The sequence below is a fragment of the Bos indicus genome, chromosome 3 (assembly GCF_029378745.1).
Source record: "Bos indicus isolate NIAB-ARS_2022 breed Sahiwal x Tharparkar chromosome 3, NIAB-ARS_B.indTharparkar_mat_pri_1.0, whole genome shotgun sequence".
Taxonomy (NCBI): Eukaryota; Metazoa; Chordata; class Mammalia; order Artiodactyla; family Bovidae; genus Bos; species Bos indicus.
The window spans coordinates 54711218-54855396 of NC_091762.1; the positions used below are offsets into that span (position 1 = coordinate 54711218).

Here is a 144179-nt window from a genome sequence, read left to right on the forward strand (position 1 = left end):
CTTTGCTTATATTTCTACATTTACTGTTTCTAATACTAATACCAAATGCATGGAACAAAGTTTGGTGCATAGTATGGATTTGATTACATTTAGGTGCCACTGTTTTTCAATAATCTTGTTGTTATATCAAAAGTGTTTGTGCATCATCTATGTACTGAGAACTTTGCTAGGTAGTTTCAAAGACAGTAGAAAAATTGCTCTTCCCAGGTGCCTACAATCAGATTTATATGCGGGATCTTGGTAGCATGAAGAGAGTAATGAAACCACTCAAAGAATTTAACTCAAACTCAGAAAATGGGTTGAACACTGAGACAAGATTATATGAATCAACACAGCAGTATACAGAAACATCAGTTACTTGAAGCAGAAAAAGGATTACGTGAGAAATAAGTTATAGAACCCTTCTTCCCTCCCTCCCTTCCTCACTCTGCTCTTTTCTATTACTGGTAAAGCTCTAACAGGGGAACAAGATATTTCTCAAACTTATTTGGCCATGAAATGTGTTTATCAAGGAACATTCCAGAGGCTCACTGTTCAGTAGAATGACCTTTGGGGAATCCTGGCTTAGACCTCTTGATGTAGAGCACAGAGGCCTTTAAATAGCTGGAAGGCCGTGAAAAGAATAAGTCAAAATCCCATGGAAGTCCTCAATCAAAAGAGCTCAAGTGAAAGAAAGTGAAAGTGAAAGTCATTCAGTTGTGTGACTCTTCGGGACCCTATGGACTATACAGTACATGGAATTGAATTCTCCAGGCCAGAATATTGGAGTGGGTAGCTTTTCCCTTCTCTAGGGGATCTTCCCAACCCAGGGATCAAACCCAGGTCTGCTGCATTGCAGGCAGATTCTTAACCAGCTGAGCCACAAGGGAAGCCCCAAAGAGCCCAAGGACTACAAACTCAAGCTGCCTAATTATTATATGCAATAGGTAATAATATGTGAAGAGTTTGGCCTAGGAAGCAATTGATAAATAAGAAACATTATTATTACTGTTGTTCACTTGGCAACAACGGAGGTATTAAGTGAGGTGGTTGATAGCATGGGTTCTGGAGAAAGACTTTTGGGGTTCAATCATACTTACTACCTTGTGGTTTTAGCACATTATTAAATCTCTCTAATATTGTGGTAAAAGTAAATAATATTGTGGTAAAAATATTGTGGTATAAGACTAAGAGGGAATAATGTATGTATAGATGTTGTCATTGGGTATGAATCAAGTGTGAAAAAATGGAATATAACCTCATTTTTTATTACTTATTAAGCACTAAGTGCCAGTACTAGGATTAAGTATGGAGAATTAAAAAAATGTATGACACAGTCATTCCCCTGGAGAACTTACAGTTCTCACTTACTAAACACAAGTAACAAGCTACATTGTGACTGAATCTAATTGGACCTAGAAAATCATTATAGTAGGTTTTCTCATCCTAATACTTTTCAAACTGTCTCCAAACAAGAAATAAACAGCATTATTTTAATTGATCCAATGGATATTTCTCTGATTTTTCTTTTCAGCAGTCTCTAAGACATTTTCTAATTATAAAAGTTAAAGGTTCCAGTTGAGAAATCATGTCACGCTCTCTCACTAGCATAGCTCTCGCATTTCCTTTGTAGCGTTAGATCCTACTTTGAGTTTCAGTGCTGTCTATTTCTTTGCAGACATTGCCTGATAGTTTCACTTTCTTATCATTGGGTGTGGAAAATCTGAGAAGCCCCAGGAGATTGGAGGGATAAAATAAAGCCCAAATTGCCAGTGAGAGAGAATAGTGAAAGCAAACTCAGAAGAAACACGAAGAGGACAAGCTCTTCTAACCTTCCAGTTGAGGCAGCTTTCTGCTCATCTCTACAGGATCTCTCCACCGGGTAAGACTGAGGCTGGGTGGGAAGAGATTTATGGGAGGCAGCACACTTTCTCTAAAGCAATCATACCAAGACAGGCTGCGCAGAGCCTGATCTGTCATGGGTTCAGATGAAAGTCTGATGTTGGGCAGCAGGGTGTCCTTTAAGTGCCCACTGCTGAGCTCTGTGTTGAATTAGGTTCCAGCAGAGGCAGAGTCTAAACTGAGAGCCAGGAATGCTTCAAGATTCTTTCTTGATACTTTATTAAATTGTCTTTATTTATCTTTGATAAAACCCACTAACTAAAGCTCAGGGTTCACTTCTGTCTTTATTGCAAACTGTCAAAGTGCTAGAACTTGGGGTCTACAAAAAAAGGCTACAGGTTATTGTAATTTGGGGGCTTACAAATCTTTGTGCAGCCACTTTTTCTGGTCAGTAACTGATTGATTCTCATTTTATGAAAGTGCTATGTCTCATGTTAAAACCAGACAATCTTCTTGCCAGCAGTCCTGGTGGGCCACTGTTGTAAGAGGAAATGAGTACAGTACTGTCATAGGAAAAAAAAAAAAAAAGCTTTTTTTTTTTAGCCACCCCTAGAGAAATCGGAGAAGGCAATGGCACCCTACTCCAGTACTCTTGCCCGAAAAGTCCCATGGATGGAGGAGCTTGGTAGGCTGCAGTCCATGGGGTCGCTAAGAGTTGGACACGACTGAGCAACTTCACTTTCACTTCTCACTTTCATGCATTGGAGAAGGAAATGGCAACCCACTCCAGTGTTCTTGCCTGGAGAATCCCAGGGACGGGGGAGCCTGGTGGGCTGCCGTCCTATGGGGTCGCACAGAGTCAGACACGACTGAAGCGACTTAGCAGCAGCAGCAGAGAAATGGGGAGCCAGGTAGGTGGCAAGACTGGCATCATATAAGATTCCAGTCTTCAGCCAGAGTCAGAAGTAATCAACCATAATAGAAGCAATCATGCTTTCTTATAGGATAAGAATAAAAACCAGCATCCCTTAGACTGTCTTTGTTGATATCTCAAAAAGTTAATAAAAGTTTTATCATGATCACTTCCAGTTACAGGGATTGAGACACTGAAGTTAACAAGGTAAGTAGGGCATTACTAAAAGAAAACTTCAATTTCTCTTAATGCTATAAAATGATCAGATCATCAAGTCCTGGTTAAAGAGGTTATGACTAAAATCATCTAAATAAATACTTTATATAGAACAGAATTCAGAGAGGAAACATGATCGTTTATAAGATCATGTTTCATAAGACTAGCTTCATTACCTGAGGTAATTAAAAGCAATATGCCAGTTGATATATGCGGAGATAATAATGAATGGATCTTCAAAACCAAGGAGGTCAAATTTTGGTAACATAATTAAGTGAAATATAGAGTGTTAACAAAAATTTCAGAAACTGTGACCTGATTAAAATGAAGAGGTGTTTTACTCAAGGTTTATTAGGACTGCAGCCTGGGAGACAAGTTCAAGAAGCACTTAAAAACTTGTGTTCCTATTGACTACAAAAGAGAAAAAGTTTAGTAAGGTCAAAACTAAGACCAGTTATTTACAATTCTGTGTTAAGGATTATAATTAAGGCAAAAAGTAAGGCCCTGAATTGGTTACTGAATTGATTTTAAATTGGTTTAAATCGCTGAAATGGTTTTAAAGTTCCCCAAGGTGGGGGGAGGAAGGAATCCTGAACCATAAAGTTGCAAGTAGCAGATGTTGTCCCAAATACAGCTGATGCTGTCCTTAGGTGTGATACAGGTCAGAGAAAATTCAAGCTTTTCATGGTGCTAGGATATGTCTTAGACTAAATTCTTAATGGCACTCAACTCTAGTTTTGCATGTCTGAACTATGATTACTCCATTGTAATTTTAATTTGTCATGAAGAGTGAGATTCAGATTAGAGGTATCAGTCTTGGACAAAAACACATGAATTCAGATGCAGATCAATGGTTAAGAACCAGTGAGTCACTAGATAGGGTAGACTATGGCAGCTCAGCAGTGCCCGTCCCTGAGAGGAGGAAGCCACTGGAGACTCTGAGTCTCAGTCTGATCCAGAGTTTGCCCAGGAACAGACTTGGGAGAAATCAGGTCCAAGACTGGGTTAGGATGGCATGTGTTTCACATTATATAAATGTTTGACATAATATTCCCCAGAAGCAGGCTGCCTATTATATATGCCTGAGGTGAGACAGCTCAGGGTGTCCTGTCCAAATATTAAAATTTGAAGGTGAGAAGCTTTGAAGGGAAATTTTGTAATGAAGTCAGAAGATGTGAGATACAAGGAAAATAAATCTCCATGTTATGGAAATGTGATACAAGCTGAGCCAGTGGAAATGCTGTCTGGTATGACACCACCCTTATGGCAGAAAGTGAAGAGGAACTAAAAAGCCTCTTGATGAAAGTGAAAGTGGAGAATGAAAAAGTTGGCTTAAAGCTCAACATTCAGAAAACGAAGATCATGGCATCTGGTCCCATCACTTCATGGGAAATAGATGCGGAAATAGTGTCAGACTTTATTTTTTGGGGCTCCAAAATCACTGCAGATGGTGACTGCAGCCATGAAATTAAAAGACAATTACTCCTTGGAAGAAAAGTTATGACCAACCTAGATAGCATGTTGAAAAACAGAGACATTACTTTGCCAACAGAGGTCCGTCTAGTCAAGGCTATGGTTTTCTAGTGGTCATGAATGGATGTGAGTGTTGGACTGTGACGATAGCTGAGCGCCGAATAATTGATGCTTTTGAACTGTGGTGTTGGAGAAGACCCTTGAGAGTCCCTTGGACTGCAAGGACATCCAACCAGTCCATTCTGAAGGAGATCAGCCCTGGGATTTCTTTGGAAGGAATGATGCTAAAGCTGAAACTCCAGTACTTTGGCCACCTCATGTGAAGAGCTGACTCATTGGAAAAGACTCTGATGCTGGGAGGGATTGGGGGCAGGAGGAGAAGGGGATGACAGAGGATAAGATGGCTGGATGGCATCACTGACTCGAGGGACAGGAGTCTGAGTGAACTCCGGGAGTTGGTGATGGACAGGGAGGCCTGGCGTGCTGTGATTCATGGGGTCACAGAGTTGGACAGGACTGAGCAACTGAACTGACTGATACCCTTCTTCTAGAAAAGAATTTGGCAATAATCAATAAAAGTCTATATTCTTGCCTTTTAACAGAGCAACCACATTCCCAAGAATCTATTCTGAAGAAACAGCTGCAATATGAAAGCAGGGTTATTCATTGCGGCAGTGTAATTGAAAAACACTAGAAGCAATCTCGGAGAAGGCAATGGCACCCCACTCCAGTACTCTTGCCTGGAAAATCCCATGGACAGAGGAGCCTGGTGGGCTGTGGTCCATGGGGTCGCTAGGAGTCGGACATGACTGAGCGACTTCACTTTCACTTTTTGCTTTCATGCATTGGAGAAGGAAATGGCAACCCACTCCAGTGTTCTTGCCTGGAGAGTCCTGGGGACGGTGGAGCCAGGTGGGCTGCTGTCTCTGGTGTCACACAGAGTTGGACATGACTGAAGTGACTTAGCTGCAGAAGCAATCTAAGTGCCCACACATAGGAGTGGTTAAAAACTATGGTATATACATTTAATGGAGTAGACACCCATCAAAAAGAATGAGCAAGCTTTCTATGAAGTGATATAGAGTGATTTCCATATATTTGTAAAATGTGATCTTTCTAATTAAAAATGTGAATAAGAAAATATATCTGATTTATGGAAAGAATATCTAGGAAATATCAACCAGAAACTAATGAGATGGGTTTATTTTCAGAGAATGGGTGATTATGAGGTAGTAAGAATAGAAATCCCATGGGCAGAGGAGCCTGGTGGGCTACATGGGGTCGCACAGAGTTGAACACTACTGAGCTTTCAAGAATAGAAGGGTGGAACAGGAATGGAGTGACCAGATGAAGACAAAGTGACATTTCTCTGAGTATACCTTTTTGGAAAGCTCTGACTCTCACAACTACATAATGTTTCACATACTCAAAAAATAATCACATACTAAAATTAACCAAGATGTGAAATAAGTGAAAATGTTAGTCATTTAGTCATGTCCAACTCTTTGCAACGTTATGGACTGTAGCTTGCGAGACTCCTCTGTCCATGGAATTCTCCAAGCAAGAATAGTGGAGTGGGTAGCCATTTCTTTCTCTGGGGGATCTTCCCAACCCAGGGACTGAACCCAGGTCTCCCACATGGCAGGCGGGTTCTGAGCTACCACAGAAGCCCAACCAAGATGTGGGGGAGTCCTAAATAAAGCACAAATAGTAACAAATGAAACTGACTGTGTTACAAATGAATAACAGCTCAAGAGGATGAGAAAGGAAAGAACAAATCTAAGAATTTCAGAATACAGTGTTTTGACTATATATATTAGGTTAAAGACAAAAAATACTGTATCTTAATAATGTACTTTAATTAGTAAATCTATTTATCACCAAGATATGGATTAGCAACTTTGAAACTACTTTATACATATACTAGGACTGAGCACATAAGCAAATTTATGATAATAAGAGCTGTGGCTTTCATAGTCAGAGTATGGAGTAAAGGTAAAGCTTGAGTAATTCCTGTTGTGTTGAACTGCAATAAGAAACATGAGCAGTATATAACATAGGGAGTCCAGCCTGGCACTCTGACAACCTAGAGGGGTGGGATGGTGGGGTGAGAGCGAGGGTCAGAAGGGAGGGGATATGTATGTGCTTATGAATGATTCATGCTGTTATACAACAGAAACCAACACAACATTGTAAAGCAATTATCCTCCAATTAAAAACATCAGCAGGAAATTAAGGCTGTATACACAAAGACAGAAATAAATACAGATGTATCCACGTGTGCTAGTATTCATACATGTATTTCTGAATTTGGCCCACTTAGGAGACCCAGAAATAAGGTACACACCTAGTGTTATATCCTGGCATCAAAGTTCTGTTATCCAAAGAAAGGAATCAGGGTTTCTGGGAGAAATGGCCAAATCTAGAGCTGACTCAGACAAAGTACAAGATGGACCAGGAATACCTTGTGGTGCCACAAAGTAAAAAAGTGCTTAGAATATGATGGAAGCATGGCCAAACGACCCAGGAGCCAGGTCGAAGAAGCTCTCAAAAAACAAATCTGGGGCAAATTAAGCAGTAAGTAAATAATAATTTGTTTGTTGTTGTTTAGTCACTAAGTTGTGTCTGACCTTTTGTGACCCGGTGGACTATAGCCTCCCAGGTTCCTCTATCCATGGGATTTTCTGGGCAAGAATACTGGAGTATGTTACCATTTCCTTCTCCCGGATCTTTCCGACCCAGGGTTTGAACCTGCCTTTCCTTCTTAGCAGGCGGATTCTTTACTTCTGAGCCACAAGGGAATGATAGTAAAGTACTAAACCCGACAGAATAAAATAAAATAAATATCTATGAGTCTATACTGATACAACTAAATAATTAAACGAGGAAAAAAAATAGAGAAGGGATAGCTCTTGTTTGAAGTAGAACCTCAGCTAATGTTGAAGGAATGGTGAAGTACAAATGACCTACAGTCAAGCGCCACAGTAATAACTGTTACAAGCAGGAATCATTATTAGTGGATGCTAAAATCAGTACTGAAAAAATGATATGAAACTTTGAGGAGAATATATCTGCAATCTCAAAAATATATCCCCCCCTGTTAACCTTTTTAATTACAAGGAGGTAACTGTAACTTTACAGTGGAGAAATCTGGCAGGCAACACCTAAACTAAGTGAGCAGAGTTAACATTACAGCACCAGAGTATGTTCTCTAGACACTATGAAACCTTTGATATGATACACCGAGACTGGCAGAACATCACAACCATGGCATTCTTGCCAAAAAAGGGAAAAATATAACCTCAATCTAATTATGAGGAACCATAAGAAAAACCCAAACAGAGGGATATTTTGCAAAATGACAGGCCAATACTCTTCTAACATGACAATGTCATGAGAGACAAAATAAAAATGAAGAACTGCCAATGATGAGAGAAGACTAAGCAAAGGTAATGAGTGAATGTGACAAAGGATCCTGAATTGCATCCTGGATCAGAAAAGGACACTAGGAACAAAAGGTAAGAGAGGACAAAAACAACTAGGACAAAAGGAAAACTGATGACATGGGGAAAAGTGTGTAGCTTAGTTAATAGTATTGTTTCAATATGAAAGTCCTCTTTCAATCATTGTCTGTGGTTACATAAGATATTAATAACAGGATAGCTGGGGAAATGGCATATGGAAGTTCTCTGTATCCAATGTATGCTTTTGTGTAAGGGTAACCTCCTTCAAAATAAAGTTATTTTTAAAGAGACCCAGTGGGCTAGTCTATAGGACAAGATTAAAGAGGCCATTGGGCTTTTTAAAACACATAAGGAAAAAAGTTCAAGAAGAAAACCAAATTTTGGTCCTAACTGTAAAGTTCTCACTCAGCTCACTGACTAAATGTTGCTTTCCATACCATCTTTTCCCTTGAAGATCAGAGGGCACCCTGGACATGGCCTCAGAGATCCACATGCCAGGCCCAGAGTGCCTCATTGAGAATATTAATGGGAGACTGCTGGTTAATCCAGAAGCTCTGAAGATCCTGTCTGCCATCAGGCAGCCTGTTGTGGTGGTGGCTATCGTGGGCCTCTACCGCACAGGCAAGTCCTACCTGATGAACAAGCTGGCCGGGAAGAACAAGGGTGAGTGACACCAGCAGAGCCCAGCCAAGTCCCTTCTGTCCACCCACACTCCCAGAGTGCAGCATGGTGATGTGAGGAGAGGAAGGGAGAGACCTGGGAGGGATATTGAAAGCTAATTTTCATTTTAGTGATGGGCTTCTAGCATTCATTCTGTGCTGGATGTTAAGAGTAGACTCTTTCTTCCCACTTTGCCTTAACTTTCTCTTTAAAGTATAAATGTATCTTTCTGAAAGGAGTACAGTAGTTATAAATAAAACTAACACAGATAATAATAAACAATAAAACATTTATTAACATGTATGTGGATTAACATCAAGCTTATAGTGATCTCTAAGGTAATACAAAAATTTCAGTTTGTACTGAATGTTCTCAATTCTCTCTTTTTCTCATAATTAAGATCAATATTGATTATGCTTTCATTTATTTCTTTAAACCTTGACTTTATTACCTAATGTCTCAATTTCCAGATCCAATCCACCTGCTATTAAAAATCCATCCTCTATTTTCCCCATGCCCCCTTGCAGGCTTCTCTCTGGGCTCCACGGTGCAGTCTCACACGAAGGGCATCTGGATGTGGTGTGTGCCTCATCCCAAGAAGCCAGACCATACTCTGGTTCTGCTTGATACCGAGGGTCTGGGGGATGTGGAGAAGGTAAAGAAATAAATCTTCTAATCCTGTTTATGTCAAATCAGTAGCCCTTCTCTCACTATCACTTCCCACCCTTTGAATTGTGCTTCAAACATATACTATTAATGTATTTTTTTTTATTTTATTACTTGTTTGTGCTCAAGATTTGACCTCAAATGCAATTTGAAGCAATCCAAAGTGAGCTTTATGTGAGAGCACTAAACACTAAGTATGAGAACAATAGGCTAATTTAAGAATTGTTGCATATCTTGGCCACACATATAAGCATTGAGAGTGGTCAGTAAGGCCCACTGATATTTTTGTAACCCATAAAATAATGCCTGATGACTTTTTAAGTCATTTCCTTTCATATTGTAGGAAAATGTTCTAATAAAGCTATGGAAGGTGCATCTAAACCTAACTAGAAAGTTTATAAACATGTCTGATTTGTCAGAGTGGGAATCCAGAAAGATGGTGGAAACAGAGTTATCCGCAGCTGTAAGATTAGTGAGAGAAGCAGAGTATAAGACCTGATAACAACAGCTTTGTTCATAAAGGATCATATATTACTACTCTTCAGTTCAGTTCAGTTCAGTTCAGTCACTCAGTCATGTCCGACTCTTTGCGACCCCGTGAATTGCAGCACGCCAGGCCTCCCTGTCCATCACCATCTCCTGGAGTTCACTCAGACTCACGTCCATCAAGTCAGTGATGCCATCCAGCCATCTCATCCTCTATCGTCCCCTTCTCCTCCTGCCCCCAATCCCTCCTAGCATCAGAGTCTTTTCCAAAGGGTCAACTCTCTTCATGAGGTGGCCAAAGTACTGGAGTTTCAGCTTTAGCATCATTCCTTCCAAAGAAATCCCACGGCTGATCTCCTTCAGAATGGACTGGTTGGACCTCCTTGCAGTCCAAGGGACTCTCAAGAGTCTTCTCCAACACCACAGTTCAAAAGCATCCATTCTTCGGCGCTCAGCCTTTTTCACAGTCCAACTCTCACATCCATACATGACCACAGGAAAAACCATAGCCTTGACTAGACGGACCTTTGTTGGCAAAGTAATGTCTCTGCTTTTCAATATGCTATCTAGGTTGGTCATAACTTTCCTTCCAAGGAAGAAGTGTCTTTTAATTTCATGGCTGAAGTCACCATCTGCAGTGATTTTGGAGCCCCCAAAAATAAAGTCTGACACCGTTTCCACTGTTTCCCCATCTATTTCCCATGAAGTGATGGGACCGGATGCCATGATCTTCATTTTCTGAATGTTGAGCTTTAAGCCAACTTTTTCACTCTCCACTTTCACTTTCATCAAGAGGCTTTTTTGTTCCTCTTCACTTTCTGCCATAAGGGTGGTGTCATCTGCATATCTGAGGTTATTGATATTTCTCCTGGCAATCTTGATTCCAGCTTGTGTTTCTTCCAGTCCAGCGTTTCTCATGATGTACGGGTACATTTTAACTACTGTTTAAAAGGTGCTTCATCATGATATGTCATGGGAATAGAAGATCATAATCTCAGTTCAGGAGATAGGTTTGAATTCTATTACCTGATCAAGTGCTTATTTGCTTTACACTCTCATATGCAGTTATATAAAGTCTTATTTAAATTTCACTACACCATTGATTTTATGTTTTTAAAATCATATACAGATGGATAAAACTTTGCATAGGGAAATGATTAATGTGTTTCCAGATAGAGACAGCTGGGTTCAGAGTCTGTCCATCTGAACTGGAATCATGTGCTCTTAGTTACTTGGCGTGGCTTCTCCAATGACTTCTAGGGAGACAACCAGAATGACTCCTGGATCTTTGCCCTGGCGGTTCTCCTGAGCAGCACCTTTGTATACAACAGCATAGGAACCATCAATCAGCAGGCCATGGACCAACTACAGTATCCTTTTTGTGGACTAGATAACATAAAATCTAGAAAAGAACAGCTTCATTTTATCAACAATTACACTGGTGGTCCACTGCAGAAGAATTCAGGAATCCCCTTCTTAATGAACCCCATTATGTTTATGCTCACCATACCTGTTTACCTCAATCACCACCAGAAGCCCAAGCCTTTCTAATCACACATCATCCTCAGACACTTAGCTGCACAAGATTCTGTATGCCTTCTATCTGAGTTAATATTTTTGGGTCACAATCTCCTCAGGAGCTTCCTATGCGTAATCTGAAGCTGACCCCAGTCCCTAGATACCATGTATGAGTGTGTGTGCTAAGTCGATCAGTCATGTCTGATTGTTTGTGATTCTATGGACTGTAGCCCACCAGGCTGGTTTGTCGAAGGGATTCTCCAGGCAATAATTCTGGAGTGGATTGCCGTGCCCTCCTCCAGAGGGTCTTACTAATCCTGGTACCCTTACTAACCCTGGTACCCTTACTAACACTGGTACCACCTGGGAAGCTCACCCAGACAGTAAGGAGAGACAAAAGAGGATGGCAGATCACTTGAGATTGGCAGGTGGGAGGTTTAATAAGCAAGGGAATTTACTTAGGTATGCTTTCTTAGCAGAGAAAGCCATGGCACCCCACTCCAGTACTCTTGCCTGGAAAATCCTACGGACAGAGGAGCCTGGTAGGCTGCAGTCCATGGGGTTGTGAAGAGTCAGACACAACTGAGCGACTTCACTTTCACTTTTCATTTTCATGCATTGGAGAAGGAAGTGGCAACCCACTCCAGTGATCTTGCCTGGAGAATCCCAGGGATGGGGGAGCCTGGTGGGCTGCCGTCTGTGGGGTCGCACAGAGTCGGACACGACTGAAGCGACTTAGCAGCAGTAGCAACAGCATGCTTTCTTAGGTGACTGGAAGATTAACAGATTTCCACACCCACCCACCAAATTTTAAAGGTCTCTATAGACGCCTAAACTGGACCTGGTGAGTACACAGTCCAGATGGTTTTAGCACCACATTACTATCTCAAGGAGGCTGTGTCCGTGTGCGGCTTCCAGCATGGGGAAGGCAAGTGCAATGCATATTCCAAAGATGGAGAAGAGGGTGAGCATACTTCAATTGCCTGGGTCCACCTCAGGGGACAAAACTGCAGTCATATTTGATCACCTCCCCCTACAAATATCCATTGACAAACCCTTGGTATCCTCTAAAACTCAAGTTCTCATTCAGCTTCTTCTTGGCCTTTAGGAATGGTGGTTCTTTGCTTCTTGGGCTTCTATTCTTCTTTTCTTAGTCCCTAGTCCATCTCATCCAGCCTCGGACTTTCACTAGCACCTTTATGTCAGTTACCATGACATTTGTATAAGCAATCATGACCACCACTCTCAGGTACAAAATTGTGTATCTAGTTGATTATAAGTCTCCATTTAGATGTGTAAGAAACATCTCAAACTTAACATGCAAAAATAACACAAAAGTCTTAAATATTTAAGTGACTATAATGAATTGAATATTATCATGCTTCTGGCACTACTAAAGTAGAAATACATGGGGGATTCTTTTTTTAAAAATTAATATATTTTAATTGGAGGATAATTACTTTACAATGTTGTGACAGTTTTTGCCATACATTGACATTAATCAGCCATGGTTACACATGTGTCCCCCTATCCTGAACCCCCGTTCCCTCCTCCCTCCCCACCCCATCCCTCTGCATTATCCCAGAGCACCAGCTTTGGTTGTCCTGCTACATGCATCGAATTGCACTGACCATCTATTTTACCTATGGTAATATACATGTTTCAATGCTATTCTTTCAAATCATCCCACCCTGGCCTTCTCCCACAGACTCCAAAAGTCTGTTCTTTACATCTGTTTCTCTTTTGCTGCCCTCCATATAGGATCATCATTATTATCTTTCTAAATTCCACATATATGCAATAATATACAGTATTTGTGTTTCTCTTTCTGACTACTTCACTCTGTATAATAGGCTCCTGTTTTATTCACCTCATTAGAACTGACTCAAATGTGTTCCTTTTTATAGCTGAGTAATATTCCATTGAGTATATGTACTGCAACTTCCTTATCCATTCATCTGCCAATGAACATCTAGGTTGCTTCCATATCCTAGTTATTGTAAATAGTGCTGCAATGAACATTGGGGTACATGTGTCTCTTTCAATTTGGGTTTCTTTGGGGGTGTATGCCCAGCAGTGAGATCGCTGGGTCATACGGCATGTCTATTCCCAGTTTTTTAAGGAAACTCCACACTGTTCTCCATAGTGGCTGTACCAGTTTGCATTCCCACCAACAGTGTAAAAGAGTTCCCTTTTCTCCACACCCTCTCTAGCATTTATTGTTTGTGGACATTTTGATGATGGCCATTCTGACTGGCATGAGATGATACCTCATTGTGGTTTTGATTTGCATTTGTCTAATAATGAGTGATGTTGAGCATCTTTTCATGTGTTTATTAACCATCTATATGTCTTCTTTGGAGAAATCTCTGTTTAATTCTTTTGCCTACTTTTTGACTGGATTGTTTGCTTTTTCTGTATTGAGCTGCATGAGCTTCTTGAATATTTTGGAGATTAAATGTTTGTCAGCTGTTTCATTTGCTATTATTTTATCCCATTCTGAAGGCTGTCTTTTCACCTTGCTTATAGTTTCCTTCATTGTGCAAAAGCTTTTAAGTTATAAGTCCCATTTGTTTATTTTTGGTTTTATTTCCATTACTCTGGGAGGTGGGTCATAGAAGATCTTGCTGTGATTTATGTTATTGAATGTTCTTCCTATGTTTTCCTCTAAGAGTTTATAGTTTATAGTTTCCTCTATAGAGTTTTATAGTTTCTGGTCTTACACTTATATCTTTAATCCATTTCGAGTTTATTTTTGTGTATGGTGTTAGAAAGTGTTCTAGTTTCATTCTTTTATGTGTGGTTGAGCAGTTTTCCCAGCACTTAAAGAGACTATCTTTTCTCCATTGTATATTTTTGCTTCCTTTGTCAAAGATAAGCTGTCCATACATGTGTGGAATTATCTCTAGAAAAGTCTTAAATTTTTGACCAAAAGTACTCCTTCAACATCGCAGTAAATTTCCATAGCACTCATAGAGATTTTTGGATCAAAAGCTTAGTATTCATCCTAGACAATTCCTTTCTTTATATCCTACAAACTATCGCTTGCAGTCTGGTCAGCTCCCCTGTCATAGGTATTTGCCCAGGCTGGCTAATTCCCACCACTTCTTCAATGGTAATTTCAGTTTAAGCTTCCATCTTCTCACCTCCAGGTTATCTTCTTAACTGCCTAAGCTTCTCTTTCTCTTCTCTCTTGCCTCTCCTAGGTACAGCACCTGCCAGTTTTTGTTTTAAAAACAAACATTAGGTCATATTTCCCTCTCAATTTAAAGCTTCTCAGTGGCTTCCTATTAAATTAAGATTAAAATTCAAACACTTTCTGTGGCCTACAGTGCCTACATAGTCTGGACCTTAGCTATTCTAAGGCTTCTTCCCTAGCCACGCTGGCCTCCCTGCTGTATGTTAGACACACTCAGTGGTTTCCCCTCTGAGGTTTTGCAGGAGCTATTTCCTCTGCCAGGAAGGTTTCTCCAGTGGATTAGTACATGGAAGCCTCTCTCAGTTCATTTAGATTTCTGCACAATGATCACCTCAGAATGAATTTACCTGAACCACCATATAAACCAGCACCATGCACAGATACACAGTTATTCTCTAAAGTTTAGCTGAGGTTCATTTTTCTTCAAGGCAACTATTATCAGTATCTCAGGTTTATTATATTTTTGTTTACTTGTTTATCATCTGTCCCCCTCTCCAGAATGTGTGTGTGTGTGTGTGTGTTAGTCACTCAGTCGTGTCCTACTCTTTGCGACCCCATAGACTGTAGCCAGCCAGGCTCCTCTGGCCATGGAATTCTCCAGGCAATAATACTGGAGTGGGTTGCCATTCCACTCTCCAGGGAATCTTCCTAACCCAGTAATCATACCTGGGTCTCCTGCAATGCAGGCAGATTCTTTACTTTCTGAGCCACTAGGGAAGCCCTCACTAGAATGTAGATGGTAGCATTTTCTCACTCATTGCAATGTTATTTGTCCCTAGGACAATTCCTGGTTTATAGTAATTGCTCAATAAATGTTTGTGGAATGAATGAATGAGCTAATCAAGAAAAATTATTTTAGATATTTGGGGAACAGTATAGCATAAAAAGTGCTACTCCTTTTCTGCAGTTTTCCTATATTAGCATCCCAGCTATGTGACAGAGCTGACACGTCGAATCAGGGCAAAATCCTCGCCTGATAAACATGAGGTCCAAGACTCAGCCAACTTTGTGAGCTTTTTTCCAGACTTTGTGTGGACTCTGAGAGATTTCTCCCTGGAGCTGGAAGCAGATGGACAACCCATCACTGCTGATGAGTACCTGGAGAATTCACTGAAGCTAAAACAAGGTTATTGGGACTCATGGTTGGCAAACAAAAAAAGAGAAAACAGTATCAGAATGACCATTTCAATGCAGATGCTGAAAATTATAATTTTATAACTTTGTTATCCTGGCTGCTCTATTAGAAGAAATGAAATGTTTCTTAGATAAATCAGTGCAATCTAATTTTAAGTTACTTCCTTCTTGGAGAAGGAAAGAAATTTCATTTCTCTACCCCTTTAATTATTGGGTCTGATCCATGATTAGTTAATTTTTACCTCTTTATATAGGATTTGTGCAAATTACAAAGTTGAAGGGTATATATTTGAAGTAGCCTGAAGATGTAAAACCTCTAATTTTCTTTCCTCTAGGAAATGATAAAAAAACTAAAAACTTTAATGAACCTCGGTTATGTATCCGAAAGTTCTTCCCAGAGAAAAAGTGCTTCATCTTTGATCGGCCTGCTCATAGGAAGTACCTCATCCACCTGGAGCAGCTACAGGAGGAAGATTTGAACCCTGAATTCAGAGAACAAGTTGCAGACTTCTGCTTCTACATCCTCAGCCATTCCAAGGCCAAGACTCTCTCAGGCGGTATCACAGTCAATGGGCCTCGTGAGTCCCTCTTACTCTCTTTCCTTACCTGGACTTTCCTACAGCCATTATGGACAACAGAATTGGGAGGCATGAGGATTACTTCTGACAAATACAGAGTCTAATGATGCCAAGGAAAACACACTGCAAGGGTCACATTGTGAATTTTACATATGAACTAAAACTATTTCTGATATTATCTAATATTCACATGAGTCAGATGAATAAAGAAAAAGACCTAGAATCTAATCCTGGTGTAGTAAGCTTCTCCACCAACTTCTCAACTCCATTTTTATGAAATTCCTTCCAGGAGAGGTGTATTATTGACAAAGTCAGGAAAAGGCAAATATTCCATGTATGTGAGGCTTTGCTTCTCACCTTAACACAATTCTCTTGTTAATCAATGCAAAAATGTGTGATTAGGCACTCTGATTAGGAGTGCCTACCATGTACCAACCACTGGGCATAATCTCCATTCCAACATGATGGGAACAAAAGGTACTTAAACAATTTATGTAAACCTAATGATTAAACACTGATAAGTACAGGGAACCATACCTGAAAGGACCTGCGGGTGACTTCAAGGAGGTTAAAGTCTGAGCCCAGTGAAAAGATCTTGAGGAATGACAGGCAAAGAGGTAAAGATATGTAATTTATGTTTCATACAGTCCTTCAGGATGTTTTATAGATAACATGCTAGAGGGATGTGCATGAAGCAACAAGAAGATGAATGGTACTTGAAATATTTTATAATAAATGGTGACTATGTAGGCTAAGATAGTAGCAATAGAGACTGTCAAAATTAACAGAATCCTCACATATTTTGAATATCAAATCGATAAATTTTGATGATGGAAGGCATGTGGGTGTGTGGAAGTAATGATATGGCAGTGTTAAGCTTAACTCCAGGATTCTGAGCTTAAGCAACTACTTGAACAGATGTTATTTACTAAAAGAAATATCCAGAATAGCTTTCCAGAATGGATGAAGTTGTTTAGATCTGGATTATTTAGTATTGATTTTCCTTCCTGCCAATGCAGGAGGCAATGAGGCTTGAGTTCAACCACTTGGGTTGGGAAGATCCCCTGGTGGAGGAAATGGCAACCCACACCAGTATTCTTGCCTAGAGAATCCCATGGACAGAGGACTCTGGCAGGGTCCAGTCCACAGGGTCACAAAAAGTCAGACATGACTGAAGTGACTTAGCACACATGCATATAAGTGATATCATATGATATTTGTCTTTCACTGTTTGATTATTTCATTTAGTGTGATAATCTCTAGGCCCATTTATATTGCTGCAAAGCACATTATTTCATTTTTATGGCTGGGTAATATTCCATTATATATATGTACCATATCTTCTTTATCCATTCATTGTTGATGGACATTTGGTTGCTTCTATGTCCTGACTGGGGCTTCCCTGGTGGCTCAGTGGTAAAGAATCCACTTGCAATGTGGGAGACCTAGGTTTGATCCCTGAGTCAGGAAGATTCCCCTGGAGGAGGGTACAGCAACCCACTCCAGTATTCATGTCTGGAGAATCCCAAGGACAGAGGGGTCTTGTGGGCTACAATCCATAGTGTCTCAGACTCAGACATGACTAAAGTGACTGAGCATGCATGCATGTCCTGACTATTATAAATAGTGCTTCTATTAAGATTGGTGTGCATGCATCTTTTCATATAATAGTTTTCTCTGTATATATGCCCAAGATTAGGGTTTCAGGGTCATAAGAGGACTCTATTTTTCATTTTTTAGGGAACCTCCATAATGTTCTCCATAGTGACTGCATCAATTTACATTCCCACCAACAGTGTATGAGGGCCACCTTTTCTTCACACCCTCTCCAGCATTTGCTATTTGTAGACCTTTGAACAATGGCATTCTGACCAGTATGAGGTGATAGCTTATTGTAGTCAAGAACTAGTAGTTGTAGGGCCACAAACCACTCCAGTTTTCCCAAGGCTGCGATTTCCTGGTATGTAAGACTTTCAGTGTTAAAACCAGAATTCCCTGGAAAACTTGGATGAATTGATCACACTGCATGGAATTCTGATGAAAGAATATCTAGGAAAACTCCCTTATTTAGGCCAGAAACAGAACTAGTGAGATGCATCACATGTACACTTACATTTACACACACATGTGCTTGTGTAAATTAAAATGTCTCCTTGACCTTTATATTACTTAGAATTGAGAAAGGAAGAGGAATTCATTAAAAAAAGAAGGGAGATTCAGGAAGGCTAAGAAAAGATTAAGACTTACCATCTTGTCTGCAAAATAGCCTTACTCTAACCCATTCATTCCAATAGCTTCCATTTAGGTGAAGGAAGAAGGAGGAAAGGGAAGCTTTGAACTATTCTGAACCTAGAGAGTAGCAAAATATCCCATCACAATTCTTCTTAAAAATTCTTAAAACTACTGTTTGTAACACTGGAAAAGCATAAAAAGTGCACTATCAGTTGACTCAGAATGATTAAATTTGCATGCTCAGGACTAAACTAACACAGCTTGTTCCTCTGTCTCACCAACTCTTAGTCACTGTTTTTTTAAATTCCCTTTCATAGGACTAGAGAGCCTGGTGCTGACCTATGTCAATTCCATCAGCAGTGGGGATCTGCCCTGCTTGGAGAGTGCAGTCCTGGCCTTGGCCGAGATCGAGAACTTGGCTGCAGTGCAAAAGGCCATTGCCCACTATGACCAGCAGATGGGCCAGAAGCTGAAGTTGCCCACGGAAACCCTCCAGGAACTGCTGGACCTGCACAGGGCCACTGAGAAAGAGGCCATTGAAGTCTTCATGAAGAACTCTTTCAAGGATGTGGACCAAGTGTTTCAGAAAAAATTAGGGGTATGTTTGCTATTCTGGTTAATGAGAGGAAGAAAAATCTGGGCCTTTCTCTTTTTTGTTTTTAATTGGAAGATAATTGCTTTACAATATTGTATTGGTTTCTTCCATACAACAATGTGAATAAGCCTTTCTCGCTATAAGTAGTCCTCCCAGACCCAAGGATAGCAGCCCTCAGTTATATGTACTCATTTGCACTCTTTACTAAAAGAACAGACTATTCTTAGCCTTAGTCCTGGAGACTATGGTACCACGACCAACTGTGGTTATTAAAAATATCCTCATCTATTAATCTCTACCCTATAGATGTCATATTTTAATCAAACAAGTAAACTGTAACACTGTATTTATGTAAGATTATTTTAATTTATTTTTTAATTTAGAGTTAGTCAAAGACACAGTGCTTTCATATTCCCTGCTAATAACATAGAAGGATTCGCTTCTTTGTGAAAACCCTAAAAACTTTTTGTGTTTAATGTAAAGCAACAATAAATATTCAGAAAGACAAGAAGGAGAAATCAATCATTAGCATGCTATTTGAGGACTCAAGTCTGAGTTCTTCCAAATTGAGGAAGGATTGTTGTATGACAAATTATCATTTGACAGATGACAATTCCTTCCCTGACTTGTAGGGCAGAATTTTACAAATCATACCTTCCTGCTTTCACAGGTTCTGATGAAACTAAATAGTGAAGGTCAGCAGGCTTTGGATGTCTTTCTAGACCAAAGAAACATGAAATTCTCTTCTAGAATTGAATGTAGGTAAAAAGTGCTGCTCTGTAGGCTTTCTCCATACAGACATTAACTGCAGTACAATCTCCATTACCTTCTTTAGCCTTTTATTGAGAAAATATGCAAAAGTACTATTATTTTAAAGAACATACCACTAATCATTGACCCTTTGAGCACTTATAAAGAAGTCACTGGGCTTAACACTTTATACCACTGCATATAATCCTGACAGGGAATCTATGAGATAGATACAATTTCCTGTGTTTTACCAACAAAGACATCTCATTTCATGAAGATTGAGTGCCACTAAGTCACAAATTGGCAGAACCAGGAACTTCCTGCAGGCCTATCATACTGCACAATTGTGTGGTAAACTATTAGGAACTTAAAAAGAGAACTTTCAAATGAGCAGTGTTTATGCTTTGAGAATCATTCTCTGAAGCTAAAAAACCATAGCAAAAAAAGCTTCAGATAAACACAAGGAGAAGTAGATGCATTTTTTAAACCAGCATTCTATTGAAGAGTTGTCTAGACTCTCCCAACATGGTGAGGGCTGTGTTATATTTATGTGCCACATTCTCTGCAGGAGAAGCATTTCCCAGTAATCCACATTGGTTCACATTCTCATCATTGCTTACGGTGCCATTTGTGCTATTTTTCACCTCACAGGACAAGTTAGAAGCAAAGCGAGATGACTTTTGTAAACAAAACATGAAAGCATCCTCAGATTACTGCATGGCTTTAATTCAGGACATTTTTCATCCTCTATATGAAGATGTGAAGCAGGGAAAATTTTCTAAACCAGGAGGTTATTATTTATTTATTAAGAAGATGAATGAGCTGAAGAATAAGTACCACCAGGTCCCCAGAAAGGGGGTACAGGTAAAGTACAAACTGATCACCTTTTCTGGGGCCTCGCTGAAGTGACTCTTTCAAACTACAGTGGGAACAACAAAAATGCAATGGGTAAATGGTGCCTGTGGCTTTCATTGACTATTCACTGGTTTATTCAGTAGGACAGACTACCATGAAGTGAAGAGCAGGTTCATTCCATGGTAGTGCTTCTTGGAGGCACAGATGGGAGCCCTCAAAAACTCTTGCAGAATTTATTCAATAGTTTAGTCACTCTATCATCCAACAATTCTCTACTCAGGCCTAACAATATGTCTATAACTGGGATTGCTGCTGCTGCTGCTAAGTCGCTTCAGTCGTGTCCGACTCTGTGTGACCCCATAGACAGCAACCCACCAGGCTCCCCCGTCCCTGGGATTCTCCAGGCAAGAACACTGGAGTGGGTTGCCATTTCCTTCTCCAGTGCATGAAAGCAAAAAGTGAAAGTGAAGTCTCTCAGTTGTGTCCGACTCTTCGCCACCCCATGGACTGCAGCCTACCAGGCTCCTCTGTCCATGGGATTTTCCAGGCAAGAGTACTGGAGTGGGGTACCATTGCCTTCTCCAATAACTGGGATTCAGTTAAGTTCAGTCACTCAGTCATGTCCTACTCTTTTCGACCCCATGAATCACAGCACACCAGGCCTCCCTGTCCATCACCAACTCCTGGAGTTCACTCCGACTCACGTCCGTCGAGTCTGTGAGACCATCCAGCCATCTCATCTGCTGTCATCCCCTTCTCCTCCTGCCTCCAATCCGTCCCAGCATCAGGATCTTTTCCAATGAGTCAACTCTTCGCATGAGGTGGCCAAAGTACTGGAGTTTCAGCTTTAGCATTATTCCCTCCAAAGAACACCCAGGGCTGATCTCCTTTAGAATGGACTGGTTGGATCTCCTTGCAGTCCAAGGGACTCTCAAGAGTCTTCTCCAACACCACAGTTCAATAGCATCAATTCTTCGGCGCTCAGCTTTCTTCACAGTCCAATTCTCACATCCATACTTGACTACTAGAAAAACCGTAGCCTTGACTAGATGGACCTTTGTTGGCAAAGTAGTGTCTCTGCTTTTCAATATGCTATCTATGTTGGTCATAACTTTTCTTCCAAGGAGTAAGCTGGGATTAGTGCAGTTTAAAAACAAGCAAGTTCTTTCAAAGTATTCATCAGCAATCAACAAAGTATAGCTTACAGAAAATCTAATAATAATAACAGTTCACATATAGACCTTATTTTGTGTTAGGAAACAAATGGGTTTAACTCATTCAATCCTCACAAAAGCACTATGAAGTATCAATGTCCTCATTTTATAAATAAGAAAACTGAAGGAAGTAAAATAACTCACCTAAGATGTACAGGTAATAAGTGGTACAGCTAAAATGGAAACACTAATAGGAAACTCTGGGCTCATAAGTATGCTTCTGTGCCAGTATACTCAGGTTATATCAGTTAGAATTAAGTTTGGGCACATATTATTTAAAAAAAATCAAGAGTGTCTTAACACAAAAGTTTCTTTCTCTCTTATATACAAGAAGTAAGGCAGAGGGGTCCAGGCTGCTATGACAATTCCACAATCATGCTGCTCCCAGACTCCCTTCTGTTCTGCTCAAGCACCTTAGCACCCAGCCTCCATCTTCAAGGTCAATTCATGGTGTAAGATGGCTGTTGGAGTTTCACCCATTCCTTCCATATTACAGATGGGAAGAAAGGGGGAAAACAGAAGAGTAAAAGGTCTCTGGATCAACTCTCTTTAAGGCTTTTGCATAAGTGGTATTAGCCAAATTTTAATCATATGGCCACCTCCAGCTATCAGAGAGGTTGACTAAAAAAATTCAGTGTGTTATCATGGCCTATGATGTGCCCTGATTGGAAAAAAAATGGGTTCTATTACTAAGAACAAAGGGGAGAAAAATATTAGGGTGACTCTAGAAGCTGCTTTTGCAGAGATAAAAATCGCCCTGAAGAAAAATAAAGTAGGGTACAGGCCTAGGAGAGGAAGGGAACATGGTCCTATTTTATATGTAGGATTTTAGAGAGGGCCTCTCTGGTGAGATGCTGTTTCAACAGTCTTCAAGGAAGTCAGGAAGTAAGCCAAGCGATCATCTAGAAGAAGATAATTTCAAACAACAGAAAATCCCAGAAGGATGAATTGGTTTATGTCCAACAAATGTGGCAAGAGGGCAATGAGCAAAGAAAGAGATGGCAGGAGGTGAGGTCAGAGAGATGTTCAAGGCCAGAGGCTAACTAGGTAGTATCCTGGAGGGCCCTGAGAGCAGTTTCAGTTTTACTTGAAAAGAGCTGGAAAATCAGCAGAGGATTTGGTGCATCAGAGTGAAGTAATCCTTCTTAAAGTGATACGATGCTAGCTGCTCTCAGGAAATCAGACTGTAGGGGAGCAAGAATAGAAGGAAGTAGGGAGACCAATTATGATGCTAATACCATGGTCCAGGCAAGAAGAGATACTATCTTGGACCGGTGTGTTTGGGAGAAATAGGTTGCAACTGATGGGCTCTTGCTGGTTTTATTTTGAATCCAAAGCAAATACCATTAGCTGATGTAAAGAACAGCCATAAGTTTTGTAATCCATACAATTAGAAGATCAGCTTTACTGATTACATTTCTAACACTGGGGTGACTGAGAATGAAGCAAATTTGAGGGTGGATCTAGAGTTGGGTTTTAAGCCAGTTTGAAATAGTATTCATTAATAAATTCTAAGATGGGTAAAATGAAATTGAATTGAAATATGTATTGCTAGGTTTTCCTTTAACCCATAGTCTCTATTTCCTAATTTTAACTTGGTCTGCATCAATAGACAGAAGAGACACTGAGGAAATATTTGGATTCCAAAGAGGGTGTGGCTGATGCACTTCTACAGACTGATCAGTCGCTGACAGAAAAGGAGAAAGAGATTGAAGGTGAGAACAGCTGAAAACACTCTGCTGCTGCTAAGTTGCTCCAGTCGTGTCCAACTCTGTGTCACCCCATATATGGCAGCCCACCAGGCTCCCCTGTCCCTGGGATTCTCCAGGAAAGAACACTGGAGTAGGTTGCCATTTCCTTCTCCAATGCAAGAAAGTGAAAAGTGAAAGTGAAGTCTCTCAGTGTCCGACTCTTTGTGACCCCATGGACTGTAGCCTACCAGGCTCCTCCGTCCTCAGGATTTTCCAGGCAAGAGGACTGGAGTGGGGTGCCATTGCCTTCTCTGTGAAAACACTCTAGATAGTTAGAAAGCCCCAGAAATGTTAATGTTAGCCACATCGATCCACCTGAAATATTACTATAGTGCAAAAAAAATAGCAAGTATATTTCATATTTTTAAAGGATTCTTTACTTATCCAATATTTATATTCATCTGTCTTCTGATTTATTCTTGTTGTTTAGTCACTAATTTGTGTCCAACTCTCTTGCAACCCCGTGGACTGTAGCCTGCCAGGCTCCTCTGCCCATGGGATTCTCCAGGCAAGAACACTGGAGTGGGTTGCCATGCCCTCCTCCAGGGGATCTCCACCAAGGGATCAAACTCACATCTCCTGCATTGGCAGTCAGATTCTGATTGTTCAGTGCAAAAATGAACACAAGAGGCTTTCTTCATGAGATAAGCAAACAAGTAAAAAGGGTGAAAGCAGAAATAAAGCTATAAAAATAAATTAAGATTCTCATATTTCTCTGCTTATTTTTCTTCTTAAGTGGAACGTATGAAGTCTGAAGCTGCAGAAGCTGCAAACAAAATGTTAGAGGAAATGCAAAAGAAGAGTGAACAGATGATGCAAGAAAAAGAAGCGAGTTATCAGGAACATGTGAAGCAACTGACTGAGAAGATGGAAAAGGAGAGGGCCCAGTTAACAGCAGACCAAGAGAGGGTTCTAGCCCTTAAACTTCAGGTATTCAATTGTAGCATCTCCATTCTATCTTCCACTGTGCTGAATCAAAAGCTCTTAGAAGTTAGAGCATTATATCAGTTTAAGGACTGTTCTAGCCCAAACACTAGTAGACACTTCATTTCCTTACTGCTTCTACCCCTAACCATCTCTGGTTATTGAAGTCTATCTTGTTGTTTAGTTGCTAAGTGGTGCCCGACCCCTTTTGGACCCCATGGACTCTAGCCTACCAGACTCCTCTGTCCATGGGATTTTCCAGACAAGAATACTGGAGTGGGTTGCCATTTCCTTCTCCAGGGGATCTTCCCGACCCAGGTCTCCTGTTCAGGCAGATTCTCTACCATCTGAGCCATCAGGAGATTCCATATCATACAATGAACCACATACCCAGGCTGCTAGTTTCTTCCTGATCTCTGGGCTGTTCTCCAACTCTATGCTGAGTCGGGATGTCTACCCTGTAATAGAGCATGGACCAGTGTAGGCTTTACCTCCTGAACTTATTTCTGTTATCTCTGCTACAAAAATTTGGAGACTTGTACTAAATTCCCTGATCAAACACCTCCTGTGATTCTGAATTTTGTAGTAACCTTCCTATGGTGTCCCTTCATCTTCCTTGCCTTCTTAGATATATATTTGGGAGATCATGTGATATAGAGCTGAGATAGAACAGGACAGTTTTTCTTTAAAGACTGTTGTTTCAGGTTGAAGGAGGTAAAAAATTAATTCTAGGGGTCACTAATATTTTAGAAACCACAAGAGAAGAATATTTCTGAAGCTAAATAAATCCCAGAAAAATTTTGATAGTAGACTCAAGAAAGAGGGATATAATGAAAATTAAAGGAAGAAGAGATTTCAAAAAGAAGTTTCACAACCCATGAGGGATTAATATAGATATATTTAGCAAATGTGGGAAGTGTTTTAAGTTGTATTCAGTCTCCACTTTCCCTTTTAGGAACAGGGACGACTTCTCCGTGAGGGATTCCAAAAGGAAAGCATGAAACTTCAGGAAGAGATTGTAGCCCTCCAGAAGAAACAGGAAAGAGGAGGACCATGTAATATTCTCTAAAAACCTAAGGACCATAATTTCCTAACCAGCTTCTATCTGTTAAGAAGAAGTTAAATGAGCAACTTCAAGATGTCAAACAATCGCCACTAAAGTTGAAGTCATAAGATGCATTTTCATTGAGACTTAAAGTTTGCAAAGATGAAATAAAATGTGAAGGCAGTGTTTAACCTACAGAAGAATTCAATTCATGATTAAATATAGTATAAATGACTAATATGATACCTCAGTAGAACCTATGTTTGAAATCATGCATATTGATTCTAGAGAGAATTTTAATTGTGTAATTGGGATACACTTACATCGAATTTGGGGATATCAGAGGTGTTCTATTCAGTGTAGTCTATTCCCCACACATAAACCACCCCTCTAGATAGTCTCAGCTCCAAGGTCTTACTCAAGGATTTACTTTGGTACTGGGATGGAGTTGGAGTGTTGTATACACAGGAAAAGTCTGACAGGAGTGTACAAAGTCACGAAGCACAGTTAAGCTCAGTTAAGCACAGTTAAGTGGTCTCTAGGTCACATGGCAGCTTCCAATAAGGGAGACCTGGAACATTTAACTTCAGGGTGCAGACAGTGTTTAATTCTCCATTGGGTGGAGGCTGCATTGCCATGGTCACTGAAGGGATTCCTGAACACTGGTAGGGGCATTATTTGCACCTGTGTGAAATGGATATATGAGTGGATGTTCAACCTTCTTTGTCTAGAGAATCCCTCTAGATAATTACTGCCCCATTTCTAGGCCACAAAATGTCTCTCTATTTTACTCTTCTTTTCTTAGTTCCCCTCACCCACAGTTCCAAGAATAACTTCTACAATCACAAAAAGGAAAATTTAGCTCAAAATTCCTTTCTATTCCTCTGAGAATCATAACTATAATTCTTCAAAACCTTACCTAACTCCATTTTTCTTTCTTCCTGTTTGCTATGACATCACAGGCTGGGAGCCACTCAAGGCAAATATCTAGCTAGTATGGAAGGACAAAAAACAATAAAAATAAAAATAATTCATTAATACAAAAAATATTCAGTTCAGTTCAGTTCAGTTCAATCGCTCAGTCATGTCCAACTCTTTGTGACCTCATGAATTGCAGCACGTCAGGCTTCCCTGTCCATCACCAACTCCCGGAGTTCACTCAGACTCACGTCCATCGAGTCAGTGATGCCATCCAGCCATCTCATCCTCTGTCATCCCCTTCTCCTCCTGCCTCCAATCCCTCCCAGCATCAGAGTCTTTTCCAATGAGTCAATTCTGCGCATGAGGTGGCCAAAGTACTGGAGTTTCAGCTTTAGCATCATTCCTTCCAAAGAAATCCCACAGCTGATCTCCTTTAGAATGGACTGGTTGGATCTCCTTGCAGTCCAAGGGACTCTCAAGAGTCTTCTTCAACACCACAGTTCAAAAGCATCAATTCTTTGGTGCTCAGCCTCCTTCACAGTCCAACTCTCACATCCATACATGACCACAGGAAAAACCATAGCCTTGACTAGACGGACCTTTGTTGGCAAAGTAATGTCTCTGCTTTTGAATATGCTATCTAGGTTGGTCATAACTTTATTAACCTACCACAATTGTCTTAGGACATGTATCACTTAAGGTTCTCACTGCAAAAAACAGTATCTTCTCAGTAACTTAAAAGGAAAATGACTTTTAAGCCTGGTAGGTAGCAGACAGATTCTCCAAGATGGTAAGGGAGTCAAACTCTACTGATCTTTCACCAAGAATAATATCAACCACACGGGAAGGCATCTCATCCATTACCAGAGAAAACAGCACACCCATTACCACCTGGTACAGTGATCTCCAGATCACAAGTCAGATGCTCTACCAATGTCAGCTCTAAGTATTGGATGCTTCCACCTTTACATCTGAAGTAAATAAACCCCCCATGAAAAGTTGCATTGAGGGTTGCTATGTCTCCATCTTGGGCTTCCCTAGTGGCTCAGCTGGTAAAGAATTCGCCTGCAATGCAGGACACCTGGGTTCAATCCCTAGGTTGGGAAGGTCCCTTGGAGAAGGGAATATCTACCCACTCCAGTATTATGGCCTGGAGAATTCCATGGAATGTATAGTCCATGGGATCCAGGATAGGGCAACTCACTCCAGTATTCTTGCCTGGAAAATCCTATAGATGGAGGAGCCTGGAAGTCTACAGTCCATGGGGGTGACAAAGAGTTGGGTACGACTGAGTGACTTCACTTCACTTCATGTCTCCATCTCAATCTCACAAAAGTGTACCTGCTTGGCAGAATATAAATCATATGCCTCCCCACTGGAATCTAGAAATGAGAGTTGTCTCCCTTCCACGTGGGAAACTATAGTCTCATAATGTGAGCCATTTCCATCCATGTTAGTGTCAATTGATTCTTCTAGGTAGATTTCTGGAGATACACACTATGTTAGAAATAATGATAATAACCCAGTAGTATTATCACATACATCACATACAATGTGATTTTTAAATTTTTTTCTTTACCATGATCTCAATATTCTTTTTAACTTTTCCTCTGTTGTTTTGTACATAATGCCTTATATTTCACCTACAAATCCCACTTGGTTGTATTATATGTATTATTCTTTGTAGACATTACTGTATTCAATTTGCTAATATTTTGTTGAGAATTTTGGCATCTTTATTCCTGAGAAATGTTTGTGTGATTTTCTTGTAATGCCTTTGCATAGCTTTGGTGTTAACGTAATGTTGATCTGACAGAATGAGCCAGTAATATTTCTCTGCTTCTATTTTCTAAAGGTGATCATGTAAAATTCACATGATTTCTTCTTTAAATGTTGGGTAGAATCCACCATTGAACTCATCTGAACATGGTGCTTTTTGCTTTGAGAAGGACCGTGCAGAAGCATGGCCAAGAGGAGCTACCCCTAGCCCAAGGTCAGGGGAGGTGGCCGAGAGAAGCTCCCCATGCCTGAGGTCAGGGGTGGTGGCTGAGAGGAGCAACCCTACTTCCAAGGAGTGGTGGCTGCGTGGTCGCAGGAGGGCCAAGAGGAGCTACTCCAAGTCCAAGGTCAGGAGGGTGGCCGTGAGGACATACCCCTCGTCCAAGGTAAGGAGCAGCAGCTGTGCTTTGTTGGAGCAGCCGTGAACAGATACCCCATGTCCAAGGTAAGAGAAACCCAAGTAAGATGATAGGTGTTGCAAGAGGGCATCAGAGGGCAGACACACTGAAACCATATACACAGAAAGTAGTCAGTCCAATCACATGGACCACAGCCTAGTCTACCTCAGTGAAACTAAGCCATGCCATATGGGGCCATCCAAGATGGGGGGTCATGGTGGAGAGTTCTGACAGAATGTGGTCCACTGGAGAAGGGAATGGCAAACCACTTCAGTATTCTTGCTTTGAGAACCCTATGAACAGTATGAAAAGGCAAGATGATAGGATACCAAAAGAGGATCTCCCCAGGTCAGTAGGTGCCCAATAAGCTACTGGAGATAAGTGGAGAAATAACTCCAGAAAGAATGAAGGGAGGGAGCCAAAGCAAAAACAATACCTAGTTGTGGATGTGACTGGTGATAGAAGCAAGGTCCGATGCTGTAAAGAGCAATATTGCATAGGAACCTGGAATGTCAGGTCCATGAATCAAGGCAAATTGGAAGTGGTCAAATAGAAGGCAAGAGTGAAGGTCAATATTCTAGGAATCAGCGAACTAAAACGGACTGGAATGGGTGAATTTAACTCCGATGACAATTATATCTACTACTGTGGGCAGGAATCCCTTAGAAGAAATGGAGTAGCCATCATGGTCACCAAAAGAGTCCGAAATGCAGTACTTGGATGCAATCTCAAAAACAACAGAATGATCTCTGTTTGTTTCGAAGGCAAACCATTCAATATGACAGTAATCCAAGTATATGCCCCAACCAGTAACACTAAAGAAGCTGAAGTTGAACAGTTCTATGAAGACCTCCAAGACCTTTTAGAACTAACACCCCAAAAAGATGTCCTTTTCATTATAGGCGACTGGAATGTAAAAGTTAAAGTCAAGAAATACCTGGGGTAAAAGGTAAATTTGGCCTTGGAATACGGAATGAAGCAGGGCAAAGGCTAATAGAGTTTTGCCAAGAGAACGCACTGGTCATAGCAAACACTCTCTTCCAACAACACAAGAGAAGACTCTACACATGGACATCACCAGATGGTCAACACCGAAATCAGATTGATTATATTCTTTGCAGCCAAAGGTGGAGAAACTCTATACAGTCAGGAAAACAAGACCGGGAGCTGACTGTGGCTCAGATCATGAACACCTTATTGCCAAATTCAGACTTAAATTGAAGAAAGTAGGAAAAACCACTAGACCATTCAGGCATGACCTAAATCAAATTCCTTATGATTATACAGTGGAAGTGAGAAATAGATTTAAGGGACTAGATCTGATAGACAGAGTGCCTGATGAACAATGGACAGAGGTTCGTGACATTGTACAGAAGACAGGGATCAAGACCATCCCCATGGGAAAAAAAAAAATGCAAAAAAGCAAAATGGCTGTCTGGGGAGGCCTTACAAAAAACTGTGAAAAGAAGAGACATGAAAAGCAAAGGAAAAAAGGAAAGCTAAAGCATCTGAATGCAGAGTTCCAAAGAATAGCAAGGAGAAATAAGAAAGCCTTCCTTAGCGATCAGTGCAAAGAAATAGACAAAAACAACAGAATGGGGAAGGCTAGAGATCTCTTCAAGAAAATTAGAGATACCAAGGGAACATTTCATGCAAAGATGGGCTCGATAAAGGACAGAAATAGAATGGACCAAACAGAAGCAGCAATATTAAGAAGAGGTGGCAAGAATACACAGAAGAACTGTACAAAAAAGAGCTTCATGACCCAGATAATCATGATGGTGTGTTCACTCACCTAGAGCCAAACATCCTGGAATGTGAAGTCAAGTGGGCCTTAGAAAGCATCACTACGAACAAAGCTAGTGGAGGTGATGGAATTCCAGTTGAGCTATTTCAAATCCTGGAAGATGATGCTGTGAAAGTGCTGCACTCAATATGCCAGCATATTTGGAAAACTCAGCAGTGGCCACAGGACTGGAAAAGGTCAGTTTTCATTCCAATCCCAAAGAAAAGCAATGCCAAAGAATGCTCAAACTACTGCACAATTGCACTCATATCACACACTAGTAAAGTAATGCTCAAAATTCTCCAAGCCAGGCTTCAGCAATACGTGAACATTGCACTTCCAGATGTTCAAGCTGGTTTTAGAAAAGGCAGAGGGACCAGAGATCAAATTGCCAACATCCACTGGATCATGGAAAAAGGAAGAGAGTTCCAGAAAAACATCTATTTCTGCTTTATTGACTATGCCAAAGCCTTTGACTGTGTGGATCACAATAAACTGTGGAAAATTCTGAAAGAGATGGGCTTACCAGACCCCTGACCTGCCTCTTGAGAAACCTGTATGCAGGTCAGCAAGCAACAGTTAGAACTGGACATGGAACAACAGACTGGTTCCAAATAGGAAAAGGTATACATCAAGGCTGTGTATTGTCACCCTGTTTATTTAACTTATATGCAGAGTACATCATGAGAAATGCTGGGCTGGAAGAAGCACAAGCTGAGAATCAAGGTTGCAGGGAGAAATATCAATAACCTCAGATATGCAGATGACACCACCCTTATGGCAGAAAGTGAAGAGGAACTAAAAAGCCTCTTAATGAAAGTCAGAGAGTGGGAAAGTTGGCTTAAAGCTCAACATTCAGAAAACGAAGATCATGTCATCTGGTCCCATCACTTCATGGGAAATTGATGGGAAAACAGTGGAAACAATGTCAGACTTTATCTTTTTGGGCTACAAAATCACTACAGATGGTGACTGCAGCCTTGAAATTAAAAGACGCTTACTCCTTGGAAGAAAAGTTATGACCACCTAGGTAGCATATTGAAGAACAGAGACATTACTTTGCCAACAAAGGTCTGTTTAGTCAAGGCTATGGTTTTTCCAATGGTCATGTAAGGATGCAAGAGTTGGACTGTGAAGAAAGCTGAGGGCTGAAGAATTGATGCTTTTGAACTGTGGTGTTGGAGAAGACTCTTGAGAGTCCCTTGGACTGCAAGGAGATCCAACCAGTCCATTCTAAGGGAGACCAGTCCTGGGTGTTCATTGGAAGGAATGATGCTGAGGCTGAAACTCCAGTACTTTGGCCACCTCAGGCGAAGAGTTGACTCTTTGGAAAAGACTCTGATGCTGGGAGGGATTGGGGCAGGAAGAGAAGGGGACAACAGAGGATGAGATGGCTGGATGGCATCACTGACTCGATGGACGTGAGTCTGAGTGAACTCCGGGAGTTGGTGATGGACAGGGAGGCCTGGCGTGCTGCGATTCATGGGGTCACAAAGAGTCAGACATGACTGAGCGACTAAACTGAACTGAACTGAGATATCTCTTCAAGAAAATTAGAGCTACTAAGGGTATATTTCAAGCAAAGATAGGCAAAATAAAGGACAGAAATTGCATGGACTTAACAGAAGCTGAAGATATTAAGAAAAGGTGATAAGAATACACAGAATAACTATGCAAAAAAAGATCTTCATGACACAGATAACTAGTCATCACTCACCTAGAGCAAGACATCATGAAGTCTGAAATGAAGTGGGCCTTAGGAAGCATCACTACAAACAAAGCTAGTGGAGGTGATGGAATTCCAGTAGAGCAATTTCAAATCCTAAAATATGATGCTGTGAAAGTGCTGCACTCAATATACCAGCAAATTTGGATAACTCAGCAGTGGCCACAGGACTGAAAAGGTCAGTTTTCATTCCAATCCCAAAGAAAGGTAATGTCATAGAATGCTCAAACTACCACACAATGGCACTCATCTCACATGCTAGCAAAGTAATGCTCAAAACTCTCCAAGCCAGGCTTCAATACTACATGAACTGTGAACTTCCAGATATTCAAGCTGGTTTTAGAAAAGGCAGAGGAACTGGAGATCAAATTGCCAACATCCATTGGATCATCAAAAAAGCAATAGAGTTCCAGAAAAACATCTACTTCTGCTTTATTGACTATGCTAAAGCCTTTGACTGTATGAATCACCACAAACTTTGGGAAATTCTTCAAGAGATGGAAATACCAGACCACCTGACCTGCACTTGAGAAATATGTTTGCAGGTCAGGAAGCAGCAGTTAGAACTGGACATGGCACACCAGACTGGTTGCAAATCTGGAAAGGAGTACATCAAGGCTGTGTATTGTAACCCTGCTTCTTTAACTTGTATGCAGAGTACATCATGCACAATGCTGTGCTGGGTGAAACACAAGCTGGAATGAAATTGCTGGGAGACATATCAATAACCTCAGATATGCAGATGACACCACCATTATGAGAGAAAGTGAAGAGGAATTAAAGAGCCTCTTGATGAAAGTGAAAGAAGACAGTGAAATAGTTGGCTTAAAATTCAACATTCTGAAAACTAAGATCATGGCATGCAGTCCAATCACTTCTGGCAAATAGATGGGGAAACAATGCAAACAGTGACAGACTTTATTTTTGGAGGAGCTCCAAAATCACTGCAGATGGTGACTGAAGCCATGAAATTAAAAGAGGCTTGCTCTTTGGAAGAAATGCTGTGATCAACCTAGACAGCACATTAAAAAGCAGAAATATTACTTTGCCAACAAAACTTTTGTCTAGAGTAAGCTTTGGCTTTTCCATGAGTCATGTATGGATGTGAGAGTTGGACTCTAAAGAAAGCTGAGGGCCAAAGAATTGATGTTTTTGAACTGTGGTGTTAGAGAAGACTGGAGAATCCCTTGGACTGCAAGGAGATCAAACCCGTCAATCTGAAAGGAAATCAGTCCTGAATATTCATTGGAAGGACTGATGCTGAAGCTGAAACTCCAATACTTTGGCCACCTGATGTGAAGAACTGACACATTGGAAAAGACCCTGATGCTGGAAAACATTGAGGGAAGGAGGAGAAGGTTAAGATGGTTAGATGGCATCACCCACTCGATGTACATGAGTTTGAGCAAGCTCCAGGAGTTTGTGGTGGACAGGGAAGCCTGGCGTGCTGCAGTCCACGGTGTTGCAAAGACTCGGACATGACTGAGGGACTGAACTGAACTAAACTGATGTTATCTACCATCATCTATATGTACCGTATATGACATAAATATATCTTTTTTTTTAATCTTTCACTCCTTTTCTAACTTTTGGTTTTAATTATGCATTTTATATGATTCCATTTTCTATCCTTTCTTAGCATCTCCTTGCAGTCTTTCTTAGCATAGCAATTATACCTCTTTAAAAAAATTTTTTAAACTGTTTGCCCTAGAGATTGCAATATACATTTCTAACCAATCCATGTTAAATAACAGTGTCAAATAACACTATACCACATCACCAATAGCACAAGCACCTTAAAATAACAAAATATTCCTAACTCTTCTCTCTGGTCTTTTGTATCATTGCTATAATTCATTTCACTCATACATACTCTTCAATCTTCAAATACGTTGGTGCTATTATTGTTTTAGTAAATTGTTGTATGTTAGATCAACTTAGAATAAGAGAAATATATTTTTATTTTCTTGCCATTTATTCCTCCTTCAGTGCTCTTCCAGTCTTTATGTAGATCCAAATTTCTGATATATCATTTTCCTCCTCTGAAGAACTTTAAACATTTCTTACAAATCAGGGTTCCTGGTGAGAGATTCCCTCAATTTTTGTTTGTCTGAGGAAGTACTTATTTCTCCTTCACTCAGAAGAATAATTTCAGTAGACACAGAATTCTAATTTGGTGTTGCTATTTCTTTCAAGATTTTGATTATTTCACTCCATTCTCTTCTTGCTTGTATGCTTTCAAAGGAGACGTCTGATATAATTCTTACCCTAGTGCTTCTATGAGTAAAATAAAATCTCTTTGGCTTATTTCAAGATTTTCTCTTTGCCTTTGATTTTCTGTAGTTGAATATGATGTGCTTTTCAATTTGAAAGTTTCTATTGACACACCTCCAAATTCACTGAGTCCGTCCCAATCATGTTCAGTCTACTGATGAACCCACCAAAGACATTCTTCATTCTGTCAGCATGTTTTTAGTTTCTTGTATCTCCTTACAATTGTGGGAGTTTCCATTTCTCTCCCTACATTACTCACTTGTTCATTCACATTTTCCTCTTCTCCATTAGATTTCTTAGCATATTAGTCACAGTAATTTTAAATTTAGCTGTCTGATAATTTGCAAATTTCTGCCTTGTCTGAGTCTGGTTCTGATACTTGATTTGACACTTCAGACTGCTTTTATGCCTTTTAGCACGTCTAGTAATTTTTTGTTGAAAGCTGGCATAGTTTAATATTTTGAAGGACCTGAGGTAAATATGTCCATAGTGTGAGGTTTTATGTTAACGGTCAACAAGTTAGATTGTGTTTACCACTCGTTTTAGCTGCTGTGTCAGGAAATAAAATTTCCTTACTGTTAATGTTTTTGTCTCTCTGCTATCTTTTGGTTTCCCTAGAAGAGTGGTCCCCAAACATTTTGGAACCAGGGACTGGTCTTATGGAAGACAATGGGAGTGGAGGTAGAGGATAGTTCAAGTGGTGATACTAGTGATGGGGAGTGGCACATGAAGCTTCCCTTTCTTGCCCTGCAGCTCATCTCCTGCTGTGCAACCAAGTTCCTAACAGGCCATGGACCAGTACCAGTCTGCAGCAGGGGGTGAGGGGAGTTGGGACCCCTGCCTGCCCTAGAGAACTTTTATCAGTTCAGTTCAGTTCAGTAGCTCAGTCGTGTCCGACTCTTTGCGACCCCATGAATCGCAGCATGCCAGGCCTCTCTGTCCATCACCAAGTCCTGGAGTTCACTCAGACTCACGTCCATCAAATCAGTGATGCCATCCAGCCATCTCATCCTCTGTCATCCCCTTCTCCTCCTGCCCCCAATCCCTCCCAGAATCAGAGTCTTTTCCAATGAATCAACTCTTCGCATGAGGTGGCCAAAGTACTGGAGTTTCAGCTTTAGCATCATTCCTTCCAAAGAAATCCCACGGCTGATCTCCTTCAGAATGCACTGGTTGGATATCCTTTTATACTACCATCAAAATCAGTATGTCTCCCCAAATATCATATGTTGAAAAACATATGCCCAATGTGCTGGTTTTGGTGGTGGGGCCTTTAGGAAGTGATTAGTTCATGAGCCCAGAATAATCATGAATGACTGTAATGCTTACATAAATTCATACCACGTACCATGCCCATACCATGCCCTTGCTATGGTAGTTATATTTTTAGTCTTTTGAGGAACTTTCATACTGTTTTTCATAGTGGCTCCATCAATTTACATTCCCACCAATAGGGTACATACAAATGCTACAGTTTAAAAGTCTTTTGCATTCACTTTAAAGGCATTGTTACTCTGTAGATTATTCTGGTTGACATTTTTCATTCAACACTTTAAAAGAGATGTTATTCCACTTTCTCCTAGCTTATGTAATTTCCAGCAATGTTTCTTTCCAAGCCTAGTTTTTGCTCTTTTGTATGCAATGTTTCTTTTTTCACTGCTTGTCTTTAAGATTTTCTGTTCATAATTGGCTTTTATTACTAGTCTGTGGGGTGCAAGGCCATATTTATCTTATATTTGTTTTGTTTGGGGTTCTATGAACTTTGGCCATTTGTCTCTTTTATTAATTTTGGGAAATTTTCTCTTCAAGTATTTTTCCTGCCTCTTTCTTTACTTCTTCTATTTTTATTTTTCCAGTTATGTGCATGAGAAACCTTTTGTCATTGTACTGGCGATATCCTAAACTATTGAAGGCTCAGAATATTTTTTTCTCTCTAATTCTGTGTTTCTATGTGGTTAATGACTATTGATCTATCTCAGATTGTATGGTTCTTTCCACCAATTTGTTCACATATTTTCTGTTATTTCCTTTAAAAGAATTCTTAGTCACTGATATTGTGCTTTACTTTTATAGGATTTCCATTTAACTCTATTAATAGCATGCAGTCTTTAAAAATTTTTAATGTGTTCATGTGTGTTATTCACCTTTCCAGTAGATTTTTCAACATAATAATAGTGATTTCAAAGACCCTGATTGTTCCACATTAGGTTTATTTCTGATATTGTTTCTGTTCTTTGTCTTATCTTATTATGATGCATAGTTTTAACTTGGATTTTTTTGTTTTGTTTTTGTTTGTTTCTTGTTTTTTCTTAACTCCATTTTTATTATATGCTTAGCATTGTAAAAAAAAAGTAGATATTGAGATAATAAGATTTATAGTTGAAAAATAGCACAACCTCTATTTTGGTTAGGATGATTGTGGGGGGCATTTATTCAGTGTAGTAATTCATCTGTGCTGAGTTTTGTTGTTGCTACACTACATCAAGTCCACCACAAGCTTCACATTCCTCCAGTGGAATTCTACTATTTGTAGTGGAAGACCTGAAGCACCAGAAGACTCTTATAGTTTTCCTGTTCCATCCTCAATCTTTAGCAGACCCTGCATACTTGTCTTATGGGCAGTCTCTGTGCTCTTGACCTAGTCTAATGGTAGACTGCTGTTTTTGCTTTTTGTTTTTGTTTATTTACTCATTGCAAGGCTTTGTTGAATGCCTGCATACTCTTAGGTTTTCCAGGTAAATCTGTTGCACCTCAAACCTTGAAAAGCTCAGTCAGTCTGCCCCACAAAGGTTATCACATATCTCCTGCCCTGCATCTACTATTTCTTATGATACCTGATGGAGGCCAATGGAAGATTTATATAAGTATGTGTGAATTTCTCTTATGTCAAGGTTTATTGGGGATTCTGGTCATTGTGCAATATGCAGGAAGTTTATTAAAATTTTTGTTATTCTAATATCTGTAATCAGATAAAAGATAACTTGTTTATGGGCTCATCTTCTCAAAAGGGATTGCAACTCATTGAAATTTTATCTTCAATATCTTAATTTTAATCTAATTTTAATCTAATTTTATCTTTGTGATCTCACTTGGGATAGGTCTTTAAAAGAATGATTTTATAGATTATTTGGACCTTTTTTTCTTTTCAGATTGGAGCAATGTTCTCTTGACACATTTTGGATTCTTAGTAGTTTGGAACATGGATCTCATTTCTCTTGATTAATCACTCTAGCTTTACCAATTTCATAAACTACCAATTTTACAAACAGTTTGGTTGCTTTGACTCTCTTATTATATAACGGTTTTCTACTTCACTAAGTCTGTTTTGCTTTTATTTTGGTTTCTTCTACTTTTTCTGCATTTGGATACTTGAAGAGGTTGATATTTAGCTTGTTTTCTACTTTAATTCTTTACTAGTTTATGGCCTGAGGATATGAATTTCACTGAAATTAGTGATTTAACTGCATCTTGAAGTCTGAAATATAGTATTATCAGTATTGGTCATTTAAAAATATTTTCTATTTTTCAAAATAAAATTCCTTGTGACCTATAGATTATTTAGAATTATACTATAAAAATATAAGAATCTTCAGTTATCTTTTTGTCACTGTTTTATAACATTGAAAAGTGAAAGTGTTAGTTGCTCAGTTGTGTCCAAGTCTTTTCAATCTCATGGACTGTAGCCTACCAGGCTCCTTTGTCCATGGGATTCTCCAGGTAAGAATAGTGGAATGGGTAGCGATTCCCTTCTCCAGGGGATCTTTTCAGCCCAGGGATTGGACCTGGGTCTCCTGGATTTCAGGCAGATTCTTTACCATCTGAGCCACCAGGGAATATTTTTTTTAACATAATATTATGGTAAATTGGTATATGCTACTTGACTTTAATTTGTTAACCTGAAAAAATATGTTTTCTACAGTGTTTGATCACAATTATCAGCCTATTAAATATCTATTTGTTCAATTTGCTAATTATCCTCTTCAAAGCTTTAGTCTTCTCTGGTGGCTCAGATGTTAAAGAATTTGCCTACAATACAGGAGATATGGGTTTGACCTCTGGGTCAGGAAGATTCCCCTGGAGAAAAAAGTGGCAACCCACACCAGTATTCTTTCCTGGAGAATTCCATGGACAGAAGAGCCTGATGAGTTACAGTCCATGGAGTTGCAAAGAGTCAGACACGACTGAGTGATGAACACTTCACTTCACTTCAAGTCTTCAACACCATTACTGATTTTGTGTGTTGGTTCTATTAATTAATCTCTGAAATGGGATAAGTGTGTCCTAAAAATTTTGACTTTCCCTATTCTTTCATTTCTGCCATTTCTCAATTTATTGGAAGCCATATTATAAAGTGAAAGTGAAAGTCATTCAGTCGTGTCCGACTCTTTGCGACCCCATGGACTGTATAGTCCATGGAATTCTCCAGGCCAGAATACTGAAGTGGGTAGCCTTTCCCTTCTCCAGGGGATCTTCCCAACCCAGGGTTCGAACCCAGGTCTCCCACATTGCAGGTGGATTCTTTACCAGCTGAGCCACAAGGTACATACATATACAACAATATTATGTCTTCTATAAAGCTGAAATTGTCTTCAAATTTCTGCATGCCTATAGACAGGCATTTTTGCTCTTAAAATCTATTTTCATATGCTGCTATATGTATTAATCACACATACTATAATCTGTTTTCATACAACACTTGTAGATATTTTGGTAATAGTATATATCACGTTCCAGAGCCAAACATATCTGAGTGGCCTTACAGTCTTCATCTAGAAACACAAATCTTTATACCCTCACTGACAACAACAAAAAGTTGATGAAAACAAGAGAAGAGATTCAGAGAAACAGAACAAGAGCAAGAGCAAGAGCAAAAAAAAAAAATTATTGGATCCACGTAACTGAGAAATGATTAACTTTATCTATTTTAGGTCATATGCCTCAGTTCAGGTCAGTCACTCAGTCATGTCCGACTCTTTGTGACCCCATGAATCGCAGAACTCCAGGCCTCCCTGTCCATCACCATCTCCTGGAGTTCACTCAAACTCGCGTCCATCGAGTCAGTGATGCCATCCAGCCATCTCATCCTCTGTCATCCCCTTCTCCTCCTATCCCCAATCCCTCCCAGCATCAGAGTCTTTTCCAAAGAGTCAACTCTTCGCATGAGGTGGCCAAAGTACTGGAGTTTCAGTTTTAGCATCATTCCTTCCAAAGAAATCCCAGGGCTGATCTCCTTCAGAATGGACTGGTTGGATCTCCTTGCAGTCCACGGGACTCTCAAGAGTCGTCTCCAACACCACAGTTCAAAAGCATCAATTCTTTGGTGCTCAGCTTTCTTCACAGTCCAACTCTCACATCCATACATGACCACAGGAAAAACCATAGCCTTGACTAAACAGACCTTTGTTGGCAAAGTAATGTCTCTGCTTTTGAATATGCTATCTAGGTTGGTCATAACTTTCCTTCCAAGGAGTAAGCGTCTTTTAATTTCATGGCTGCAGTCACCAACTGCAGTGATTTTGGAGCCCCAAAAGATAAAGTCTGACATTGTTTCCACTGTTTCCCCATCTATTTCCCATGAAGTGATGGGACCGGATGCCATGATCTTCGTTTTCTGAATGTTGAGCTTTAAGCCAACTTTTTCACTCTCCTCTTTCACTTTCATCAAGAGGCTTTTTAGTTCCTCTTCACTTTCTGCCATAAGGATGGTGTCATCTGCATATCTGAGGTTATTGATATTTCTCCCAGCAATCTTGATTCTAGCTTGTGCTTCTTCCAGTCCAGCGTTTCTCAGGATGTACTCTGCATATAAGTTAAATAAACAGGGTGACAATATTCAGCCTTGACATATTCCTTTTCCTATTTGGGTCCAGTCTGTTGTTCCCTTTCCAGTTCTAACTGTTGCTTCCTGACCTGCATACAGGTTTCTCAAGAGGCAGGTCAGGTGGTCTGGTATTCCCATCTCTTTCAGAATTGTCCACAGTTTATTGTGATCCACACAGTCAAAGGCTTTGGCATAGTCTATAAAGCAGAAATAGATGTTTTTCTGGAACTCTCTTGCTTTTCCCATGATCCCTTTTCCCATGGGATCCATGATCCCATGATTGGCAATTTGATCTCTTGTTCCTCTGCCTTTTCTAAAACCAGCTTGAACATCTGGAAGTTCACGGTTCACGTATTTAATCACCCCCTAAATCAATGTTGATGGCTCAGGAATTATAGGGCCTTAGTAATTTTCCCAACTTGGATTTAAGTCTTGAATCTACCCAGTGTAGTCTCAGAATTCTAGAAAAATCTGTCCCTGATATTGTCACATATACCTTTACAGTTACAACACGCTCTGCAGCTCCAAATACGGTACCATTTTATTTTATGAAATAAGCATATGGCAATCTGACTAAGGATTTTTATACTGTTCTAGATGATTTTGCAGCTAGAAAAGTCTGCATAGGGAATATGTGCCATAGCACTAGCTCCTGGGGAGTCTTGGCCATAGAACTTTGAGACTACATTCTGCCTGTCCTTCATTTCTCCTCATTGCCGTCTAGGTACAGATGGGATAACTACCGGTGGCCAGCCCCGGTTGGATCCAGGGATTGCCTCGGGAGGACGGCATTGGCAAAAGGATAGATAAAAGGAGAAAGAGACAGAGGCTTGAACTAACTGGTTTACGCAGAAAGCCAATAAAACCTGGGACATCAGGATTGCACTGACCATGGAGGCCATAGGCGCCCTCTCAAATTGCGGAAAGTACCCCACCTTAGGCACCTTCTCGAGTGGGTCTTAGAAGCCCAGGCAAATAAGTGGTCTCAGAGGGCCCCTGTGCTCCAAATTAGTCATCCTGAAGGAAGAACAGAGAAGAAAAGGAGAGAAAAGGAAACAAGAAAGAACAGCATGAGGAGACTAAGCTTGATGAGCATGGCCCGCAACTTTATTTTCCAAAGTAGCTTTTATAACTCAAGTTGTGCATAGAGGATAATAGCGGGTGTAGAGTCATGCAAGGTCAACAGTCCTTGACCCTCACCGAAGCCAGGCTTTCTTTCTGAAAACTTATCATACGCAAAGGCTTTAGGTGATTTACATCATCTTCTGGCCAGGAGGCCTGTTAACATTTTATGACCCTTTCTTCTGAATAATGGTTAGTCAATCAGAAAACTTATTTTCTCTAAAGGTGATTATTCTAAAGTCAGGCGCCACCCTCTGAAAGCATTAGATAAAGTTGCATGCCTATAGGGCAAAAGTGTGGTGGCTTATAACAAGAAAAGAATTAACTCAAGGGTCCAAGGTTACAAACATTAAAGCTACTCCTTACATTTCTATATACCAGCTATATTAATCAATACACTCCCAGGGACACAGTAGGTAAGAGATATGGAAACTTGGCAACAAGCAGTAGCTCAAAAAAGAAATCCTCTACTAGTTCTATTCGAACAATTTTAACTCTCTGAGAAGCTCTGCACTGTTAGAATATCTTAAGCTTCCAGTGCCTCTGGTGGTTGGGAGGCTGTGAACAATCACATGCGTAGCTGCAGGAGTCCAAACAAACCTGTCAGGCAAGCTAGAAAGTCATCAGAGGGGTTTGAATTGAAACACTCCTATTATGCCCAGGAGACTTATTAACTAGAGCTCTAAGTTGATTTTCTTCAGAGAAAGGTGATCGGGGTAGCCCCCCGTTAATGTCAGAAGAGTTGGTGAAAGTCGTGAAATAGCAAAACAGATTTTGGGTTAGGGGTAGATGCTTGGGCAGGTCCAGGGGGCCTCTCGAGTTCTGATTCGCCTTTGCATGTCAAATCCTCTCCGCATGACCTTTGTCATGGGTGGGAACTCCCGTGCTGGCTCCTGGCAGATAACCAAACCCTGATTCACAGGGTTAAAGACCTGTAACAGAAACTGGTGACTAAGTGAAATTCTTGAGCTCCTTTTACAGAACAGCAGGTAAGGGAACAGGTTGTTTGAAAACTCCTATTGTAACAAAATAAAACTGGTCGATACCAGGTCAAACCAATACAGCTCATCAGAATCTGCACAGAAGAGACCTTTTTGTCCCATAGGCGACCCACTGTCATCACAGCCCAAAATTCACCAACCTGTTTCACACTGAATCCTCTGTATTTGCACATGTCCCATGAAGAAGCATGTAACCAAGATAAACTTGCACAGAACACCAATTATCTCACTTTTCCTTACCACCAATCACCTTTCTCTAAGGCCTAAGACCATTCTGCTTCTTTCTCCTGTCAATATTCTAAGCACCTGTCTTCCTGGGAGGCAGACCTGAGACTTGTTCTCTTGCCTCCTTACTGGGTGGCCTCTGCTGCAAACCTTGGTGTCTCAGTGTTTTGGCTTGTAGCTCCTTGGGCAAAAGAACCTGGTTCCCTAACAGCAGCAGTCAGGCTTTTAACTTGTAGGTTAGTACAACACCTTAGGATACAGAAAAGAATGGAAGAAATCTGAATCAACCCCCAAACCCCAAAGGTGGATCCACCTTAGTAAAAGAACAGAAAAAAAAAAAAACAGTGAATATTTCTGGGCTATAAAATCAAGGTTAAATACACAGGTTCCTCTGTCCATGGAATTCTCCAGGCAGGAACACTGCAGTGGGTTACCATTTCCTTCTCCAGTAAAGAAAGAAATGACCGAGTTAAAAAGAAAATACTTTTTTTAAAAAGGAAAGAGAAAAATAAACTAATTAAAGGGCTTTTCAACTGAGAAAAATTAATTAAAAAATCCCTTCTTTCACAAAAACACTCCTGAGAGACAGGCTGTTGAACTCTCATCCTACCATTATTTGGGTCTCATTCACTGTGGGGTCAGGAATGCCTAAGTCACCTGTGGAGGAGGGACGAAGTTGGGTTTACCCAGCCAGGCAGGGAGGAACCCTTATCTCCCTGGCTTTCCTGGAAGGCATCTAGGTTACTGCCTCCAGGAAAGGGGGAAAAAAAAAAAGAAGTCCTTCTGTCCTTTCAATTTCGATTCTCATAAACCCCACCCACACGGGGTGACTTTTAATAACCAACTGGCTTTTCAGCTGCTGAATATAAGAGCGGTATCCAAAGGAGCCAGAAGCAAGAGGAGCCCTAAGGGCGATCCAGAGCAGCTGACTTGACTCCCAGCTGCAGTGTCTATTCCAAGTAAGTTTGCTCCTAAACTTGACCTTCCAAGTACTCTTCTGTTAAATAACGACAATAAAATCCCCCAGTGCAGGCCCTATCCTGGGGGAGGGGAGGCGAGGATGGCCCTGTGGGGTCAGAGCATAGCTCAAGCAGCTCAGCGTGGGTTGGCTTTGAGGCATGTCACCCTGATGCTCTGCTCCTCTTGGAGCATGTAGCAGTTGCTGTTTTTCAGCCGCTAAGATGGTGTCCAACTCTTTGCGACCCCAAGGGCTGCAGCACCCCAGCTTCCACTACTTCCTGGGGTTTGCTCAAACTCATGTCCATTGAGTCCATGATGCCATCCAATCATTTCATCCTCTTTCACCCCTTCTGCTTCGGCCCTCAATCTTTCCCAACACCAGGGTGTTTTCCAATATGTTGGCTCTTCATATCAGGTAGCCAATATTGGAACTTTAGCTTCAGCAACTGTGAATGAATGAATGAATTCCAATGAAGTCCTTCCAATGAATATTCAGAATTGAATTCCTTTAGGATTGACTGGTTTGATCTCCTTGTTGTCCAAGGGAACCCCCTAAGCAGGGCTGGAGCAAAAAGTCCGGCATGGGACAAGGAGGAGAGTATGCTTCATCTTCTGAGAAAAAGGGGCTGAAGTCCTTTTTAGGACTGAGGGCCCAAACTCCCAGCCCCCTCGCAGAAGCCCTGGGTGCAGTCTCCTCCACCAGCCCCCTCCATCATGACTGCATCCCGCTGGGCACTTGTGGTAGTCCACAGACAATTTAAATCCTAACAGATTAACAGTGGATTTTTTTTTCTTAACATTCAATAATCTGAATAATACAAAATTATTATTTGAAATAATTCAATCTCATTCTTAATGAAAAAATACTAACTGTAAGCCCATTCATGTGTATTTACCATGCTTTTTTTTTTTTTTTTAAATACCTGGTCAATACCATACTGCCATTTATAACTCCTGATGCTTGCTGAAAATACAGAGTGTGGGGTACTTTTAACTATCACTTCAAATAACTCTACTGAATAGTAACCATTGGAAACTGTTCATCATCTTCTGCCACCTAGTAACCCTATTTCATTCTAGTTATTTAATTTTGAAGTTTCTTGGTTTGAAAACCTCAGAATATTTTTAATTAAAAAAAAATACACTGTAAACTCATGGACTCCTACCAAAGCTTTATGAATATTTTGACTCAGAAGTGAATGCTACTGTATTTGTTGCTTAAAACTGTTCACCTTAAAAATAGTGATTTTTCAAGTAAAAATGGGTTTACTCATGAATTGCAGGGGAATTGTCATTTGGGACAAGCAACCTGTAGCAAAAGACATGGGGCAAATTCAACCAAGAAAAAGAGGAAGTTTCTCTGTCTTATTTTATAGAGAAGAGTAGTAAGTTGGAAAGGATTGTTTTAAAAGAAAGTCCATTGGAGAAAAGGGAGAGTTCAAGGTAATGACCCTTTTCCCTTGGCTGGGTTGCTGGGGTACTCCTGGGTTCTTCTAGGAGATGTGAGGCATACTTTTTCCTGTTGGGGACTCTCACTGGAGAATCTCCTGTTGAAGATTTTTTCCTTGGGATTTGTGATTGTCAATTCTCATAACTGATCTCCAGTGGTACTGTGTGAGAGGTCTTCTTTCTGGCCTGCTGATTCCATTTGAGTGAAGTTTCCTTTTATTAATTTTCACCTAACACAGCTGTAAAAGGTCATTTTACTGCTGTCTCTGCTCCCTATCCACTGTAGGAAGAAAAAAAAAAAGAGTAAGAGAGAGTGAGAGAAGAAGAATTTTCAGAGAGGAATTCTTTTGAGCAAATTCATGATTTTTCCTGACTGAGAGATTTTAGATAACTTATATTTCTTGGCAAATTGCAACTTACAGAATGCACCAACACATTATAACATATTGTCCAACTTATTTACTGTTGAAGTCATACATTAATGCAGGAAAAGTTTTAATACTTTCTGAGAACTCATATCTTACCATCTGTATAGTAATGAATCAGGCAGGAATTACTGTTTTTCTTATAACACTGGTAAGAAAATGGAGGCTTTGCACATAAGTTCCTTTTTCAAGGTTTCAACAGACAATAAGTGACTTGAACCCTCAGGTTTGAACCCTGGCAGCCCAACTCCAGAACCTGTACTTGGACATCTCGGGGCAGCTTTCAGCTCCTCCAGCCTGACTCTTCCCCCGTTGCTGTTCTCCCTCTCAGTTGTTACTGCTTGGGCCTCCCAGCCTGCTCATCTTCCTCTTGGGTTGTGTCCTCCCACTGCTGCAACCAGGGAAGGAAGTGTCACTTTCTCAGGCCAAAGCCAACTCTCCCCTTTCATTCAGAAATTACCCTCCCAGTCTTCAGAGACACACAATTGTAAAATTAAATAGGATTGACTATGTGCTTGTATAACTTGAAGAGTATGGTAAGCATTATGACATATGTAATCCTCCTAATGACCCCAATACCTACATGGATCACAGCCTTTTCATGGTGAAGGGACATCACCAGATAGTCAATACTAAAATCAGATTGATATATTCTATGCAGCCCAGATTGATGGATCTCTATACAGTCAGCAAAAACAAGACCTAGAGCTGACTGTGGCTCAGATAATGAGATCTTTATTGAAAAAGTTAAGGCTTAAATTGAAGAAAGTAGTGAAAACTGCTAGTACATTAGGTATGACCTAAATATATCCCCTTAGGAGACTGGTTTGGTTTGTGACCCTACGGACTGTAGCCTGCCAGGCTCCTCTGTGCATGGGATTATTCTCCAGGCACGAAAACTAGAGTGGGTTGCCAATTCCTTCTCCAGGGGATGTTCCCAACCCAGAAATTGAACGCAGATCTCCTGCTTTGCAGGCAGATTCTTTACTGACTGCGCCACAAGGGAAGCCCTTGATTATACACTGGAGGTGATAAATAGATTCAAAAGATTAGATCTGATAGAGTACCTGAAGCACTATGGACAGAGATTCATAACATTGTACGAGAGGCAATGACGAAAACAATCCCCTCCCCCGCAAAAAAAAAAAAAAAAAAAAAAAAGAACTGCAAGAAAGCAAAGTGGTTATCTTAGGAGGCCTTACAAGTAGCTGCGAAAAGAAAAGACGTGAAAGGCAAGGGAGAAAGGAAAAGATCAACTGAATGCAGAGTTTCAGAGAATAACAAGGAGAAATAAAAAGGCCTTCTTAAGTGAACAATGCAAAGAAATAGAGGAAAACAATAGAATGGTAAAGACTGGAGATGTCTTCAAGAAAATTGGAGATATCGAGAGAACCATTTCATGCAAACATGGGCACAATTAAGGATAGAAGCAGTAACAGAAGCAGAAGAGATTAAGAAGAGGTGGCAAGAATACACAGAAGACCTACACACACAAAAACTTAATGTCCTAGATAACCACGATGGAGTGATCACTCACCTAGAGTCAGATATCCTGGAGTGTGAAGTCAGGTGCACCTTAGGAAGCATTACTATGAACAAAGCTAGTGGAGGAGGTGGAATTCCAGCTGAGCTATTTCAAATCCTAAAGGGTGGTGCTATTAAAGTGCTGCACTCAATATATCAGCAAATATGGAAACCCAGCAGTGGCCCCAGGACTGGAAAAGGTCAGTTTTCATTCCAATCCAAAAGAAGGGCAATGACAAAGAATGCTCAAACTACTGTCCAGTCTCTCATTTCACATGCTAGCAAGGAAATGCTCAAAATCCTTCAAGCTTGGCTTCAGCCGTACATGAAATGAGAACTTCCAGATGTAGAAACTGGATTTAGAAAAGGGAGAGGAACCAGGGATCAAATTGCCAACATCTGTTGGATCATAGAAAAAGCAAGGGAATTCCAAAACAAAAACAAAAAGATCTACTTCTGCTTCATTGACTATGCTAAAGGCTTTGACTGTGTGGATCATAAAAAACTGTGTAAAAATCTGCAGGAGACATGAATATCAGACCACCTTAAATGCCTCCTGAGAAACCTGTATGCAAGTCAAGAAGCAACAATTAGAACTGGACATGGAACAATGGACTGTTTCAAGATTGGGAAAGGATGATGACAAGGCTTTATATTGACATCCTGCTTATTTATTAATAATGTATATGCAGAGTACATGATGCAAAATGCTGGTTTGAATGAATCACAAGCTGGAATCAAGATGGCTAGGAGAAATATCAACAGCCTCAGATATGCAGACGATACTACTCTAATGGCAGAAATTGAAGAGGAACTAAAGAGTTTTTCATGAGGGAGAAAGAGGAGAGTGAAAAAGTTGACTTAAAACTCAACATTCAGAAAACTAAGACCATGGCATCCAGTCGAAGCAGTGACAGATTTTATTTTCATGGGCTCTAAATCACTGCAGATAGTGACTGCAGTCATGAAATTAATAAACCCACACACCTATGGACACCTTATCTTTGACAAAGGAGGCAAGAATATACAGTGGAGAAAAGATAATCTCTTTAACAAGTGGTGCTGGGAAAACTGGTCAACCACTTGTAAAAGAATGAAACTAGAACACTTTCTAACACCATACACAAAAATAAACTCAAAATGGATTAAAGATCTAAACATAAGACCAGAAACTATAAAAATCTTAGAGGACAACATAGGCAAAACACTCTCCGACATACTTCACAGTAGGATCCTCTATGACCCACCTCCCAGAATATTGGAAACAAAAGCAAAAATAAACAAATGGGATCTAATTAAAATTAAAAGCTTCTTCACAACAAAAGAAACTGTAAACAAGATGAAAAGGCAGCCTTCAGAATGGGAGAAAATAATAGCAAATGAAGCACCTGACAAGCAACTAATCTCAAAAACATACAAACAACGCCTTCAGCGCAATTTCAGAAAAATAAACCGCCCAGTCAAAAAATGGGCCAAAGAACTAAATAGACATTTCTCCAAAGAAGACATACAGATGGCTAACAAACATGTGAAAAGATGCTCAACATCACTCATTATCAGGGAAATGCAAATCAAAACCACAATGAGGTACCATTTCACGCCAGTCAGAATGGCTGCGATCCCAAAGTCTACAAGCAATAAACGCTGGAGAGGTTGTGGAGAAAAGGGAATCCTCTTACATTATTTGTGGGAATGCAAACTAGTACAGCCACTATGGAGAACAGTGTGGAGATTCCTTAAAAAACTGGAAATAGAACTGCCACATGACTCAGCAATCCCACTGTTGGGCATACACCCTGAGGAAACCAGAATTGAAAGAGACATGTGTACCCCAATGTTCATCGCAGCACTGTTCATAATAGCCAGGATATGGAAGCAACCTAGATGTCCATCAGCAGATGAATGGATAAGAAAGCTGTGGTACATATACACAATGGAGTATTACTCAGCCATTAAAAAGAATACATTTGAATCAGTTCTAATGAGATGGATGAAACTGGAACCTATTATACAGAGTGAAGTAAGCCAGAAAGAAAAATACCAATATAGTATACTAACGCATATATATGGAATTTAGAAAGATGGTAATGACAACCCTGTATGCGAGACAGCAAAAGAGAAACAGATGTATAGAACAGTCTTTTGGACTCTGTGTGAGAGGGAGGGGTGGATGATTTGGGAGAATGGCATTAAAACATGTATAATATGCTATAAGAAACTAATCGCCAGTCCAGGTTTGATGCAGGATACAGGAAGCTTGGGGCTGGTGCACTGGGATGACCTGGAGGGATGGTATAGGGAGGGAGGTGGGAGGGGGGTTCAGTATGTGGTACACGTGTACACCGGTGGTGGATGCATGTTGATGTATGGCAAAACCAATACAATATTGTAAAGTAAAAAAAAAAATAAAAAAATAAAACAAACAAAAAACACTTGCTCTCAAACCAGTCAATCCTAAAGTGGTTTTCTTGTACACAACAGATAATTGAGTTTTGTGTTTTTAATCCACTCTGACAGTCTCTGTCTTTTAATTGGTGTATTTAGACTATTGATATTGAAATTGATTACTGATAAAGTAGGATTAATATCCACCTGACTTTATACTTTTCACTATTCATTGCCCATATCTTTGTCACTATTTTATCTTTCACTCCTTTTCTAACTTTTGGTTTTAATTATGCTTTTTATATGATTCTATTTTCTATCCTTTCTTAGCATAGCAATTATACCCTTTAAAAAATTGTTTTAAACTGTTTGCCCTAGAAATTGCAATATACATTTCTAACCAATCCATGTTAAATAACAGTGTCAAATAACACTATACCACATCACCAATAGCACAAGCACCTTAAAATAACAAAATATTCCTAACTCTTCTCTCTGGTCTTTTGTATCATTGCTATAATTCATTTCACTCATACATACTCTTCAATCTTCAAATACACTGGCGCTATTATTGCTTTAATAAATTGTTGTATGTTAGATCAACTTAGAATAAGAGAAATATATTTTTATTTTCTTGCCATTTATTCCTCCTTCAGTGCTCTTCCAGTCTTTATGTAGATCCAAATTTCTGATATATCATTTTCCTCCTCTGAAGAACTTTAAACATTTCTTACAAATCAGGGTTCCTGGTGAGAGATTCCCTCAATTTTTGTTTGTCTGAGGAAGTACTTATTTCTCCTTCACTCAGAAGAATAATTTCAGTAGACACAGAATTCTAATTTGGTGTTGCTATTTCTTTCAAGATTTTGATTATTTCACTCCATTCTCTTCTTGCTTGTATGCTTTCAAAGGAGACGTCTGATATAATTCTTACCCTAGTGCTTCTATGAGTAAAATAAAATCTCTTTGGCTTATTTCAAGATTTTCTCTTTGCCTTTGATTTTCTGTAGTTGAATATGATGTGCTTTTCAATTTGAAAGTTTCTATTGACACACCTCCAAATTCACTGAGTCCGTCCCAATCATGTTCAGTCTACTGATGAACCCACCAAAGACATTCTTCATTCTGTCAGCATGTTTTTAGTTTCTTGTATCTCCTTACAATTGTGGGAGTTTCCATTTCTCTCCCTACATTACTCACTTGTTCATTCACATTTTCCTCTTCTCCATTAGATTTCTTAGCATATTAGTCACAGTAATTTTAAATTTAGCTGTCTGATAATTTGCAAATTATTTGCAAATTGCCTTGTCTGAGTCTGGTTCTGATACTTGATTTGATGCTTCAGACTGCTTTTATGCCTTTCAGCATGTCTAGTAATTTTTTTGTTGAAAGCTGGCATAGTTTATTATTTTGAAGGACCTGAAGTAAATACGTCTATAGTGTGAGGTTTTATGTTAACGGTCAACAGGTTAGATTGTGTTTACCACTTGTTTTGGCTGCTGTGTCAGGAAATAAAATTTCCTTACTGTTAATGTTTTTGTCTCTTTGCTATCTTTTGGTTTCCCTAGAAGAGTGGTCCCGATACGTTTTGGAACCAGGGACTGGTCTTATGGAAGACAATGGGAGTGGAGGTAGAGGATAGTTCAAGCGGTGATACTAGTGATGGGGAGTGGCACATGAAGCTTCCCTTTCTTGCCCTGCAGCTCACCTCCTGCTGTGCAGCAAAGTTCCTAACAGGCATGGACTAGTACCAGTCTGCAGCAGGGGGTGAGGGGAGTTGGGACCCCTGCCTGCCCTAGGGAACTTTTATCAGTTCGGTTCAGTTCAGTAGCTCAGTCGTGTCCGACTCTTTGCGACCCCATGAATCGCAGCACGCCAAGCCTCTCTGTCCATCACCATGTCTTGGAGTTCACTTAGACTCACGTCCATCGAGTCAGTGATGCCATCCAGCATCTCATCCTCTGTCGTCCCCTTCTCCTCCTGCCCCCAATCCCTCCCAGCATCAGAGTCTTTTCCAATGAGTCAACTCTTCACATGAGGTGGCCAAAGTACTGGAGTTTCAGCTTTAGCATCATTCCTTCCAAAGAAATCCCAGGGCTGATCTTCTTCAGAATGGACTGATTGGATATCCTTTTATACTACCATCTAAATCAGTATGTCTCCCCAAATATCATATGTTGAAAAACTTATGCCCAATGTGCTGGTTTTGGTGGTGGGGCCTTTAGGAAGTGATTAGTTCATGAGCCCAGAACAATCATGAATGAGTGTAATGCTTACATAAATTCATACCACGTACCATGCCCATACCATACCCTTGCTATGGTAGTTATATTTTTAGTCTTTTGAGGAACTTTCATACTGTTTTTCATAGTGGCTCCATCAATTTACATTCCCACCAATAGGGTACATACAAATGCTATAGTTTAAAAGTCTTTTGCATTCACTTTAAAGGCATTGTTACTCTGTAGATTATTCTGGTTGACATTTTTCATTCAACACTTTAAAAGAAATGTTATTCCACTTTCTCCTAGCTTATGTAATTTCCAGCAATGTTTCTTTCCAAGCCTAGTTTTTGCTCTTTTGTATGTAATGTTTCTTTTTTCACTGCTTGTCTCTAAGATTTTCTGTTCATAATTGGCTTTTATTACTAGTCTGTGGGGCGCAAGGCCGTATTTATCTTATATTTGTTTTGTTTGGGGTTCTGTGAACCTTTGATTGGTCATTTGTCTCTTTTATTAATTTTGGGAAATTTTCTCTTCAAGTATTTTTCCTGCCTCTTTCTTTACTTCTTCTATTTTTATTTTTCCAGTTATGTGCACGGAAACCTTTTGTCATTGTACTGGGGGATATCCTAAACTATTGAAGGCTCAGAATATTTTTTTCTCTCTATTTCTGTGTTTCCATGTGGTTAATGACTATCGATCTGTCTCAGATTGTATGGTTCTTTCCACCAATTTGTTCATATATTTTCTGTTAATTCCTTTAAAAGAATTCTTAGTCACTGATATTGTGCTTTACTTTTATAGGATTTCCATTTAACTCTGTTAATAGCATGCAGTCTTTGAAAAATTTTAGTGTGTTCATGTGTGTCATTCACCTTTCCAGGAGATTTTTCAACATAGTAATAGTGATTTCAAAGGCCCCGATTGTTCCACATTAGGTTTATTTCTGATATTGTTTCTGTTCTTTGTCTTATCTCATTATGATGCATAGTTTTAACTTGGATTTTTTTGTTTGTTTGTTTTTGTTTGTTTCTTGTTTTTGCTTGACTCCATTTTTATTATATGCTTAGCACTGTAAAAAAAAAGTGGATATTGAGATAATAAGATTTATAGTTGAAAAATAGCACAACCTCTATTTTGGTTAGGATGATTGTGGGGGGCATTTATTCAGTGTAGTAATACATCTGTGCTGAGTTTTGTTGTTGCTACACTACATCAAGTCCACCACAAGCTTCACATTCCTCCAGTGGAATTCTACTATTTGTAGTGGAAGACCTGAAGCACCAGAAGACTCTTTTAGTTTTCCTGTTCCATCCTCAACCTTTAGCAGACCCTGCATACTTGTCTTGTGGGCAGTCTCTGTGCTCTTGACCTATTCCAATGGTAGACTGCTGTTTTTGTTTTGTTGTTGTTGTTGTTTATTTACTCAATGCAAGGCTTTGTTGAATGCCTGCATACTCTTAGGTTTTCCAGGTAAATCTATTGCACCTCAAACCTTGAAAAACTCAGTCAGTCTGCCCAACAAAGCTTATTGCATATCTCCTGCCCTCCATCTACTATTTCTTATGATACCTGATGGAGGCCAATGGAAGATTTTATATGAGTATGTGTGAATTTCTCTTATGTCAAGGTTTATTGGGGATTCTGGCCATTGTGCAATATTCAGGAAGTTTATTAAAATTTTTGTTATTCTAATATCTGTAATCAGATAAAAGATAACTTGTTTATGTAGCTCATCTTCTCAAAAGGGATTGCAACTCTTTGAAATTCTATCTTCTTGCTTTGTGACCTAACTTGGGATAGGTTTTTAAAAGAATGATTTTATAGATTATTTGGCCTTTTTTTTCTTTTCAGATTGGAGCAATGTTCTCTTGAGACATTTTGGATTCTTAGTAGTTTGGAACATGGATCTCATTTCTCTTAATTAGTCACTCTAAGTTTACCAATTTCATAAACTACCAATTTTACAAACATTTTGGTTGCTTTGACTCTCTTATTATATAGTGGTTTTCTACTTCACCAAGTCTGTTTTGCTTTTATTTTGGTTTCTTCTACTTTTTCTGCATTTGGATCACTTGAAGAGGTTGATATTTAGCTTGTTTTCTACTTTAATTCTTTACTAGTTTATGGCCTGAGGATATGAATTTCACTGAAATTAGTGATTTAACTGCATCTTGAAGTCTGAAATATAGTATTATCAGTATTGCTCATTTAAAAATATTTTCTATTTTTCAAAATAAAATTCTTTGTGGTGTATAGATTATTTAGAATTATAACATAAAAATATAAGAATCTTCAGTTATCTTTTTGTCACTGTTTTATAACATTGAAAAGTGAAAGTGTTAGTTGCTCAGTCGTGTCCAGCTCTTTGCAACCTCATGGACTATAGCCTACCAGGCTCCTTTGTCCATGGGATTCTCCAGGCAAGAATAGTGGAATGGGTAGCAATTCCCTTCTCCAGGGGATCTTTTCAGCCCAGGGATTGGACCTGGGTCTCCTGCATTTCAGGCAGATTCTTTACCATCTGAGCCACCAGGGAATATTTTTTTAACATAATATTATGGTAAATTGGTATACTCTGCTTAACTTTAATTTGTTAACCTGAAAAAATGTTTTCTACAGTGTTTGATCACAATTATAAGCATACTAAATATTTATTCAATTTGCTAATTATCCTCTTCAAAGCTTTGGGCTTCTCTGGTGGCTCAGATGTTAAAAAATTTGCCTACAATGCAGGAGATATGGGTCAAGAATATTCCCCTGGAGAATAAAGTGGTAACCCACACCAGTACTCTTGATGGAGAATTCCATGGACAGAGGAGCCTGATGAATTACAGTCCATGGAGTTGCAAAGAGTCAGACATGACTGAGTGACTAACACTTCACTTCACTTCAAGTCTTCAACATCATTACTGATTTTGTGTGTTCGTTCTATTAATTAATCTCTGAAGTGGGATAAGTGTGTCCTAAAAAATTGTGACTTTCCCTATTCTTTCAGTTCTGCCATTTCTCAATTTGTTGGAAGCCATATTATAAAGTGAAAGTGAAAGTCATTTAGTCGTGTCCGACTCTTTGTGATCCCATGGACTGTATAGTCCATGGAATTCTCCAGGCCAGAATACTGAAGTGGGTAGCCTTTCCCTTCTCCAGGGGATCTTCCCAACCCAGGGATCAAACCCAGGTCTCCCACATTGCAGGTGGCTTCTTTACCAGCTGAGCCACAAGGTACATACATATACAACAATATTATGTCTCCTATAAAGCTGAAATTGTCTTCAAATTTCTGCATGCCTATAGACAGGCATTTTTGCTCTTAAAATCTATTTTTATATGCTGCTATATGTATTACTCTCACACACTATAGTCTGTTTTCATATAACACTTGTAGATACTTTGGTAATAGTATATATCACGTTCCAGAGCCAAACATATCTGAGTGGCTTACAGTCTTCATCTAGAAACACAAATCTTTATACCCTCACTGACAACAACAAAAAGTTGATGAAAACAAGAGAAGAGATTCAGAGAAACAGAACAAGAGCAAGAGCAAAAAAAAATTTTTTTTCTTGGATCCATGTAACTGAGAAATGATTAATTTTATCTATTTTAGGTCATATGCCTCAGTTCAGTTCAGTCACTCAGTCATGTCCGACTCTTTGTGACCCCATGAATAGCAGCATGCCAGGCCTCCCTGTCCATCACCATCTCCTGGAGTTCACTTAAACTCACGTCCATCAAGTCGGTGATGCCATTGAGCCATCTCATCCTCTGTCATCCCCTTTTCCTCCTGCCCCCAATCCCTCCCAGCATCAGAGTCTTTTCCAATGAGACAACTCTTCTCATGAGGTGGCCAAAGTACTGGAGTTTCAGTTTTAGCATCGGTCCTTCCAAAGAACACCCAGGACTGATCTCTGTCAGAATGAACTGGTTGGATCTCCTTGCAGTCCAAGGGACTCTCAAGAGTCTTCTCCAACACCACAGTTCAAAAGCATCAATTCTTTGGTGCTCAGCTTTCTTCACAGTCCAACTCTCGCATCCATACATGACCACAGGAAAAACCATAGCCTTGACTAAACAGACCTTTGTTGGCAAAGTAATGTCTCTGCTTTTGACTATGCTATCTAGGTTGGTCATAACTTTTCTTCCAAGGAGTAAGTGTCTTTTAATTTCATAGCTGCAGTCACCATCTGCAGTGATTTTGGAGACCAAAAAGATAAAGTCTGACAGTGTTTCCACTGTTTCCGCATCTATTTCCCATGAAGTGATGGGACCAGATGCCATGATCTTCGTTTTCTGAATGTTGAGCTTTAAGCCAACTTTTTCACTCTCCTCTTTCACTTTCATCAAGAGGCTTTTTAGTTCCTCTTCACTTTCTGCCATAAAGGTGGTGTCATCTGCATATCTGAGGTTATTGATATTTCTCCCAGCAATCTTGATTCCAGCTTGTGCTTCTTCTAGCCAGCGTTTCTCATGATGTACTCTGCATATAAGTTAAATAAACAGGATGACAATATTCAGCCTTGACATACTCCTTTCCTATTTGGGACCAGTCTGTTGTTCCCTGTCGAGCTCTAACTGTTGCTTCCTGACCTGCATACAGGTTTCTCAAAAGGCAGGTCTGGTAGTCTGGTATTCCCATCTCTTGAAGAATTTTCCACAGTTTATTGTGATCCACACAGTCAAAGGCTTTACCCTAGTCAATAAAGCAGAAATAGATGTTTTTCTGGAACTCTCTTGCTTTTTCGCTGATCCAGCGGATGTTGGCAATTTGATCTCTGGTTCCTCTGCCTTTTCTAAAACCAGCTTGAACATCTGGAAGTTCACAGTTCACGTATTTAATCTCCCCCCTAAATCAGTCTTGGTGGCTCAGGAATTATATGGCCACAGTAATTTTCCCAGATTGGATTTAAGTCTTGAATCTACCCAGTGTAGTCTCAGAATTCTAGAAAAATCTGTCCCTGATATTGTCACATATACCTTTACAGTTACAACACGCTCTGCAGCTCCAAATACAGTATCATTTTATTTTATAAAATAAGCATATGGCAATCTGACTAAGGATTTTAATACTGTTCTAGCTGATTTTGCAGCTAGAAAAGTCTGCATATGGAATACGTGCCAAAGCACTAGCTCCTGGGGAGTCTTGGCCATAGAACTTTGAGACTACATTCTGCCTGTCCTTCCTTTCTCCTCATTGCCGTCTAGGTACAGATGGGATAACTACCGGTGCCCAGCCCCGGTTGGATCCAGGGATTGCCTCGGGAGGATGACATTGGCGAAAGGATAGATAAAAGGAGAAAGAGACAGAGGCTTGAACTAACTGGTTTACGCAGAAAGCCAATAAAACCTGGGACATCAGGATTGCACTGACCATGGAGGCCACAGGCGCCCTCTCAAATCGCGGAAAGTGCCCCACCTTAGGCACCTTCTCGAGTGGGTCTTAGAAGCCCGGGCAAATAAATGGTCTCAGAGGGCCCCTGTGCTCCAAATTAGTCATCCTGAAGGAAGAACAGAGAAGAAAAGGAGAGAAAAGGAAACAAGAAAGAACAACATGGGGAGACTAAGTTTGATGAGCATGGCCCCCAACTTTATTTTCCAAAGTAGCTTTTATAACTTAAGTTGTGCATAGAGGATAAGAGGGGGTGCGGAGTCATGCAAGGTCAGCAGTCCTTGACTCTTATCGAAGCCAGGCTTTCTTTCTGAAAACTTATCATATGCAAAGGCTTTAGGTGATTTACATCATCTTCTGGCCAGGAGGCCTGTTAACATTTTATGACCCTTTCTTCTGAATAATGGTTAGTCAATCAGAAAACTTATTTTCTCTAAAGGTGATTATTCTAAAGTCAGGCGCCACCCTCTGAAAGCATTAGATAAAGTTGCATGCCTATAGGGCAAAAGTGTGGTGGCTTATAACAAGAAAAGAATTAACTCAAGGGTCCAAGGTTACAAACATTAAAGCTACTCCTTACATTTCTATATACCAACTATATTAATCAATACACTCCCAGGGACACAGTAGGTAAGAGATATGGAAACTTGGCAACAGGCACTAGCTCAAAAAAGAAATCCTCTACTAGTTCTATTCTAACAATTTTAACTCTCTGAGAAGCTCTGCACTGTTAGAATAGCTTTTTTTTTTTTTTGAAGTTAGAACACTCCCTTTTATTTTTTTTCTCCCTTTTACTAGACACAAAAATAAACTCAAAATGGCTTAAAGACTTCAATAAGACATGACATTATAAAACTTCTAGAAAAGAACACAGGCAAAACTCTGACATAAAATTGTACCAATGTTTTCTTAGGTCAGTTTCCCAAGGCCAAAGAAATAAAAGCAAAAATAAACAAATGGGACTTAGTCAAACTTGTAAGCTTTTGCACAGCAAGGGAAACCATAAACAAAACAAAATGACAACCTACAGAATGGGAGAGAATATCTGCAAATTATGCAACCAACATGCAGCTCAACATCAAAAAAAAAAAACAAACAAAATCATAAAAGTGAGAAGACCTAAACATCATTTCTCCAAAGACATACAGGTGGCCAAGAGCCATAAGAAAAGATGCTCAATATCACAAATCAAAACTATGATGAGGTACTACTTCATACCAGTCAGAACGGTCATCATTGAAAAGTCTACAAGTAAATGCTGAGGAGGGTGGGGAAGACAATATATCTTAAGCTTCCCATGCCTCTCATGGTTGGGAGGCTGTGAACAATCACATGCGTAGCTGCAGGAGTCCGAACAAACCTGTCAGGCAAGCTAGAAAGTCATCAGAGGGGTTTGAACTGAAACACTCCTATTATGCCCAGGAGACTTATTAACTAGAGCTCTAAGTTGATTTTCTTCAGAGAAAGGTGATCGGGGATAGCCCCCCGTTAATGTCAGAAGAGTTGGTGAAAGTCGTGAAATAGCAAAACAGACAGATTTTGGTTTTGGGGTAGATGCTTGGGCAGGTCCAGGGGGCCTCTCGAGTTCTGATTCGCCTTTGCATGTCAAATCCTCTCCGCATGACCTTTGTCATGGGTGGGAACTCCCGTGCTGGCTCCTGGCAGATAACCAAACCCTGATTCACAGGGTTAAAGACCTGTAACAGAAACTGGTGACTAAGTGAAATTCTTGAGCTCCTTTTACAGAACAGCAGGTAAGGGAACAGGTTGTTTGAAAACTCCTATTGTAACACAATAAAACTGGTCGATACCAGGTCAAACCAATACAGCTCATCAGAATCTGCACAGAAGAGACTTTTTGTCCCATAGGTGATCCACTGTCATCACAGCCCAAAATTCACCAACCTGTTTCACACCAAATCCTCTGTATTTGCACATGTCCCATGAAGAAGCATGTAACCAAGATAAACTTGCACAGAACACCAATTATCTCACTTTTCCTTACCACCAATCACTTTTCTCTAAGGCATAAGACCATTCTGCTTCTTGCTCCTGTTAATATTCTAAGCCCCTGTCCTCTTGGGAGGCAGACCTGAGACTTGTTCTCTTGCCTCCTTACTGGGTGGCCTCTGCTGCAAACCTTGGTGTCTCAGTGTTTTGGCTTGTGGCTCCTTGGGCAAAAGAACCTGGTTCCCTAACAGCAGCAGTCAAGCTTTTAACTTGTAGGTTAGTACAACACCTTAGGATATAGAAAAGAATGGAAGAAATCTGAATCAACCCCCAAACCCCAAATGTGGATCCACCTTAGTAAAAGAGCAGGAAAAAAACAAGCAAACAAAAAACAGTGAATATTTCTGGGCTATAAAATCAAGGGTTAAATACACAGGTTCCTCTGTCCATGGAGTTCTCCAGGCAGGAACACTGCAGTGGGTTGCCATTTTCTTCTCCAGTGAAGAAAGAAATGACCGAGTTAAAAAGAAAATACTTTTTTAAAAAGGAAAGAGAAAAATAAAAGAATTAAAGGCTTTTCAACTGAAAAAAAAAATTAATAAATAAACCCCTTCTTTCATAAAAACACCCCTGAGAGACAGGCTGTTGAACTCTCATCCTACCATTATTTGGGTCTCATTCACTGTGGGGTCAGGAATGCCTAAGTCACCTGTGGAGGAGGGACGAAGTTGGGTTTACCCAGCCAGGCAGGGAGGAACCGTTATCTCCCTGGCTTTCCTGGAAGGCATCTAGGTTACTGCCTCCAGGAAAGGGAAAAAAAAATACAAGTCCTTCTGTCTTTTCAGTTTCGATTCTCATAAACCCCACCCACACCGGGTGACTTTTAATAACCAACTGGCTTTTCAGCTTCTGAATAAGAGCAGTATCCAGAGGAGACAGAAGCAAAATGAGCCCTAGGGGCGATCCGGAGCAGCTGACTTGACTCCCAGCTGCAGTGTCTGCTCCAAGTAAGTTTGCTCCTAAGCTTGACCTTCCAAGCACTCTTCTGTTAAATAACAACAATAAAATCCCCCAGTGCAGGCCCTATCCTGGGGGAGGGGAGGCAAGGATGGCCCCGTGGGGTCAGAGCGTAGCTCAAGCAGCTCAGAGTTGGTTGGCTTTGAGGCATGTCACCCTGATGCTCTGCTCTTCCTGGAGCATGTACTAGTTGCTGTTGTTCAGCTGCTAAGATGGTGTCTGACTCTCTGCGACCCCATGGGCTGAAGCACCCCAGCCTCCACTACCTCCTGGGGTTTGCTCAAACTCATGTCCATTGAGTCCATGATGCCATCCAACCATTTCATCCTCTTTCACCCCTTCTGCTTCTGCCCTCAATCTTTCCCAGCATCAGGGTCTTTTCCAATATGTTGGCTCTTCACATCAGGTAGCCAATATTGGAGCTTTAGCTTCAGCAATAGTCCTTCCAATCAATATTCAGAATTGAATTTCTTTTAGATTGACTGGTTTGATCTCCTTGTTGTCCAAGGAAACCCCCTAAGCAGGGCTGGAGCAAAAATCTGGCATGGGACAAGGAAGAGAGTATGCTTCATTTTCTGAGAAAAAGGGGCTGAAGTCCTTTTTAGGACTGAGGGCCCAAACTCCCAGCCCACTCGCAGAAGCCCTGGGTGCAGTCTCCTCCTCCAGCCCCCTCCATCATGACTGCACCCCGCTGGGCACTAGTGGTAGTCCACAGACAATTTAAATCCTAACAGATTAACAGTGGATTATTTTTTTCTTAACATTTAATATTTTGAATAATACAAAACTATTATTTGAAATAGTTCAATCTCATTCTTAATGAAAAAACACTAACTGTAAGCCTATTCATGTGTATTTACCATGCTTTTTTTTTTTTTTTTTTTAATACCTGGCCCGTACAAATACTGCCTCTTATAACTTCTGATGCTTGCTGAAAATACAGAGTGTGGGGTACTTTTAACTATCACTTCAGATAACTCTACTGAATAGTAACCATTGGAAACTGTTCATCATTTTCTGCCATCTAGTAACACTATTTCATTCTATTTAGTTTTGAAGTTTCTTGGTTTGAAAACCTCAGAATATTTTTAATTAAAAAAAAAAAGTACATGGTAAATTTATGGTCTCCTACAAAGTTTTATGAATATTCTGACTCAGAAGTGAATGCTACTATTCCTGTTGCTTAAATCTGTTCACCTTAAAAATAGTGATTTTTCAAGTAAAAATGGATTTACTCAGGAATAGCAGGGGAATTGTCATTTGGGACAAGCAACCTGTAGCAAAAGACATGGGGCAAATTCAACCAAGAAAAAGAGGAAGTTTCTCTGTCTTATTTTATAAAGAAAAGTAGTAAGTTGGAAAGGATTGTTTTAAAAGAAAGTCCATTGGAGGAAAGTGAGAGTTCAAGGTAATGACCCTTTTCCCTTGGCTGGGTTGCTGGGGTACTCCTGGGTTCTTCTAGGAGATGTGAGGCATACTTTTTCCTGTTGGGGACTCTCACTGGAGAATCTCCTGTTGAAGATTTTTTCCTTGGGGATCTCCAGTGGTACTGTGTGAGAGGTCTTCTTTCTGGCCTGCTGATTCCATTTGAGTGAAGATTCCTTTTATTAATTTTCACCTAACACAGCAGTAAAAGGTCATTTTACTGCTCTGTCTCTGGTCCCCATCCACTGTAGAAAAAAAGAAAAAAGAGTAAGAGAGAGTGAGAGAAGGAGAAATTTTAGAGAGGAATTCTTTTGAGCAAATTCATGATTTTTCCTGACTGAGAGATTTTAGATAACTTATATTTCTTGGCAAATTGCAACTTACAGAATGTACCAACACATTATAACATATTGTCCAACCTATTTACTCTTGAAGTCATACATTAATGCAGGAAAAGTTTTAAAAACTTTCTGAGAACTTATATCTTACCATGTGTATAGTAATAAATCAGGCAGGAATTACTGTTTTTCCTATAACACCGGTAGGAAAATGGAGGCTTTGCACGTAAGTTCCTTTCTCAAGGTTTCAACAGACAATAAGTGACTTGAACCCTCAGGTTTGAACCCTGGCAGCCCAACTCCAGAACCTGTACTTGGACATCTCGGGGCAGCTTTCAGCTCCTCCAGCCTGACTCTTCCCCCGTTGCTGTTCTCCCTCTCAGTTGTTACTGCTTGGGCCTCCCAGCCTGCTCATCTTCCTCTTGGGCTGTGTCCTCCCACTGCTGCAACCAGGGAAGGAAGTGTCACTTTCTCAGGCCAAAGCCAACTCTCCCCTTTCATTCAGAAATTACCCTCCCAGACTTCAGAAACACACAATTGTAAAATTGTATAGGATTGACTATATGCTTGTATAATTTTAAGAGTATGGTAAGCATTATGAGATATGTAATCCTCCTAATGACCCCACTACCTACATGGATCATAGCCTTGTTGTCATGGTGAAGGGACATCACCAGATAGTCAATACTGAAATCAGACTGATATATTCTTTCCAGCCCATATTGGATGAGCTCTATACAGTCAGCAAAAATAAGACCTAGAGCTGGCTGTGGCTCAGATCATGAGCTCTTTATTGAAAAAGATAAGGCTTAAATTGAAGAAAGTAGTGAAAACTGCTAGTCCATTAGGTATGACCTAAATAAAATCCCTTAGGATTATACAGTGTTTTGGTTTGTGATCTTATGGACTGTAGTCTGCCAGGCTCCTCTGTGCATGGGATTATTCTCCAGGCAAGAATACTAGAGTAGGTTGCCAATTCCTTCTCCAGGGGATGTTCCCAACCCAGAAATTGAATGCAGATCTCCTGCTTTGCAGGCAGATTCTTTACTGACTGCTCTATGAGGGAAGCCCTTGATTATACGCTGGAGGTGATAAATAGATACAAAGGATTAGATGTGATACAATACCTGAAGAACTATGGACAGAGATTCATAACACTGTACAGGAGGAAATGACAAAAACAATCCCTCTCCCTCCCCCCGCAAAAAAAAGAAATGCAAAAAGCAAAGTGGTTGTCTGAGGAGGCCTTACAAATAGCTGAGAAAAGAAAAGACGTGAAAGGCAAGGGAGAAAGGAAAAGATAAACCCAACTGAATGCAGAGTTTTAGAGAATAACAAGGAGAAATAAAAAAGCGTTCTTAAGTGAACAATGCAAAGAAATAGAGGAAAACAATAGAATGGAAAAGACTGGAGATCTCTTCAAGAAAATTGGAGATATCGAGAGAACCATTTCATGCAAACATGGGGACAATTAAGGACAGAAGCAGTAAGGACATAACAGAAGCAGAAAAGATTAAGAAGAAGTGGCAAGAATACACAGAAGACCTACACACAAAAAAACTTAATGTCCTAGGTAACCACGATGGAGTGATCACTTACCTAGAGTCAGATATCCTGGAGTGTGAAGTCAAGTGGGCCTAAGGAAGCATTACTACGAACAAAGCTAATGGAGGAGATGGAATTCCAGCTGAGGTATTTCAAATCCCAAAGGGTGGTGCTATTAAAGTGCTGCACTCAATATATCAGCAAATTTGGAAACCCAGCAGTGGCCCCAGGACTGGAAAAGGTCAGTTTTCATTCCAGTGAAAAAGAAGGGCAATGCCAAAGATTGCTCAAACTATTGTCCACTCTCTCTCATTTCACATGCTACCAAGGTAATGCTCAAAACCCTTCAAGCTTGGCTTCAGCCATACATGAAATAAGAAGTTCCAGGTGTACAAACTGGATTTAGAAAAGGGAGAGGAACCAGGGATCAAATTGCCAACATCTGTTGGATCATAGAAAAAGCAAGGGAATTTAAAAAATAAAAAATCTACTTCTGCTTCATTGACTATGCTAAAGCCTTTGACTGTGTGGATCATAAAGAACCATGGAAAATTCTTCAAGAGACATGAATATCAGACCACCTTAAATGCCTCCTGAGAAACCTTGAGTATTCAAGTCAAGAAGCAACAGTTAGAACTGGACATGGAACAATGGACTGGTTCAAAATTGGGAAAGGATGATGACAAGGCTTTATATTGACACCCCGCTTATTTATTAATAATGTATATGCAGAGTACATCATGCAAAATGCTGTTTTGGATGAATCACAAGCTGGAATCAAGATTGCCAGGAGAAATATCAACAGCCTCAGATATGCAGATGATACCACTCTAATGGCAGAAATTGAAGAGGAACTAAACAGTCTCTTCATGAGGGTCAAAGAGGAGAGTGAAAAAGCTGACATAACTCATTCAGAAAACTAAAATCATGGCATCCAGTCGAAGCAGTGACAGATTTTATTTTCATGGGCTCTAAAATCACTGCAGATAGTGACTGTAGTCATGAAATTAAAAAAAAAAAAAAAACAAAAAAAAACTTGCTCCTTGGAAGGAAAGCTATGACAACATAGACAACATATTAAAAGGCAAAGATGTCGCTTTGCCAAAAAAGGTGTGTATAGTCAAAGCTATGGTTTATCCAGTAGTCATGTATGGATGTGAGAGTTGGACCATAAAGAAGACTGAGTGCCAAAAAATTTATGCTTTCAAATTGTGGTGCTGGAGAAGACTCTTGAGAGTCCCTTGTACTGCAAGGAGATCAAACCAGTCAATCCTAAAGGAAATCAACCCTGAATATTCATTGGAAGGACTGATGCTGAAGCTGAAGCTCCAATACTTTGGCCCCCTCATGCAAAATGCCGCCTAGAAAAGACCCTGATGCTGGGAAAGATTTAGGGCAGGAGGAGAAGAAATGATAGAGAATGAAATGGTTAGATAGCATCACTGACTCAATGGACATGATTTTGACCAAACTCCGGGTGATAGTGAAGGACAAAGAAGCCTAGCATGCTGTAGTTGGACTCAACTTAGCAACTGAACAACAACGACCTTAATGACAGATTGATCTTTACTTTTCATGTCACCACTTTACAGAAGAGAAACTTGAGGCACAGAGAAATTAATCTTCCCAGTCATCACACAGTTCATAAAGTATGGCAACATGTGGACGTTGCTTAGTATAGTCTTTGAGAAAATAAAGGGACAATCCAAGCTCTCTGACTGCTACTGCAGTCTGACTCTTGAGATCATAAAACACCCTACCATTGTAATGAAATTATTTAAAGTAGAAGCTAGCCCAGATGTGAGACTCTGACATATCTAGGCAGATCTGACAACACCCTGGTTGCTTGCTTCTCTTCTCTATCTGCTTAAGAAATGTCCTACAATTTCTGTTAATAAATTAATTCTTACATGAACAACATTGTGTAGGTACCTTAAATTCTGTTGTGTTTGTTCGAGAGGAAGCTGCATTCTTTACCTCAATTTCTTTCTCTCACTGACCCTCCTCTTCCAGCCTGTTCCTGCTCCCACTGCTTCCCTGCATCTGTCTGTCCTCATCAAAGGATGAGGACACTGATCACCTTCATCTTTCCTTTATTGTCAAGGTCTTCCCTGGATACTCTCTCCATAAATTCAACCCACAGTGTTCCATAGGCCATTGCCCTCTCATGTACATATAGGGCTCCCCAGGTGGCTCAGTGTTAAAGAATCTGCCCACCAATGCAGGAGACATGGGTTTGCTCCCTGGGTTGGGAAGATCTCTTGGAGTAGTAAGTGGCAATCCACTCCAGTATTCTTGCCTGGAAAAATCCCAAGGACAGAGAATGCTAGCAAGCTACAGTCCATGGGGTGGCAAAGAGTTGGATATGGCTGAGCATGTACAAGCCTTACATATATATATATATATATATATATATAGGTTTTGCTTTCTATATTATTTGTTTCCACCACTGGAATAGAGTACCATGAGGCAGAGGTTTCTATCCATTTTCTTCAGTTTGATACTGAGCCCCTAGAACCGTGTTCAGTGCATGGTAGCTTCTCAGTGAATATTTGTACAATTAATGAGTGACCAAATCATTCTGACACTCCAGAAATCATCTCTGAACACTCCTCATCTCCTTCATGTCCCATCTGCCTCTCTGTACCCCCCAAATGTTAGTGTTTTCAAGGTTCCATCATCAATACTTTGTTTTCTCATTCTGTTCACTGTAGGGCTCATGCAGCCAAGGTTGTTTTAGAGTTCACTTAAAGATCAATAAGATAATTTCCATAATTTACCTGTACAGGCCTTGACACAGGTTGGCTAAATACTTACCTTTTAGAAACATGCAAAGCGTGGAAAATTGATATGTAAGTTTCACAAACATAAGGCTAATGTACACTGTGAGAGATGACTTCCAGATCTTATAGTCTACTAAGCTGTTCCTCTGGGTTACAGGTTCCCATTGCAGCTGGACCTACCAAAATGGACCCCATCTATCTGGTGGAAAACTGGAAAAATAAATTATCAGTAAATCCCAAAGCACTGAAGATTCTTGACCAGATATCTCAGCCTCTGGTGGTGGTGGCCATCGCAGGGCTGTATCGGACAGGAAAGTCCTACCTGATGAACCGCCTAGCAGGACAGAACCACGGTGAGTATTGTTCAGGACCATTTGCTGGGAAACAGTGATAACACAGGCTGCTGATCATCCTCCTCTATTGCCATGTTCTAACTCCCCCCATTGAAAACAACTTCTTAATTCTCATCATTGAATTTTTATCTCCAAACCTGTCTCTCCACATTGTTCCCTCTTTTATCCAGTACTGGAGAGTTCACAGGCCCATCAAAATGTCCGCCTAATTTGTCCCAATCCCATCCACTGCCATCTCCTCAAGGGTTCATCTTCAAAAATGACTCCCTTCCTTTCTCCTTCATCACTTTTGCCCTAAACGACAAGGTTATTTCAAATAGCACACAAATGTTGTTCAACACGCTTTGTTTTTTAGAAGAGATGTAAAGAAATACAGACAGATGAATTCCTCAACCTCCCATATCTCAATGAAGCTACCATCCATCATTTTTTGCTTCATTTAATTTCCTTATTTCCAAGCTTTGGTAAATTATACCCCTGTTTCTCTACTTAGTCTTTTCTATTATCTGAGCTGTACTACATATAGAACAGTGCATAAGACATATATATATATATGTATATATATACACACACAATAAAGTTGATAAACCTAAAGTGATCATCTGTGTAATTACTACACAGATCAAGAAATACTTCAACACCCAAAATCCCTAATCATGCCCTCTCATACCTTCACTAGATCCCGCCCATGTTTTGACTTCCATGGTGCATTCTTTCATTCTTCCTTTTTAAAAATGGCTTTATATTATGTTTCTGCATTTGTTAAGCATTGCTCAAACTTAATACAAAGGGAGTTACATTGTGACAATCATGGGGATCTTGCGTCTTCAGCTCAACAAGAAGTTTATGAGGGTCATCTAGTCTGTCATACATATCTATAATTCATGTATATTCACCACTGTAGAGTACGCTATTGACAGAGGATAGGAAATTTTATTTATTCACTCATTGATGATGAACACTGGTATTATTTGTAGCTCCAACATTTATGGGTTCACTGTTGCGAATATTCCTGTATCTACATCCTGATGCACGTGTACACTAGCTACCCTTGTTTGATATACTCAGAAATGCCACTGCTGGGTCATGGAGTCCATATGTTTTCAGGCTTTCAAGATAATATCAAACAGTATTTCAAGTTTTATGTGCAATTTATGTACATATTAGCAGTAACTGGAATTCTCCACATCATCATAAAAATTTGGTAAGAAGTTTTTTAGCTTTGGCTGATCTGGTGTCTGTACAGTTGCACATTATTTGCCTCACTACAGGTAAGTAGTACTTGTAGATAGACTTCTTCCTGTCTTCCTCTTTCTTTTTGCTTACAGTCTCCCATTGGCCTCAAATTAAACATTTTATATTTGTCTTTCTTTTAAGGAATTCTTGACAACTAGTCAGGGGAGAACATTTTTTCTTTGCCAGGCTAAAATAATTAATAGGTCATTTTTTTGATGATTAAAGATTTGAGAACTCTTAAAAAATGATATCAGTCAAAGATGTTTCAACAGTCAAGGTGTTTCAACAATATTCCTTTTTATTTTATTCAAGATAACATCAGGTAATAAGGAGGTGATTTCCACTACTAAGGAAATCCATCACCTAGTTATGTTTTAAAGAACTTGAATTGTGGCACTGCTATCCCAGTTAAATGACAGGAAGAACAACAACAACAACAACAACAAACAAACAAGCAAAATTGGTGCCCAGTCAAAGTTCACTAGCAGAAGCAGCTCACTACTGTCACCTTCTTATGATTCTTTGTCTCTCCTTTACCTCACATAACTGATTGTGACGAACTTCAATTATACCCTGCCTTTCTCCCTGGGAGAACTGGGAGCTCAGACTGCTCTGTATTAATCAGAAAGCAGTCAAATGTCATCACGATGTAGAAGAGTACAGATCATCTCAGGTCTTATACCCGCTAGAGCAGAATACACAGAACATGGCAATTGAATGGCCTAAGCCATGCTCCCCTATGCATTTCATCATATGCATTTCTATTCTCAGTTGAAGGGAGCATTGGCATCTGGCAGACAGTCAAAATCTTGGACTATAGATAAGACATATTTTGCTTTATTACACATATGTGTGTTAGTTGCTCAGTCCTGTTTGACTCTGTGATCCATGGACTGTAGCCCATCAGATTCCTCTGTCCATGGAATTCTCTAAGCAGGGATACTGGAGTGGGTTGTCATTCCCTTCTCCAGGGGATCTTCCCAACCCAGGGATCTAACCCAGGTCTCCTGCATTGCAGGCAGATTCTTTACTGTTTGAGCTAACAGGCAGCCCATTACCTCACATAATCACTTTCTGTTGGTTTAAGCCTTAGAAAGAAGGGCAAACAATTCTCACAGGTCTTCACTTCATTTTTCTGAAGGAAGCAGGAGCACTCAGAGGGTGGCAGAAACAATGGCCAGGGAGCCTTTATAATTCCTATAGGGTGAAGAGGCAGTTAGTGGATTCCAGAATGTGACAGAGACCAGAACAACTGGATGGAGCTAAATGAAAGGAGATGTGATGAAGGCAGAGGAACAGAGGTACTAGGACACCATGGCTCACCAGGGTGGAAGCCAAGGGAACAGGCGCCTGACTTCTGCTCTCTTGCTGGTACCTCTCACTGTTGGGACTCCATCAGAAAGTGGAGAATATGGAACTGATAAAAATAGAAAGGTTAATAGAGTTCACATGAATTCTGGAATGTGACACAGTATGAGCCATTAATGTTATGAGGTGAATAGGGGACAAGAAATATTTCTTGGGAAGGTCTTGAGCATGTGTAAACATTGGAGCTGACAGTCCTTGCTGAAATGAAAACACATTTCCCCCAGCCACGCACTCACATTTCAACAATTTTACCCAAAGTAACCCATGAGCAGCCTGGACTATCTGTCCTTATTGTGCTTTGCATTCTTCTTTCTGTGCAGGTTTCCGTCTGGGCTCCACAGTGAGGTCTGAAACCAAAGGCATCTGGATGTGGTGTGTGCCCCACCCCTCCAAGGAGAACCACATCCTGGTCCTTCTGGACACTGAGGGCCTGGGCAATGTGGAGAAGGTAAGGCAGGGAATCTTCTTTACTCTTTTTCCTCTTTCATTTTTATTTTTAAATTGTGAAAATATGATAACACATTTATAGGAGACCTGGAAAATACAGAAGAAAGCTATATATAGTACCACCATATATTATAATTAATTTTAAGTAGATAAGATTTTAGTTGGAGCTTCAATATCAAACTCTTGAAAATTAATGGAATGAATATTCAGAAAAAGAGAAGGATATAGTAGACCTGAAAAGCAGTATGAACCAATTCAACATAACTAAGATTTATACAATTTTCACAAAAGAGTAGAATGCAAATTCTACCCAAGTACCCATAGATTATAAACTAGGAGACAAGGGAACTTATCCAGGGATGTGAGATCAGGTGCAAAAGAGTCATGGTATAAAGGTATTGAACTCATAGAATCTGTTCTCTTATCATTGTGAAATTATGTTAGAGACCAATATCAAAAGATATGTTAAAATAACCCACACACTTATAAGTGCACTGTGACATTTACCAAGATAGATATTTGACTTAGCCATTGAAATCCTCAATAAAGTTAGGAGACTGAAAACAACACAGAGGGTGATTGCAGAGTAGAAAGCATTTAAATGAGAATTTGGTATCAAAATGAGACATTAATATCAAAGATATACTTAAAAAATTATATGGGTTTAGAAATTTAATGTCCTTTTGAATGGGTATATCCAAAAGGCCATAACAAGGAAAACTAGAAAATATTTGTAATAGAATAAAAATGAAAAGAGAATTTACCAGAATTTGTTATATGCAGCTGAAGCTGCTCAATGCAGTTAAATACTACGTGGAGTCTTGAATAAGGTATAAAAACAAGGGACACAAGCATAAAGTTTTGTGAAATTTGAACAAAACTGAACTTTAGTTAATAATACTATATCACATGTTAAATTCCTATTTTTTTTTTACAACATAGTATTTCTTTATATTCTCAGAATTGGATTAGAAGTTTCAAGCCTCATTCAAAAAACTTGTTTTTAAAAAATAACTAAGATAATAAACTTTTCTGGTGATTCAGACAGTAAAGAATCTGCCTGTAACGCAGGAGACCTGGGTTAAATCCCTGGATCCAAAAAATACCCTGGAGAAGGGAATGGCTACCCACTCCAGTATGCTGGCCTGGAGAATTCCATGGACAGAGGAGTCTGGCAGGCAGCGGGTAGCAAACAGTAGGACATGACTGAGCAGCTAAACACACACAGACTTCTAGCAGTCATCAGTTCAGTTCAGTCTCTCAGTCGTGTCCAACTCTTTGTGATCCCATGAATCGCAGCACACCAGGCCTCCCTGTCCATCACCAACTCCCAGAGTTCATTCAGACTCATATCCATCAAGTCAGTGATGCCATCCAGTTATGTCATCCTCTGTCGTCCCCTTCTCCTTCTGCCCTCAATCCCTCCCAGCATCAGAGTCTTTTCCAATGAGTCAACTCTTTGCATAGGTTGGCCAAAGTACTGGAGTTTCAGCTTTAGCATCATTCCTTCCAAAGAAATCCCAGGGCTGATCTCCTTCAGAATATACTAGATGCCAAAATCAGTTCAGTTCAGGTGAGTCTCTCAGTCGTGTCTGAGTCTTTGGGAACCCATGAATTGCAGCACACCAGGCCTCCCTGTCCATCACCACCTCCCAAAGTTCACCCAAACTTATGTGCATCAAGTCAGTGATGCCATCCAGCCATCTCATCCTCTGTTGTCCCCTTCTCCTCCTGCCCCCAATCCCTCTCAGCATCAGGGTCTTTTCCAATGAGTCAACACTTCTCATGAAGTGGCCAAAGTACTGGAGTTTCAGCTTTAGCATCAGTCCTTCCAATGAACACCCTGGACTGCTCTGCTTTAGGATTGACTGGTTGGATCTCCTGGCAGTCCAAGGGACTCTCAAGAGTCTTCTCCAACACCACAGTTCAAAAGCATCAATTCTTTGGCGCTCAGCTTTCTTCACAGTTCAACTCTCACATCCATACATGACCACTGGAAAAACCATAGCCTTGTCTAAAAGGGCTTTTGTCGACGAAGTAATATCTCTGTTTTTTAATATGCTATCTAGGTTGGTCATAACTTTCCTTCCAAGAAGTAAGCGTCTTTTAATTTGACAGCTGCAATCACCATCTGTAGTGATTTTGGAGCCCCCCAAAATAAAGCCTGACACTGTTTCCACTGTTTCCTCATTTATTTCCCATGAAATGATGGGACCAGATGACATGATCTTAGTTTTCTAAACGTTGAGCTTTAAGCCAACTTTTTCACTCTCCACTTTCACTTTCATCAAGAGGCTTTTTAGTTCCTCTTCGCTTTCTGCCATAAGGGCAGTATCATCTGCGTATCTGAGGTTATTGATATTTCTCCCAGCAATCTTGATTCCAGCTTGTGCTTCTTCCAGCCCAGCGTTTCTCATGATGTACTCTGCATATAAGGTAAATAAGCAGGATGACAATACACAGCCTTGACGTATTCCTTTTCCTATTTGGAACCAGTCTGTTGTTCCATGTCCAGTTCTAACTGTTGCTTCCTGACCTGCATATAGGTTTCTCAAGACGCAGATCAGGTGGTCTGATATTCCCATCTCTTTCAGAATTTTCCACAGTTTATTGTGATCCACACAGTCAAAGGCTTTAACCTAGTCAATAAAGCAGAAATAGATGTTTTTTCTGGAACTCTCTGGCTTTTTTGATGATCCAGCGGATGTTGGCAATTTGATCTCTGGTTCCTCTGCCTTTTCTAAAACCAGCTTGAACATCTTGAATCTCACGGTTCAAGTATTGCTGAAACGTGGCTTGGAGAATTTTGAACATTACTTTACTAGCATGTGCAATTGTGTGGTAGTTTGAGCATGCATTGGCATTGCTTTTCTTTGGGATTAGAATGAAAACTGACCTTTTCCAGTCCTGTGGCCACTGCTAAGTTTTCCAAATTTGCTGGCATATTCAGTGAAGCACTTTCACAGCATCATCTTCCACGATTTGAAATACCTTAACTGAAATTCCATCACCTCCACTAGCTTTGTTTGTAGTGATGCTTTCTAAGGCCCACTTGACTTCACATTCCAGGATATCTGGCTCTAGGTCAGTGATCACACCATCATGATTATCTGGGTTGTGAAGGTCTTTTTTGTACAGTTCTCCTGTGTATTCTTGCCACCTCTTCTTAATATCTTCTGCTTCTGTTAGGTCTGTACCATTTCTGTCCTTTATCGAGCCCATCTTTGCATGAAATGTTCCCTTGGTATCTCTAATTTTCTTGAAGAGATCTCTAGCCTTTCCCATTCTGTTGTTTTCCTCTATTTCTTTGCATTGATCGCTGAGGAAGGCTTTCTTATCTCTCCTTGTTATTCTTTGGAACTCTGCATTCAGATGCTTTTATCTTTCCTTTTCTCCTTTGCTTTTAGCTTCTCTTCTTTTCATGGCTATTTGTAAGGCCTCCTCATACAGTCATTTTGCTTTTTTGCATTTTCCATGGGGATGGTCTTGATCCCTGTCTCCTGTACAATGTCACGAACCTCTGTCCATAGTTCATCAGGCACTCTGTCTATCAGATCTAGTCCCTTAAATCTATTTCTCACTTCCACTGTATAATCATAAGGGATTTGATTTAGGTCATATTTGAATGGTGTAATGGTTTTCCCTATTTTCTTCAATGTAAATCTGAATTTGACAATAAGGAATTCATGATCTGAGCCACAGTAAGCTCCCGGTCTTGTTTTTGCTGACTGTATAGAGCTTCTCCATCTTTGGCTGCAAAGAATATAATCAATCTGATTTCGGTGTTGACCATCTGGTGATGTCCATGTGTAGAGTCTTCTCTTTGCTGTTGGAAGAGGGTGTTTGCTATGACCAGTGCATTTTCTTTGCAAAGCTATATTAGCCTTCACCCTGCCTCATTCCGTACTCCATGGCCAAATTTGCCTGTTACTCCAGGTGTTTCTTGACTTCCTACTTTTGCATTCCAGTCCCCTATAATGAAAAGGACATCTTTTTTGGGTGTTAGTTCTAAAAGGTCTTGGAGGTCTTCATAGAACCATTCAACTTCAGCTTCTTCAGCATTACTGGTTGGAACGTAGGCTTGGATTACGGTGATATTGAATGGTTTGCCTTGGAAATGAACAGAGATCATTCTTTCGTTTTTGAGATTGCATCCAAGTACTGCATTTTGGACTCTTTTGGTGACCATGATTGGTCACCAAATGGCTACTCCATTTCTTCTAAGGGATTCCTGCCCACAGTAGTAGATATAATGGTCATCTGAGTTAAATTCACCCATTCCAGTCCAATTTAGTTGGCTGATTCCTAGAATATTGACGTTCGCTCTTGCCTTCTATTTGACCACTTTCAATTTACCTTGATTCATGGACCTGACATTCCAGGTTCCTATGCAATATTGCTCTTTACAGCATCGGACCTGGTTTCTATCACCAGTCACATCCACAGCTGGGTATTCTTTTTGCTTTGGCTCCATCCCTTCATTCTTTCTGGAGTTATTTCTCCATTGATCTCCAGTAGCATATTGGGCACCTACTGACCTGGGAAGTTCCTCTTTCAGTATCCTATCATTTTGCCTTTTCATACTGTTCATGGGGTTCTCAAGGCAAGAATACTGAAGTGGTTTGCCATTCCCTTCTCCAGTGGACCACATTTTGTCAGATCTCTCCACCATGACCTGCCCATCTTGGGTGGCCCCACACAAAATGGCTTAGTTGAATTGAGTTAGACAAGACTGTGTTACATGTGATTGGATTGGCTAGTTTTCTGTGATTGTGGTTTCAGTGTGTCTGCTCTCTGATGCCCTCTCACAACACTTACCATCTTACTTGGGTTTCTCTTACCTTGGACTTGGGGTATCTGTTCACGGCTGCTCCGGCAAAGCACAGCTGCTGCTCCTTACCTTGGATGAGGGGTATCTCCTTACGGCTGCCCTTCCTGACCTTGAATGTGGAGTAGCTCCTCTCAGCCCCCCTGCACCCTCACAGCCACCACTTCTTGGATGTGGGGTTGCTCCTGTCAGCCGCTGCCCCTGACCTCGGATGTGGGATAGCTCCTCTAGGCCGCTCCTGTGCCTTCGCATCCTGGCACTCTCAGTCACTGCCCCTGACCTTGGGCGAGGGGTAGCTTCTCTCGGCCACACTTCTGTGCGGTACATCACAGCCAGTGTGCTTCTGCCAAAATACATGGAACTATATCAAAGTTTTGAGTGAATATAAATTAGAAATCTAGGACTCTATGCATACTAAGTCAAACAAATAGAATCAAAATGTCATAATTTTTAGCCAGACAAAAATTTATGTTTTCTAAAATATATATATATATATATAATACACATTATGTATAATATATTCATATATATCATATATATACAAAAGCTTTTCTACTATTCTTGATAAGGACTTTAGAAGAACATCAAAAAAAAAAAAAAAAAGAGACAGAGAAATTGAAAAGCATAAACTAAACCCAATGGGAGCACTGAATATGAAATAGGAAAAGTGAAACAACCTAGAGAAAAGTAGAATATCATCATATAGTCCAGTTGTTATTAAATATGACTGTTCATTAGAAACACATCTAGAGCTTTGGGGGAAAAAAAAGCAATACCTGGGCATTTGTATTTTTAAAAAAATTCCAAGATAATTCTGATATGCATCTGGATTTTAATAAGTGATTACAGGTTTTCTATTAAATGGCAATTGCACTGAAAAAGAATTCTGTTCTTTTGTTGTTGTTGTTGACCAATCATGATACAATATGGAGAAGGCAATGGCACTCCACTCCAGTACTCTTGCCTGGAAAATCCCATGGATGGAAGAGCCTGGTAGGCTGTAGTCCATGGAGTCGCTAAGAATCGGACAGGACTGAGCGACTTCACTTTCACTTTTCACTTTCATGCATTGGAGAAGGAAATGGCAACCCACTCCAGTGTTCTTGCCTGGAGAATCCCAGGGATGGGGGAGCTTGGTGGGCTGCTGTCTATGGGGTCACACAGAGTCGGACACGACTGAAGCGACTTAGCAGCAGCAGCATGATACAACAGTGTTAAGGGAATGATAGTTACATAATCACAGTAATAAAAGATGTGTATCAGTTTTCACAATCAATAGCTAGAAAGAAAAAAGATAATTACAATTGCAAGCCATAATAAAACATGATTAACCTAACAATATAAAATAATTACATACAATTTGGGGGGCTAAGTAGAGTGATGTGGTAAGTGGAAGTGCGTACATGCACATGTTTTCATCAGCCCAGCCAGTTTATGCCTTTTCGTTGGTGCATTTAATCCATTTACATTTAAAGTAATTATTGATATATATAATTCTGTTGCCATTTTCTTAATTGTATTGGGTTTATTTTTGTAGATCCTTTTCTTCTCTTGTGTTTCCTGCCTAGAGAAGTGCCTTTAATATTTGTAAAGCTGGATTGTGCCCATCTTTGCATGAAATTTTCCCTTGATTTCTCTAATTTTCTTGAAGAAATCTCTAGTCTTTCCTACTCTATTGTTTTCCTCTATTTCTTTGCATTGTTCACTTAAGAAGCCTTTCCTTCATGTTGAGGTTTGACAGAAAACAACAAAATTCTGTAAAGCAATTATCCTTCAATTAAAAAAATTAATAAAAGAAAAGAAACCTTTCTTATCCTTCCTTGCTATTCTTTGGAACTCCTCATTCAGATTGGTATATAATTCCTTTTCTCCTTTGCCTTTCACTTAAGTGTACAATACAAAGAAATAGAGGAAAGCAATAGAATGGGAAAGACTAGAGATCTCTTCTAGAAAATTAGAGATACCAGGGAACATTTCATGCACTGATGGGCACAATAAAGGACAGAAACAGTATGGACATAACAGAAGCAGAAGAGATTAAGAAGAGGAGGCAAGAATACACAGAAGAAATACACAAAAAAGGTCTTAATGACCCAGACAACCACGATGGTGTGGTTGCTCACCTAGAGCCAGACATCCTGGAGTGTGAAGTCCAGTGGACTTTAGGAAGCATTACTGCAAACAAAGCTAATGGAGGTGATGGAATTCCAGCTGAGCTATTTCAAATCCTAAAAGATGATGCCATTAAAGAGCTGCACTCGGTATATCAGCAAATTTGGCAGACTCAGCAGTGGCCACAGGGCTGGAAAAGGTCAGTTTTCATTCCAGTCCCAAAGAAGGGCAATGCCAAAGAATGTTCAAACTACCACACAATTGTACTCATTTCACATGCTAGCAAGGTAATGCTCAAAATCCTTCAAGCCAGGCTTCAACAGTGCATGAACCGTGAACTTCCAGATGTACAAGCTGGATTTAGAAAAGGCAGAAAAACCAGGGATCAAATGTTAACATCTGTTGTATCATAGGAAAAGTAAGGGAATTCCAGAAAAGCATCTACTTTTGTTTCATTGGCTACCACGCTAAAGCCTTTGGCTGTGTGGATCACAACAAACTGTGGAAATATCTTCAAGAGATGGGAATACCAGATCACCTTACTTGCCTCCTGAGAAACCTGTATGCAGGACAAGAAGCAACAACTAGTACTGCACATGGAACAACGGACTGGTTCAACTTGGAAGAAGTATGTCAAGGCTGCATATTGTCACCCTGCTTATTTAACTTATATGCAGAGTACATCATGAGAAATGCCAGGCTGGATCAAGCACAAGCTGGAATCAAGATTGCTGGGAGAAATATCAATAACTTCAGATATGCTGATGATGCCACCCTTATGCCACAGCAGAAAGCAAAGAGGAACTAAACAGCCTCTTGATGAAAGTGAAAGAGGAGAGTGAAAAAGCTGGCTTAAAACTCAACGTTCAAAAAATGATCACGGCATCCGGTCCCATCACTTCATGGCAAATAGATGGGGAAACAATAGAAACAGTGACAGATGTATTTTCTTGGGCTCCAAAATCACTGCAGATGGTGATTTCAGCCATGAAGTTAAAAGATGTTTGTTCCTTGGAAGAAAATCTGTGACAAACCTAGACAGTGTATTAAAGAACACAGACATCACTCTGCCAACAAAGGTGCATCTAGTAAAAGCTATAGTTTTTCTAGCAGTCATGTATGGATGCGAGAGTTGGACCATAAAGAAGGCTGAGCACTGAAGAACTATTGACCTGTGGTGCTGGAGAAGACTCTTGAGAGTCCCTTGGATAGCAAGCAGATCCAACTAGTCAATCCTAAAGGAAATCAACCCTGAATATTCTTTGGAAGGAATAATGTTCAAGCTGAAGCTTGAATACTTTGGCTTCCTGATGCAAAGAGCTGGCTCATTGCAAAAGACCCTGATGCAGGGAAGGATTGAAGGAAGGAGGAGAAGTGGGTGACAGAGGATGAGATGGTTGGATGGCATCACCGATTCAATGGACATGAATTTGAGAAAACTCTGGGAGACAGTGAAGGATAGGGAAGTCTGGCATACTGCAGTCCATGGGATTTACAGAGTTGGACACTACTGAGCAACTGTTGCTGTTGCTGAACAACAAACAAAGCTGGATTGGTGGTGCTGAATTCTCTTAAATTTTGGCTTGTCAGGAAAGCATTTGATTTCTCCATCATATCTTAATGAGAGTCTTGCTGGGTAGCGTATTCTTGTTTGTTGGTTCTCACCTTTCATCACTTGGAATATATTGTGTCTGTGCAGCAGAACCCCTTGCTGCCCCACTGTGTGTCAAGTATCTTTGTAGTATGCATGTGTACTCAGTCACTAAGTCGTGTCCAACTCTTTGCAACCCCATGGACTGTAGCCTGCCAGGCTCCTCTGTTCATAGGATTTTCCAGGTAAGAATACTTGAGAGGGTTGCCATTTCCTTCTCCAGGGGATGTTCTTTACTCAGGGATTGAATACATATCCCCTGCATTGTCAGGCAGGGAGCCCATTTCTGTAGTGTATATATATATATATAAAATCAATTCCAAAGTCACTCATGACCTTCCGAATCTCATTTTTAGCCTCAACATCTACTACTACATGGGTAAAACTACTTCAGTCAACTAAAATAACCTTGTAATTTCTCTGTGTGACCACACTTTCTGGCAATTGTGATCAGCTTCTGTGAGCCCTTCTACCTGCAGAGTCCCTATAACTCCACAAATCCACATTGTGTCAAGTTTTGAAAACCCAGTTCCTTTCAACCTAATTCCATCACGTCACTATCAGACATAATTAATTCTGGCTATGAATGCACAGAGTATTTTTTCTGTCTTTTGGGAGTTGCCACTTTGTCTTTTACAGTACAACATTTGGTTCCATGCCAGGCTGTTTGTCATTGTGGATAGATTTGTATGTTCCCATGTATATCTGCCCCTCAAGAAAGCCATCTCTCTAGGGTGGGCATTATCATGCAGAACTTTATATCCTCATAAGCAAATAAGTATCTTTTGCTATCTAGATGCATAGTTAGCAGTTGATGAATTTAATTAAATAGTATTTCTGACTCTAATATACATTGTGATCTAAAAAAACTTGCAAAGCAATCACTGCCCACTTACTGTTGTACAACTTCTATGTTCCAGGCACTGTATTAAACATTTTAATCACATGTAAGATGTCGTTAACTTCTGTAAATAGCTAATCACACTGAAGCACTTGAAGTGGAAAATATCAATACCAGAAAGTTTGAATTTATCATTGTCTTGAAAATTTATTTACCTTACAACTGAGTTACAGTATAGCTGTTATAGTGAGTGAACACCTGAATGAGAGCATGAGGAGTAGTGTCCTCACTCTCTAACATACTTTCTAGGACTCCAAGAATGACTTGTGGATCTTTGCCCTGGCTGTGCTCCTGAGCAGCACCTTTATCTACAACAGCATGAACAGCATCAATGATCAGGCCTTGCAGCAGCTGCAGTATCCTTTCAGGAATTGAACCGCCATGTTTCATTGAGTTTATGGGAATAACAACTGACACTGTTTTTTCTTGCCCATGACTTCATTCTTATGGTTGATGAAGATGGAAAATGGGGCAAAAGGGAATAATGATAGAACTTGTTTTGAGGTGAGATCTGGAAACTGTGTTGGAGAGTACTTCTTTTTCCTTAGCTAAGATCCCAGCTATGTGACTGAATTAACAGAGCTGATCAGAACCAAATCATCTCCCAACTCTGATGAAGTAGAGGATTCAGCCCAATTTGTGAGTTTCTTTCCAGACTTTATTTGGACTGTGCGGGATTTCATGCTGGAGCTGGAGTTAGACGGGAACTCCATCACGGAAGATGAGTACCTGGAGAGTGCCTTGAAGTTGATTCCAGGTATCAGAGCAAGGCCAGGGTGGTAGGAAGCTCAGTAGGAGGTGGGGTTAACAGAGCCCTTTATGTCAGAACTTGATTTGAAGTTGGATTTGAGGCCATGCTAATGGTACTTGGTGAATGACTGGGAGGTGGCTTCAGTCATTATTGTTACTGGGAAAACCCCAGCCACCAGAACTTAAGCTCATAGAGGAAATTTAGAATCCAATATTCTACCGAATGACTTTAGAAAAAGTAATACCATGAAAAAAAAAAAGGCTCATATACTGTTTCATATTGTGTTTCTCCTCTTCTATTTGAGAAATATAACCCATCAAATTGAAATTAGTAAATACAAAATCATAAGGTAAGCAAAATAATTAATTTTTAAATATATTTCTCACAGTGTATTTTAGTATCTTATATAGATACATTCTTCACAGACAGACAATTTATACCTTAATTAGTTCCAAAGAAAAGCATTGCTATGTCGTTTCACTGAGACTGTGAAACGTCTTCAAATGCTTTTGCCTAATCTCACACTCTTTATTCTAGAACCTTACATAGTATGTTATATTATATAACAAATTAGTTATAACACATTATAATTAGCAGAGAGAATAATGAGTGGTACTTAGAAGAAATATTGATTTTGTTTGCTTAATCATTTATTTACTCTTTCAATAAATATTTATTGAACTGCAGATATATGCCCAGAATCTCTCTGGATGCTACTGTCACTTCCAACAGAATATGACGCAAAAGACTGATGAGGTGTCCTAGTTTCATTTAGGCCAATCTTACCATGAGATTGTGTATGCTAAAATAATCCCAAAACATATTTATAGAATGTGCATTTTTTTTTACTCTGATTTTGTAAAACTTCACTGCCTTGTGTATCATTTGTCTCCCGTGTGGTTTCTTTCCCAGAAATACTGTGAATATCCTTATTTCTATGATTTCTTTACTTTTGAGCCCATATTTCATATCTGAAATGGAGACAGTAAGATCAGAAAAGTATTTCTGACAATTATTTGTATTAGTTTATCTTTCAAGAAAGTGAAGTTGCTCAGTTGTGTCCAACTCTTTGAGACCCCATGGACTGGATTTTCCAGGCAAAGATACTGGAGTGGATTGCCATTTCCTTCTCCAGGAGATCTTCCTGACCCAGGGATTGAACCCGGGTCTCCTTGCATTGTAAGCAGATGCTTTACCATCTGAGCCACAAGGGAAGTTCATTGGCAGGTCTGTATAAATCCCCGACAGGGTTTCCACCATAAGCTGTATGAGGTCTTTATTTAATAAATAATTAATCCATGGCATACTATACAATGGCTGAGGAAAACAACCACAGGTTTCTTCCGTTGGAATGGATGCTTCTTCTTCCTCCCCAGGAGTACTTTCTTCACTCTTGGCTCAGTACAAAGAGTTTCCATAGTAGATTACTGTAAGACTGAAAAAGATTTACAGGCACAGGAATTAGAGTGATACAAAAATCCCTGGAAATGAAAGTCCTCAGCCCCCTTACCTGGAGTCTGTCGCTTCTGTGATTGCTCTTTTTCCACTTTTGCAGATGAAGGTCCCCAAATTCAAAATTTCAACTTGCCCAGAGAGTGTATCAGGAAGTTTTTTCCCAAACGAAAGTGTTTTGTCTTTGACCGTCCTGCAAGCAACAAAAAACAATTACTCCATCTTGAGGAAATGCCAGATAATCAACTGGATGAGGATTTCCAGAAGCAATCAAAAGATTTCTGTTCATATATCTATACGCATGCAAAGACCAAGACCTTAAAAGAAGGAATCACTGTCACCGGGAAAAGTGAGCCTCCTTTGCTAGAGCATGTCTCTCTGTGATTCAGTGTGGGTAAGGAATGTGTGGTGGAGTTGAAGTTGTGAATATCCTCTAGGATTGCCAATAATTGTGCTTTCTTTTTTTCAGTTGTGTCTTCTCTATATAATTTGGAAAAACATATTTATGCCCCATATAGAAGTGCATGTTACTTCGTTAAAATTTCCCTACATGAGGGTTTTCTGAAGACTATCATATCTCATGAAACTGTAGGGCTGGTCAAAATGTTCTTTCAGGTTTTCAGTAAGATGTTATGGAAAAACCCAAACGAACTTTTTGGCCAACCCAAATTTACACTGAAGCTATGTTAAGGATACAAATATTCATTATGATGAGTCATCCGGTGGATAAGTATTTCTAGTGAGGATATACAAGTTATTTTGTGAATTCACATGAATCAGAAAATAAGTAGTACACCATGAATCTATATAAACTCATTGAAAGACTGAGAAACAAATGTAAATACAGTCTTATAAACAGAGCTGGCTTCATGCACAGTCTGCCTGAGCAGTCTCACAGTGCCCTGTGCTGAGATGTGCCCTGTCTGTTTTAATGTTTTTGTCACTATCTGGAAATTCTTGATGACATTTTTACATGGGGCACTGCATTTTCATTTGGAAATAGTACCCACAAAATACATAATTTATTTACATATGTAAGTTCTCTGTATTTTGCTACAATGGGGAAAGTGTTCCAGGAGAACTTTGAACATATTGTTGAGGTATTCAGTTAATATTGTATTGTGATGAACTGAGAACCATAAAAGAGAGTGAATAGGAGACACTGGTGTTATTATAAGAAAATTATAGAAGAAAAAGGAGAAGGATATGAAGATGAGGAGAAAAAAGAGAAGAAAAGAAAATTTCAAGCTCATTTTATCATTTAATAAATGATATCATCATCATTTTAGTGATGTTTAGGATACTGATCTAAGGTTCATAAAATGAATGAAAACATTGTATTTTCAAAATATTGAATTGGCCAAAAAGTTTGTTTGGATTTTTCTGTAGCATCTTATGGGAAAATCTAAACGAACTTTTTGGACAACACAATATAATATGTTATTCAGGGCTGGGGCCTCTGGTGGAGGCCTATGTAAATGCCATCAACAGTGGATCAGTTCCTTGTCTGGAGAACGCAGTGACAACTCTGGCCCTGCTGGAGAACTCAGCAGCTGTGCAGAAGGCAGCTGACCACTACAGTGAGCAGATAGCCCAGCGACTGAACCTCCCCACAGACACACTCAAGGAGTTGCTGGAGGTGCATGCAGCCTGTGAGAAGGAAGCCATTGCAGTCTTCATGGAGCGCTCTTTCAAGGATGAAAATCAGGATTTCCAGACGAAACTTGTGGTAATGTGGCCTAGAATATATCCTTCCTGATTCCTGTGGTTCTAGAAATGTTCTTTGTTGTTGCTGTTGTTCAGTAGTAGGTCAGTCATGCCCGACTCTCGGATCCCATGGACTGCAACACACCAGGCTCCTCTGTCCTCTACTATGTCCTGGAGTTTGCTCAAATTCATGTCCACTGAGTGGGGGATGCCATCCAACCATCTCCTCCTCTGCAGAGGATGAGAAATGTTCTTAGGTGCCTTCTATTCACCTATGATTCATATGCTTCTCATTGTAAAAGGAGTTTGGATTCTTGTGAATGACAGGACCCTACAGGCCACTTTCCTTCTTTTTTCCCTAAAAACTGGCCTTTTTATTTTCTACTGTAAACAAATTACCCTGTGCTTTGGTGCTTAAAACAGCACACAGTTATTAGCTCACACTTTTTTAGGTCACACACCAGTGCAGGGTGTGTATGGGTGATGTGCTCAGAGTACAGCAAGCTGAAAACAAATCAAGGTTCAAATGGGTTTAGCAATACCACCAAGAATAATCAGTAAACAACTTTTCTCAGGATAAGAGAAGAGTTTTACTTGAGCCAAATGAGGACTAGAGCCCAAAGATACAGATTAAAGAAGAACTTGAATTCTGTTCTGTTGCATGACAAAATGCAGGGTGCAGGAAACCCTTACTATAGGCAAAACCCACAAAATTACCTGTATTATTTGTCAAGAATTAAGATTGTAGCTGGAAAGAAATAAGAGTGCTTGTTAAAGAAGGATTGTTTGGGGTCTGAAACTATTGCATTTTTACAGTTGTACACTTTGAGTTCCTAAGTGTGCAGCTCCCAGTTACTAGCAGACACTCTTTTGAGAATGGATGGTGGCATCCTTGAATTTGATACAGTTCAGAAGACTCAAGTTCTCAGGGATGCAGAAACATGTCTGAAACCACATCTACAATGGCCACAAATCTCAATTTTTAATCCTGCCCTACAGTTATTCCATTGTGATTTTTATTTTTAAATTTATATTAGAGGTTAATTACTTTACAATACTGTATTGGTTTTGCCATACATCAACATGAATTTGCCACAGGTATATACATGTTCCCCATCCCGAAGCCTCCTGCCTCCTCCCTCTCTGTACCATCCCTCTGGGTCGTCCCAGTGCACCAGCCCCAAGCATCCAGTATCATGCATGGTACCTGGACTGGCGATTCGTTTCATATATGATATTATACATGTTTCAATGTCATTCTCTCAAATCATCCCACCCTCTCCCTCTCCCACAGAGTCCAAAAGACTGTTCTCTACATCTGTGTCTCTTTTGCTGTCTCGCTTACAGGGTTATAGTTACCATCTTTCTAAATTCCATATATATGCGTTAGTATACTGTATTGGTATTTTTCTTTCTGGAAAGAAAAATTTTACATATTCACTCTGTATAATAGGCTCCAGTTTCATCCACCTCATTAGAACTGATTCAAATGCATTCTTTTTAATGGCTGAGTAATACTCCATTGTGTATATGTACCACAGCTTTCTTATCCATTCATCTGCTGATGGACATCTAGGTTGCTTCCATGTCCTGGCTATTATAAACAGTGCTGCGATGAACATTGGGATACACGTGTCTCTTTCAATTCTGGTTTCCTCAGTGTGTATGCCCAGCAGTGGGATTGCTGGGTTGTATGGCAGTTCTATTTCCAGTTTTTTAAGGAATCTCCACACTGTTCTCCATAGTGGCTGTACTAGTTTGCATTCCCACCAACAGTGTAAGAGGGTTCCCTTTTCTCCACACCCTCTCCAGCATTTATTGCTTGTAGACTTTTGGATCTCAGCCATTCTGACTGGCATGAAATGGTACCTCATTGTGGTTTTGATTTGCATTTCTCTGCTAATGAGTAATGTTGAGCATCTTTTCATGTGTTTGTTAGCCATCTGTATGTCTTCTTTGGAGAAATGTCTGTTGGTTCTTTGGCCCATTTTTTAATTGAGTCGTTAATTTTTCTAGAATTGAGCTGCAGGTGCTGCTTGTATATTTTTGAGATTAGTTGCTTGTCAGGTGCTTCAGTTGCTATTATTTTCTCCCATTCTGAAGGCTCTCTTTTCACCTTGCTTATAGTTTCCTTTGCTGTGCAGAAGCTTTTAAGTTTAATTAGGTCCCATTTGTTTATTTTTGCTTTTATTTCCAATATTCTGGGAGGTGGGTCATAGAGGATCCTGCTGTGATTTATGTCAGAGAGTGATTTGCCTATCTTTTCCTTTAGGAGTTTTATAGTTTCTGGTCTTATGTTTAGATCTTTAATCCATTTTGAATTTATTTTTGTGTATGGTGTTAGAAAGTGTTCTACTTTCATTCTTTTACAAGTGGTTGACCAGTTTTCCCAGCACCACTTGTTAAAGAGATTGTCTTTTCTCCATTGTATATTCTTGCCTCCTTTGTCAAAGATAAGGTGTCCATAGGTGCCTGGATTTATCTCTGGGCTTTCTATTTTGTTCCATTGATCTGTATTTCTGTCTTGTGCCAGTACCATACTGTCTTGATGACTGTGGCTTTGTAGTAGATCCTGAAGTCAGGCAGGTTGATTGCTCCAGTTCCATTCTTCTTTCTCAAGATTGCTTTGGCTATTAGAGGTTTTCTGTATTTCCATACAAATTGTGAAATTCTTTGTTCTAGCTCTGTGAAAAATACCATTGGTAGCTTGATAGGGATTGCATTGAATCTATAGATTGCTTTGGGTAGTCTACTCATTTTCACTATATTGATTCTTCCGATCCATGAACATGGTATATTTCTCCATCTATTAGTGTCCTCTTTGATTTCTTTCACCAGTGTTTTATAGTTTTCTATATATAGGTCTTTAGTATCTTTAGGTAGATACATTCCTAAGTATTTTATTCTTTTCATTGCAATGGTGAATGGAATTGTTTCCTTAATTTCTCTATTTTCTCATTATTATAGTGTATAGGAATGCAAGGGGTTTCTGCATGTTAATTTTATATCCTGAAACTTTACTATATTCATTGACTAGCTCTAGTAATTTTCTGGTGGAATCTTTAGGGTTTTCTATGTAGAGTATCGTGTCACATGCAAACAGTGAGAGTTTTACTTCTTCTTTTCCAGTGTGGATTCCTTTTATTTCTTTTTCTGCTCTGATTGCTGTGGCCAAAACTTCCAAAACTACGTTGAATAGTAGTGGTGAGAGTGGGCACCTTTGTCTTGTTCCTGACTTTAGGGGAAATGCTTTCAATTTTTCACCATTGAGGATAATGTTTGCTGTGAGTTTGTCATATATAGCTTTTATTATGTTGAGGTATGTTCCTTCTATTCCTGCTTTCTGGAGACTTTTTATCATAAATGGATGTTGACTTTTGTCAATGGCTTTATCTACATCTATTGAGATAATCATATGGCTTTTATTTTTCAATTTGTTAATGTGGTGTATTATATTGATTGGTTTGCAGATAATAAAGAAGCCTTGCATCCCTGGGATAAAGCCCACTTGGTCATGGTATATGATCTTTTTAATGTGTTGTTGGATTCTGATTGCTAGAATTTTGTTAAGGATTTTTTTGCATCTATGTTCATCATTGATATTGGCCTGTAGTTTTCTTTTTTTGTGGCATCTTTGTTAGGTTTTGGTATTAGGGTGATGGTGACCTCATAGAATGAGTTTGGAAGTTTACCTTCCTCTGCAATTTTCTGGAAGAGTTTGAGTAGGATAGGTGTTAGCTCTTCTCTAAATTTTTGGTAGAATTCAGCTGTGAAGCTGTCTGGACCTGGGCTTTTGTTTGCTGGAAGATTTCTGGTTACAGTTTCAATTTCCGTGCTTGTGATGGGTTTGTTAAGATTTTCTATTTCTTCCTGGTCAAGTTTTGGAAAGTTGTACTTTTCTAAGAATTTGTCCATTTCTTCCACGTTGTCCATTTTATTGGCATATAATTGCTGAAAGTAGTCTCTTATGATCCTTTGTATTTCTGTGTTGTCTGTTGTGATCTCTCCATTTTCATTTCTCATTTTATTGATTTGCTTTTTCTCCCTTTGTTTCTTGATGAGTCTGGCTAATGGTTTCTCAATTTTATTTATCCTTTCAAAGAACCAGCTTTTGGCTTTGTTGATTTTTGCTATGATCTCTTTTGTTTCTTTTGCATTTATTTCTGCCCGAATTTTTAAGATTTCTTTCCTTCTACTAACCCTGGGGTTCTTCATTTCTTCCTTTTCTAGTTGCTTTAGGTGTAGAGTTAGGTTATTTATTTGACTTTTTTCTTGTTTCTTGAGGTATACCTGTATTGCTATGAACTTTCCCTTTAACACTGCTTTTACAGTGTCCCACAGGTTTTGGGTTGTTGTGTTTTCATTTTCATTCATTTCTATGCATATTTTGATTTCTTCTCTGATTTGTTGATTATTCAGCAGTGTGTTTTTCAGCCTCCATATGTTGGAATTTTTAATAGTTTTTTTCTCCTGTAATTGAGATCTAATCTTACTGCATTGTGGTCAGAAAAGATGCTTGGAATGATTTTAGTGTTTTTGAATTTACCAAGGCTATTTTTATGGCCCAGGATGTGATCTATCCTGGAGAAGGTTCCGTGTGAGCTTGAGAAAATGTTGAAATTCATTGTTTGGGGATGGAATGTCCTATAGATATCGATTAGGTCTAACTGGTCTATTGTATCGTTTAAAGTTTGTGTTTCCTTGTTAATTTTCTGTTTAGTTGATCTATCCATAGGTGTGAGTGGGGTATTAAAGTCTCCCACTATTATTGTGTTATTGTTAATTTCCCCTTTCATACTTGTTAGCATTTGTCTTACATATTGCAGTCCTCCTATGTTGGGTCATATATAAATATATATATATTTATAATCATTATATCTTCTTCTTGGTTTCATCCCTAGGTCATTATGTAGTGTCCTTCTTTGTTTCTTTTCACAGCCTTTGTTTTAAAGTCTATTTTATCTGATATGAGTATTGCTACTCCTCCTTTCTTTTGGTCTCTATTTGCACGGAAAATCTTTTTCCAGCCCTTCACTTTCAGTCCCTATGTGTCCCCTGTTTTGGGGTGGGTCTCTTGTAGACAACATATATAGGGGTCTTGTTTTTGTATCCATTCGGCCAGTCTTTGTCTTTTGGTTTGGGCATTAAACCCATTTATGTTTAAGGTAATTATTGATAAGTATGATCCCGTTGCCATTTACTTTATTGTTTTGGATTCGAGTTTATACACCCTTTTTGTGTTTCCTGTCTAGAAGATATCCTTTAGCATTTGTTGGAGAGCTGGTTTGATGGTGCTGAATTCTCTCAGCTTTTGCTTGCCTGTAAAGCTTTTGATTTCTCCTTCATATTTGAATGAGATCCTTGCTGGATACAGTAATCTGGGCTGTAGGTTATTTTCTTTCATCACTTTAAGTATGTCTTGCAATTCCTTCCTGGCCTGAAGAGTTTCAGATTGAAAGATCAGCTGTTATCCTCATGGGAATCCCCTTGTGTGTTATTTGTTGTTTTTCCCTTGCTGCTTTTAATATTTGTTCTTTGTGTTTGATCTTTGTTAATTTGATTAATATGTGTCTTGGGGTGTTTTGCCTTGGGTTTATCTTGTTTGGGACTCTCTGGGTTTCCTGGACTTGGGTGATTATTTCCTTCCCCATTTTAGGGAAGTTTTCAATGATTATCTCCTCAAGTATTTTCTCATGGTCTTTCTTTTTGTCTTCTTCTTCTGGGACTCCTATGATTCAAATGTTGGGGCATTTAACACTGTCCTGGAGGTCCCTGAGATTGTCCTCATTTCTTTTAATTTGTTTTTCTTTTTTCCTCTCTGATTCATTTATTTCTACCATTCTATCTTCTACTTCACTAACCCTATCTTCTGCCTCTGTTATTCTACTATTTGTTGCGTCCAGAGTGTTTTTGATCTCATTTATTGCGTTATTCAGTATATAATGACTCTTTTTAAATTTCTTTTAGGTCCTTGTTAAACCTTTCTTGCATCTTCTCAATCTTTGTCTCCAGGCTATTTATCTGTGATTCCATTTTGATTTCAAGATTTTAGACCATTTTCACTATCATTATTCAGAATTCTTTATCAGGTAGATTCCCTATCTCTTCCTCTTTTGTTTGGTTTGGAGGGCAATTTATCCTGTTCCTTTACCTACTGGGTATTTTTCTGTCTCTTCATCTTGTTTATATTGCTGAGTTTGGGATGGCCTTTCTGTATTCTGGCACTTTGTGGAGTTCTCTTTATTGTGGAGTTTCCTCACTGTGAGTGGGGTTGTACAGGTGGCTTGTCAAGGTTTCTTGGTTAGGGAAACTTGTGTCAGTGTTCTGGTGGGTGGAGCTGGATTTCTTCTCTCGGGAGTGCAATGAAGTGTTTAGTAATGAATTATGAGATGTCAATGGGTTTGGAGTAACTTTGGGCAGCCTGTATATTGAAGCTCAGGGCTGCGTTCCTGTGTTGCTGGAGAATTTGCATAGTACGTCTTGCTCTGGAACTTATTGGCCCTTGGGTGGTGCTTGGTTTCAGTGTAGGTATGGAGGCATCTGATGAGCTCCTGTCGATTAAAGTTCCCTGGGTCCGGAGTTCTCTGGTGTAATCAGGGTTTGGACTTAAGCCTCCTACTTCTGGTTTTCATTCTTATTTTTACAGTAGTCTCAAGACTTCTCCTTCTATACTGCACCATTGATAAAACATCTAGGTTAATGATGAAAAGTTTCTCCACAGTGAGGGACACCCAGAGAGAGTCACAGAGTTACATGGAGAAGAGAAGAGGGAAGAGGGAGTTAGAGGTGACACGAATGAGATGAGGTGTAATCAATAGGGGAGAGAGCAAGCTAGCCAGTAATCACTTTCTTATGTGCACTCCCCAACTGGACCACTCAGAGATGTTCATGGAGTTATACAGAGAAGAGAAGAGGGAGGAAGGAGACAGAGGTGGCCAGGAGGATAAAAGCGGGGAATGAAAAGGAGAGAGACAGATCCAGCCAGTAATCAGTTCCCTAAGTGTTCTTCACTGTCTAGAACACACAGAGATTCACAGAGTTGCGTAGAGAAGAGAGGGGATAGGGAGAAGACAGAGGCGACCTGGTGGAGAAAAAGGAGAGTCCAAAGAGGGAGAGAGCAGTCAAGCCAGTAGTCTTGCTCGCAAGTAAAAATGTGTACTGAAGATTGGGTTCTTAAAGGAACAAAATTGATAACAAATACCAAAAGGCAAAGACTAAAAATCTAGAGTAGAGTTTGGAATTTAAAAAGTACAATATTAAAGAAAAGAAGAAAAAAAAAAAGAAAGAGAAAAAAGAAAAGAAAAAAAAAACAAAGCCACAAAAATTATTAAAATATATATATATATATGAAGTTTGCTTTTAAAAAATAGGGTTTTTTTTTTTTTTTTTTGCAAAGTACTAGTAGGTTATAAAAGTGAAAATTAAAGGAGTAATAGAGGATGTAAAAATTGAAAAATAATTAAAAAGAAAAATAATAAAAGAATGATTGTAAAAATATATCTAGGACTTTCTCTGGTGGTATTGTGGGTTTTGTGGGGTCAGCTCATTTTCGGATAGTTCCTTGGTCTGACTTGTATTTCTCAACATCTATAGGCCCCTTCCCATGTAGTTGGTACTAACTACAGGGTTTTAATCTATTGCACCTGTCACTTCCAAGGCGGTTCCCTCTGTTTTAGCTTCTTCTGTTTGCTGGTCTCTTCAGTGTCTGATTTCTGCCCTGACACAAAGGTGACGGTGGTGGACACTTTCTTTTAGGATCACTTGTTCAGTCACACTGTGGGGAGGGAGGGACACTACAAACAAATAACACTGGCTTGTGCTCTCAGTGCCTCAGCCACACTGGGCCTGCCCCAACTCACAGCGCATGTGCCCTTCCTGTCCACACTGCTCAGGCTCTATGTTGCTCCTCCAGGAACCATCCAAGGCTGGCCCTGGGCTTCATGCACCTCCCAGGTCTAAGCCGCTCAGGTTCAGGCACTCGGGTTGTCCTCAGAGGTGCAGACTCAGTTGGGCCTGCATTTTGTGCCCTTCCCAGGTCCGAGTAGCTCAGGTAATGAGATGTTTGGTGAGCGCAATTGCTGCGACTTATTGCCTCCCCTGTCCCTGCCGCTCAGTTTTCTGGGTGTACAACCAGCGCACCTTCTCAGTCAGATGTTGACTGTCCAGAACCCCAAGAAATCTTAGTTAGCAAAGAAGCCTGCTTGCAGTTTGGTAGATAATGTCTCTCTGGGGCTGCGATTGCCCCCTTTCTGACTCTGGCTGCCTGTCACTGGAGGGGCATGGTCTGCAGCCGGCTATCTCTGTTCAGTCCTTTATTCTATGCGCAGGCCTGGTGGTGTCTTAGGTTAGGGCTGGCTTTGCGCATGGTAGTTATCCCACAGTCTGATTTGCTAGCCCAACTTAGTTCTCTCAGAGTGCCCTTGGGGCATTCAGGCCCTGTCCTTACTCTAAGCCATGCAGCCCAAGCCTCCCTGCCCAGCCCCCACTTGCTAGTGGTGGGTACAGGTGTCTGAGCTGCTTCTCCGCTGGGGGAGTTACCGTTGGGCTCATAATCTATGGGTTTTAATTATTATTTTTTTTCCTCCCTGTTATGTTGCCCTCTGTGCTTCCAAGGCTTGCCACAGACTTGGCAGTGAGAGTGTTTCCTGGTGTTTGGAAACTTCTCTCTTTTTAAGACTCCCTTCCCAGAATGGAGCTGCATCCCTACCTCTTTTGTCTCTATTTTTTGTCTTTTATATTTTTTCCTACCTCCTTTCAAAGACAATGGGCTGCTTTTCTGGGTGCCTGATGTCCTCTGCTGGCATTCAGAAGTTGTTTTGTGGATTTTACTCGGTGTTTAAATGTTCTTTTGATGAATTTGTGGGGGAGAAAGTGGTCTCCCCATCCTATTTCTCTGCCATCTTAGGACTGCCCCTTCCATTTTGATTTTTAAATGCATTCTTTTTTAATGGTTAGAGCAGATGTACATGTTTGATAGGCCACAAAACAGGTTATTGTATTTAGCATAAAGTTTAATTTAAATCATGTATAAGCCAGAGTGTCCTACCCATATGTAAATATATGAATATATTTTTCATCAGAACTCATATGGGCTCTGCGGAACCCCCCTTCATCTTCAAGCCAGCAATGGTGCATTGTATTCTGCTTTTGTTTCTAATCACTCCAATTACCTCTTCTGCCACCAACTAGAGAAGACTGCATGGAAAGGGCTTGTGTGATTATGTAATGCCCACTTGGGTAATCTCACTTTCTTAAAGTAGCCTGTGCCATAAGACATAATCTAAACACAGGATCAACATTCATCGTGCTCATAGGTCCAGGGACTATGCAGTGTGAACACCAAGGGAGAGAATTCTTAGAGTTCATAATTCTACTTACCATTAGCACCATCACTGAAACCTTGTCTTTCTGTCTACCTTTGTCCATCCTACAAGTTACAAAAATCTCTTAGAGGAAAACCAGCCCAACTGTAATTTATAAGCACAAGTACAAAATTTCTGTTCCTATATTTTCACACAATCAAACCCTCAATGAAACAAGAATTCAGAAAAAGTTCAAAACTCTGTTCAGTGTATACTTCACTCACTATGTTAGGCAGTTGATTTGCTATGTGTATATTTTATTTAAAGCACCTAGTATGCATAAGAAAGCCTACTTCAAATCATATTGAACTTGCTATTTTTCATTGTTGATGGATTTATCACTATTAATCCTACTACTGTTAAAGGAACAATGAAATCCACATCTGCCAACCCACCATTTCACAGATGCTGACACAGAGACAAGAAAGTTAAGGGACTTCCTATAAGTCACACAGAGTTGGTCATACCTGGGACTAAAGCTAGTCTCCTGACTCTATATCTATTATTCTGTGTCTCATGTGTGCCGATGTTGTCCCATTGCTTCCTTCAAGAGGATCACAGTTGGATGTTTTCTTCTAACAGCTCCTTTCTATTGCATTTCTCCTTGTTTTTCCAACAGATCATGATCAAGAAAAAGAAAGATGATTTCTTGTTGCAAAATGAAGAAGCATCTGTCAGATATTGTCAGGCTGAGCTTAAAAAGCTTTCAGAGCCCTTAATGACGAGTATTTCAGAGGGAACTTTCTTTGTCCCTGGAGGATATCATTGCTACTTAGAAGCAAGGAACAAGTTTGAAGAGAACTATAAACTCATTCCCAGGAAAGGAGTTAAGGTGAGGAGTAAGGGGTTTGGGAAAGAACAACAGATTTGAGTCCAAGGGTTTTTGTTGGTTATTTTGAAATTCTAAGACCATAGCACAACTTTTGTAGAGAAAGGAGAGCATGGCAATATCTTCACATTTTCAGCTTTTATATCTACAGCATGTTAGCTACTCTTCAACAAACCAGAAATATTTCTACCCAAAGACAGGACTTATTATCAAGGATCTAGATGAAAGAGACTATTCCTTTTATTCAAACAATGTACTAGGTTTTGCAAAACACCAATTCAAATAGATACCCGCATCCCAAAGTTCATAGCAGCATTATTTACAATAGCCAAGATATGGAAGCAACCTAAATATCCATCAACAGATGAATGGATAAAGAAGATGTGGAGTGTGCATATATATGAATGCTACTTACTCAGTTATTAAAAAAATAAAAGGACGAAATTTTGCCATGTGTGGCAACATGGATTGACTTATACTAAGAGAAATAAGTTAAACAGGGAAAGACAAATACTGATGATATCACTTATACTTGACATCCAAAGCTACAGCAAACTAGTAAACATAACAAAGAAGAAGATTCACAGACATAGAGGACAAATTATTTGTTACTAATGTGGAGTGGGGGCAATACAGGAGGGAGGGTGTGAGGTACAAATGATTGGGTGTAAGATAGGCTACAAAGATGTATTGCAAAGTATAGGGAATATAGCCAATATTTTGTAGTAACCTTAAATGCAGTGTAACCTTTAAAAATTGCATAAAAATAAAATAACAAAATTTTAAAAAGAAATTTCCCTCAAATGGGCTTTCTGCAAAGAATAGGGAAAATTAAAGAAAAGCTGCTATTTTCAAGAAGCTTATGGTCTTACCTGAGACGGACATGTAAATAGTCAATGGATATGGTGGGACAATGGTTATTATATACATTGATAGGGATGAGTGATAGTGATGGTGGTGGTGATGATGACGATGGCTGATGTATGTTAAGCACTCACTACATCAACTGTACCTTAGGTGATTTGGTTGGATTATCAATTTAGTCCTCAGAATAATATAAATTAGATACTGCTATCATCTTTATTATAAAGTTGAGAAATATGACATGGGGAGGATGTACTAAGTTGCCCAAGATCACACAACTGTCAAGTAGTAGTGCTTACAGGGCAGCTGTTTTGTTCCTGGAAGCCATTCAGAACTCAGAATAAAGCTTAAGAATGCTTCCTGGAAGAGGAGGTAAAGGCCACAAGTTGGACTGTCAGTAAATGGTATCCAGTAAAGAAAGAGTAGATGAGCATTAGAAGAAAAACAATGTGCAGAGACTACAGCTGCAAGCAGTCGAGGATTGGTGTCTGTACAATTGCACAGAATTACAGGATCTTTAACCACTGTGGGGCCCCAAGAAGGATGAAGAACATATAGGGACACAGTCTGTAGGTTTACTGAACAATAATTTCCACAGCAAGACTCTAGTCTTTGCTGCCTGATGAGTCTTTGCTTCTTGTTGTTTTCTCAGGCAAACCAGGTCCTCCAAAGCTTCCTGCAGTCGCAGGCAGGAGTAGAGAAAGCCATCCTGAAGGCAGACCAGGCCCTCACTGATGGGGACAAGGCCATGGCAGGTACAGGGAGGACTGGGCTCTCAGAGGGGAAGGTGGTTCCTGTGCTGCCCTTTGGCAGGTGTGGGAGCAAACTCTTCCTGGAACCAGAGCTTCCTCTTCTTCTGTGGAACCTCTCTGCTACATGTGGAAATAACCAGGGGAGTTTGGGTTTTATGTACATCCAATCAGGTCTTCTACCTCATATGCTGAAGCAGGTTGTCTAATGTGGTAGCAGGAACAGTCAGACTCCTTCCCACCAATTTAATATCATTTTAGTCTTTGAGCTCAGGAAGGTATAGCTCAGCATAACTGTTATTTATTTAAAACTCTTGTGAAACAGAGGAATGTACAAAGAGACAAGAAGCAGAGATGAAACAGGATCTGCTAACACAGGAACTGAATGATGAGAAGCAAAAAATGGAGGCCCAAGAGAGAAGCTGTAAGGAAAATGTAGCCCAGTTGAAAGAGAAGTTGATGATGGAAAGAGAAAACCTTCTAAGAGAGCAGGAAGCAGTGCTGGCACACAAGCTGAAGGTAAGTCCAGATGGGCGTGGGCAGAGTCTGATAGGCAAAATGCTAGTTTCTCTATAATAAAGGGACAGAAATATGACCTATAGTCAGATCCCAGACAGAAATCCAAAGACATATGTTTAATGTAAATATCAAAGAGATGTGGATCGTGCTGAAGCCTCACCTCTGTAAGACTCACCTCTGTAAGACTCAGCACTTTCTGTACTGTTAGGGTCTGGAAGGGAAAATAACATGGTCCAGGCTCCTGAACTGCTGTTTGTGGTGATTACAGTGTCATATTTGCCCCAACATGAATAGGACTTCAGTGTTAGAGTCGTTAGAATTTTTGGTACAACCATCAGAGACCTGGAATAGTTCCATCTGCTCTTGAAGGTATCAGATTGTGCCTGGTATGATATATGGGATGCTGAAAGCTCTAAAATTTGCTACATTTATTTCCAGATCTGCCTGATTCATTTTACACACCTAGAGTAAATATATTCTTTGTTCAAACCTGGAGTTTGATAGTCAGTGTCCTAAAGAGGGTCAGCAGATCTCATTATTTGTGACATGAGTTGTGGCCATTTTATCTCAGGGGAACTGAGAAATATTCAGAATTCACCTACATTCCCTCCCAGAGTGCATTCTTAGGGCTGAAACACATCACTGGTATAGCTTTAAGGCCTGACTGAGGAACAGATCCTCCCTACCCAGGGAGATGGTGCAGAGCTTGGGTTGGCAGCCCACAGGCACAGACTGGCAGCAGATGTGGCCTATTAGCAACAAGGCTACACAGCAGGAGGTGAGTGGTGAGCAAGCAAGTGAGCAGAGCCTCATCTGTATTTACAGCCACTCCCCATCACTCACATTACCGCCTGAACTCTGTCCCCTGTCAGATCAGTGGCGGCATTAGATTCTCAGAGGAGCCTGAACCCGACCGTGAACTGTGCATGCAGGGGGTCTAGGTTGTGTGTTCCTTATGAGAATCTAATGCCTGATGATCTGAGCTGGAGCTGAGGCAGTGATGCAGGGGAGTGACTGCAAATTCATATTACCATTAGCAGAGAGGTTTGACTGCACAAAGCCATCATAAATCAATTGCTGGCAGACTCATATCAAAACCCTATCAGTGAGTGGCAAGTGACAATTAATTAAGCTGCATCTAGTGGCAGGTTCTATACTGGCAAGAGTTGATGTACTTCAATTGTGCATCTGGTGGCAGGTTTCAAATAAGAATCCAACACTTATTTTAGGCCATATATGGCCCACTGATTATTTTATTTACCACTTCTGTCCCCACCTCTTTTCCACACTGCTCACTTGTCTCAATCACAGTTTTGGTGAGCTCACAAGCTAAGCCTAGCCAAAATAAGTTAAAAAAAAAAAAATGTCACTGGACAGCTTCTTTGAAAAGGGGGAAAGACCCAATGATGAGACCCCAGAAGACACTAAGACTGCCAACAAAATGAAAGTTGCATTTAAAAGAAATTACCAGAAGTCCTACTTAAATTACAGGTTCATTGCAATAGGTGGTTCAGATTCTCCAACCCACTCTGCATAAGATGTAGGGACCAGGTACACATTGAAGCCATGAAACCTTCAAAACTGATTCCCCACATAGAAACCAAGCCCTCTGCATTGAAGGACAAGCTTTTGTAGTTTTTCAAAAGAAAAAAAATGTGAACAAGAAGAACAGAAGCAGTTATTGAAGGCTACCACTTCATCAAACGTGTCTGCACTGAAAGCATCATTCTTAGTGGCTAACCACACGCTTGAGCTAAGAAGAGTTGGTGAAGAGTTGATCCTGCCAACTGCCAAGGACATTTGTCAGGAACTTTTAGGAGAGGCTGCAGTTCAGAAGATGGCACGTGTTCCTCTTTTGGCTAGCACTGAAACTAGATGAATTTTTGAAATAGCAGAGGGCATTGAGGCACAATTGTTAGAGGTTAATGAGTCACAGTGGTATGCAATCCAGGCTGACAAGTCTATGAATGTTGACAACAAAGCAACAGTCTTGTTTTTGAGGAATCTATTTTTCAGAGGATGAGAGGATGTGCATGCAGATATGTTATGTGCAGTTTTGTTGCCAACCAACACCACAACCACAGAACTATTCAAGTCTTTGAATGATTACACATCAGGACACCTGAATTGGGCATCTGTGTTGGTATGTGCATGGATGGAGTGGCTGCCATGACTGAATGGCTTTCTCGATTCACTATTCAGGTCAAAGAGCTCACTTCTGAATGTGAGTCTACGCACTGTGTTATCCTTAGAGAAATGCTGGCTAGATGAAAAATGTCACCTGAATGTAACAACATTTTGCACGATGTGATTAAAATTGTCAACCACATTAAAATATCTGCCCTTAACTCATGTCTGTTTGCCTAGCTCTGTGAGGAAACAGATGTAGAGCACACACATCTCTTATACACAAAAGTGGGATAGCTTTCTAAACGTAGGTCCTGGGCCAGAGTTTTTGAGTTAAGAGAGCCACTCCAGAGATTCCTTTTAGAAAGACAGCACTGGCGGCACATTTCAGTGACACAGAATGGGTTGTGACCCAAACTTGCTTACTTGTGTGACATATTCAACAAAATCTGTCAACTTCATGGGAGAATGACAACTGTGTTCAAGTCAGCAGATAAAGTGGCTGCATTCAAAGGCAAACTGTAAGTATGCAGATGATGGGTGAACACTGGGATTTTTGGCATGTTTCAAACATTAGCAGAGATTTTGAAAAAGAATGAGCCAGGGCCTCTTTCTCCCAACCGGTGTGTGAACACCTATCTCGGCTTTCCAAACAGTTTGAACATCACTTCCCAAACACAAAAGACTCCTAAACCGGAAAGGAAAGAATCCGAAACGCATTTGTGAATAACCAAATGAATCAACTTTATCCATTGTAGAACAGGATGAATTTGCATGAAATCCCAAACGACAGTGGCCTTAAAAGTATGTTTGAGATAGCTTCAAATGTCAAATACTTTCCAGATTAATGGCAAAGTGAAATATCCTGAGGTTGCCACAAAAGCACTGAAAAGCCTGCTTCCATTTCATCATCCTGTCTTCACTAAGCAGGGTTTTTTGCAGTAACAGCAACTGAAATTATATTGCCTAGTAGACTGGATATAAGCAACACATTTCAGACATCACTGTCTCCCATCCCCTCAGATGCAACCATCTGGTTGCAGGAAAACAAACTCGGGGCTCCCTCTGATTCTGCTTTATAGTGAGTTGTGTAATTATTCCATTATATATCATGATGTAATAATAATAGGAATAGTGTGCACATAGATACAATATGCTTGAATCATCCTGAAACCATTCCCCCCTACTCTGGTCTGTAGAAAAATTGTCTTCCATGAAATTGGTTCCTGGTGCCTAAAAGGTTGGGGTCACTGATTTAGGTAAATCCTGGGAAGCTGTAAACTCTAAATATTCTCTCTACCCACCCACATCCAAACATTTAGAAATATTGGACAAACTCATCAAAAAGCATCTAAGGCCATATAGAAATAGACACAGGTGCTGAGCTCCTGTAGTTATTAGATATAAAACTCTGATGTTTTGATATTTTCAACAGGGCACTGTCTTCTTTTTACAGATGCAAAAAGAAATGCTTACTGAAGGATTTGAAAGGAAAGCCAGTGAATTACATATTGAGATACTTCAACTACAAAAGGAAATCAAAAGAACTAAAAATGATAGGCACTTTGAAATTTTAAAAATTCTGACAGCATTTGGCCTTATGTTAGCATTCTCACTATTTAAATTTTTTATGCGTGTATAGATATGATGGATCTCAGGTGAGTTGTTAAATGAGCTGACAACTCCTGTTAAGTACATGAAAAAAAACTTCATGTAAGGGTGGCTCATCCTTGAAGTATATGTCACAGTAGTTTCAGTCAAGAAAAGTTTAAAAATAAGAAATTATTACCAAAGAATCAGGGCCTGATATCTAAATATCTAAATAATTTTGATTGACTTGGTTGATTTAAAGAAATGGAAAATGAGTTAAAAGATAATGATTGATTCATAGCAAAGTTTTCAGCAAAGCATAAAGAGAAGGGACAGTCACCTATGATATAGATATGGAGAGAGTTTCTTTAGACTCGATCTAACAACCCCACATAAATCAGCAAGGAAAGGGCAACAACCACATTTTTTAAATGGGTAAACATATAAGAAGATAATTAAAATGTTTACCTTTGCTGATTATAAAAGGTATGCAAAGTATAATTAGGAGATAACTGTGTCACCTCTCAGTGGGCCAAGAAGTATAGTTTTGACAGGACACTGGCCTGGCAAGGGTTACAGGAAATTGGCAGCCTGATATTTGCTAGGAGGAGTGCAGATTGATACAGATGTATACCAAAATTTAAATGCAAACACTGCTGATCCAGCAAGTTCTCACTTAAGGACTTATCTTAAACATTTGTGTACCCAAGCTGAATATGGAATGAATGGTGGTACATTCATTGAAGGATTGTTATAATTCCAAAAGACTGGAAACATCTTTAAAGTCCCCCTATCACATACTAGTGAGGTAAATGCTGAGACACAATTACACAGGAATGCTCTATATCACTAAAGTAAAAAGGAAGCTGTATTTGTGGTAATGTGAGAAAATCTCCAAGATGTATCATAAGTAAATAAATAAATAAAGATGCAGAAAGTGTGTAAATTGCATTACTGATTTAAAACATAATCAATATATGAATATATTATCTTCTATCTCTGGAAACATGAAAGAAACTGGTATCCATGAGCAAAATAGGAATGGACCTGCATATTTGAGACAAAAAATACCTGACATATTCTTCTGTGGGCTTTATATTTTGTATGATTTATCACCTATTCACACATAAATAGAATTATTAACATTAAATAAGAAATAATAATACATGGGATGGAATAGTTCTTATGACAAGATGCAAGTGTTGAATACTGTGAGAAATAAAAAGTCAACTCCGCAGGAGGAATCTACTTATTAGAGCAGGAAGCAGAAAGCACCAGATGTGTATCATACTGTTGTTGTCATTAAGGCTTTGAACTTCTAGTCCCTAAGTGATTTTTAGGTGTAAAGTCTGCTGGAATGTTATGACCTCCAAATTCCTGCTACACCTTATGAAGACAGTGTGTTCAAAGAAGAGGTTTTCTTCAATTTCAACACAACATTTAAGAATTCTCAGCTGTCTAATGCTAGACCTTGTGCTTAAAATGAACTGGGCGTGGTGTCCCTTCTCTGCGCCCCCATTGTACCATGTTTCACTCAGAGCACAGGATTTTTATATAATTTCGACATTGAAATGACTTGTTTACATTTTATCTCCTCTACCACATCATGTGGAGAAGGTAATGGCACCCCACTCCAGCACTCTTGCCTGGAAAATCTCATGGATGGAGGATCCTGGTGGGCCGCAGTCCATGGGGTCGCTAAGAGTCAGACACGACTGAGCGATTCACTTTCACTTTTCACTTTCATGCACTGGAGAAGGAAATGGCAACCCACTCCAGTGTTCTTGCCTGGAGAATCCCAGGCACCGGGGAGACTCGTGGGCTGCCGTCTATGGGGTCACAAGAGTCGGACACGACTGAAGCGACTTAGCAGCAACCACCTCATGATCCTGTCTACTAGATGATTTTCACTGTATACTTAGCTCCCACCACAAAGACCACCACTGAGACTTCAGGTGTTCAAACAATACACATGAATAAATACATAAACTTCCACCCATTAGGGGCCCAAATTGCCACTTCCTTACTACATTAATTGCTGCTTAGGGTTCTCAAAATAAAGGGCACAATTTTAGGAACTGGTACTGAAAGAATTCAGGCAGAAAGTACATACACACCCATCTGAACCTGCCACTTTTCTCTGGGACAGACTGCACAACCCATGTGCTCTGAGTTCCTCCAGTTTCTCTCCCAGGAGACTTGCCCAGCAATGAAGCCACCACATTTGGCTCACAGAACAATGATATTGTTTAAAATAGCAAAACAAAAAAAAAGATCCAGTAATTGGCAAAAGTCATATTGTCACCATAACTGTTACCAGTTCAAGGAATGTCTATTGAAATAAAACTGCTTTTGATGTGAGGAGGATCCATTTCTCACTGAACATGCCACCCACATGCTGACAAACTACAGAGTCTGTAGGATGACTCTGCTTTCTGAAGGGTTCAGGGTTAATGCTCAATTGCCACTTCTCTGACCAAAGTCTCTGGAATAAGTCCTTCAGCTGGTCCAATCCCCAAAGACCCTCTGGTGTCATCAGAGGAATATCCTGAACACTGGATGTCTGGATGGTCTGGTAAAGGGGGTGAGGGGGCAGTGAGGAGTTCTGTTTCCCCATCAAATCTTCCTGACACACATGACAAGTAATGCAAACAAGAAACAGGCACATGCATTTGTGCCATGAAGTGATCGTGACTTAGAGAAAGGAAGGGGTCAGGAGTGAGGGAAAGCACTGTTAAAGCAGAGAGAAAGGAATCTGCACTGCTCTGATGTTTAGTCCCAAGTGGTCGTCTGTTGGAATAAAGTTACACACATTTTAAGGCTCCAGGCCTCTTCCAGACTTTATAATTAATAAATATTTGTTAAATTACTGATGGAATCAAAGTTCTACACAAGTACTTGTTGAACAATTCTGGAGGAAGACAGCAAGGCAACCATTTTTTCACACAGTACTTAGTACAGGAAGAGTGAGCTTCTCTGGACATTACTACATCTCTTTCCCCTTCCCCTTAGACTTGTGTATGGTGTGCTCATGAGAGTCTCTTGCCTGTTGACTGGGTATTACACAGTCCTCACAGAATGTATTTATTAAGGAAATTCTTTAGTGTTACAGATGAATTGTCAGAACTCATTAGAAATGCAAATAGAAAATCCAACTCTTTGAGACCCTATGGACTGTAGCCTGCCACACTCATCTGTCCATGGAGTTCTCCAGGCAGGAGTACTGGACATGACTTAGTGACTGAATAACAACAACAACAGTGCTTTTATTCTGCTCCCAAGAAAACAAGGTCTGCAAAGACACATATATGCCCTTAGGATTTGGTCAGTTCAGTTCAGTCACTCAGCCGTGTCCGACTCTTTGCGACCCCATGAATCACAGCATGCCAGGCCTCCCTGTCCACCACCAACCCCTGGAGTTCACTCAGACTCATGCCCATCGAGTCTGTGATGCCATCCAGCCATCTCATCCTCTGTCATCCCCTTCTCCTCCTGCCCCCAATCCCTCCCAGCATCAGGGTCTTTTCCAATGAGTCAACTCTTCGCATGAGGTGGCCAAAGTACTGGAGTTTCAGCTTTAGCATCAGTCCTTCCAAAGAAATCCCAGGGCTGATCTCCTTCAGAATGGACTGGTTGGATCTCCTTGCAGTCCAAGGGACTCTCAAGAGTCTTCTCCAACACCACCATTCAAAAGAATCAATTCTTTGGCGCTCAGCCTTCTTCACAGTCCAACTCTCACATCCATACATGATCACTGGAAAAGCCATAGTCTTGACTAGATGAAACTTTGTTGGCAATGTAATGTCTCTGCTTTTGAATATGCTATCTAGGTTGGTCATAACTTTCCTTCCAAGGAGTAAACGTCTTTAAATTTTATGGCTGCAGTCACCATCTGCAGTGATTTTGGAGCCCCAAAAAATAAATTCTGACACTATTTCCACTGTTTTCTCATCCATGATCTTCGTCTTCTGAATGTTGAGCTTTAAGCCAACTTTTTCACTCTCCACTTTCACTTTCATTAAGAGGCTTTTTAGTTCCTCTTCACTTTCTCCCATAAGAGTGATGTCATCTGCATATCTGAGGTTATTGATATTTCTCCTGGCAATCTTGATTCCAGCTTGTGCTTCTTCTAGTCCAGCGTTTCTCATGATGTACTCTGCATATAAGTTAAATAAGCAGGTGACAATATACAGCCTTGACGTACTCATTTTCCTATTTGGAACCAGTCTGTTGTTCCATGTCCAGTTCTAACTGTTGCTTCCTGACCTGAATACAGATTTCTCAAGAGGCAGGTCAGGTGGTCTGGTATTCCCATCGCTTTCAGAATTTTCCACAGTTTATTGTGATCCACACAGTCAAAGGTTTTGGCATAATCAATAAAGCAGAAATAGATGTTTTTCTGGAACTCTCTGCTTTTTTCATGATCCAGCGGATGTTGGCAATTTGATCTCTGGTTCCTCTACCTTTTCTAAAACCAGCTTGAACATCAGGAAGTTCACGGTTCACATATTGCTGAAGCCTGGCTTGGAGAATTTTGAGCATTACTTTACTAGCGTGTGAGATGAGTGCAATTGTGTGGTAGTTTGAGCATTCTTTGGCATTGCCTTTCTTTGGGATTGGAATGAAAACTGACCTTTTCAAGTCCTGTGGCCACTGCTGAGTTTTCCAAATTTGCTGGCATATTGAGTGCAGCACTTTCACAGCATCATCTTTCAGGATTTGAAATAGCTCCACTGCCACTAGCTTTGTTCGTAGTGATGCTTTCTAAGCCCCACTTGACTTCGAATTTCAGGATGTCTGGCTCTAGGTCAGTGATCACACCATCGTAATTATCTGGGTCATGAAGATCTTTTTTGTACAGTTCTTCCGGGTATTCTTGCCATCTCTTCTTAATATCTTCTGCTTCTGTTAGGTCCATACCATTTCTGTCCTTTATAGAGCCCATCTTTGCATGAAATATTCCCTTGGTATCTCTAATTTTCTTGAAGAGATCTCTAGTGTTTCCCATTCTGTTGTTTTCCTCTATTTCTTTGCATTAATCACTGAAAAAGGCTTTCTTATCTCTTCTTGCTATTCTTTGGAAGTCTGCATTCAGATGCTTATATCTTTCCTTTTCGCTTCTCTTCTTTTCACAGCTAATTGTAAGGCCTCCCCAGACAGCCATTTTGGTTTTTTGCATTTCTTTTCCATGGGGATGGTCTTGATCCCTGTCTCCTGTACAATGTCACAAACCTCATGCCATAGTTCATCAGGCACTCTATTCATCAGGTCTAGGCTAACAAATCTATTTATTATATGTATTACATATAAATACAACTGTAATATATAATACAATTACATTGTACAATACAAATACAATTAGATTATAATACAATTATGATATGACTATTGGCTCCAATATTCTTAAAAGGTAGTGGAGATGAATGAGAAGGTAACCATTCCTGGTGAAGTACATGTGGATCCTAAAAATTTAGAAGAATGGACAACACAGAATGAGACTAATGGTGGATGAATACACAGACACTTGGGGCTTTCGGTTTGTATTAGATCCTGCTTTCTGTTTCTGTATAGCTCTAGTAGACACCTTCCCCCGAAACTCCTACCCAACTATATTAAACTATATTAAACTCCTACCCAACTAACTGCAGACTTTGATCATGTGAACATTTCTGACACTTCAAAAATGGTAAAAGGAACCTTATGCCAGAAATAACTTTTTCCTTTAAAAATGAGATCTAAAGAGAGATTAGCTTGAACACTATCAGTTATCCCTTTACCTCGTGTTGCAGATACACTGAGGCTGAACTTCCTCAGGTGATATACCTCCACTCCAACTTGGAAGCAGAGTGACATACTTATTATAGCTAAATAAGCAATCAAGGTCTATCACCTTACAATTTTATAGTCCTGAATGCCTATTCTTTTATCTTGTTTATTTCTGTGCTCAGCAACATCCAAGGTGCTTTTAGTTTTGCCTTGTTTTATAAACATTTTGCCTCAACGGTTACTCTCTCCAATTCTAAAGCTCCCCAAGCCTAGGAACTTTATCCCCCAAAGAGCTAGTACTTCTTTGTACCCACATTTTCCATGTGAAGAACTGCACTCATATTTCTGAACTGCAAGTACTTCATGTTCGAGCTGTTTATAATGCTGGTCCGTCCACACCCTGTGGTCTGGCACTAAACTCTGAGGATGTGGAAATGAGATTCTTCCTCTCAGATGTTTCACTGGACACAAGGTTCAATGTTCAGTTCAGTTCAGTTCACTCAGTCATGTCCAACTCTTTGCGACCCCATGGACTGCAACGTGCCAGGCCTCCCTGTCCATTACCAACTCCCAGAGCTTACTCAAATTCATGTCCATTGAGTTGGTGATGCCATTCAACCATCTCATCCTTGGTTGCTCACTTCTCCTCCCGCCATCAATCATTCCCAGAATCAGGGTCTTTTCAAATGAGTCAGTACTTTGCATCAAGTGGCCGAAGTATTGGAGTTTCAGCTTCAGCATCAGTCCTTCCAATGAATATTCAGGACTGATTTCCTTACTAGGTGACAAAGAAGCACAACTTCTAAAACAAGATGGAAGACCACTTTTTCTGGAGTTAAACAAATAGTAACTATAAAAATCTTCAGGTAAATCATCTCATTGACTGCCTTCCATTTATGAACACATTTTACTCATTCTTTCTTTCCTAATACTATACTTTTGTGAATTAGAGTTATGGGATATAACTTTTCAAGTATTTTTCCTGAAGCAATTACAAACTATGGAAACTGAAAGCCTCCAAATTTATTTGTAAGTAATAACGTATATCATGTTTATAATATACATCATGTTGCAGAGCCAAACATATCTAAATGGCATTACTATTTTCATTCTGAATCATACATCTTTATTCCCTCGCTGACAACAACAAAAAGTTAATGAAGAAATCTCTCAGGAAATCAAGAGAGCTGAAAAAAGACAAAGAGTAAGAGAGAAAAAGAGAGAAAATTTTCTTGGATACAGGTAACTGAGAAAAGATTAACTTTATCTGGTTTTAGGTCACATGCCCAACCTCCCTCTGAATCAATCTCAGTGACTCAGGCTTATGGGGCCACAGTAATTTTCCCAGCTTGGGTTCAAGTCTTGAATATACTAAGTGTGGTCTCAGAATTCAAGAAAAATCTGTCCCTGATATCGTCACATACACCTATACAGTTATAACACACTCTGCAGTTCCAAATCGGAGAAGGCAATGGCACCCCACTCCAGTACTCTTGCCTGGAAAATCCCATGGACGGAGAAGCCTGGTAGGCTGCAGTCCATGGGGTCGCTAAGAGTCAGACACAACTGAGCGACTTCACTTTCACTTTTCACTTTCATGGACTGGAGAAGGAAATGGCAACCCACTCCAGTGTTCTTGCCTGGAGAATCCCAGGGATGGGGGAACTGGTGGGCTGCCATCTATGGGATCTCACAGAGTCGGACACGACTGAAGCGACTTAGCAGCAGCAGCTGCTCCAAATATCGTATCATTCTATTTTACGAAATAAGTGTATGGTAATCCAAGGGTATTATACTTTTCTAGTTGCCTTTGTAGCTAGAGAAGTCTGCATAGGGAATATGTGCAACTGCCCTTGCTCTTGGGGAGGCTTGGGCATAGAATTTTGAGACTATACTCTGCATGTCCTTCCTTTCCCTCACTGCCATCTGAAATAAAGATGGGATAGCCAAACCCTGATTCATAGGGTTAAAAACCTGTAACAGAAACTGGTACCTAAGGGAAATTCTTGAGCTCCTTTTACAGAACAGCAGATAAGGGAAGAGCTTGTTTGAAAACTCCTTCCTCTTGTAACCCAACAAACCTGGCTGAAACCAGGGAAACCAATATAGCTCATCAGAGTCTGCTCAGAAGAGACCTGCTTGTCCCATGACCTACTGTCATCACAGCCCCTGCAGCCTTACTGGGTTGCCTCTGTCAACTATAAATGGGCACTTGCCCATAACTGAACAATAAAGGCATTTGCCATCTGCCTCTAAGGAGATTGAACCCTGTGCTGCTGCAGCTGTTGACCTTCAACAACCCCTGAGGAAGTTCAGGGTGGAATGAGGCACTCTGTGCTCCACAGAATCTGATGGGACAGGTCTTTATATAGTTGGATATTTTGGGGGAACAGATTTTATGATACCAATCCCTGCATCTCCTCATATCTAAAGTGAAAGTGAAAGTCGCTCAGTCATGTCTGACTCTTTGCGACCCCATGGACTATACAGCCCTTGAAATTCTCCAGGCCACAATGCTGGAGTGGGTAGCCTTTCTCTTCTCCAGGGGATCTTCCCAACCCAGGGATTGAACCCATGTCTCATGCATTGCAGGTGGATTCTTTACCAGATGAGCCACCAGGGAAGCCCAAGTGTACTGGAGTGGGTAGAGTATCCCTTCATCAGGAGATCTTCCCAACCCAGGAATCGAATCAGGGTCTCCTGAATTGCAGGTGGATTCTTTACCAACTAAGCTATCAGGGAAGAGCCCCTTCATATCTAGAAAACCACTAAATCCATTCATGGTGACATCAGATCCTCGTGACTAGGAGAAAAACTCTTGTAAAGTAAGCACTTGATTGCACTGAACTCCCCATTCACCAAAACCTTATATATTGAACATCCCCCACTACTTCTTTGGAGCAGTCTCTCAGAGCTACCTGAGGTGCTGCCTTCTGGGCTACAGTCCTCATTTTGCCCCAAATAAGACTTAACTCACAACTCTCAAATTGTGCATCTTTTTTAGTTGATACCTCACAAATAAACTCTCTGCTGCAAACCTGGGGTCTCAATGTTTTGGCTTGCAGCTCCTTGGGCAAAAGAACCTGGTTCCCTAACAGCAGCAGTCAAACTTTTAACTTGCAGGTTAGCACAATGCCTTAAAGGATACAGAAAAGAATGGAAGGGATGAATCAAGCCTTAACCTCCAAATCTGGATCCACGCTAGTAAAAGAAAAGAGGAAAACTCTAACAAAATAATAGTGAAGCTCAAGAGGGAGGGGATATACACATAATTATGGCTGATTTGTGGTGGTGTACGGCAGAAATCAACACAACATTGTGAAGCAATTATTCTCCTATTTAAAAAAAAATAGTGACTATGGGCTATAAAATTAAGGATTTTGTACACACACATATTTCTTTTACTAATGAAAAAAAAATCACTGGGGTGATCCAGAGGGATGGTACGGGGAGGGAGGTGAGAGGGGGGTTCAGGATGGGAAACATGTGAATACCCGCGGCTGATTCATGTTGATGTATGGCAAAACCAATACAATATTGTAAAGTAATTAGCCTCCAATTAAAATAAATAAATTTATATTAAAAAATCACTGAGTTAAAAAGAAGAAACATTTAGAAAGGAAAAAATGAAACATTTTTCAAGTGGAGAAAAATTTATAAACAAACCCCTCTCTCACAAAAACACCCCTGAGAGACAGACTGTTGAACTCTCATCTGCACATTACTTGGGCACATTCAAGCCACTTGTGTAGGAGGCACAAAAGCTTACCCAGCCAGGCGTGGAGGAACAGTCATCCCCTGTCTTTCCCACATTTCATCCAGATTCCGACCTCTGTTTTTTTTTTTTTTTTTTTTTTATTCCATGTTCTTTCAATTTTGATTTCTTTTCTCATAAACCCATCAATACCTGAATGGCCTTTAATAACTTGCTTTCTTTTCAGCTTCTGAATACAAGAGTCGGGTTTCCAGAGGAGCCAGATGCAGGAGGAGCCCTAGGGGCGAGCCAGGGCAGCTGACTTGACCCCTGGCTGCAGCTCCAGATAAATTTGCTCTTAAATTTGACCTTCTGAGCACACTTTCATTCAGTCAGTTCAGTTCAGTTCAGTCGCTCAGTCATGTCTGACTCTTTGCGACCCCATGAATCGCCAGCACGCCAGGCCTCCCTGTCCATCACCAACTCCTGGAGTTCACTCAGACTCACGTCCATCGAGTCAGTGATGCCATTCAGCCATCTCATCCTCTGTCGTCCCCTTTTCCTCCTGCCCCTAATCCCTCCCAGCATCAGAGTCTTTTCCAATGAGTCAACTCTTTGCATGAGGTGGCCAAAGTACTGGAGTTCCAGCTCTAGCATCATTCCTTCCAAAGAACACCCAGGATTGATCTCCTTTAGAATGGACTGTTTGGATCTCCTTGCAGTCCAAGGGACTCTCAAGAGTCTTCTCCAACACCACAGTTCAAAATCATCAATTCTTCAGTGCTCAGCTTTCTACACAGTCCAACTCTCATATCCATACATGACTTTTGGAAAAACCATTCCATTAAATAACAATAAATCCCCTTGCTCAGACCCCACACTGCAGGTAGGTCTGACCCAGGCTCCTATCAAATTACCGCTTATTCTCTGGGTCCTGGGACATGTGACATTTAGTGTGCACCCTGTAAGAGCTAGGATTCTTATTTCCCCAAGCCCTCTGGGACTGCTGAAAGTCAGCCTCACTGGGCTTCACAGCAAAGTTCTTGAGGATTGTCTTCAAGGTGCTAGATCCATGGCTGTGGTGGAGGGGTGGGTGATGATACAAACCTAGGAATTCTCACTCCTTGGAAAATGTTTAGCATTATAATTATCCTCTCAATAGTGAATAGCCCACACAGGGGTATGGAATTTGACTGTATTTAGACTCAACTACTCTTACTCATCTCAATGTGGTTCCTCCTTTATATGACCATTTGTAGGAGATCTCTTCTGATAGATTCCATGTTTTTCACCAATGGTTGTTTTGCAAACAGACTTTGAGGGTGAACTCAGGATCTTTCCACTCCACTATATTGATGAGACAATGATTTTAGTCCTCAGAATAATGAATTAGGTACTGCTGTCATGCCATAATAAAATTGAGAACTCTGATGTACAGAGAAATTATTAATTTGCTTAAGACAACACAGCCAGCAATTGGTTTACTGGTGGGGTAGCTGTGAGTTCTTGGCAGCCATTCAGAACTCAGACTATAGCTTAGGAAAGCTTCCAGGAAGATGAGGTAGAAAGGACAAGTTGAAGTATGCATAAACGATGCCCTAATAAAGGAACAGTAGATGAGCATTAGTCAAGAGAAAAAGAACATGTAGATATGGCAGATGTGAACAATGGATGGTGGGGGTTTGTAGACCTGTACAGAATTCTAGGGTCTATAACCATTTGGGGAGCCTACAAAGGATGGAGAATTTACAGGATCCAGTCTGTAGGTTTATTGAACAATGATTTCCATAGCAAGACACTACATCTTTGCTGCCTGATGAGTCTTTGCTCCTTGTTGTTTCCTCAAGCCAATGAGGTCCTCCAGAGCTTCCTGCAGTCATAGGGAGGAATAGAGGAAGCCATCCTGCAGGCAGACCAGGCCCTCACTGATGGGGACAGGGCCATGGCAGGTACAGGGAGGACTGAGCTCTCAGAGGGGAAGGTGGTTCCTGTGCTGCCCTTTGGCAGATGTGGGAACAAACACTTCCTGACACCAGACCTTCCTCTTCTTCCATGGAACCTCTCTGCTACATGTGGAAATAAACGGGGGAGTTTGGGTTTTATGTACATCCAATCAGTGCTTCTACATCATGGGCTGAAACATGTTGTCTGATGTGGTAGCAGGAACAGTCAGACTCCTTCCCACAATATTAAAGCCACTTTATCTCTGAGCAAAGGAGGTGACAGCTCAGCATAACTCTTCCCTCTTTAAAACTCTTGTAAAAGAGCTGAGTGTACCAAAAAGGATACAGCTAAGAGGGAACAGGAGCTGCTAAGAGAGAAACAGAATGAAGAGGAACAAAAAATGGAAGCACAAGAGAGAAGCTTCAAAGAAAAGTTCACCCAACTGTAAGAGAAGATGGATAGGGAAAGAGAAACCCTTCTGAGAGAGCAGGAAGCGAAGCCAGAGCACAAGCTGAAGGTAAGTCTAGATGGGCCTGGGCTGGGCCTGATGGGGAACCCCTAACTCCTCAGGAATAAAGGGACAGGAATTTGACCTTAAATCAGATCCCGGAGGGAAATACAAAAACATAGCATTCACTGTAACATCAAAGAGATGTGAATCTTGCTGAAGGTTTACCTCTGAAAGACTCAGCACCTTCTGTAGTGTTACCGTTTGAATGGGACCAATAACATGGCCCAGGCTCCTGGGCTGCTGTTCATGGTGATTACAGCATCACATTTGTTCCCAAGTGAATAGGACCTCAGTCTTAGAGTCCTTAGAATTTGGGGGACAACCATCAGAGACCTGGAATAGTTCCATCTGCTCTTGAAGGTATCAGATTGTGCCGGTATGAAATACAGGGTACTAAACTGTAAAACTTACTACATTTGTTTCTATGTCTGCCTGATTCATTTTACACACCTAGAGTAAACACTTTCTTTGTCTGGAATTTGATGGCCAGAGTTCTAAAGCAAGTCAGGAGTACCATTTTGGTGACATGTGTGTGGTCATTTTACCTCAGCGAAACTGACAAATATTTAGAGTGCACTCACATATTCTCCCAAAGTGTATTCTTAGGGCTGGAACCCCCTCTTGGGGTAGTTTTCAGGCATGACCTAGGCCCAAGTCTTCTGTGCCCAGAAAGATGGTCTTGAGGGAACATGGAAGCTCCAAACCCTAGATGTTCTCTCTTCCCTAGTAGAAATGTTTGCAAATATTAGTCTAATATCAAAAAGCATCTAAGGTATTAGAGAAATAGATGCACATGCATATCACCTGTAACTTTGATACAGAATGCTAATCTGGGGCATTTTCAAAAGGGGGATCTCCTTTTTTACAGATGCAAAAAGAAATACTTACAGAAGGATTTAAAAAGGAAGCTGAGGAGCTAACTAAAGAGATAGATTAGCTAGAAGAAGATATTGAAACAACTGAAAATAAGTCCTACATTTCAAATGTCCTTGATACGGCTAGCATGACATTAATTGCAATATTCGCTGGGGCTTATAAAGCACTTTGTCTGGGACTAAAACTTCTCAGTGATCATATGAAAGGGGCTGAGAAATCCTACTAAGTGTATTTTGAAAGGCTTCTTATGTTTTAGTAGTGTAACACTACAGTTCATTTTTAAAATATGTCTATCATTATAGTTTTGTTCAGGAGGAGCTTAAAAATAAAAACTACCAAAAAATTATGAAAGTTATTACCAAAGGGATTACCAGGGCCTGATATGCAAAAAAGAAAAAAAATTGATTAAATTAGTTAATTTTAATAAATAGAAAACAACTTGTAAGGTAATGATTAATTCTAGAAAAGTGTTAAGAAAACCAAGAAACAAATGAGAAGAGGAAGAACATTTGCAGTCTATAATACAGTCACAGAGATCAATTCTTTAAGTTATAATGAGCCCTTATAAATCAGTGAGGAAAAAGCAACAAAGACATTTTTAAATTGGCAGAAATATACAAGAGAACTGTTTTTAACTTTACTGATTATAAATGATGTACAAGGTAAAATTAGGAGGGATTTATGTCACCTCCCAGATGGTCCAGAAAGAAGAGTTTGGACAGGACACTGGCTGGCAAGGAAACCAGGGAATGGGGGTCTCTGATAAATGCTAGGGAGAGTGAAAATTGGTGCAAATATGTACCAAAGATTTAAATGCAAATACTGCTGGTACAGAAGTCCACGTTTAGCAATTTATCTTGCAGGTTTATTTACCCAAGTTGAAAATGACATATGTAGCAGTATACTTGCTGCAGGATTATTGTAATTCCAGAAGAGGAAACAACTTTAAAGTCCCTCTGTCATACAGTAGTGAGATAAATCCTGAGACACAATTACACAGGAATACTCTACAGTCACTGAAGTGAAAAAGGAAACTCTATTTGTGCTAACATGAGAAAACCTCAAGATGCAGAAAGTGTGTATAGTTGTATTACTGAATGGAAAAATAATGAATGTGTGCATATATTATCATCTATCTTTGGAAAATACAGAAGAAATTGGTATCCATGAGCACAATAGGAATGGACCTGCATATCTGATGTAAAACATGAGAGGATAACTAACTTTGCATGACACATTCCTCTGTGACTTTTATACTTTGTAGAAATTCTTACTTATTGAAACATAAATACAATTATTAAAATTAAAAACAGAAGCTTAACACACAGATTGGAAAAGAGACTTCTCTTCAAGAATATGGGAAATAGCTTCTTAAGGAAGCAGGACTAGGAAGAAAGTGTCAAGTAGGGTCCTTTGGTCTCCTCAGGCTCAGATTTTTTTCTGTTAATTGTGTGAGCATTTAGTGTAACACAGGCAAGAGCATTTAAACAACCAATCTGCAGTCTAGGGAAGCCCTGCTCTATGAAGCAAACACCTGGTCCATGGTTACCAGTTATGGCAGGTCCTCTGGCCTTGAAGTTCTATCAAGGGCTGGTCTTCTCTGGGATGTGGTTAATAAGAGCAGTAGAAGGGAGCCTTGGAACAGCACAGCTGGCAGGAGCCATGGCCCCTCCTGTTTGTGCAAGAGGATTGGGACCTGCTCAGTTTCCCCAACATATCACATGTCTTAAGCAACACTGATTTCATTATTACTATTGGCTCTTATGCCCCTTAACAAACTCTTTTTCTTAATTCAGAAAAGACTTCCTGTACAAAAATCACCTTATCTAAAATGTTATATTCTAGATTTGGTCAATTCACATTCTATTAACCACCCTATGGGTATTAATTGAAGTCAGCATCTAAACATACACAGCACACTATTATTTGAAATATTTTAATGTTAATTACCACATGGAGGAAATACCTTTTTCAGTTACAATCTGCCATTGACTTGAATATTTGTCTCTTACTTGCTCACTAGAATCAAACATCATTATTATACCTGGAACTTCATTACTTGCCCCTGGTTTCTGTCCAAACCAAAAGGACAAATAAAATCCCTCATTGAAGCCTCCTCTTCATGTAAGCAATTTTATTAAGATAATTCATCCATATACATTGGACATGCTATACGACAGGTATTGTGTAATGTCATTAATACTTACCTAGCAAATATATATGTATTGGATTCCAATACATATCACCTAGCAAAAAATTTTCTTTTGAAATAAACGATTTCTCATTTTCAAAGGAAAAGTAGTTTCCAGTTGTGTGTGTTCTTCTATGATTCTACTATGATTATAAAGGAATCAAACTCATGGAAAAATATTCACTATTGACAAAAAAGTATAAAAATAATAAACTGCAACTCTAACAATGAGCTAGAAATGCTTGTTATAATGGAATACATAATTTTCAAGATTCTCAGGTGTTTATTATTGATGTATAAATGTTTTCATAAAAGAACAGTTTTGTTCCTATTATGAATTGAGATATTCACAATCAACATGCCAAAATTTCTCTACAGAGAGTAACCTTGGTCATCTGAAAAGAGGTGTGAAATGTAGGGGAAAATTCCATGCCTTCATATTCTATAGAAAACTATAAAACACTGGTGAAAGAAATCAAAGAGGACACTAATAGATAGAGAAATATACCATGTTCATGGATCAGAAGAATCAATATAGTGAAAATGAGTATACTACCCAAAGCAATTTATAGATTCAATGCAATCCCTATCAAGCTACCAATGGTATTTTTCACAGAGCTAGAACAAATAACTTCACAATTTGTATGGAAATACAAAAAACCTCAAATAGCCAAAGCAATCTTGAGAAAGAAGAATGGAACTGGAGGAATCAAACTGCACTTCAGGCTCTACTACAAAGCCACAGTCATCAAGACAGTATGGTACTGGCACAAGACAGAAATATAGATCAATGGAACAAAATAGAAAGCCCAGAGATAAATCCAGGCACCTATGGATACCTTATCTTTGACAAAGGAGGCAAGAATATACAATGGAGAAAAGACAATCTCTTTAACAAGTGGTGCTGGGAAAACTGGTCAACCACTTGTAAAAGAATGAAACTAGAACACTTTATGACACCATACACAAAAATAAACTCAAAATGGAATAAAGATCTAAACATAAGACCAGAAACTATAAAACTCCTAGACGAGAACATAGGCAAAACACCCTCCGACATACATCACAGCAGGATCCTCTATGACCCACCTCCCAGAATATTGGAAATAAAAGAAAAACTAAACAAATGGGACCTAATTAAAATTAAAAGCTTCTGCACAACAAGGAAACTCTAGGAAGGTGAAAAGACAGCCTTCAGAATGGGAGAAAATAATAGCAACTGACAAAGAACTAATCTCAAAAATATACAAGCAACTCCTGCAGCTCAATTCCAGAAAAATAAATGACCCAATCAAAAAATGGGCCAAAGAACTAACAGACATTTTTCCAAAGAAGACATACAGATGGCTTGAAACACATGAAAATATGCTCAACATCACTCATTATCAGACAGATGCAAATCAAAACCACAATGAGGTACCATCTCATGCCAGTAAGAATGGCTGCTATCCAAAATCTACAAGCAATAAATGCTGGAGAGGGTGTGAAAAAAAGGAACCCTCTTACACTATTGGTGGGAATGCAAACTAGCACAGCCACTATGGAGAACAGTGTGGAGAGTCCTTAAAAAACTGGAAATAGAACTGCCTTATGACCCAGCAATCCCACTGCTGGGCGTACACACTGAGGAAACCAGAATTGAAAGAGACACATGTACCCCAGTATTCATCACAGCACTGTTTATAATAGCCAGGACATGGAAGCAACCTAGATGTCCATCAGCAGATGAATGGATAAGAAAGCTGTGGTACATATACACAATGGAGTATTACTCAGCCATTAAAAGAATACATTTGAATCAGATCTAATGAGGTGGATGAAACTGGAGCCTATTATACAGAGTGAAGTAAGCCAGAAAGAAAAACACCAATACAGTATACTAATGCATATATATGGAATTTAGAAAGATGATAACGATAACCCTGTATGCGAGACAGCAAAAGAGACACAGATGTATAGAACAGTCTTTTGGACTCTGTGGGAGAGGGAGAGGTGGGATGATTTGGGAGAAGGGCATTGAAACATGTATAATATCATATAAGAAATGAATTGCCAGTCCAGGTTTGATGCATGATACAGGATGCTTGGGGCTGGTGCACTAGGATGACCCAGAGGGATGGTATGGCGGGGGAGGTGGGGGTGTGGGGTTCAGGATGCAGAACACGTGTACATCCATGGCGGATTCATGTTGATGTATGGCAAAACCAATACAATATTGTAAAGTAACTAGCCTCCAGTTAAAATAAATAAATTTATATTAAAAAAAAGAAAAAATATGAGAAGGCTTGTAGGTCTGTTCATTTCCGCATTGTTTGTAATTGCAAAATATTGAAAGCAATCTAAATGGCCATACATAGAAAAGTGGTTAAACTCTGGCATATTGCATCATTACACAAGAACCAGTTTGACAAAACTCTAAATGAACAAATATAGTACATATTCAGCAAAAAAAAAAAAAAAAAAGTGATAATATGGCATTACCAACTCAATGGACATGAGTTTGAGAAAAACTCCAGGAGATGATGAAGAACAGGAAGGAGGAAGCATGGTGAAGTGTTGCAATCTACAGGGTCACAAAGAATAGGACACAATTTAGTGACTGAACAACAAGAGAATTTAACGTCATTATCCAACATATGAGTTTACAATTCGCTAGAATATGTCACAAAAGTTGAATTAAGACAGCAAATTAAAAGGCCAGGGCAAAATTTTTCCTATGATCCTCATTGTCCAAGCTCTGTGCACAGAAGAACCAGTGTTTGTAGGAAGACAGTGCATAACACATTTAGATGACCTTGGATTCAGATCACACTGTGGATCCCAGATGGAAACCAGGAAGGGAAGAGAAGTTCACAAAATACAGTGAGTGACAGCAGGTAGTCCAGGTTGCCCAGAACCTAAAGGGGTTAAACCTGCAAGAAATTAAGGGCCCAACAGGAAGAGATATTACTTTCATTTCAACAGACAATCCAAACTTTATACATATAAAATACTGTCTCAAGAAACATTCTCTGTCCGTTATTCACCACATATCTTGATAAGCTAAACTCTGTATGTTATAGAATTGATGCAACTTCTATTAACCTATATATTTTTATCAGACTCCCAAGAGGAAAAGTATGCATTCATAAGCAGAATTTGTGAGAAGGCTGAGATGAGAACTCTACATTCCTATTCATGAACATGTAGCACTTCCTTTTCTTACTTCTGTCCATGTGAAGAGGAGGAAAATTAAATGGAGAAGATATCAACATAGGTATCATATCATCATTGAGCTGCCCCCTGAGTTAAGTTCTGAAAAAGATTCCCAGTAGCAGAGTAGAGAGGACTGAGTCTTGAAACATAGTTTCTGAATCCATAATGAGACCTTGAATGCCCAGAGAAATAGGCAGGATTTGTTAGACGGGAAAGTTACTTATGTTTTAATGATACCCATATGAGGCATGAGAGGAGTTACCCCACATTCTATGAAGACCTACAAGACCTTTTAGAACTAACACCCAAAGCAATAAATGCTGGAGAGGATGTGGAGAAAAGGGAACCCTCTTATACTGTTGGTGGGAATGCAAACTAGTACAGCCACTATGGAGAACAGTGTGGAGATTCCTTAAAAAAAGTGGAAATATGGCAAAACCAATACAATATTGTAAAGTTAAAAAATAAAATAAAATTAAAAAAAAAAAACAACACTGGAAATAGAACTGCCTTATCACCCAGCAATCCCACTGCTGGGCGTACACACTGAGGGAACCAGAATTGAAAGAGACACGTGTACCCCAATGTTCATCGCAGCACTGTTTATAATAGCCAGGACATGGAAGCAACCTAGATGTCCATCAGCAGATGAATGGATAAGAAAGTTGTGGTATATATACACAACGGAGTAATACTCAGCCATTAAAAAGAATACATTTGACTCAGTTCTAATGAGGTGGATGAAACTGGAGCCTATTATACAGAGTGAAGTAAGCCAGAAAGAAAAACACCAATACAGTATACTAACGCATATATATGGAATTTAGAAAGATGATAACGATAACCCTGTATGCGAGACAGCAAAAGAGACACAGAAGTATAGAACAGTCTTTTGGACTCTGTGGGAGAGGGAGAGGGTGGGATGATTTGGGAGAAGGGCATTGAAACATGTATAATATCATATAAGAAACGAATTGCCAGTCCAGGTTTGATGCATGATACAGGATGCTTGGGGCTGGTGCACTAGGATGACCCAGAGGGATGGTATGGGGAGGGAGGTGGGGGTGTGGGGTTCAGGATGCAGAACACGTGTACATCCATGGCGGATTCATGTTGATGTATGGCAAAATCCAATACAATATTGTAAAGTAATTAGCCTCCAATTAAAATAAATATATTTAAAATAAATAAATAAGCAAACCAAAAAAAAAGACCTTTTAAAGAAATTCCTCTTCATAACAATTTAAAAAGAGGACATTTTTATATCATTGAATAAGAAGGCCTAGTACATGCATGGGGTTCCCTCATGGCTCAAATAGTAAAGAATCTGCCTCCAATGACAGAGACCTGGGTTCAATCCCTGGGTTGGGAAGATCCCCTGGAGATGGGCATGGCAACCCATTCCATTATTCTTGCCTGGAGAATCCCAAGGACTGAGGAGCCTGGCGGGCCACAGTCCATGGGGTTGCAAGGAGTCAGACACAACTAAGAGAATAACACTAGAACATGCATATAGGTAGACTGTAATCAGATGGTAAAGAATCTGCCCACAATACAGGAGACCTGGATTCGATCTCTGGGTCAGGATGGTCCTCTGGAGAAATGAATGGATAACCATTCCAGTATTTTTGCCTGGAGAGTTCCATGGACAGAGGAGCCTGGCGGGCTACAATCCCATGGGCTCACAAAGAGTCAGACATGACTGACTAACACACACACACACACACGACTAGAAAGGATAAAATGGTTTCATTATATATCAAAGCAAATAAGTCCTTTCCATTGCATTTTTTAGCCAGTACAGAGCATGTTTCCGTAAGATCAATGGGATCTTGTTTTCCCATAATATGATGAAAACTGTAAAATTTGCTATTACATGCTGAACTTTCTGAGCCTTGCTTCATAGTGTTCAACTCATGCGAAATTGGAAACTGAGTAATCCATTGTTAGGTTAATTGCCCTCGTGGGAAAGGATAATTTTACATCTCAGCTCTCTGAAAAGAAATGATTACAGCCAGAATTGAACGTAGGTTAAGCCACCGAAATGTCAGGGAGCCTGGAAATAAAACTACCATTGTTGTTGTTCAGTCACTTAGTCATGTCCAACTATTTGCAACCCCATGGACTGCAGCTTGCCAGGCTTCCCTGTCCTTCACTATCGCCCAAAGTTTGCTCAAACTCATGTCCATTGAGTCCGTGATGCCATCTAACCATCTCATCCTCTGTCACCCCTTTCTCCTCCTTCCTTCATTCTTTCCCAGGGTCTTTTCCAGAGTGAGCTGGCTCTTCGCATCGTGTGGCCAAAGTATTGGAGCTTCAGTTTCAGAATCAGTCCTTCCAATGTATGTTTAGGGTTGATTTCCTTCAGGATTGACTGGTTTGATCTCCATGCTGCTCTCAACAGTCTTCCCCAGCATCACAATTTGAAAGCATCAATTCTTTGGTGCTCAACCTTCTTTAGGGTACAACTCTCACATCTATACTTGACTACTGGAAAAAACATAGCTTTGACTATATGTACTTTTTTTTTTTTTTTCAAACTGATGTCTCTGCTTTATAAAATGCTCTCAGTTGGTCATAGTTTTCCTTCCAAAGAGCAAGCATCTTTTAATTTCATGGTTGCAGCCACTATCTACACTAATTTTGGGGCCCAAGAAAATAAGCCTGTCATTATTTCCATGTTTTCTCCATCTATTTGCCATAAAGAGATGGGACGAGATGCCCTTCTCTTCATTTTTTGAATGTTGAGTTTTAAGCCAGCTTTTTCACTCTCCTCTTCCACCTTCATCAAGATGTTTTTTAGTTCCTCTTTGCTTTCTTCCATTAGAGTGGTGTCATTCACATATCAGAGATTATTGATATTTCTCCCAGCAATCTTGATTCCAGCTTGTGAGTCATCCAACCCAGCATTTCATATAACGTACTCAGCATGTATGTTAAATAAGTAGGGTGACAATATGCAGCCTTGATGTACTCCTTTCCCAGTTTTGAACCACTCCATTGTTCCATGTCCGGTTCTAACTGTTGCTTCTTTACCTGCATAAAGGTTTCTCAGGAGGCAGATAAGGTCGTCTGGTATTCCCATTTCTTTAAGAATTTTCCATGGTTTATTGTGATCCACACACTCAAGGGCTTTAGCATAGTCAGTGAAGCAAAAGTAGATGGTTTTTTTTTTTTTTTGAATTCCCTTGCTTTCTCTATGATCCAACAGATGTTTGCTTTCTCTATGATCCAACAAATGTTGGCAATTTGATCTCTGGTTCCTCTGTCTTTTCTTAATCTTCACATACTGTTGAATCCTAGCTTGATGGATCCTGAGTATAGGGTTAGGGTTAGGGTTTAGGGTTAGGGTTAGGGTTATTCCAAAGAATAGGAAAAGTAATTCAAAAGGATATAAAAGTGTAGTCGCTCAGTCGTGTGGTCACTCTGTGATGCTATGGACTGTAGCCTGTCAGGCTCCTTTATCCATGGGATTTTTCAGGCAAGAATACTGGAGTGGGTTGCCATTTCCTTCTCCAGGGGATCTTCTGGACCCAGGGATTGACTCAGACCTCCCTCATTACAGGCAGATTCTTTATCATCTGAGCCACGAGGGAATATCTCAAAAGGATACAGGCACCTGCCAGGGTCCAGCCCCCGCAGGATCCAGGGCTACCCTCAGGATGATGGCTTAGGTGATAAGGATAGCAAAGTGGAGAGCAGGGCTTGATCTTCCTTGATTTACACAGAAAGCCAATAAAGCTCCTGTGTTCCAAGGAGTCATCCTGAAGGAAGAACAGAGAGAGAAAGGGAGGGAAAAGGAAAAAAAGAATGACAAAGGGAGACCAAGCTTTGGTGAGCGAGGCCCATAACTTTATTTTCAAAAGGAACTTTTATACCTTAACTTGTATGTAGAGGGAAATGAAAGATGCAAAGTCATACAGAGTCAGCCCAAACATTGTATCTGCTTTGTCATTATCAAAACCGGGATTTTTTTCTTCATACCTTTCCCATAAACAATGTTGTGTACAATATCTTCTGGCCTTGGAGGCCTGTGGACATTTTATGACCCTTTTTTGATAAAGGCTGCTCAACCAGAAAACTTATTTTCCCTTGAAGTGTTTTTGCTCTATTTTCCCCAGCCTCAGAAAATACTAAATAAAGTTACATTCTCATGGAGCAAAGGTGCAGTGGGTCACAACAAAGAAAGAACCAATTAGCTCAAAGGTCTGATGTGGTTAATTCCAACATTGCTACTTGTTTTTCTTACATTCCAACTATGTTAACTAATGCACTCCCAGGTGCACAATGGATAAGGGATATGGGAACTTGGCAGCAAGCATTGGCCCAATAATGAAGCCCTTTACCAGTACTATTCTAATAATTTTTCAACCCTTAAAAGACTTCATGCTCATTAGGACTTTTAGAAAGTTTTGGCTTCCTGTGCCTTTGAAGGTTGGGGAGTTGTGAGCAATCATGTGTGTTAATAGCAAGAGCATGGATAAATCTGTCAGGCAAGCTAGAAAGCCATCAGAGGGTTTTGAATTGAAACACTCTTATCATGTCCATTAACTAAAGCCCTAAGTTGGTTTTTTCCAGAGAAAGGTGGTCTGGGACAGCCCCCTGTTAATGTCAGAAGAGTTGGTGAAAGGCACAATGTAATAAACAGAGAGATTTTGGTTTGGGGGTAGATGCTCGAGCAGATTCAGGGGGTCCCTCGAGGCCTGATCCACCTTTGCCTGCCAGGTCTCTTCCGCATGACCTTTGTCATGGGTGGGATCTCCTGTGGTGGCTCCTGGCAGGCACCCCTATATTCTTTGCAGTTTTATTTGCAATAGTCAAGATACGGAAACAACCTAAGTGCCTGTCAATGAATAAATGGACAAAAAAAGATGTTTTATATATAAACACAATAAATACTAGTCAGCCATAAAATAGAATGAAATTCTGACTTTTGCAACACTGAAGGACCTTGACACTATTATGCTGAATGGAACAGATCAAGTGGAGAAAGACAAATACCATATTATTTCACTCGTATGAGGAGACAAAAAAAGAAAAAGCAAATAAGCAAACAAAGTAAAACAAAATGAACTCATAGATACAGTGAACAATTGGCAATTACAAGAGGAAACAGTGCAGGGGTAGACAAAATTGGTGAAGAGAATCAACTGTATAGTGATGAATGACAAGTGTATTTGTGGTAGTGATCATTTATTTCTATATACAGATGTCAAATTATAGTGATGTACACATGAAACATAAATAGTTTTACAAATAGGGAAAGTACATTTGCCCAACTATCTCGAAAGAAACACTCTAAAAGAGAGATGGGAAAATGAACTTTCTTCAAGTTATAAACTTAAATAATTCACCATCATTTACCTTGATATTATATGCAATTTACAAAAAGTTTCAATTGTCCCTGGTATCAACGTTTTGGTTTGTTTCCCACATAAACAGTACATTTTTTTGATCAAAATAAGAAGCTGATCAAAATAAGAATCTAATCAAAATAGGTCTAATTCCTAGCATTAGACCTATTTCAAAGTAATACTGCCCTACTTTCATTTTCAATTTCACTTCTATTAACCATAAACTGTACTTCACATTTTGTCCTAAAATTGACACCAGCACTTTACATTCATGAAAAAAGGTCGAGAAAAACTTTAGAACTTCTCATTTATAAAACATTAATCAAACAAAGCAAGAAAGGAAACAAGGGAGGAGACAGGCAGAATTCATGAATTGTTGCCCAAATTTTCTCAAATTAGACTTAAATACAGCCTTAAACTCTATGGACACACTGACATGTCATTTGAGAACCTGACACCAATTTCTTGAAAGCTTAGTTAAGAAATAACTTTTGAGAACAGCCAAGATGGAATTTTAGAAAGACCCTGAGCTTTCTTACACTTAAAAGCAAACCAAACCAAAACTACTTGCAGAGAAGCAATCAGTGAAAAAGATGGGAAAATACCAGAATAGATCTTCTATAATTAAAGACATAAGGAGGGAATGACAAGGAGATTGGTAGGACGGGCAAAATCACAATATCATCAGATCCCATACACCCTGAGTGAGGGAACCCTCAAACTGGAGAATAAATCATCTTGTAGAGGTTCTCCTGCAGGAGCAAGAGTTCTGAGCCCCACTTCAGGCTCTTGAACACAGGACTCCAGTACCAGAAAGATGAGCCCCAGAGCACCTAACTTTGAAGGCCAATAGGGCATAGTTTCAGGAATCCCACAGAACTTTGGTAAATAGAGGCTCAGTCTAAAATGCCACACACAAAATTTCACTCATGCAAGGACCCAGACAAAAAGCAGCAATTTGATAGGAGCCTGGGCCAGCCCTACTGGCTAATTTTGGAGTTTCCTGGAGAGGCGAGGTGGTGATTGTAGATCACCCTGGAGACACAGATTCTGGGTGGCAGCCATACTGAGAAACTCTGAACCACATGAACACTCTTGGCAGCTGCCATATTGACTCTTTAGTGCCAAGATCTGTCCCTACCCAAAAGGCTGAAGACAATTTAAGAGACCCTATACCATTAAGCTGACACATATTTTCAGTGTAGTATAGGGGTCCCAGAAGGAGAAGAGAGAGAGGGAGGGGGATGAGAATATAACTGAAGACATCATAGCTGAAAACCTCCCTAACCTGGAAAAGGAAACAGACACTGGAGTCTAGGAAGTGGAGAGTGTTTCACGTAACATGAATCCAGAGTGACACATCAAGATACATTATAATTAAAAAGACAACCAGAAAATATAAAACTAGAGGAAAACATAGGCAAAACACTCTCTGACATAAATCACAGCAAGATCCTCTATGACCCACCTCCCAGAGTAATGGAAATAAAAGCAAAAATAAACAAATGGGACCTAATTAAACTTAAAAGCTTTTGCACAACGAAGGAAGCTATAAGCAAGGTGAAAAGACAGCCTTCAGAATGGGAGACAATAATAGCAAACAAAGCAACTGACAAAGAATTAATCTCAAAAATACATAAGCAGCTCATGCAGCTCAATTCCAGAAAAATAAATGACCCAATCAAAAAATGGGCCAAAGAACTAACAGACATTTCTCCAAAGAAGACATACAGATGGCTAACTAACACATGAAAAGATGCTCAACATCACTCATTATCAGAGAAATGCAAATCAAAACCACAGTGAGGTACCATCTCATGCCAGTCAGAATGTCTGCTATCCAAAATCTACAAGCAATAAATGCTGGAGAGGGTGTGAAGAAAAAGGAACCCTCTTACACTCTTGGTGGGAATGCAAACTAGCACAGTCACTATGGAGAACAGTGTGGAGATTCCTTAAAAAACTGGAAATAGAACTGCCATATGACCCAGCAATCCCGCTACTGGGCATACACACCGAGGAAACCAGAATTGAAAGAGACATATGTACCCCAATGTTCATTGCAGCATTGTTTACAATAGCTAGGACATGGAAGCAATCTAGATGTCCAGCAGCAGATGAATGTATAAGAAGGCCATGGTACATATACACAATGAAATATTGCTCATCTATTAAAAAGAATGCATTTGAATTAGTTCTAATGAAGTAGATGAAACTGGAGCCTATTATACAGAGTGAAGTAAGTCAGAAAGAAAACATCAATACAGTATATTAACGCATATATATTGAATTTAGAAAGACGGTAACGATGACCCTGTATGCGAGCCAGCAAAAGAGACACAGATGTAATGGACAGACTTTTGGATTCTGTGGGAGAAGGTGAGGGTGGGATGATTTGAGAGAATAGCACTGAAACATGTATATTACCATATGTTAAATAGATTGCCAGTCCAGGTTCGATGCTCAGGGCCAGTTCACTGGGATGACCCTGAGGGATGGGATGGGGAGGGAGGAGGGAGGGAGTGTCAGGATGGGGAACTCATGTATATCCATGGCTGATTCATGTCAATGTATGGCAAAATCCACTACAATATTGTAAAGTAATTAGCCTCCAATTAAAATAAATAAATTAAAAATAAAATGAAATAAAATTAATGTAAATTGGTACAGCCACTATGGGGCTTCCTGGGTGGCTCAAGGGTAAAGAATCCACCTGCCAGTGCAGGAGACAAAAGAGACTAGGGTTCGATCCCTGGCTGGGGAAGATCCCCTGGGAAAGGAAATGGCAACCCACTCCTGTATTCATGCCTAGAAAATTCCGTGGACAGAGGATCCTAGTGGGCTAGTCTATGGGGTTGTAAAAGAGTCAGATACAACTGAGCACAGCACAGCATAGCCACTATGGAGAAGAGTATGGATGTTCCTTAAAAAACTAAAAAGAGAACTACTATATGACCAACAGTTGCACTCCTAGGCATATACCCAGAGAAAACCATAATTCAAAAAGATACATGCACCCCAATTTTCATTACAGCACTATTTACTATAGCCAGGACATGAAAACAACCTAAATGTTCCTCAACAGAGGAACAAATACAGAAGATGTAGTACATATATACAGTGGAATATTACTCAACCATAAAAAGAGCAAAATAATACCATTTGCAGCAACATGGATGGATCTGGAGATTGTCATTACTAAGTGAAGTCAGACACAGGAAGACAAATATCATATGATATCTCTTATTTGTGGAATCTTCAAAAAGGTACAAATGAACTTATCTACAAAACAGAAGTAGAGTCACAGATGTAGAAAACAAACTTATGGTTACCAAGGGATAGGAGGGGAGGGATAAACTGGAAGATTGTGATTGACATATACATACTGCTATATATAAAACAGATAACTACTCAGCACCTACTGTATAGCACAGGAAACTCGACTCCGTACTCTGTAATGGCCTATATGGGATAAGAATCTTTAAAAAAAAAAAAAAAAGTGGATATATGTATATGTATGACTGATTCATTTTGCTGTACACCTTAAACTAACATAGCATTGTAAATCAACTATACTTCAATAAAACTTTAAAATAAAAGATTGGTGAAAATTAAAAAAAAAATAAAGACAAAGAGACCATACTAAAAGAAACAAGGGAAAATAAGCAAATAATATGCAAAAGAACTTCCATAAGATATAAACTAATTTTTCAGCAGAAACTGCAGGCTAGATGAAATATATACACACCATATATTTAAAGTGATTAAAGGGAAAAACCAAAACTAAGCCTGCTCTGTGCAATAGGGCAATCATTAAGACTTGATGGAGAGTTCAAAGGTGTTACAGGTAAGCAAAAGGTAAAGGAGTTCAATACCACCAAACAACCATGACAACAAATGATAAAAGAACTTCTAGGCAAAAATGGCCATAAGTAAAACAAGAAAATTATGAAATGAAAGGCTCAACAGTAAAGGCAGGAGATCAGCCACACACAAATCTAGTATGGAGATTATAAGACAAAAGCAGTAAGATGGTCTCTAACCACAATGAACAATTAAAGGATACACAAAAAAAGAGATGCAAAATAGGCTATCAAAAATTGTAATCTTGAAGGAAGGAGAATACAAATGCAGGGTTTTGAAAATGTATTTGAAAATAAGAGATCAACAACTTAAAATAATTACATATACATATAGCCTTTCATTGGAGAAGGCAATGGCAACCCACTCCAGTACTCTTGCCTGGAAAATCCCACGGACAGAGGAGCCTGGTAGGCTGCATTCCATGGGGTCGCTAAGAGTCGGACATGACTGAGCGACTCCACTTTCACTTTTCACTTTGATGCATTGGAGAAGGAAATGGCAACCCACTCCAGCGTTCTTGCCTGGAGAATCCCAGGGACAGGGGAGCCTGGTGGGGTCGCACAGAGTCAGACACAACTGAAGCGACTTAGCAGCAGCATAGCCTTTAATTAAAAAAAGAAACTTCCTGGTAACTGCAAATCAAAAATCCATAATAGATGTACACAAATAACTCAAGGAATCTAAACACAACATTGTAGTTAGTCATCAAATCATAAAAGAAGAGAGCAAAAGATGAACAAAGAGGAAAAGAAGACCTACAGAAACATTTCCAAAACAATTCACCAAATGGCCATAAGAACATACATATTGATCATTATCTTGAGAGTACGTATCCAAAATACTCCAACTAAGAGAGATAGAGTAGCTGAATGGATAAAAAAACAAGACGGGTGTATATGCTGCCTACAAGAGGCTCACTTCAGATCTATAGACACATACAGTTTGAAAGTGAGCAGATGGAAAAAGAGATTTCATGCTAATAGAAATCAAATGAAAGCTAGAATACCACCCTTCTCAAGGCCTCTTCCAGCCAGACAGGCTCCTGGCCCTGGACCACATCCAACCATCAGGGTCTTTCCCAGTTGCTGGGGTTTCCCAGGCCTGAGCTGCACCTCCTGTGCCCCCATTCCGACCAAGGCTGAGCACCACCACATTCCAAGGCTTCTTCCAGCTGCACCAGCCCTTATGGGGTATCTGTGGAAACCTGCATCCCTGACAGCCTGCATAGGCACATGTGATCAGAAGCAGCTCCAGGAGTAAACGCTGGTGAGAAGAGCACACACAGAGGTGGGCTGACACACTGGGCCAGAGAGCTGCCTGGAGGCCTTGGCGGCCTGCCTGGGAGGCAGAGATATGTTGTAGCTCACCATGGGGGCAAGGACCCTGAGAGAGGATGCACCAGGGAATTTTTATATTTTTTACCTTTTAAAAAATGTATATTATTATTAATATTGTTTAGTTTTTTATCTTTTTACTTTTTTTTTGCCTTTTTAAAAAAAGTTATTTATTTTAGTTGGAGGCTAATTACTTTACAATATTGTAGTAGATTTTGCCATACATTGACATGAATCAGCCATGCGTATACATGAGTTCCCCATCCTGACACTCCCTCCCTCCCCCCTCCCCATCCCATCCCTCAGGGTCATCCCAGTGCACCAGCCCTGAGCACCCTGTCTCATGCATCAAACCTGGACTGGCGATCTATTTCACATATGATAATATACATGTTTCAATGCTATTCTCTCAAATCATCCCACCCTCGCCCTCTCCCACAGAGTCCAAAAGACTATTCTATACATCTGTGTCTCTTTTGCTGTCTCACATATAGGGTCATTGTTACCATCTTTCTGAATTCCATATATATGCATTAGTATAATATTGTATTGGTGTTTTTCTTTCTGACATATTTATTTTGCCATTGTGGGCTTCCCTAGTAGCTCAGCTGGTAAACAATCTGCCTGCAATGCAAGAGCCCCAGTTCGATCCCTGGGTTGGGAAGGTCTCCTGAAGAAGATATAGGCTACCCACTCCAGGTTTCTTGGGCTTCCCTGGTGGCTCAGATGTAAAGAATCCACCCACAATGCAGGAGACCTGGGTTCAATCCTGGGTTGGGAAGATTCCCTGGAGAAGGGAACAGCTTCCCACTCCAGTATTCTTGCCTGGAAAATGCCATGGACAGAGGAGTCTGGCAGGCTACAGTCCTTGGGGTCACAAAGAGTCGGATATGACTGACAGACTTTCACTCACTTTCACTTTTTTTTTTTTTTTGCTATTGTGGATTTCTTTTCTTTGAATACTGCTGTTCTATTTTTATTGCTATTTTTTTCTAATGTACGTTTTTATTTTTTTTAATTTTAGCTTAGCATTTATTCTTTGTTATTATTCTTTTCTTTACTGTTGCTGTCTTTTGCTTTTTGTTTGTTTCCATTCAGCCTGGCTTGCAGAGGCTTGACTCTCAAGCTAAGTGTTGGGCTTGAGCTCTTGTGGTATGAGTGCTGAGTCCAATCCACTGGACTAACAGAGAATTTCAGGTCTCAAAGAATACTAATCAGTGTGAGGTCTCCTGGACATCTTCATCTTCACACCAAGACCAATAGATGAAAAGATATAGCATGTTAAGTGTTGTAAGAATCAATATTGGTCAAATGATTGTGCTTCTCAAGGCAATACACAGATCCAATACAATCCCTATTAAGTTACCAATGACTTTTTCCCCAGAAATAGAACTAAAACATCTTAAAATTGGGAAGGAGATGCAAAATTAGTAAACAGAGATCTATTGCACTCAATACACTAAATATGAGCCATCAGAAAGAGAAGGAAACAATTCCATTTACCATTCCATCAAAAACAGTAAACAGTATAAGAGTAATCTTACCTAAGGAGGCAAAAGATATGTACTCTGAAAACTATAAGACATTGATCAAGGAAATGAGAGATGACACCAACAAATGGAAAGATATACCATGTTTGTGGATTGGAAGAATCAGTATTATAAAAAGGGCCATGATAACCAAGACAATCTACAGATTAGTGCAATCCCTATGAAAATACCAGTAGAATTTTTCACAGACCTAGAACAAATAGGTTTTCATTCTGTATTAAAACACAAAAGACCCCCAAAGGCAACTGGGGAGGATGACTGAGGGTGGGATTGTAAACCTGAGTGTGGAGGAAGGGATGCCACTGTTCGCACCTCATCTGGTGTCCGTGCCTCAGAGCAGAAAACAGAAACGAAGAAAGAAAGAAAATCTAACAACTAACCTCTCCAAAAAAGGCCATGTGGCTTAGACCTGATTTCCTCTCTCTTTTTATTATTATTATTATTTTTTTTACTTTACAATATTGTATCAGTTTTGTGATCAGATCAGATCAGTCACTCAGTCATGTCCGACTCTTTGCGACCCCATGAACCGCAGCACGTCAGGCCTCCCTGTCCATCACCAACTCCCGGAGTTCACTGAGGCTCACGTCCATCGAGTCAGTGATGCCATCCAGCCATCTCATCCTCTGTCATCCCCTTCTCCTCCTGCCCCCAATCCTTCCCAGCATCAGAGTCTTTTCCAATGAGTCAACTCTTCGCATGAGGTGGCCAAAGTACTGGAGTTTCAGCTTTAGCATCATTCCTTCCAAAGAAATCCCAGGGCTGATCTCCTTCAGCATGGACTGGTTGGATCTCCTTGCAGTCCAAGGGACTCACAAGAGTCTTCTCCAACACCACAATTCAAAAGCATCAATTCTTCCGCTCTCAGCCTTCTTCACAGTCCAACTCTCACATCCATATATGACCAGAGGAAAAACCATAGCCTTGACTAGACGAACGTTTGTTGGCAATGCAATGTCTCTGCTTTTGAATATGCTATCTAGGTTGGTCATAACTTTCCTTCCAAGGAGTAAGCGCCTTTTAATTTCATGGCTGCAGTCACCATCTGTAGTGATTTTGGAGTCCAGAAAAATAAAGTCTGACACTGTTTCTCCATCTATTTCCCATGAAGTGGTGGGACCGGATGCCATGATCTTCGTTTTCTGAATGTTGAGCTTTAACCCAACTTTTTCACTCTCCACTTTCACTTTCATCAAGAGGCTTTTGAGTTCCTCTTCATTTTCTGCCATAAGGGTGGTGTCATCTGCATATCTGAGGTTACTGATATTTCTACCGGCAATCTTGATTCCAGTTTGTGTTTCTTCCAGTCCAGCGTTTCTCATGATGTACTCTGCATATAAGTTAAATAAACAGGGTGACGATATACAGCCTTAACATACTCCTTTTCCTATTTGGAACCAGTCTGTTGTTCCATGTCCAGTTCTAACTGTTGCTTCCTGACCTGCATACAAATTTCTCAAGAGGCAGATCAGGTAGTCTGGTATTCCCATCTCTTTCAGAATTTTCCACAGTTTATTGTGATCCACACAGTCAAAGGCTTTGGCATAGTCAATAAAGCAGAAATAGATGTTTTTCTGGAACTCTCTTGCTTTTTCTATGATCCAGCGGATGTTGGCAATTTGATCACAGGTTCCTCTGCTTTTTCTAAAACCAGCTTGAATATCAGGAAGTTCACAGTTCACATATTGCTGAAGCCTGGTTTGGAGAATTTTGAGCATTACTTTAGTAGCGTGTGAGATGAGTGCAATTGTGCGGTAGTTTGAGCATTCTTTGGCATTGCCTTTCTTTGGGATTGGAATGAAAACTGACCTTTTCAAGTCCTGTGGCCACTGCTGAGTTTTCCAAATTTGCTGGCATATTGAGTGCAGCACTTTCACATCATCATCTTTCAGGATTTGGAATAACTCAACTGGAATTCCATCACCTCCACTAGCTTTGTTCGTAGTGATGCTTTCTAAGGCCCACTTGACTTCACATTCCAGGATGTCTGTCTCTAGGTCAGTGATCACACCATCATGATTATCTGGGTCGTGAAGATCTTTTTTGTATAGTTCTTTGTGTCCACCATGGGTGTACATGTGTTCCCCATCCTGAACCCCCCTCCCACCTCCGTCCCCATTCCATCCCTCTGGGTCATCCCAATGCACCAGCCCTAAGCTTCCTGTATCCTGCATCAAACCTCGACTGGCAATTCGTTTCTTATATGATATTATACATGTTTTAATGCCATTCTCCCAAATCATCACCCACGTCCCTCTCCCACAGAGTCCAAAAGACTGTTCCATACACCTGTGTCTCCTTTGCTGTCTCGCATACAGGGATGTTGTTACCATCCTTCTAAATTCCATGTATATGCGTTAGTTTACTGTATTGGTGTTTTTCTCTCTGGCTTACTTCACTCTGTATAATAGGCTCCTTTATCAACTCAGTCCATAACAGGATGGGTGTAACATCCTGCTCTGTTTTCTGCTTCTAAAGACAAGCATTTTCCCCAGAACCAAACACAGGAGGGGCTCCAGAAATAAGCAAAGAAAGCTGACAGATTGTTCCCTGGCTGCAGAATACACACAAAGCAAGTACACTCCTAAAATTTACTTATGAACACTTTTTGGTTGACTAGAAAGAGCAATAAATCCCCCAGCACAGAGCCCACACTTCGGGAAGGGAGGCAAGGGGTCATGGAAGGAGCAAAGGATGAGCAGCCTGCAGGGAGCTTTTCTCCTGCCACTAAGCCTCTCGGTTTGGACCTGAGGCAGCTGGGAGGCAACAGCCTATGCAACCGTGTCCTGGATGGATGCTCCTCCTCCAGCATCCATCCAGGAGTGCAGAAAGGAGCCCACCACGGAATACAGAGGTGTGTATCCTAACTCTTCTGAAGTAAGGGGGCTGAAGTCCTTCCAAGACTGCATGACCCAACGCCTACCTCTTCAGAGAGGCACTGGCTGAGGTCGCTTCCCCCTGCCCCCATCTCCCCGAGTCTGATTGCATTCTGTCTATTCCTTGCTGGGCATTGGAAAAAAACAGAAAGAAGGCCCTTAACATACAGACTATTTAAATCTTAAAACACAGACAGGATTATTTTTGTATTAAAAATATTAATATTCCATGGGGGAAGAATGGGAGGAAGGGATAGTTAAGAAGTTTGGGACCAACATGTACTCACTGCAATATTGAAAATGGCTAACCAATGAGGTCCTACTGTATGGCACATGGAACTCTCCTCAATGTTATGAGGCAGCCTAGATTGGAGAGAAGTTTGTGGGAGAATGGATACATGTATATGTATGACAGAGTTCCTTTGCTGTCCACCTGAAACTACCACACCATTGTTAATCAGCTGTATTCCAATATAAAATAAAAATATTAAAAAAATATTTAGCACCTCAAATACTACACAACTCTATTATACAGAATGATTCAATTTCCTTCTCACTAATCAACTATAAATAATATGTTAAGGTCTAATTGTGTTGGTTTATCATGCACCGTTTTTAATACCTGGCCCATTCAGTTACTGCCTCAGAATAACTTGTGGTATTAGCTGAAAATACAATTGCTGTACTTTTAACTATTACTTTAGATAACTCTCCTGAACAATAACCTTTGAAAAACACTGGACATCTTCTACCATCTAATAACACTATTTCATTCTACTTGCGTAGTTTTGAAGTTTCTGGTTTAGGTACCTCAGTGTACTTTGAATGAAAAAAAAACTACATTGTAAACTCTAGAGCTCCTATACAAAGCTTTATCAGTATTTATTATCAGAAAGGGAATCTACAATTCCTCTTGTTTATAGCTGCTCACCTTAAAATTAAGCAGTTATTTTTCAAGCAAAAGTGAGTTTATTCAGGAATAGCAAAGGAAGTCTAATTCCAGAATAGCAAGCTATAAAAAAGCCGTGGGCAAATCTAACAAAGAAGAACATTATTTAATGGAGAAAAGGAAGCAGTTGGGAAAGATTGTTTTCAAAACAAGTCCATTGGTAAAAAATAAGAGCTCATGGTGATGACTTGTCCTCACTGGCTGAGTTGTTGGGGAATCAATTCTTCTAGGAGATGCGATGTACATATTTTCCTGCTGGGGACTGTCACTGATGACTCCAATGTTAAAGATTTTTCCCTTGGGGTCTGTAATGACAGTTCTTCTTATAAATGACCTCCAAACATATTACATGAGAGCTCTTCTTTCTGGCTAGCTGACTCGATATGAGTGGCATCCCTTTATTAATTCTCACATAACACAAAAGTAAAAGATCATTTTAGTCTCCCAACTCTGCTCCCAACCCACTCTAGATTAAAAAAAAAAAAAAGATAAATTTTAGAGAGGCATTATGTTTTAAAAAATTCATGCTTTTTTCTGACAAAAGGATTTTTAGATACCTTACAGTTCTTGGCAATTTGCAGCTTACATAAAGCACTGATACATTATAACGCATTGTCTAACTTGTTCGTTTGAAACAGAACATTACTGAAGAAAAAGTTTTTTTTTTAAATTTCAGAGAGTCTATATGTTATCAACTGTACAGTAATGAATCAGGTAGGAATTATTGTTTTTCCTACAACATTGATAAGAAAATGGTGGCTTACGGAGTTAAGTTCATTTTCAGGGTCTCAAAAGAAAAAAGTGACATGAGCCCTCAGGTATGAACTCTAGCAGCCCAACTCCAGAATCTGTACTTGGACTTCGCCGGGCAGCTCTGAGCTCCTCCAGCCCGACTCTCCCCCCATCACTGTCCTGCCTCTCAGCTTTTCCCACTGGATCTCCCCAGCCTGCTCATCTTCCTCTTGGGCTGTGTCCTCCTACTTGCTCATAATTAGAGAGGGAAATGTTACTGTTTCAGGTCAAAGCCTCCACTTTCATTCAGAAATGACCCTCCCTGTCTTCAGACACTCACTTGTAAAGCAATACTTACATAGAATTTGCTATGCACCAGCATAGTTTTAAGAGTATTGTATAGAGAATGAACTTATGGATGCCAGCAGGGAAGGATATGGGGAAGAGATAGTTAGGGAGTTTGGGATGGACATATACACACTGCTGTATTTAAAATGGATAACCAACAAGGACCTACTGTATAGCACACAGAACTGTGCTCAGTGTTATGTGGCAGCCTGGATGGGAGGGGAGTTTGGGGGAGAATGGATACATGTATATGTATGGCGGAGTCCCTTTGCTGTCCACCTAACACTATCACAACATTGTTAACAGCTTAAAAAACAAAAGAGTGTTGTAAGCATCAGTTCTGGGTGTTCATTGGAAGGACTGATGCTAAAGCTGAAACTCCAGTACTTTGGCCACCTGATGAGAAGAGTTGACTCATTGGAAAAGACTCTGGTGCTGGGAGGGATTGGGGGCAGGAGGAGACGGGGATGACAGAGGATGAGATGGCTGGATGGCATCACCGACTCGATGGACATGAGTTTGAGTGAACTCCAGGAGATGGTGACGAACAGGGAGGCCTGGCGTGCTGCGATTCATGGGGTCACAAAGAGTCGGACACAACTGAGCAACTGAACTGAACTGATGTATAGTCTAGGTGCTGGAAGTACACAGATAATCCACTTAAAGGGTAACTGAAGACATTTAAAGGTGGAGGTGGGGGGACAAGTTTAAGGGCACAAGCAGAGGACATTGAATGAAGGATATGGAGCAGTCAGAAGGTTGCAGGAACAATGACCAGGTAGCTTATATAACTCGTGTAGAGTGAAAAGGCAAGCAATGTGTGAATTCCAGAATTATCAAAGATCAGAGAAAATGGATGGTGCTAAATGAAAGATGTGACCAAGGTAGAGGAACAGAGACACTGGGGCACCGTGGTTGATGAGGGTGGAAGCAAGGGGAATAGGAGCCTGACTTCTAGTCTCCTGCTGGTACTTCTCACTGGTAAATATCCATCAGAAAGGATGGAGGATATGGGGGATCTTCCATGTCAGATAAATATAGAAAGTTTAATACAGTTTGCATGTGACACAGTTAGAGCCATTAATGGTAGGAGGTGAACAGGTAGGAAGTGAAATAGGTGAATAGGTGAGAAGGTTCTGAATATGTACAGAGGTTGAATTTTCTGTCCTTGTTGAAATGGAAGTATCTTCCTCCCAGGCAGGCATTCATCTGCACACAAGTTCACCCAAAGCAACCCATGGGCAGTCTGGTCTATTGCTCTTACTGTGTGTTGCATTCTTGTCTTTCTGTGCACGTTTCCCTCTGGGCTCCACAGTGAGGTCTGAAACCAAAGGCATCTGGATGTTGTGTGTGCACCATCCCTCCAAGGAGAATCACACCCTGGTCCTTCTGGACACTGAGGGTTTGGGCGATGTGGAGAAGGTAAGGCAGGGAAGCTTCTTTACTCTTGAGACTCCATTTACATTTCAATTTCCCACCTCAATTCAATTTTTAGGACATGTTGCTATAAACTGCAAATCCTATTATGAATGATGAGGCCAAATTCTCTTTCCTTGAGTTAATTTTTTGATAAAATATATACCTCAGTTGATAGGGAAAAACTTTATTATTTTAAACACTGGGGTGAAAGATACAGTGAAAATCTCTCAGTCCTGTCCAACTCTTTGCAACCCCATGGACTGTACTGTCCATGGAATTCTCCAGGCCAGAATACTGGAGTGGGTAGCCTTTCCCTTCTCCAGGGAATCTGGATCTTCCCAACCCAGAGATCCAACCCAGGTCTCCTGCATTTCAGGCAGATTCTTTACCAGCTGATCCGCACGAGAAGCCCAAGAATACTGGAGTGGGAAGTCTATCACTTCTCCAGAGGATCTTTTTGACCCAGAAATTGAACGGGGGTCTCCTGCATTGCAGGTGGATTCTTTAGCAACTGAGCTATGAGGGAAGCCCATACAAGTTAATAAATATTTATTGGGCATTTGAATCCTGGGGATGAAGTGTAACAGATATCTCAGTGAGTTAAAGACCCAGAGCTGAGTTGGGGAGATAAATATTCAGTGTTATCAGTACAGGGAACCAAGAGGAAAAGAATGTGAGAATCTATCCCAGTTGTTCAGGTTCCTGAAAACTTCCTTATGAAAGCTATAACCCATTCAATCAATGGGATCTTGTCGTTGAAGTGTGTGGAGTTGATGAGTAGATGGTGGTGTAGGTAGCAACCATTAACATAGGATTTCTCTGAATAATGTATTTTTCAAATCTCCAGAAAAGTTTCAGCTATCCCAGGAACATTTTAGGTTCTGAAGATGAATTCATCTGACGTATCTAGAAGCATGAGCTACTTTAACCAAGAACTTTGAAAATGGGATAATTTTAGAAACTTTGTCTTTACAGTGTTAGTTGTAATCAAACTTTTCTACTTATTCATAGTAATCTGCATCTATATAAGAAAGCAGTAGCATTGAATCTTTGGCCTTCATCATTGTAGAAAAGAGCTGGTACATAAATTCAGAAATTCTAAATTTAAAAATCCAGATTTAATGTATTCAATAATCACATTAGTGTCAACCCAAGTTGGCCTACTGATTTGTAATAGACTATAATTTTCATGACCCTCTTCTTTTTATCTCACTGCATTTATCAAAGAACCAAAGTACAGTGAACCTCACACTGATAGCAGAACTACTTGCTGCTCATATTGGTATAAAGTATCTTTATAGTATATATGATGATTTAGTCATTAAGTTGTGTCCAACTCTTAGAACCCCATGGACTGTAATCTTCCAGGCTCCTCTGTCCATGGGATTCTCCAGGCAAGAATACTGGAGTGGGGTGCCATTTCCTTCTCCAAGGGATCTTCCTGACCCAGGAAAAGAAACTGGGTCTCCTGCATTGCAAGCAGATTCTTTACAGACTGAGCTATGAGGGAAGCCCTGATACTCTGTGTGTGTGTGTGTGTGTGTATTCTATTCCAAAGTCACTCATGACTTGCCCTGAATTTTGTTTTCAGCCTCATCATCTACTACCACACAGGTAATCATTACTTCAGTCAAATAAAATAACCGTGTAATACCTTTACCTGAGCACACTTTCTGGCAATTATGATCAGCTTCTGTGGGTCCATCCACCTGCATGATTTCTATAACTCCACAAATCCATCTTATGTCAATTCTTTAAATTCCAGCTATTTATTTTTTAATACTATCACATTACAATCAGACATAAGCACTACTGCTCTGAAAGCACAGAGTTTTTTTTTTTTTTTTTTTTTTTGGTTTGAGCATATGGGTTTTCCTGGTATCTCAGACAGTAAAGAATCTGCCTGCAGTGCAGGAGACCCAGGTTCAATCCCTGGGTCCAGAAGATTCCCTGGAGGGGAGAATGGCTACCCACTCCAATATTCCTGCCTGGAGAATTCCATGGACAGAGAAGCCTCACAGGCTACAGTCCATGGGGTCACATAGAGTCAAACACGACTAATCAACTAACATTCACTTACTTACCTTTGCCATTTATAATATAACACTTGATTCCATGCTTGGCAGCTCATCATCTTGTATGTATGTAAACGTCTCCAATAAGATTATGTTTCCAGGTATACCTGCACCTCTTCAATGCCCTCTCTCTAAGGCAAGGAGTATAATATGAAACTTTATATCCAAGTAAGCAAATAAGTGTCTCCTGTTAGTTAGATGCACAGTTTGTAGTTGATTATTTCAACTGAATATCACTTGTGTTCTTAATATACACCATGATATATTAGGAAAACGTTGGAAAGGCAACCAACACCCACTTACTGTCCCACAACTTCTATGTTCCAGGCACTATACTAAACATTTTAAGCACATATAGGGCATGATTCATTTCTATTAGTAGGTAATCATACTCAAGTGCTTAGAGGGGTCAGTATCTTTAACAGAAAGGTTTGCATTTAGCATTGTCTTGAAAATTTGTTATTTGTCTCACTATTGAGTTATAGTACAGCTGTTATAGTAAATGAACAACTGAATGAGAGCATAAGGAGTAGCATCCTCACGCTGTAATGTACTTTCTAGGGGAACTCCAAGAATGACCCATGGATCTTTGCCCTGGCCAAGCTCCTGAGCAGCTGCTTTATCTACAACAGGATGAACACCATCAACCACCAGGCCTGGGAACAGCTGCAGTATCCTTCCAGAGCTGAACGAGTACATTTCTTTGACTTCATAAGAATAGCAACTGACAATGTTTCTTCTTTTCCATGACTCCATTCTTTTGGCAGATGAGATAGTAAAATGGGGCAAAAGGGAATATTCATAAAACTTGTTTTGGGGTGAGATCTGCAAATTGTGTTGGAGAGTGCTATTTATTCCTTAGCTAAGATCCCAGCTATGTGACTGAATTAACAGAGCTGATCAGAAACAAATCACCTCCCACATCTGATGAAGTAGCGGACTCAACCAAATTTGTGAGTTTCTTTGCAGACTTAATCTTTACTGTGCAGGATTTCATGCTGCAGCTGGAGTTAGACAGGAATCCCATCACTGAAGAAGAGTACTTGGACAATGCCTTGAAGTTTAATTCAGGTATCAATTTTCAGGGACAAGGTGGTAGAAAGCTCAGTAGGAAGTGGGATAAAGAGCCATATATGGCAAACTCTCAGCAAACATTATCCTCAATGGTGAAAAATTGAAAACATTTCCCCTAAAGTCAGAAACAAGACAAGGGTGCCCACTCTCACCACTACTATTTTACATAGTTTTGGAAATTTTGGCCACAGCAATCAGAGCAGAAAAAGAAATAAAGGAATCCAGATTGGAAAAGAAGAAGTAAAACTCTGACTGTTTGCAGATGACATGATCCTCTACATAGAAAACCCTAAAGACTCCACCAGAAAATTACTAGAGCTAATCAATGAATATAGTACAGTTGCAGGATATAAAATTAACACACAGAAATCCCTTGTATTCCTATACACTAACAATGAGAAAACAGAAAGAGAAATTAAGGAAACAATTCCATTCACCATTGCAACAAAAAGAATAAAATACTTAGGAATATCTATACCTAAAGAAACAACAGATCTATATAGAGAAAACTATAAAATACTGTTGAAAGAAATCAAAGAGGACACAAATAGATGGAGAAATATACCATGTTCATGGATTAGAAGAATCAGTATAGTAAAATGAGTATACAACCCAAAGCAGTCTATAGATTCAATGCAATCCCTATCAAGCTACCAATGGTATTTTTCAGAGAACTAGAACAAATGATTTCACAGTTTGAATGGGAATATAAAAAACCTCGAATAGCCAAAGCAATCTTGAGAAAGAAGAATGGAACTGGAGAAATCAACCTGCCTGACTTCAGGCTCTACTACAAAGCCACAGTCATCAAGACAGTATGGTACTGGCACAAAGACAAAAATATAGATCAATGGAACAAAATAGAAAGCCCAGAGATAAATCCACACACCTATGGACACCTTATCTTTGACAAAAGAGGCAAGAATGTGCAATGGAGAAAAGACAATCTCTTTAACAAGTGGTGCTGGGAAAACTGGTCAACCACTTGTAAAAGAATGAAACCAGAACACTTTCTAACACCATACACAAAAATAAACTCAAAATGGATTAAAGATCTAAATGTAAGACCAGAAACTATAAAATTCCTAGAGGAGAACATAGGCAAAACACTCTCCGACACAAATCACAGCAGGATCCTCTATGACTCACCTCCCAGAATATTGGAAATAAAAGCAAAAATAAACAAATGGGACCTAATTAAACTTAAAAGCTTCTGCACAACAAAGGAAACTATTAGCAAGGTGAAAAGACAGCCTTCAGAATGGGAGAAAATAATAGCGAATGAAGCAACTGATAAAGGATTAATCTCAAAAATATACAAGCAACTCCTGCAGCTCAATTCCAGAAAAATAAATGACCCAATAAAAAATGGGCAAAAGACCTAAACAGACATTTCTCCAAAGAAGACATACAGATGGCTAACTAACACATGAAAAGATGCTCAACATCACTCATTATCAGAGAAATGCAAATCAAAACCACTATGAGGTACCATTTCATGCCAGTCAGAATGGCTGCGATCCAAAAGTCTATAAGCAATAAAGGCTGGAGAGGGTGCCCTTTTACACTGTTGGTGGGAATGCAAACTAGTACAGCCACTATGGAGAACAGTGTGGAGAGTCCTTAAAAAACTGGAAATAGAACTGCCTTATGACCCAGCAATCCCACTGCTGGGCATACACACTGAGGAAACCAGAATTGAAAGAGACACGTGTACCCTAATGTTCATCACAGCACTGTTTATAATAGCCAGGACATGGAAGCAATCTAGATGTCCATCAGCAGATGAATGGATAAGAAAGCTGTGGTACATATCCACAATGGAATATTACTCAGCCATTAAAAAGAATACATTTGAATCAGTTCTAATGAGGTGGATGAAACTGGAGCCTATTATACAGAGTGAAGTAAGCCAGAAAGAAAAACACCAATACAGTATACTAACGCATATATATGGAATTTAGAAAGATGGTAAGGATAACCCTGTAGGTGAGATAGCAAAAGAGACACAGATGTAGTGAACAGTCTTTTGGACTCTGTGGAAGAGGGCGAAGGTGGGATGATATGGGAGAATGGCATTGAAACATATAAAATATCAAACGTGAAATGAATCGCCAGTCCAGGTTTGATGCATGATACAGGGTGCTCGGGGCTGGTGCACCGGGACGACCCAGAGGGATGGGATGGGGAGGGAGGAGGGAGGGGGGTTCAGGATGGGGAACACATGTACAGTCGTGGCAGATTCAAGTCCATGTATGGCAAAACCAATACAATATTGTAAAGTAAAATTGATTAATTAATTTAAAAAAAGAGCCCTGACATTCAGCACTTGATGTCAATCTTGATTTGGGGCTGGATTGAGGCCATGCTAATGGTGCTTGGTGAATGAAATATAGGTATGGCTTTATCATTGCTGTTACTTGGAAACCCCAGTGACCAGAGTGTAAGCTCACAGAGGATGTTTAGAATCCAATATTAGAGAAATGGATACCAAGAAAAAGAAAGGCTGACATATGTGTATAATATATTGAGTGCTTCTCCTCTCCTAGTTGAGTAAGATAATCAATAAGATAAACGGAATCGTAAGGTAAACAAAAGGACTAATTTTTGACATACATTTCACACAATGTATGTTACTAGCCTGCACAGATAACTCCTTAATAGACAGGCTGCTTATACACTAAAGAGTTCAGGGGAAACAAATTGCTATGTCCTTCTAGTAAGACTATCTGGTTCCTAAATGCTCTTTGTCATAACATCACACTCTTCATTCTTGAACTTACAGAGTGCATGTCATGTTAAAATAAAAAGCTAGTTAATTAAATTTTTTTTAGCAGAGAGGATAATTGCTGGTACCTAAAAGCATTATTCCAGTTGAACTATTCCAAATCCTGAAAGATGATGCTGTGAAAGTGCTGCACTCAATATGCCAGCAAATTTGGAAAATTCAGCAGTGGCCACAGGACTGGAAAAGGTCAGTTTTCATTCCAATCCCAAAGAATGGCAATGTCAAAGAATGCTCAAACTACCACACAGTTGCACTCATCTCACATGCTAGTAAAGTAATGCTCAAAATTCTCCAAGCCAGGCTTCAGCAATATGTGAACCGTGAACTTCCTGATGTTCAAGCTGGTTTTAGAAAAGGCAGAGGAACCAGAGATCAAATTGCCTACATCCACTGGATCATAGAAAAAGCAAGAGAGTTCCAGAAAAACATCTATTTTTGCTTTATTGACTATGTCAAAGCCTTTGACTGTGTGGATCACAATAAACTGTGGAAAATTCTGAAAGAGATGGGAATACCAGACCACCTGACCTGCCTCTTGAGAAATCTGTATTCAGGTCAGGAAGCAACAGTCAGAACTGGACATGGAACAACAGACTGGTTCCAAATAGGAAAAGGAGTATGTCAAGGCTGTATATTGTCACCCTGTTTATTTAACTTATATGCAGAGTACATCATGAGAAACGCTGGACTGGAAGAAACACAAACTGGAATCAAGATTGCCTGGAGAAATATCAATAACCTCAGATATGCAGATGACACCACCTTTATGGCAGAAAGTGAAGAGGAACTCAAAATCCTCTTGATGAAAGTGAAAGAGGAGAGTGAAAAAGTTGGCTTAAAGCTCAACATTCAGAAAACGAAGATCATGGCATCTGGTCCCACCACTTCATGGGAAATAGATGGAGAAACAGTGGAAACAGTGTCAGACTTTATTTTTCTGGGCTCCAAAATCACTACAGATGGTGACTGCAGCCATGAAATTAAAAGACACTTACTCCTTGGAAGGAAAGTTATGACCAACCTAGATAGCATATTCAAAAGCAGAGACAGTACTTTGCCAACAAAGGTTCATCTAGTCAAGGCTATGGTTTTTCCTGTGGTCATGTATGGATATGAGAGTTGGACTGTGAAGAAGGCTGGGTGCTGAAGGATTGATGCTTTTGAATGGTGGTGTTGGAGAAGACTCTTGAGAGTCCCTTGGACTGCAAGGAGATCCAACCAGTCCATTCTGAAGGAGATCAGCCCTGGGATTTCTTTGGAAGGAATGATGCTAAAGCTGAAACTCCAGTACTTTGGCCACCTCATGCGAAGAGTTGACTCATTGGAAAAGACTCTGATGCCGGGAGGGACTGGGGGCAGGAGGAGAAGGGGACTACAGAGGATGAGATGGCTGGATGGCATCACTGACTTGATGGACGTGAGCCTCAGTGAACTCCGGGAGTTGGTGTTGGACAGGGAGGGCTGGCATGCTGTGATTCATGGGGTCGTAAAGAGTCGGACACGACTGAGCGACTGATCTGAAAAGCATTATTAATTTTGCATATTTAATCATTTATTCACTCTTTCAATAACTACTTACTGATAGATATGCTCAGAAGCATCTTCTATGATGCTATAAGTCATAATATAAAATTATACAGGAGATGGATGAGGTCTCCAAGTTTCATTTAGGCTATCTTTACTATGGGATGGTATATGCTAAAGTGATCTCTTGGTAGTATGTGTACACTTTTACCCTGATTTATAAAGCTTTTCTTTATGTCCTGAGAATCATTTGTCTCCATAGGTTATCTTCCCAGCAATATCATAAATATCTTTATTTCTATGATTACATTACTTTGGAGCACACATGTCATTTCTGACATGGGAACTGCAATATCAGAAAAATATTTCTGACAATTTCTTGGATAAATCTATTACTCAGACAACATCTAATAAGTAGTTGATTCACTACACAGCATGGAATGTTAAGGAAAATAATCAGAAGTTTCTTCACTTGGACTGGATCCCTCCCCTGCCTCCTCAGAAGTACTTTCATCACTCTTGTTGTTGTTAGTCACTCAGTCATGTCCTAGTCTTTTGTGACCCTATGAATTGTAGCCCACCAGGTTCTTCTCTTCATGGGATTTCCCAGGCAAGAATACTGGAGTGAGTTGCTATTTCCCTCTCCTGGGGATCTTCCAGACCCAGGAATCACACCCTGGTCTCCTGCATTGGGAGGCAGATTCTTTACCACTGAAACACTTGGGAAGCCCTCCTTCACTCTCAGCTTTGTACAAGGGGGAAAAAAAAATAGGGAAGGCATTTTCCATTTCCTGAGTAGATTAGCATAAGATAGTCTTGCATTGTTTGATTAGTAAAGATTTACAGACACAGGAGATACCAAAATGCAAAGATCCCAGAAATGAAACACTTGAGCCCCCTCACCTGAAATTTGTCCCTTCCACGATTGCTTGTTTCTCACTACTATTGGTGAGGATCCCAGAGTTCAGAACTCCAGCATGCCCAGAGAGAATATCAGGAAATTTTTTTCCAAAAAGAAAATGCTTTGCTTTTGACTGGTTTGAAAGTGACAAAAAACTAATTCTCCATATTGCGGAAGTGCTAGATAACCAACTGGATGAGAATTTCCAGAAGAAATCAGAGGATTTCTGTTCATATATCTTTACCCATGCAAAACCCAAGACCCTAAGAGAAGGAATCACTGTCAAGTCGGGGGATGAGTCTCTTGCACTAGAGCATATGTCTCTGACTCATTGTGTGTCATGAACTTGTGATTGCACTCTGGGATTCTCAGTAATTGCATTTTCTTCTCCATGTAACTCTGAACATGG

The 144179-nt window shown here is 40.0% G+C and overlaps 2 protein-coding genes across 5 annotated transcripts; both read left to right on the plus strand.

Annotated features, from left to right (window-relative positions):
- The first annotated feature begins 1651 nt into the window (after nucleotides 1-1651).
- LOC109556091 (guanylate-binding protein 2-like) lies at nucleotides 1652-27271 on the plus strand. 2 transcript variants are annotated; one of them, XM_070779997.1, is made up of 11 exons: nucleotides 1652-1861; nucleotides 8347-8550; nucleotides 9075-9202; nucleotides 10960-11069; nucleotides 15346-15542; nucleotides 15886-16128; nucleotides 18678-18958; nucleotides 20357-20569; nucleotides 23387-23489; nucleotides 24262-24455; nucleotides 25405-27271. In XM_070779997.1, the coding sequence occupies exons 2-11, from the start codon at nucleotides 8361-8363 to the stop codon at nucleotides 25516-25518; spliced, it is 1773 nt and encodes a 590-aa protein (XP_070636098.1). In that variant the 5' UTR covers nucleotides 1652-1861; nucleotides 8347-8360; the 3' UTR covers nucleotides 25519-27271. The 2 variants fall into 2 exon arrangements, with proteins under 2 accessions (XP_070636098.1, XP_019812694.2); XM_019957135.2 differs by having other exon boundaries at nucleotides 1653-1861; nucleotides 8342-8550.
- A 16104-nt stretch (nucleotides 27272-43375) lies between these two features.
- LOC109556081 (guanylate-binding protein 7) lies at nucleotides 43376-99972 on the plus strand. Of its 3 annotated transcripts, none has more exons than XM_070780015.1 (11): nucleotides 43376-43506; nucleotides 66117-66312; nucleotides 69237-69365; nucleotides 79103-79211; nucleotides 79416-79612; nucleotides 81162-81407; nucleotides 82507-82787; nucleotides 92747-92959; nucleotides 94473-94575; nucleotides 94895-95088; nucleotides 96580-97425. In XM_070780015.1, exons 2-11 carry the CDS (start codon nucleotides 66144-66146, stop codon nucleotides 96721-96723), a joined length of 1785 nt encoding a protein of 594 aa, XP_070636116.1. In that variant the 5' UTR covers nucleotides 43376-43506; nucleotides 66117-66143; the 3' UTR covers nucleotides 96724-97425. The 3 variants fall into 3 exon arrangements, with proteins under 3 accessions (XP_070636116.1, XP_070636108.1, XP_070636103.1); XM_070780007.1 differs by lacking the exon at nucleotides 96580-97425 and adding an exon at nucleotides 98672-99972 and having other exon boundaries at nucleotides 43377-43506; nucleotides 69237-69364; nucleotides 79105-79211; XM_070780002.1 differs by lacking the exons at nucleotides 43376-43506; nucleotides 96580-97425 and adding exons at nucleotides 59562-59858; nucleotides 98672-99972.
- Nucleotides 99973-144179: the final 44207 nt, after the last annotated feature.

Coding starts and splice junctions, on each gene's coding strand:
- LOC109556091 (XM_070779997.1), top strand. CDS start 8,361: ATGGCCTCAGAGATCCACATGCCAGGCCCAGAGTGCCTCATTGAGAAT. Junction 9,203..10,959: donor GTCTGGGGGATGTGGAGAAG/GTAAAGAAATAA, acceptor AATGACTTCTAG/GGAGACAACCAGAATGACTC. Junction 11,070..15,345: donor CAGGCCATGGACCAACTACA/GTATCCTTTTTG, acceptor TTAGCATCCCAG/CTATGTGACAGAGCTGACAC.
- LOC109556081 (XM_070780002.1), top strand. CDS start 66,144: ATGGACCCCATCTATCTGGTGGAAAACTGGAAAAATAAATTATCAGTA. Junction 79,613..81,161: donor TGCCTTGAAGTTGATTCCAG/GTATCAGAGCAA, acceptor CCACTTTTGCAG/ATGAAGGTCCCCAAATTCAA. Junction 82,788..92,746: donor ATTTCCAGACGAAACTTGTG/GTAATGTGGCCT, acceptor TTTTTCCAACAG/ATCATGATCAAGAAAAAGAA.